This window comes from Corvus kubaryi, unplaced genomic scaffold (assembly GCF_017639235.1).
Source record: "Corvus kubaryi isolate FWS band 111438036 unplaced genomic scaffold, C.kubaryi_AGA036_p1.0 37396, whole genome shotgun sequence".
Taxonomy (NCBI): domain Eukaryota; kingdom Metazoa; phylum Chordata; class Aves; order Passeriformes; family Corvidae; genus Corvus; species Corvus kubaryi.
The window spans coordinates 13,948,886-14,091,939 of record NW_024581135.1 but is presented as its reverse complement, the minus strand read 5'-3'; the positions used below and the strand labels follow the sequence as shown (position 1 = coordinate 14,091,939).

The following is a 143,054-nucleotide window of genomic DNA, read 5'->3' as shown; positions in this document are numbered from 1 at the left end:
CCATCCATGAATCAGTGTAGAGGTAGAGCTTTGGCCACTTCTCTCTTTCAGCAATGTCCAGAGCTAACTGGACGGCTTTGAGTTCAGTGAGTTGGCTCAATCCACCTTCTCCCTCAGTAGCTCGTGCAACTTGTTGTGTGGGGCTCCATACAGTGGCTTTCCATTTCTGGCTAGCACCTACAATTCAGCAGGAACCATCAGTGAAGAGGGCATATCATCTTTCACTCTCCTTCTCACTCAGCTCGTTATATGGTGGGGCTTCCTTGGCACATGTCAGTTACTCCTCCTCGTCTTCAGAAGATAATCCAAAAGTCTCACCTTCCGGCCAGTTTGTAATTATTTTCAAGATCCCAGGGCAATTTGGGTTTCCAATATGGGCGTTCTGTGTGATGAGGGCAATCCATTTGCTCCAAGTGGCATTGGTGGCGTGATGCGTGGAAGGAATCTTTCCCTTGAACATCCAACCCAGCACTGGTAGTCAGGGTGCCAGGAGGAGCTGTGCCTCTGTGCCGATTACTTCTGAGGCAGCTTGGACTCCTTCATAAGCTGCCAAGATTTCCTTCTCTGTGGGAGTGTAGTTGGCTTCGGACCCTCTGTATCTTCGGCTCCAGAATCCCAGTGGTCGGCCACGAGTCTCACCAGGCACCTTCTGCCAGAGGCTCCAGGACAGACCATTGTTCCCGGCTGCAGAGTAGAGCACGTTCTTCACCTCTGGTCCTGTCCTGACTGGGCCAAGGGCTACCGCATGAGCAATTTCCTGCTTGATCTGGACGAAGGCTTGCTGCTGTTCAGGGCCCCAGTGGAAATCGTTCTTGTGGGTAACCAGGTAAAGAGGGCTCACAATCTGGCTGTACTCAGGAATGTGCCTTCTCCAAAAACCTATGGCACCTAGGAAAGCTTGTGTTTCCTTCTTGTTGGTCGGTGGAGACATCACAATGATCTTACTGATGACCTCGGTGGGAATCTGATGTCGTCCATCTTGCCACTTTACTCCCAGGAACTGGATCTCCTGGGCAGGTCCCTTGACTTTGCTCCTTTTGATGGCAAAGCCAGCTTCCAGGAGAATCTGGATGATTTTCTCCCCTTTCTCAAATACCTCCGTTGCCGTGTTCCCCCACACAATGATGTCATCAATGTACTGCAGATATTCTAGAGCCTCACCCTTTTCCAGTGCAGCCTGGATCAGTCCATGGCAGATGGTGGGACTGTGCTTCCACCCCTGGGGCAGTCGGTTCCAGGTGTACTGCATGCCCCTCCAGGAGAAGGTGAACTGAGGCCTGCACTCTGGTGCCAAAGGAATGGAGAAAAATGCATTAGCAATGTCAACAGTGGCGTACCACTTCGCTGCTTTGGACTCCAGCTCGTACTGGAGCTCCAACATGTCCGGCACAGCAGCGCTCAATGGTAGAGCCATGACAGTCCACAGTCAATCTCCATTCTCCATCTGACTTGTGCACAGGCCAGATGGGGCTGTTGAAGGGTGAGTGGGCCTTGCTGACCATCCCTTGGCTCTCCAGCTCACAGATGGATGGGGATCACAGCATCTCGATTTGTCTGATACTGCTGGTGATGCACTGTCAAGGTGGCAATTGGCACTTGTTGCTCTTGCACCTTCAGGAGCCCAGCTGCAGAAGGATTCTCTGATAGTCCAGGCAAGGTGTTCAATTGCCTATTGCCCTCTGCCTCCACAGCAGCAATCCCAAAAGCCCACCTGAGTCCTTTTGGGTCTTTGTAATAGCTGTTCTGAAGGAAGTCTATGCCCAGAATACACGGGGCCCCTGGGCCAGTCACAATGGGATGTTTTTGCCACTCCTTCCCAGTCAGGCTCACCTCCGCTTCCAATAGGTTCAACTGCTGTGATCCCTGGTCACCCCAGCAATAGAAACAGGTTCTGCCCCCACATGTCCCGATGGCATTAGGGTACACTGTGCACCAGTATCAACCAATTTCTTCGTATTTCTGATGTGCCGGGCCATTGGATCCACATCATCCAAAAGATCTGATTTGTTAGAATTGAAGAAGAGGCCCGGTGGCTCTGGCGGGGGGAGAAATTGCAGTCCAAAACCAATGTGGTTGATAAGAGCAAGCTCCGTTTATTAGCAATCCAGAGGCACTTATATAGTATACCAGCTTGTTAACTCTTAAGTGGCTTAAAACTTATCAAAGCGCATTTCTGCTTCTACCTAATTGGACTTACATTGGCAAGCTTCTACAGTTATGTTATGATTAAAAGAATTCAGAGTTCACCTCCCCTCTCCAGGTCTTATCTGCACAGCTGTACATCTTCAAAACTCCCTCTTTGTTTCCCAGGCCTTTTTCTCATACAGGCCTTTTTCTCATGCAGAGTTTTTGCTTGTACAGTCCTTTTATTGATCCCAATAATTCTATTTTGCAACACTGATTCTCCCGTGCCTTTTCATGGCTAGAGGAAGGACCCTTCTAGCCCTGGTTATCATTCCCTCCCTGGCCATACTTGCTAGAGGTAAATAAAATGCTAAATAGAGTAGGCCTATCAGAAACACTTGGCTAGTATCTAGAGGAAATATAAACCCTTCGAAAGCTGGTGGGGTAGGCCTAAAGAACTGGTTGAAGGGTTGGGAGAAAACTTACCCTGGTGTTATTTCCTCACAGAAGGTACCACTTTTAATGTAACCCCAAAAAACATGCACTTAGTGTGTGATAGCCCTTTATTCATGTACCCACATTCTGGAGGAAGTTAAAAGCCCATGAATTCTTCACTTTATTGACCCATAGTGCAAACTGGGTAACAGCCACAGTGGCCTTAGTCATAGGAACCATGTTTAGATAAGGAGGTGCAAAGGGGAGAAACAACCACGTGCCACCTGAACCAGGGTAAGCTAGACCACATGGTGCTGCCTAATGAGGTTTCAATGTTCAGCACACAAAAATGAGGTTATCCAGGATCTGTTATTCCTTTTTCACTGTTTTCTCCCAATGCCCTCGAGCCCCACATTGGGTGCCAAGATCTGTCTTGGTTTGAAAGACAGGTGTCTGCCACGGAAGGCAGAAGCCTCCCTTGGAATGGAAAATGTAACCCCGTCCATCTAAATTGTTATAATTTTGAAATCAAGGGGCTTTCAGGCAAAGGTATGAGAAATAGGAATAACAGTTCTTTATTAATATATAGATAACAAGGCAAACAAACAGCAATAACTATGGCAGTAACACCAAACAGAAGCACAAACCCAGTGCCAGCCCTCTCGGCTGTCAGGTCCTTTCCCCTCGGGTGCGGTTCCGCTCGCAGCCGGCAGGGGCGCTGGCGGCTCCCGGTGAGCAGGGCAGGTGCGATGGTTCCCCTGTGGCTGCAGGGGGCGCTCTGGAGCGAGGTTGGGGAGCACGCAGCAATGGCGGCTTGGGATCCCGGGAAGGGATGGAAGAAAGGCTTCACAAACCCCCTGGGCAGCCGATCCTGGTGTCCGGCCGGACCCTCGGGAACAGCAGGCTGGAGCATCAGGGAGGAGCACAAATCCAGGGTGGTAGACGAGATGTATCAAACTCTGGAGCTGCAGTGGGAACCCCAGGACATCTGGGCAGGCAGGGGATGCGGAGCTACAATGTGGCAAAGGCTCAGAGCAGTGGCAAAGGAACGGTGGGGCATGGCAGCGGCAGCCTGGCTCCCAGCAGGGCAGGGAAAGGCGGGCTTGGGATCCCAGGGTTTTCCCCTGAGGCACCCCAGCAGATGGTGAAAAAGTCCCTCTTTTAGTGAGGTAGGGTGTTAAATAGGGTCCCAGTGCGATGGCTGCTCCAGCGAGCAAGCTTCACTCATGGTAGAAGGAAGGCAGCAGAAGGCAGAACCCCGCAGTGGTGATGAATTCTCCCCACAGTGACCACATCCTCTCTCCCCTCCAAACGCTGAGAGGGCAAGAGAACTAGGGGCTGCACCCAATCCCTTTTTCCCAGTTCAAATCTCATGGCATCTCTGCCCTAGATGAGAAAACCCCAGGTAAAAGAGAGCAGTCAGCTGGACCTATCCTGCTGTGGCCAGGTCTTTTGTCTCTCTGAAGTATCCAGCCCTTACTGTCTCCTGGCAACACATATGGGGAAAATTCTTTAGGAGAAAAAGAAAAACAAAAGGAGAACTCCTAAAACCCCCAACATAGTGATGTAGCATTGCTTACCAAAGGATAAAATATAATCTTAGCAGAGATTATATCTGCTCTGTTCTGTGGATGCTATGAGGGGACCACCATATGCTTAAAAGGGTTTGGAAATGTTCTGAGTAGTATTTTGTTGTCTTGTTTCCTGTGAAGTGTTTTTATTGGAAGGAAAGGTGAAATGCATATTGAAAACTAACAACTAACTTAATCCATTACTGTTTAGAGTGTTTATGTTTCAATATTGTTTACATAATTGGGTTTGCATTTGGTTTGTCTGTTGCTTTTTATATTTCATTGGGAAAATATCAACATGGATTGTTTTGATATGTGGTGGACTTTTAGATGGAAAAGGGATGAAGGAGGGGATGTTGAAGTCTGGCAACATCCCACAGAATCCAGATGTGAATCATTGCCAGTCTGTTTCATAACTTTAAACATATAAAACACATAGTTGAAAGCCGATTGTTTTTCTTGGCTTGAAATTATTTTTAGTCTTGTTGGCCTTCATGATGATGATTGTGGTTTCTTCCTTAGACTTCTTTTACTTTGTCCTGGGCAATATACTTGTTGGCGAAGCACCCAGAGGTTCAGCAACGTGTTTATGAGGAAATAGTCAATAAGATGAGGAAAGATCAAGTTCCAGTTGCTGACGATGTCCCAAAATTGCCTTTGATTAGGGCTGTCCTGAAAGAAACCTTGAGGTAAGTAGCAGACAACTGAAAGATTTAATTCCGTGTTATTCTAATGGATTTTGAGTCAGTTCTAGCATTTTTATTTAATTGTTGCTACTGCTATTTGCAGCTTCTACTTTTATTTCTTGTAGCTGTATTGTGTCCAAGGATACTCAAGCAGTGAATAAGATAGATTATATAATGTTAATGTTTCTCAGTGGTATCACACATGTATGGCATGTCTGTTAAGGTCCAGAATCGAAGGTTTGATTTTTTCCCTTTAGTCTGTATGATGAAATGTAAAAACCTCCTCCCCCCCACTGGTACTTTGCAGTGCCACATCAATAATTTTAAGCTTCTTGATTTAAATTAAAGGCATGTGACATCCTTCTTTTAATATGTTTATACTGAATGTTCATCATGAGGTGAGGAGAGTAAGAGGATTTAAAGAAGGCATCAATAAGGCTTTTTCGGCTTTAGCAGTAGTGCTAAAATGTCTCCAGGTTGACCACCTAACTTTGTGCTTCTACATATGTAAAGCAAATAAATGCATAGACCAAATAACTCAACCTTCAGTTACAATAAATAACTTCTCTCAGATGATGGTCATATTCTCACAGATGATTCAAAGTCCTTGAAGCTCCAAGGTGTTCTGTACTTCCAAAAAACATTTTTGCTGTGAATGGATATGGCATTCATGCTGCATATTTGTGAATGCAAATTGGAATCTAAACTTTTAAAAATTGTATTAGTTATTACTGTTGAACTTCAGATAAATATTTCTCTCTAGGTTATATCCAGTATTGCCAGGAAATGGAAGAGTGACCCAAAAAGACTTGATCATTGGAGGATACTTGATACCTAAAGGGGTAGGTTCTGTTGCAGTCCTCTGCAGAGAGCAGTTTAATTTGTGTGTGAAATATGATCTGCTACAACATGTACACACTTCATTGATTTTAAAAGATTCCACCACGCTAGAACATTAAGAGGAAAGTATTTCAGTAATACCCATTTATATGCCACAAATGGATGCTATGATTGACTTGTTGCTGTTGTTTTGATATTTTTTTATTTGGGTCCTCACCGGCAAATGAAATTTATCATCATGACTTATTCTTAATATTCTTGAGGGTGGCGTCTATTAATAACATCTCTGTGTAAATGGTACAATTCAATTAAAAAAGCATGAATTTCATTATTCTTGCAGTTTTCTAATTCTTTGTCTGTTAATTCCCTTTGTAGAGTTTCTTCCTTTTTCGCGTAGCAACTTCATGAAACAATTCCCAATACTTGTGACTTTTGTTCCCATCTCCTTCCCCACTGCATCTTCTCTAATGTATCCAGCAAGACTGAGAACAATTTGAAGATTATTTCCTTTGACCAGTTGAGAAAGGGATTTGATTTTTGAGGTATCCTTTTGTCTTTAGAATTACTCAAAGATACTTAATTTTTATCACCTCTTATTGCAGAAATTACAGTAATTGCAAGTGCTTTTAAATTTTGTTATGTGCATTGGATTTAGCTAAACATAAATTCATTTCTTTCCTTAGACTCAACTGGCACTTTGTCATTATGCTACTTCATACAGTGAAGAAAATTTCTCAGAGGCGAATGAGTTCCGACCTGAGCGCTGGCTGAGAAAAGATAATTTGGACAGAGTAGACAACTTTGGCTCCATCCCCTTTGGTTATGGCATTCGAAGTTGTGTAGGAAAAAGAATTGCAGAGCTGGAAATCCATCTTGCACTGATTCAGGTTAGAACTATGTGATAGCATTTCAAGAAGAAAAGTGAATTGGTATTATTTTTTTTATGTATGCCATTTCTGGATACCCTACAGTGCTCAAAACCTTTGTTTTGGACTATTGTCTAACGTACTCATCCTACAAAGACTTGGAAAATTGAAAATAATCGTGCTTGAAATGTAGCATAGTACTTAAACTACATTGTAGATGGTATAGTACACATGATGGTAAAGGTAAGTTTGTTAGGGAAATATATGGATTTGGTACAGAAGGCTTTTGTAAGAAAATCAGAGGTGTTCCTTAATGTATATTAGAATGGTTACCTGCTCAGTTTCTATTTTTTAGTTAGAAGAATTCAGAACTTTCAAAGATGTAAAATAGATTTTATATCCTTGTACTGATCACAGTGTGATGACAAATAGTAGAATTTTTCTGTGTTCTGTGCTTTTCTGTCTCTTCTTGTTCTTTCTTCTAACTCATTATCATTTTAGATACACATAATTCATAGTTATATAAATAGTTGGTACATATTGATATATATAGGTTTTGATTGGTTCATATAATAAAGAAAACATTCCCAACAGCTGCTACATTTTTTGTCATTTACAAGACCCCCTTCAGCTCAAATAATGAGTCCAGATTGTGCAATCAAATCTCAAAGATTTGGTAACTATTTATAGTTACTTAACTATAAAAATTTTTAGATCCATTTTACGTATTCAAAGCAAAGCTTGACTGAATTTGTCTTTGGATTTCCTTCAGGAAATTTCTAGCGCAATCTCTGAACAATTAGCACCTGTCTTTTGAACCTGAGAGTGAGAGAGCTCCCAGGGGGCTGGGTTAAAAAACATGCTTCCATCTTTTTGAGAAAGAGGCTCAAGGAAGCAATGGAGAACCTGCTTTGTTTTCTGGACAGAAACTAGAACAAACCAGCACATAACCTATTTACAAACATTGAGATGATATTTAAGTGATTTAAAATTAGAAACACATAGAGCTCATCAAAGAGAAATTGTTTCAGACCAGTCTGATTTCCTTCTTTGACTTGATCGCTTACCTAATATGGGGGTATAAAGTAAGTCATGTACTCTGACTTCAGGAAGTATTTTCACACGTCCTGTATGTTTTTCTCTATATTAAATTAATAAAATTTGTTCCACATGGAAGTGTCCATAAATTGCATGCACAGCTGGTTGGAAAAAGGAAATAGCTGGAGGTAGTAGCTATCAAATATTTGCTGTTGAACTTGGGAAAGCATTTAATGAAAATTCTATAAAAGTCTGTCCTGCATTTGATTTAGGCATTTTCATTATGGCATTTATTTTCATTTAGGCATTTCATTAATAGTATTTTCATTAACAGTGTAAGTGATGGATTAGAGAATACTTTTACAGTTTGCATGGGATACCAAGCTGATGTGAATTAAGTTAAGATCAGGGGATGTAAATATAGAATTATGAAAAAAAAAAGGAGAAATGTTCCAGAAGCAGCACAAAATTATTCACTAATGACAGTTGCAAGTTAGTGCCCTTGAGAAGAAATAAATGCATAAATACAAATTTATGAACAACTGTCTGGGTAATATTAGTACCATAGGAACATACTGGAGGGATATAGTAAAAAATCAGTCAATTCTGACAAGGCAATGTGATTCTAGATTATATTTGCAGCATTAGCAAGCATTTTGTATGTCAGAAAGATGAGCTAAATTACTCAGTCTTGCCAAACACTGATGCATCCTCACTAAGCAGCGATAAACAGCCATCCCTGCACACTGCATTTTAAGGACAATATAGGCAAATTCAAGGAAATTTGGAAGACAAAGAGAATAACAAGAAGGACTTAAAAAAGAGAAAAGTTAGATAACATTTTTGTCAAACATCTGACTCTGAAAAAGGCAGTTATATATAGGAAAATAATGCATTGGTCATCAGTCATACTAGGAGAAGGATAAGAGATAATTACTTAATTTATAGAAAAAAGTGTTTGAGATTTATTATTAGGAAAAGTTGAGGATGTTGCAGTATTTCCCTCTTGAAGGTGTAAAAGTAGATAGCTGAGGTATTTTTTGTTCAGAAAAATGTGTCTGATGGGATTGGGACTCCTATTGCTTTCTTAATAATTTCACATATTGATTGATATTAAAGGAAGTGAAATCAAAAACACATAGAGAGGAACCTCACAAGGTTTGAAAGAGACCTTAGTTTCTTTGATAGTTCAGATTGTTTAATCTGGAAGTTCTTCAGAAAGGACTTGCTCAGTCCTCCCTCAGTCAGAGGAGGAAGATTTTGAACTATAATCTTTACCTTGTAATACCTTATTTTATTTTCCTGGATGGGAATCATAGCACTTAAACTCTGCAGAACTGGCAATGCAAATTTTGCTTGTGACAGTCTCTTCTCTTTTTTAAAGGCTAATCTTCATCAGTAATTTTGCAGTTTTTCTAATACTTGTCCTGTTTATGTTCACAGCTACTTCAGAATTTTGAAATCAAGATTTCTTCCAAAACAGAACCAGTTCATGCCAAAACTCATGGACTTTTGACTCCTGGAAACTCCATCAATGTGAGATTTTCTGACAGAAAATGAAACTCAAATGTTTTGGAAGTACTTATGCAATTTTCATGGAAACAGGTTTGCATTTTGTGGAAGTTTAAAACATGTTTGTTCTCTGGTTTCTAGGTATTTGACAATATAATGAAGTATTATGTTCTGCCTTAGTTCTAGCAGTACATAACAGCAGTTACCTCTCCTGTAACAGCTAATTACACATATGAAAATATATACAAAAAAAAAAAAATCCTTCTTGCACTGAGGATCTCCTTTTATCTGGGAGAATTCCTAGTAATAACAACACATGCATTGAAAAAGCCAACCAAAAGTAAATTCAGACATGTCAGTATCATTCAGTGGTTTTGTTACACTGTATTTGTGACTGTATTTGAGAGCAAGGGGATTACTGTATATGTGAAAATTAGCTGCATGTATAAGTTTGTATTCTCCTGTTTCTTTTCCTCCAGTGTTTTTTAAAAGTTTCCATGTAACACTGATTTTTTTTAAATCTGTAAAAACATTTACTCTGCATGTATTAAAAAAAAAAATCCAGTAATATGAAAAGCAAGGATAGAAAAAATACAACTTATGTCACATTGTTTAGACTTGAAATACAGAACATATGCAAATTTATCTAAACTTAATCCCCATAAAATGTTTCTATATAGTTAAAAAAAATTAAAAGTCTTAAAAATGAAAGTTTAAATATCACATTGGAGAGCTTGAAGCCAGGCATTGTTCTCATCACCAAAGCACAAGCCACTGTCACTGTTCTAGCTAATATGCCAAACCCAAATGTAAATATTAAAAGGAGGTAGTTGTTACATTTTTATCATTTAATTAAAATGCTACTTTTATTCATAGTTCTTCAACAGTAAGAACTGGAAACTTCCCATTTTAACTTGCTGAACCCATAGGCAAATACAAAGTTCTGTAGGATGGAAATGTGACTACTGAAGTATTCAGAGAGATTTTTTTACTGTCTAGTGCCTAACAGAAAGTGTGGACATCTGGAAATTTGGGATTGGTTTTTGGGGGGTTGTTTTGTCTGTTTGGTTGGTTTTTAAATGCTATTATTTTTCCTATGACAGCCAACAGAAAATTCTCTTTTGCATGATACTTTGGATAACTTTAGTATCACTGCACTAACCTTACATTCTCATTTTTGAGAGAAACCTTGTACCTTGTGTCCATGTTATGCCTTGAATGGTGCTCAAACCTGCACATCCTAATATGATACATATGTAATTATGTATCGTTAACTGTTTACATGTCAGGCTCTGACTGTTGTTAGGGAGGTAGTTTACATACTGACAATCATAAATATTTCAGCAAAGTTAGCAAAAGTTTTGCATTTTAAAATGACAACATTTTTCTTTATTTGTCTAGCCTTTGGAAGCCAAAGACAGGTTAGAAATTAAATACCACACTGTAGTTTTAATGGTATACATGAAATTTCACATAGCTAGCTACTACAGTCACATTGTTGTGGTATTTTGTTCCTTTTTGTGGTGCCTTTTCAAGGTTTAGACAAAAGAAAAACAAAATTGATCTGATCTATGAGAGGATTAAATGCTTACATAAGGACTTTAAAATGTTATTCTTGTATTGAGCATATATGTGTACTGTAAGAAAACCAGGTATTCTGTTTGGGAGTATTTTCCTTGAACAAATTTGCCTTCTGATTTTTCCAGGTCTTCCAATTATTCTATCTTTTTTTTTTTTTCTTTCCCATTGTTATTTTCAATTGTCTCCATCTTAAATCAAATGAAGAGATTTGTATTTGCCAGAGCCAGCTGACATCCCGAAGGAGATGTTTTTCAAACATCTGTTTAAAAGTCTATGGACTGAGTATTTGACTCCATACCTCTGCCTGGTTTTGTTGACTTGTTGAATCCAAATTTGGATGCCATATGGTGCCTTTCTTTTGCTTTGTCACAGCATCATTAGAAACACCAGCCACTGCTATGTTGCAGTACATCTGTTACTTGGTATCAGTCCCTAAGTAATACATCACTGTAGAAGATGGAAGAGACATTCTAAAATACTTTTTATAGCATTTGAATCTTTTCATGAAAACAGCCAGTATTTTTTTCTAATAGAGCATCTATCCATGTAAGTTGTCTTTTATACATAATAAAATATTTATACAGAATTTACAAGTCTTGGTTCTTATTTTAATTACTACTTATGTTTGCATTTTTCTTTAGCAGCTTAAAGTCTTTAACTTGTTGTATAGAACTGAAAGATTCACTGCTCCATGGGAAATTAATAGTTCAGCTAGAAAAGATGAGGATTCGTACAAGAATTTAAGGTATATAATGACCTGGCAGAAGGAGAGATAACATTGTTTTAAGTGTACTGTCATTCTGGAGGAAAGTTACTGGCAAAGTTATCCAAGAAACACTTTAGGACTGACTCTAATGTTAATGTTTTGATTAATTGCTTAATACATAGAAGAGTATTAATGACATAAAGAAAAAAGGCATAAGTGTAAAAAATCAAACCAAAACAACAACAAAAACAGAACTCAGAATGTACTAGAAATGGGCTGGAATTTAATAGCAAAATATAGGTATGTAGGAAATAAAAATAATTTATTTGAGGAGCTCGCCTATTCTTCCCCAATTTCTATCAGAGATACTTCTTCTTAAGTGCTACATACAGTGTGCTTAAGTGTTCAAGAAAGGTGGAGTCTGATTTGGACAGGTAAGGAAACACTAAGATTATCAGGTTAAACTGCAATGGTTTTTGCTCTGCCTCCCTGTGGTTTGCTGGCAGATCAAGCCCTGACACACCTGGAAGCTATGTAACCATGAGTTTAGGAGAACTTGGTTTGTTGGACACAAAACTGCTGAGTTGATTTTGCTTCTTCCAGTTGGATTAGATAACAGGTAGTGGAGACACGGATGTCTGCAAGAGACTGAATTTATCCTCAGAAAGTTCATGTAGTTAGTCTAGAAAAGTGAATATTGTAAGAAATCATAAATCTCTTCAAATACTTTCAGGTTAAGCTCTTTAGTCCTTGAAGTAAAGGACAATGCCTGTTCAAAACAAGTATCACCAGTAACAATGAATAAATAAACTGGTGTGGAAAGTTTCAAGCTATTGGGAGAATTAGAGTTTAGATTAAAGTCACTGTGAGACACGGGGAAGACTGAAAAAAAACCAAACCCAACCATGAAATGATAAAGCATGGTAAAAAGAATTCCCTAAAGTATTAACTAGAATTACTGTATTCAGTCACTTTGTTCCCTGTTTTTCCTTCTGGCAAGGAAGGAATCTATGAGGTCAGTGGTGAAATAGTCACAACTCCAGCAACACTGTATGCCAGTAGTGAATGAAACTTAGGAGCTTCTTAAATAGCCCAGCAGTGATGTGACTGTGAAGATGGAGAGTAAGATGCCTGGAAGCTGTGCACATGAGAGAAGTAGGCACTGGGGGTGTGTTTGGAGCTAGGAACAGAAGAGCTGTGCTGGTATTTGGGACTGGGAAGGGAGGAGTGGGAAAGCCACATAGAGTGGAGGCTTTGGGGCTATACCAAATATCACATGGGGTGCAAGTTCAGGAAGTGGAGATGTGAGCTGTGGACTGCATGTGGGATGGGGCAGACTGAGAGAAAAGGGATGAGGCAGGAGTGGTTTGGGTGCCTGATGTGTACTATTTGCACCATATTAAAAAAAAGCCCACTACTGGTTTTATCATTGAGCTTTTTCCTTACTATGCTGTGTTGTCACATAATGTTTATAACTTAAAAAAATGCTATAATATAATTACTAGAGGTTTACATCTTTGGTAATGCCAAATTTCCCCAGTACATGCCCAGAGAGAGATTCGGAAGGGCTGTTACAAATCACTGATTCTCAGTGTTCAGAACAATGTTAGTCTGCACTGGCAGGCTCCCACAGTGGCAGATGCATCAGGAGGGTTTTTCACCTCCTGAAGTGTCACAGAAGTGTCAATAGAGGATTTACAGGGGCAAGTGAAAAGCAGATGGTAGGATGATTTAAAATGCTACCAAGTGGTAGTCTGAGCGCTGTACAGCTACTGAGCACAGATGTAAATATGTATGCCAGCCAATACAACCACTGGGGAGGACAACTGCTCTTACACATTGGACCCTTCTGTTTTTTGCAAAGTGATCATTTCTGCCATGGACCATGTATATTGAAGCAAGATAAACTATGGTTCCCTGGAATGTGTGTTGGAAAATATTTCGGAAGAGGTCCAAAGTCACTAGGTATTTCTTATTCCTGTATAGGTTTCCATCTAAACCTTACACATGCAGTAGTAAATTAAAAAGTTGGATGGGAAGGTGTGAGTATTAATTATTTTAGTACATGATCACTTAAATATATATATTTATTCATTTTATATATATATGTATAATAAAAAGAAAAATATTTTATCCTCTGTGATTAATGCACACATTCACATACCTTTTGCCCTTTCAAAGGGTACTTACAATGGAAAATATGTATATGTATTGTATATGTATATGTATGCTAAGAGCTTGCAAATATTTATTCGTGTTCTTTCTGGGAAAAAAAAACCAAACAAACCAAAACATGGAGATGACATTTGGGTATTTCAAAAATAATTTCAGCTGAGTTTCCCCTATGTTTCCAATAGGATTTTCTTCAGGGAACTACTGAAAATACTACACAGTGGTTTTGGTACCACTAGGTGGTGCTGCCATTATAGTATTCCTTAGTGAAAGTCTGTGATTATGTATCTACGGGGGAAAAAAAAAATATATATATATATATATATATATAGCTAAGAGCAATGTACTTACTGTGGCTTCTTAAAGGTAGAGGGGTTTGGTTATACTTGTTTGACAAGGACTCTCATCCCCTGTATGTGTAAACATTCTCAATTTCTGTTCATCTTTTGGATATCCTTGCTCAAAATGGGAATTTTCATGTTGAAAAAAGTACAGTCTGTCCAAAGTTTTGTGTGGGAAAATTTCGTTATAGAAAACCCAGCCTTTGCAGTCCTGTATGGCTCCTGCTGAGATTTGTCTTTAACAGTTTGTTAATCATTGAGGTTTGACAGTCTACCTGTTATCATGCAAAATTCAAAATAAAGCCAGTTCTTACTCTGAAGAGATCACAGTCTAGGTGAGATAAAAGTAAAGGAGACAGGAAATAGCTGAGGGGGATATTTGTGTGTTTCAGACACTATTGCAATAAACATTGCAGTAAACAGGAGATCATCTGACACCATTTAAAGGGTATTGTACCAACACTGGCAATGTTTGTAACACAGTGTTTGCTGTCAAGTGTTTACCTAGTTGGGAAAGAATTACATTGAAGTGTAAACTCACTGAAGCAGCCCACTTTACTCAGAAAAAAAGGTTGAAGTCAGGGATTGTAGAAAGGAGTGCCTAAGAGATAAAGGACTGCAAGAGAATGTTTGCCACCACAGTTAATTATAGGATAAGAAACATTTAGACAAATCTTCCTTACTTTCAGCAGCTCAGCTTGATAAGCTCTTTGTCTCCTTTATGCAGATAGGGGTGAACACCTGAATTTGCTTGAAGATTCCCAAATACTGCAGAGACAGTCTCATTCCAGGTGCAAAAAAGAAGCATAAAGTCTAGTTGATTAGAGAATCAAAAAGGTATGTGGGGAATCAGTTACACATCTCTGGAAGGAGTTGGTTAAAAATCTTCAGCTAGGAAGATACCACTGACAAAGCAATCAGCATTTCACTATCACAGTTATAGATGCTTCTTTTATGGTCACAAATTCATAAATAATAAATGCATAGTAATCATGATAACTCTATCAAACACCCGTTTCACAAAGAATGAAGGCACCAAATTCATCCAAGAAATAATCATTCACTGGTTGCTAGTCAGCTTAGTTTCGCAATATAAATAGGTACCAGCTCCAGAAAGTGTGGGCAGTCATTTGTCTCACCTCTATGCTACATTGTATTTTAAAGATGGTTACAAAACATCCCAACTTCGCAGATTTCTGAGACATAAATCTCAGCTGGCAAAGCTTTCTAGCACATATTGCGATGCAGAGATCAATCATCACATCTGCAGGGAATGGCTACACTTATCCATCCACTGGCTGTGTTAGATTAAATTGAGGCGGCAGGAAAGATCTAATACAGCCATGCTGCTGTATCAAAGCAGATGTCTCTAATGTTTGTATGTTTTCAAAGCTGTAAATTTTAGGCCCACACTGAACAGTTTCAGTGTGTTAAATTCCTCTTTCTGCATCTTCTGAGACTGGATCATCTTGATTGACAAAGCTTCACTGGCAAATGCATAGTAGAGATTAATGTTTTAATCTGTCACGATTCTGGGTCACATCGGAATGCTAGAGTGCCACTTGTAATTACTGCAATTGTGTTGATCTATAATTTGGTATTAAGTACTTTCATTATTATTTTTGATGTTGGCATTTCACCACACAATACTATAGGCAAGACCAAACGAAATTTATGCTATTATTTGGCTATAAATAGCACATTGTCCTCTTTCTACTGGCACAGAAAATAGCAGGCTACTAATGAGTTTCTGCCATGAGAAGTGATAAAATATCAATTGTTCAATTCATGTAAAATTAAAATTAATTAAATTATGGAAAAACATATAGTGGATGGGGAATAACCTTACATTTCCCAGATGCTGGGTTAGGTCAGGGTCCTAAGGCTTTGCCACTGAATTGACTACTTCTCAGAGGAGAAAATCTTTCCTAGGCCTTTGCTTTACTTCTATGACTATTATTAAACAGCATAGTGATAACAAAAAAGAGAGGAGAAAAGAGTTCATTATTTTTGGATGACTTTAGGCAACAAATAGAAGCAACCACTTTATTGGTTATCATCATGTACTTCACATATAAAGTTTGGAAGTTTAATGTTGAACAGTGTGACTGGAAAGATGGATGTTTAGTGTCAGCACCAGGGAGCAATGAGAATCCATTATTTATTTCTCCAGGATCTGTAAAGAAGGACCAAAACAAGGAAGCCTTTGTCATGCTTTAATGTTTTTTGGAGTATTTTTTAAGGGGATGGCAACTCATAAAAGGTTAAAAACTGCTAGCTAGAAGATACTTCCTCCAGTTGGTTTTTGTGATTGTGATTGGTGTTTTTAGTGACTACTGATTGTAACCAAGGGGCCAAGAGAAATACATCAAAGACAGCAGTGAGTCAATAAAGTCTTTGTGATCAGCGGGACATTCCTGTGGGATGAATAGCAACTTCTAATTGCAAGATAATGTGGAACTAGTAACTAAAGAACTGCCTCTAATATTGCATGTAAACAAACAGGAACCTGTAAAATATTTTTTTATAAAAAAGAGCAAAACTGATCTGATTAGCTTTATCAAAACATATCTAGGAACTGTTCCATCCTATATGGCATAAAAGCACCAATCGTGTGTGTTTCTGTATATATATTCTGGTATTTATATAAGAAGATGAAGACTTGTTTGCTGTGATAATGGATAGGATAGGATAGGATAATTAATTAAATATTTCCAGGAAGCATTTCATTAATGGCAAGGTCAAACCTTCTTGTTCTCCCCCATAAAGAAAAGCTTTCTAAATAAAATGGGAATGTGTAATTTCAGAAGGAAAGAACTGTGTGGTTTCTAGGATTACCACACCCCTATGGGGCTATGAGTAGGTGTAGTGTTGGTCGGATTTGCAAGTGGCTTGCACCTATTTGTTGCTCTGTCTAGGTAATGTAGGGTTGCTTGCCTTACTAAAGGTTTACTATGTAAGTCTTGGTAAATCTGGATCACGTTGGCATGCTAGGAAGGGGTATTTTTGCTTGTTTGGTTGGTTGTTTTAAATCTAGGATCTCAAAAGATCTGACAGCACACATACAGCCAGAGGATAATGCTGTGCAAGATTATTCTTATCCAGGCAGTTTGCTCTGTCTTGCTGTGACGTAGCTCACCAGTGTTATGTAGACTAAAAAGACTGTTCTCTTGTAATAGTTGCCTTTTGGGTTTCTATTTGCTACCAGTTTCTAGAAGCTTGTTTTACAAGCAGCACATCTCTGCAATATATATAATAAATTTATCTTTACCTCCATGTCCAAGAGAGAAGTGTCACGTTTTGTCTTTCCTTAGCTTGTGACTCAAGGCTGTGAATTCCCTAAAATAAATAAAAATGTTGAAGTCATGGCTTAATTCCCCCTGCCCTTCTTTGGTTTTCAGTTTTTGTGATTCAGATTTTGACTTTTTTTTCCTCTCTGGACACCTATTTCTGTGATTCCAAAAGGTGGGGTTTTGAGGGAACATCCTGTATTGAAAAATTCCTAGTAAAGGTGCTCAGATGCTGCAATATTTCCAGAGTTGTGCTTCAGCTTTCAGAGTACAGTAGTAGAAACAACATGTATTTCCATCACTTGTGCAGTGACATGTTAAGAAAAATGTTCACAATTTACTATGTTTGGTTGATTTATCTGGTAGTGTTGCCTTGTTTCAAAATACAGTTCGGAAACAAACCAGAAATTTAACTTGAAATTCATGTTTATTCTTCTAGCATGCTGATGACCCTGATATCTGTATACACAGGGCTGTGACTCATTAAACTTTAGAGGATGCTTACTTTTGGACTGTAAATGTTTTCTGCTAAATTTGGCACGGAGACTTGAAGATGTCAGAGCATCGATTGATACATTGAAATGTCACATAATTTGTGAAGAGAAATATATAAGTTCTAACAAATTCTAACAATTTGAGGCCTTCGCTGTTTTTTGCTGAATCTTTATGAAAGCCTTTTTACAGAATTGATAGAGCTCTGGAAATGGCTGAATTGTTGCAGGTGAGAATAATTTTTTGTGCATTTTTCTGTGTTGCATTTTCTGCAGTTCAGCCCTGATCCAGGTCTAGGAAAACATTATTGTAAATGTCAGTACTTATTAAATAGAATAGATTGTATGAATAAATTGTATCCAATGTTTTATTAGATATATGCAGAAAACAGGATTTGCTCAGACTGGAAAGTTACCATCCTTCTTTTCTGAAAAATCAAATCCCAAACCTCAAAAGCAAAGCGTTGGATAATTTTGAAAACCGAAAAGATCTGAATTGATAGTAAGCTTCCAGTAAAAAGTAAAAAGTAAGGAGAGATGGCTCTTGTAAGTAATGTGCAGTGAATAAGTCACCCTATTTTGTTGCCAAGGAAATAAAATGAGGCTCTTGGTAAAGGGAAGTAAGGAGGAAGACATTGCAACTGGGACAACTGTTACCATTACATAATCCACCTGGCACGGTTATCACAAGTGTGGAACCTTGTGGACATACGTTTGAAAACATCAAATATCTCCTGCATTTCAGTGACAGTTTGTGCTGTTGATATGGTGTCCTGGTGATATGCTATCCTTTGTGTGATTCTACCAGATGGGCCATGTGTTCTACTGTAGCTATAGATGGGGATAAATTGGCCCATCCATTTGAGTATACAATTATTTCTGATTTTTTAGATGTTTTAGATATTGAAGGCTTCAAGAATTCTCATAATATTTTCCAAAGGAAGTACATGATTCACTTGCCTGTTCCTTGCTGATTGATGATAATGAAAAAGTAAAACCAAAATTATTTCATATGTACCAAATCCCTTCTTTTCCTGCACAATGGGGTACATAGAAATTTTGATAAGCTTCTTGGAAGTATATTTGTGCAAAGCTTACAGACCATTTCCATTCTTTACTCACTTCATTTAATAGCAAAGGGTAGCTGATCTGTCACAAATTCAGGGCCAAAGACCAGTTTGTGATGGCTAAACCCACAAAGGCAGAGAAAAAAATAGTTACATGCAGGGGTATCAAGCATCCAAACGGGCATGTGGATGGAAAAGAAATATTATCTGAATTTTGAAGTTCAGTGAAAAATCTGCCAAAGTTTGGAGGTCCAAAACCCAGTAAGACACATCATGAATACCACGTAATTCTTAGAATTCAAGCAAGCTTGCAATCAAGGGACAGTCTTCAGTGAGACGTGAGACAAAGTTTTATTGTCATTTTATTTCCTGCCTCTCCCTGTTTCTGAGCAGGTGAGTCTGAATTACACAGGCAAAGCTCTCAGCTTTGGAGCCTTTCCAGTGCTATGGTATTCATTTTTTGGGTTTTTTTTTTGTGTGTTTAGAGCATGAGAAGAGTCACTTGGGTATCATCTTGTGTTTCTCATAAAAGATAATGGAGAGATCCAGCAGGAGTTGAGTGTTTGACAAGTGTGGGAGAGAACACCTTCAGGACATTATTTTAAAATCAAAGTTCTTTCATGTTGCTCTTGTTTTAAAGGACAGAACACATAATCAGAGAGGTTTTCTCTATTATTTTTATGGCAAAAACTTCCTGATTCTTCCCTGCACCTTTCTGTGGGAGAACAAAGGGAGAGTTTACAAGAGAATATAGTTAGTCAGAAAAGAATTCTAAGGCAAACTAGATAATGGTGAAACTGATAACCAAATTATGCTTGACAATGTTATCAGGTTAAAAGAAAAGACAGAAGTCACCTTTGCAAGATCTTCTGGAATGCTGTCCCAAGAAGAATGCATGATCTGCAATGGAAAGAAAAAGGCAGGCAAGGTTGGGGTTAGAACTTGATTAGATTTTGCCACATAATATATTTTGTGCAATTTGTTGTTCTCAAGATGTTGGATTTACTGTCTTAAGTTAGTCCTTCACCTGACATCACTAAAGCAAGACAGTGGTGCTGGCAGGGAGTGAGGCCAACTGACCCATAGTGTTATAGCCAGAGTTAGCCAGAACAAAACTATGGACCCAAAACCCAGGTTGTTTAATATCTGAATTTCAGCTTTGAATACTACAAGAAATTATGATTGAAATAGACCCATCTTTCATTATATTAGTACTTGGGGTGAAGGGCTTTAGAGTGCTTCAAAGAGCTTACTCCAATTAATATTATTTAGTATAAATACAAGCATTTAAATAATTCAGTAATGATATATTTATATTTTCCATAAACATTTAATTAACTGAACTCTACTAAATATTTTCTAAAAACTGTAATTATCTTAAAATCAGAACTCCTTGCTGAAAAGAAACAAAAATCAATTTAACTGGCTTTTAATCTTCTTTGTTATTGGAACAGAGAATATATACTCCTAGTTCCATGACTGGTAGAGACCACTACTGTTGTAATTTTAGAATTATTTTAGTTAAATGAATGGGATTATACATGAAAGATTTTGCCACCAGTAACAGGGAAGATTTTGGTTATCACAGCTCATAGTTCTAAACACATGAACTATAATTAGAAGATTCAAGGCAGAAAAAATAAAAATAAGTTAATGGATACATTGCTGAAATCACTTTTGGAAAAATGAATTTTTATACCAATTTAAATTAGGAATCATGAAGGAAACAGCGTGCTCCAAGATCGACAAAACTGGCAAAACAGGACTACTAATAATAATGAAAAAAAGAGGTGGAACAACAAGTTGTGTAATGAAGGGAATAAATTGTACCTAAGCTACAAAATAATAGACTCCAAGCCAGTGAGCATTTTAGCATATGTTTAACTGTAAACAGGTGAACAGTTTATCTCCCTTTAATGAGACAACTGAGAAGTGAAATACACTTATGGGGCTGAGGCCTAACATAGTCATTATTGACTAGAGTATTAATCAATTAAGAAAGCCATAAAAAAAGCAGTGGTGGGTATGTACATGTTAATATGCCTGTTTGTGCTAGAGTGTTTGACAGATTTGCTTCTTCCCTCTGAACTGTGTAAATGAGTCATCCTGTCACCAGGGGGATGGACTACAGGTGGGTTTCATAACCCATCTGGCTTTCTTAACTAGTTAAGCTATTCAGCTAATCTCCCTCTGTAGCTAAGGGGGAAGGCAGACGTTTTAGTTTACCTTTCCTCAGCTTTGAAGGTACTGATATCTCCCTTTTGACTATAAAAGGAGCCAAGGTGACTCAGCTTAAATTAAATATGTTTAGCTGGCTACAGTCAGGTGGAATGAAGTGTTCTGGGGTCCAGTGTTAAAACAGATTAGACAAATATGCACATATTGAACTCAATGAATCTCATTGCAGGAGATACTCATAAGCATTAAGTTTGATTTCTTTTAACTCCAGCTGTGCAGAATCTGTCACTAATGGCTTCCAAAAGCCTCTTTGAGCCTCTGTCTCACGATGCCACAAAGCATAAGCAAATACAAGCATTATGGTGCTAGCCTGTATGTTTATTACTAGATACAATTGGACTGCAGTCCAATTGAAATTATTTACATTTATAAGCTTGTAAAACACAGTAAGCTTGAGATCAGAACAATGGTGGATAGATACAAGACTGAAGCCACTCTTGTTCACAAAGCAACAACCTCCTGCATGTATTACCTGGCTGAAATGGCTTATATGGTCATTCAGTTGCATGGCCACTGGCAATGCATGTGGATCATGCCAGAGGAGTACCTTTTGCAACACACCTGGAGCCCAGAAAATGCTTTGCAGCTTTGGTGCTGATCCAATCAAGCACGGAAATGACTCATGCTGAGAAGTGGATACTTGCTGTTAATCCTAGCTTTTAAAATGTACACAGTTTGTCATCATTTTTCATTGTGGTGAACGTGTGTGTCTGGCTGCTTTTGTTTCACAGTTGTCTGATGTTTGCTGTGGACTCTCTTTTCAGCTCATGTGCTGCAATCATTTGCTTTTCACCTGAAAGAACGTAATCAGACAAAAATCCCTTCAAAACCAGTTCCACCGAAGAAAAGACCTAGGCAGGAGAAGCAAATATATGAGGTATGGTGGAGAGGAATGTGTTCTGACCCTGAAACATCTGCTCTTTTAAACGTGATGTTACAAATGTTTAACCATATGTTCATCTTTCACCCTTAAAAGCTCAGCTAAGGCAGGGGAGATGGGGGTAAGAGAATAATTACAGATGATACTGGAGAAGAAAGGTAATATGAAAATAACTAGTAAGGCTGAAATTATGGAAAAAATCGCATGTATTTGGGACGTATACTACAGAAAATGAATACTAAATTAATACTAAATACTGATCATATAGATAGATGAATACTAAATGTAAAGCCAGGAAAGAATTGAATAAATTTGCAGTTTGCAGTACAGATTGGCATCATGGATATGCATACACTCGAGTCTGAGTATGTCTTATATCACCTAATTTTACTGATACATAACCGAAACACATGCCCTAGTATTTTATTAAATGGGAATAGTATGTCTACTAACATAATTGAAGTATACCATGGGTTTAAACTGGATTCTGAATGAAGGTTTTGTCATGAAAAAAAAGCCATTGTCAAAACAGGCAAGAAATGCAGAAGCACTCTCATGAAGCCTTACAAAGAGGTGCTGACAGGTTCTCTGCCCACAGTTTCTAAGGGCTCTGGCAAGACAATTGTTTTAATTTTAAGTTCTGAATGAACAGAAATAGTATTGAAGCAGAAATGGGAAACAATAAATGAAAAAATCTGGCCTTGCTCTCTTAATTTATCACCTTCAACATTTTTCTGTTGCTTTACATAGCAGTAGTGCGTGCTAGACTATTCTCTGTGTGTGTGAAACTGGAGATAAGAGTCTTCATCTGGCAAAGTAATGACTGTGTGAAATGGTCCAGGGACACAGGGAAGTTTTGATACCATCTTGTAACTAAAATAGGTGTTTCCATCTTAAACAAAGATAAATGCATGTTTGTTATATATCTCAGTTGCCTGCAGAGCATTGGATTGGTTGGTACTGCACTGGGTATTGAGAGCACAAAGTACTCAGTCCCAAGCTCCCACAGAGAACTGGGATGAGTGTGCAGAAGCAGGATAGGAAAGGAAGGAAGCTTCCCCACCACTCGCCCAAGCCTCGGTGTGTGGTACTGACGGAAGCCTGGGGGCTGAGTATTAGGACATGAATAACAGTGCTGAGGTGGTTTCCTGTATTCCAGGAAGCAGAACTTTGTCCTCGTGTGTAAAGGAATACAATTGGACAAAACATATTTGCCCAGTAGATCTAGCAAAGCAAAACCAAAGCCAGGTGGCCAAGACCAATGGCATCCTGGCCAATGACATCAGAAATGGAACCAGTGTGGCCAGCAGGACCAGGGCAGTGATCATTTCCCTGTACCTGGCACTGGTGAGGCCACACCCCAAATCCCGTGTTCAGTTTCATGGCCACTCAATAAAGGAAAGAGATTGAGCTGCTGGAGTGTGTCCAGAGAAAGGTAGCAAGGCTGGTGAAAGGTCTGCAGCACAAGTCCCATGAGGAACAGCTGAGGGAAGTGGGGGGATTCAGCCTGGAGAAAAGGAGTCTCAAGGTGACCTCATCATTCTCTGTATCTATCTGAAAGGAAGCTGTAAGCAAGGTGGGGGTTGTTCTCTTTTCCCTGGTAACAAGTGACAGAACTAGAAGAAAAGGCTTCAAGATGTGCTGTGGAAGGTTTAGATTGGATATTGGGAAAAATTTCTTCACTGAAGGGGTGGCCAGGCATTGGAATAGGCTGCCCAGGGAAATGGTGGGATCACCATCCCTGGAAGTGTTCAAAAGGTGTGGGGAATGTGGCACTTGGGGATATGGTTTAGTTGTGAGCACAGTGGTGCTGGGGTGATGGTTGGACTCAATTATCTGAGATGTCTTTTCCAACCTTAATAATTCTATGATTTAAGCCTTCTGAAATTTCATCTTGCCTTTTAAATTCAGGGGTTTGATTCACTTCCAGGTACCGTTCCTTAAGGAATTAAATTTCCCCCTTTTTGCTTGTGAAGATCCAAGAGTAATTTGAGAAGTACCTATGTCCTATGAAATTGGACAATCAGATAACAATTAGTGGCACAGATTTCTTAAAACAAGAATGTCGTTTTGCTGCGGGATGAAAGAAGACAGCAAACTCATTCCACCATCTAAGATTAATCCCTTGCGATGCTTCCCAGCCTTTCCCACCCTGCTGGCTTCCTCTGGGACAGGCGGCGGCGGGGGACCCGGAGGAGGCAGGCAGGGTGGGGGAAATCCGTCCAAAACCTGCCCCCATCCCTTGTCCCTTTAAGGCAGCACTATCCCTTTAAAAGGCGGCCGGCGGCGGCCGGCGGGCGGGAGGCGGCGGTGGTGACGGCCGGGGCCATCGCCTGCCCGCCGGCTTTTCCCCCCCTTCCTGCCGGTCCGTCGCTCGCAGCCCGTTAAAAAGAGGAGGCAAGATGGCCGAGCTGGGCAGCAAGGGGGTCACGGCCGGGAAAATCGCCAGCAACGTCCAGAAGAAGCTGACCCGGGCGCAGGAGAAGGTAGGGGAGAAGAGGGGCATCCCCGGGATGCGGGGTTGGGAGGGGGGACGCGGGTGCCGGGGATGACAGCCCTCTCCGAAGCAGGGATGCGGCTCGCCGTGGGTGCTTGCGGGGGAGGGGGTGGCAGCTGCCTTCTCTGCCGGCGGAATTAGGGCCCCTTTGCATCCTGAGAATGCCGACTAGCCTGTTGGAGCGGTGAGGGTTCACCGTCCGCCTGCGGAAACATGGCATCGGATGGGGCCGGGAGCGGGAGCGAGGACGGAGCGCCGCACGCTTGTGTTGGATCCGCAGATGCTTATTGTTTCAACAGGAGGAGACCTTCCCGTTGTGGCATTTAGGTTGTGCTTTATGCAGCATTTTCGAGAGCAGTTCTGTATTTTGCCATAGCGTAAATGCGCAACCTCAAAGATGGTGAGGGAAAGGAGATGGGCACTTGCCCCTTATCTTCCAGCAGCATCGCGCGATAGTCGCTACTTGCTGTACTGACCTTGAGCTCCTCATTTTGGAATGGTGGTAAAGCCAAAGCCGTACGGCCTTTAAAGATTGTGCCGATCTGCTGGGGGGGGGGGGGGGGGTGTGTGTGTGTATTTTTGAATCCCGGGAGCCCTTTCGCTGCTCTCCGCCCACCCCTGTGCCAGCAGAAGGTGCCAGGAATATGCAATGGATACTTTCCCTGTTCATCTCTCTGGCATGCTGCATCTGATGCCAGATGCTTGGTCTGTGTGGGGATTATCGGGCATTTAACGCAGGGACATTGATCAGCTGCTTTTATTGGAGGCACGCTCGTCTTGGTTTTCAGTGGTTTGCTGTGAGACGACATTGACTGAATAAGGACTGGTGCATCTTCGAGGAAGGGCGGGCGAGCTGATCTGCCCACTGCTGCTCGTGTTCCCTGGGAGTTATCTTTAGCAGCTAGATTTAATCTAGGAGGGTTGGGATTAAATGCAATGCTGGCCTGAGCCTCGTACCAGTCTCTGACACTGCTCAGAAGCGCTGCTGGGCCAGAATCGCAGCCCAAACTACTTGGACTTAAATGTTCCATATGCTGCACCCACTACTTTTACCTCAACTACTGAGACTAGAAGCATCCCTTGAACTCGTCTGACTGCTTGGAAAAAAACCCCAATGACTACCAGATCCAGTATGGAACTGCAGCAGCAAGGTTCACTCTGTACACAAGAGTGAGCATGGCCACATCCATGGTTTTTTTACCCTACTGTTGTTCCAGAGGGGACAGGATGGGGAATCTTGAACTCATCACAGGTCCACCTTGAACTCATCACAGATGCTAACTTCATTCTGTGTTAGCCACCAGATGGCAACCATATTTGTAGTTAATATTAGGGTAGGTGGTAGAGGCTGAGCTCCTTGGCGCACTGATGATGTTATTGTATTTAGTGGTGCCGCTTGGAACCAAGTGTGGCCTGCCAAGCCCTTCCCTGGTCTCTTATCAGAACATACACAGGTTCTTTTCCTAGGGAAAATTTTCCACGAATTTCTGTCAACTGTTGATCTAGCTCACTTCCTTGCTCACGCCCTGGTGGTGTTTGGAGATGTGGGAATGACAATAATAATCGAGAGTTAGCCGTGTATTGCAGGTGATTTGCACGAACTGGAAACAATTGTTTGTCTCTTTGTGAAGAGGAAAGCACAGCTTGTTTTCCTCTAAGGAGAAAACAACCCCAAAGCACTTGCTAACACAAATTCCAGACCCTTCAGCTGTTGTTATCCTGATGCAAACAGTACAACTTTGCTCTCTGGGTTCTCAAAAAAGGAAAAAAACGGCATTGCTTGCTTCATCATCTGACTTGCCTCCTCATACTGCTGCAGTATTGTCTGTAACAATTCTTCTTTCGTGAAGCATTCAGTATTTTACCTGTGTCTCTAAGGGACAGACTTTCACTGAGGCAAATGCATCAGTATTAACTTTCAGGTCATGAGGAGAGATACAGCTGAGCATGAAGTGATGTGGAAGCACCAGTGGTTATGATGCTCTACTCTTGTGGTATTTAGTTATAAACTGTGATACTGTGTTTAGCAGGAAGGGTGAACTGTGTGTTGGGAGATAAGGACCAGATGTTAAATAAAAAAAAGGTAAGCAGAAATGTGCAGAGGTGGATCTGGTAACACAACTTAAAAATGTGTTAGATTTTCATGAAAGGATGTTGGCTAGGGTTGAACTTTTCCTTTTTTAGGCTTAAACAGAGACTGCTGAGGCTTGTTTTTTTCCATATTGTATTTTGATTTGAATTGAAGATAAAAAAGTCTTCCCTTCAGAATATCTCCCTCTCAACTTGAGCCCTGAGGCTTTGACCTCAGCAGTTTTCTTCATGGTGAATTTAGGCCTTGTGTTAAGCAAAGAATGATGTCTTTTTGTTCAATGCAGAATTCACACTGAAACACTGTACACATCCTTTTTTCCCTTCTCAGATGCCTATTATGTAAACCATGTAAGATATTCCTTCAGAAGTGTTATTTGTTTTGAGCCTTTCAGCAAAACTATTGGCTATTCTTGGAAGACACTTCAGCAATTCCACAGGAAATATGGGATGGAATGGTCGACTGTGCTTTTTACAAATGGGCTGGACACCCATTTAACCTCTGTCTCTACTCAGAGGTAGCCTCAAGTACAATACTTGGTAATAATTTGCCAATTGTCCAGTGAAATGCATCAAATAAGTTGATGCTGCTATCCAGAGGAACCTTGCTTAGAAAGGGCTCATGCAACTGTTTCTAACTCATATCACCTTTTGCAACTAATTAGGATAAATTAGGATATTTAGGCTGGAAATCATGATCTATTCATCCTGAATTTAGCTGGAGGATTTTCAGACTGAGATGTTGAGCTCTGGACTTTTCATAATTCTAAACTTCTTAAATGAGTAAAATTGTAATGTCCCCAATGTCATGGTGTCTTAGAGGGAGCCTAGTGTTTGCAAGCTCTTTTAAACTTTTCCAGTGAGGCTCTGAAGTTTTTTTATTCTTTATGTCTGTAATCCATCATCTTGGTTAAAGTTTGTGTTTCTGCTTTGTGACCAATTTTTATATTAATGCTTTTGAAAATTTTAAAAGTTTCCCCAATTTCCACAATTCTCATTTTCCTCTAATAATGTCCTGCTTCTGGATGTGTCTGCACATGCACACTTCTGCTTTGAACAAGTTCAAACAGCATCTTGGTGACTTGATGCAATCCTGGTGTGAGGGTAACTCCTCTGCAAGGTTCCAGGAGGGAGCTGAGCTTGGGCAGCAAATGGATTGGGTTTAATAGCTTGGCTGATGCTGAGGGTCCTTATCACAGGATCAAGCTCTTTGCTTTCCTTCAGCGTGTTAGGCAAAGGTTCAGTGTGGAAAGATGGTATTGGCTGTACAGGCACTGACTGTTGATTTAAGTTGCATACAGATTAATAGCTTTGTCTGAGGAGATGAACTGTAAAGTTGACATCAAAAAGAAAGAAAGAAAGTTTTTTGTCCTTGGGAGCTTTTTTGTGTGGAGAGGAGTAGAAAGGAATGAACTTATTTTTACTTAGACTGAGTGTGGGAAGTTCCTATCCTATAGTAGTGGTGGTCTCTCACTCTTTTCATTATAAAGCTAGGTAAAATGAGTGTCTGTGTTCTGTCACATGAACAGACTGTTGTATTTTGTTACGGGTTTCTTCTGATGTACCAACAAACCTTATGTCCCTCTCCATCACTAACCAGAGGGGAAGACTTTGTTTTCTCTGCAGGACCTGGCAAAGTTTAGTTTGGACATCCAAACTCCCTTGTGTTAGGGGGTCACATTTAGGTCATAGACTGCCATTTGTAGTCATAAACTCTGACTTGCTGTGTTGCCATGAAATGTCACTTTTGCTTTCCATTCTTGGCTTTGTTAATTCCACCGATGTTTACCCACATCTGTTTGAAGTTTTCAGTTCTGCTCTCCTCTGGCTGCGCAGTCCAAGGAGGCTGGGCTGCAGTCTTGGTCTCACAGATTGTGGTTTGGGTGGAACAGGATTTGCAGAAGGCATGGTTTGCATTTTGAGGTTGCCCTGATAAGACTTGTTTCCTCCTCCTAAATCAAGCTCCAATAGATGGAGCCTGGCTGAAGGAAACACCTGGAATGAAATCTCAGCCCTGTTGAAGCAGGTGAGAGTCCACTAATGAGCAGTACCCAAGAACCTTAAAGCAAATTTAAATACAGCTGTCATCAGGATTCACCTATCAGAGGCTCCCTGCTCTGCAGATGGGGAGGGAGCCTTTCTATAAAAATGGTAGATGCAGAAAGCTCTCTTAAGGAGATCTTGCATCTACCAGCTTAAGAGGAGAGAAGTTTCTTATTGGTTTTCCTTTGGGATCCTTCTGTCTCTTCAAAGCTTCGATGTTTTTTTCTTGCCTTTGCTTAGGGTAGGATGGTGTGGTGGCAGTCTGTCTTGTTGTGCGAGTGAAGAACAAACAGCCTGAAGAGCTACAAGTATTGGTCGCCTACTGATCTGGCAGGAAAATTAACATTTTGGTTTTTTCCTGGGGGACTCCCCAGATGACAAAGACAGGGCTCTGTACTTTATGTCTGTTAGCTTGCTTTCTCAAGAATGCAGGGCTTAGGGGATGAGTAGTCTCAAAGGTACTTTGTGCCTAAAGGTTGCTGGAAAACAGGCACTGGATACAGGAGGAAGATCTGAATTAATGCCCCTAATGTTCAGATGATTCCAGTATGAGCTCAGACTGTATTACTGGTATCAGATAATCTGCATGGTACAGAGAGGAGGTGAAATAGGAAACCAGGCTCCACATGTCTCCTTGCCCATGGAACGGTTTGATTGGCAGGGCACTTACAGTGCCCTGCTGAAGGTGCCCTTCTGTCTGGCTATTGGCAACAGATTTCTTATATGCAGGAGAATCTCATGGATGGATGAATTTTCTGATTGGAAAAGGCCCAACCCTATTCCTGGTCACTTTATCTTCCCTGTAAGTTCTAGTTTTGCAGATAGTCCTCTCCAGTGCAGTTCTTGTGAGATCAGGTTTATAAAGCAGGATGTGGAAGATGTCTTTTCACTGAGGACTTTTAATGAGGCTCTAGGCCATAGAGAGTTAGTGTTACAGACCTCATCTCTCAGGGAGTGACATCAAAGCTTGTCTGGCCTCTCCCTCCATCCTGCATGCTAACTGTTGGGCAAGGTTTGTGGTTTCAGGCACTGATGTTTGTTTTCTTTCCAACATCGTGATTGCTCTTCACATGTGAGTAGCAAATGACATGGCTGGCCAAGCCTTTGGGGAAAGCTGGGTGCAGCCTGAGATGTTCAGCATCTATCTGGACTAGGATCTTTGGGAATAATGCAAGTTTTCCTTTGTTCATGACTCTTTAGACAGAAACACAAGACCCTGTTGCTTGGGATCAAATGTATAATGAAGCTCTGGTTCTAGAAACATTTGCAGTGACAAGTGGGTACCTTAGGTTAACAGGTATTAGAGTGGCTATTTTTTTTCTGCTGTTGCAATGGTGACCAGACACCTGAGCTGTCTGTTGTGCCAGTTCTGCAACTTTGCAAGGATCATCTTACAGTCCTGGCTGTCTACCTGTACATGGAGGGATCAGCCTGTCTTCCCAGAAGTTCTGTACTGGCAACCTGACATGATCACAAAGCCAGACTCAATTTGCCCAAGCAGAACAGATAGGTCTGTCACCCTGAGGTGGCCACAGCTCAGCCCCCTAAGTGGGCTGGCCCATTCAGGGTGTGCAGACCAGCTCCTTCTAATGGGGGGTAAGACTGTATTAATGCTGACCAGGAGACTGTGCATTCTCTACGCCAGAGCAATGAGATGGGAACAAATATTAAAATACGAATAAAGCCTCCTTGGAGCACTGCTGGCAGGTAGAATAGTTTATTAAGGTACATTCTGACTTCAGGCTGTGTTTTAGCCTTCTCTTGAGGGACTGCATACTCAGATTTCTCCAGCAACTGCAATACTGAATGCATGAGTGCCAGCAAACCTGTACCATTCTGGCATTCCTACTGCTGAGGTAAAAGGGGACATCTCTCACAGGAAGGGGTTGGGAGAGAGAAGAAAGTAATTTCCATCATCTTGCCTAGTCAAAATCAATTTTAAATATGGTATTAGTTGACTACTTAATACTGTCAGAACAGGAGAGAGGAACCTCTGCAGATTTGCCTGAACTATTGGCAGTGGCACAAGGGATGAATAAATCTTGTCAGGTGTCTTTTCAGCAGGTGCATCCAAGTGGCTGGTGGACCTCAGACAGTTCAGGTTTCCCTGGTCACTTTCCTAGGCTCTGAAGCTGTTTGATCTTCACAAAGCTGGCAAGTACTGCAGGGTAGGTCCTGTGCCGCATTCCAAGAAAAACTTGAAATGTATTTATTAGCAGAAAATAGGATTGATGAGTGGTTTTTTTTTTGTTTTGGGTTATATTTTCATCATGCCAACTTGCTTGCATAGTTTTGTTTCTTAGCTGCTACTCAGAAAGTACCTCTCTTTAGATTTGTAATTTATGATCTGAAGGAAGAGCCCTGGTAGTTGGGAATAGAAATTCTTCAACCTGCTTAAGTTATACAGTTGTTTAATTTATTTTTTTCTCCTTTTCTCTCTCTCTCTCTCTTTTTTTTTTTTCCTGAGCTTCTCCTTTATTATGTTGGGAACTTGCATTCAGGAAGGGTTTACCAGAGCAGGGAGTTGCATTTTGTGGAAAACTTGGAACCCAGAGCTTGGGGCATTCACAGACCTAAACAGCAGTCTCACAGAATCGCTATGAAGCAGCTTTATGAAATGAGAAATAGGTACTGTGTTTACTCAGATCTCTGCTAGTACACATGTGCAACATAGAATTTTCTACTGTTCAGGCTGGGCTGGAGTAATCTTTACTCAGACCTGTGGCTGGGAGATTAAAGTTTCTGAAAGTCGTCGTTTCCACAGAAGTGCCGTGGGGAGAGTCATGAAAGCCAGACAGTGTTGCCTTTCTTTTTGTCCCATTCTTTACAAGAAAGGAGAAGTCTGGGTGGCAGTGTGTTCTTAATATAGGCTGCCAGGCAGGATGGAGGGTGCAAACTTCACCAATAAGGAGGAAAGCAGCGCTTAACAGCAACTAATCCTTCTGTGAAAACCATGGGCTGTATTTAATCTCTTGGTACGCAGAAGTACTGCCCTCTCTGCAAGGGTTTGACATGCAGTTTCAGAAAGCTGGTAACCTGTTCTGAAATTATTTCTTTTTGGTAATTCTGCATTGATCATGTTTGGTTTGTTTATTTTAAATAGGTTTAGAACTTTTTGTTAAACTTGGTTTAAGAGCCACATTAGTTTCTTAGTTGTTTTCAAAGTCAGCTCTCCAGGAGGGCGATTAGAGGTTGATACAGCTGAAGTACAAACATTTTTCACTGGGCAATTGCTAATACTCTGCTTTGGAACTGTATTAGATGGAGCTGAATGCTTGTTTGCCAGCAGGGATGGAAAGGGAACTTCAATGGTACAGAAACTACAGTGTTTGAAAACACAGCTACAAGTGTTTATGCTTTTGGGTTTTTTTCCCTTTGTACTACTTGGCTTGATTGCACATTTTATTAGGCCAGAAACAATAATGTGTGGCTTAACCAACTCAGAACTGAGTTGGATGATATTTGTGGAGTGAAATAGATATTCTTCCCATTGGATTTACTTGGAATGGTGCCAGCAACAGATGTAAACTTATACTGAGTAGGTATAAAGACAGATGTTTGAAAAAAAATGTAGATCTCTGCATCTTTTTACTTAACAGTTATGCTGGTCTTGTAGCTCTCCAGTACCCTTTTAGGTAAAGTTAAACATTCCCGTAAGTTGTTAAAATTTTTTAGGTCTTGATCCTACCAGCTCTGTGAGCCTTGAGTGTGGAAGGACCAACCTTATTTCCATTCCTGCTTCTTCAGTCATTCTGGGGAAAAAATGGGCAAAACCCTGAGGGGAAAAAAAAGAGTATGTTTAAAAAAATTGCAGGGAATTTCTTTCCTGGAATTGGAACGTTCAGCTCATTAATTTTGAATTTTCAGGCAGTGTTGTCTTGGAGAGATACTCTATTTCCCCACTGTGGATGCAACATGACCCCTTGGTCCAAGTGTTGAGTCTGACACAAGAGGCCCAGAAGGGATTTGAGTTATTTTACTGAGGGACAGTGTATTTCAAAGGTTGCTTGAAAGTATGTTTTTGGAAAAATTCTGTTGAGAGAGATGGCAGCTTCCGTAAGAGGAACAGTGCTCGAAAAGAGTGTAAAATCATTCAGATGGAGAAATACACTTGGGTTTTGTACTGAAACACTCCTTAAGGTACAGTTTCCTCAGCAGAGGAGTGAAATGACTATTCTTTGGTGTATTGAACTGACCTCTGCAGTAGAAGAATACTAGGGATTTTAATTTTTTTTGTCTGTGTAGACTGGACAGCCATTGTGAAAGGCCAAACTTAACTGTGTGTTAATAAATTTGAGCTATGACAAGGATGTGCTCTCTCTGATAATGTTTCCTTCATCATGCATGCAGTCAGTATGATTATTTGTTAGTATCTGCAGTGTGCTTGCATTATGTATTGCCAAAAAAGGCCACTCCCTATTCTGAAACAATTCCAATATAAATATTGGACAATCTCAGTTAATAAAGGTAATTCTGATTTGTTTCAGTAAAAGCGTATTCCAAAAGACTTAAAAGGGTTTTCAAACATTTTTGCAGAAGTTTGATACGGATTGCTTTGTAGGCAAAGGTGCAGGGCTGTTTTTGCACAGTAATATTTTTATGAAAATAGCTGAAGAAAGTGGAAAAAGAGATTGTCTTTCTTTGAAGACGAAGAGCAGTTTATGTGCAGTGCTGGGAGGGGAGGGTTTGGAGACCTGACTGTAGTGGGAGTCAGAAGGTCGGAGGGGTGACGTGATCCATCAATCACAGAGCTCTGGAATGGTGTGCTGCACCCAATTGCTCATGGTCTGGGACTTCTCTGTGAATGGATATCAGAGTCAGTTGCCAGACTAGAACTTTTTGCCAAGCTGGAGGCTTTTGCTGTCCTTATTTCATGACCCTTGGTGGCCATAAATAATTCAGGGAGGAAGTGTGTGTGATAAGGGCTGGATGCCCTCACCATGAGGCTGTGGATATAGTAGGTTAAAAGAGCTGCTTTGTCATGCTGGATGAAGGTGACTTAGAGCTGGGGTGTTTTAGCTGGAATGTCTTCTGACCTGGGAGTCCCAAGTCTCCAGCTGAGGCCTTAATTTTTGAGGAGGCTCTTTGGGGAGCACTTTGTGGTGATTTTCCTCTCCAAAACCAGTGTGGCCCAGATTCTTAACAAGTGCTCTGGCAAAGAAGCTGATGAACTTAACACTCGTTCACAGCCAGAGGACTTCCCCTTCCAGCCTGGTTCTCTAATTTGCTGTTCCTCACCCTTCAGCTCTGCTGAAGCAAAAGCGCAGTCCTCTTGGGTGGAAAGGAGAAGAGCTGTTCAAAAACTGCTTGGGAAGAATCAAGAGCTGATCATCTGTTGATCCATTTGTTCACACTTTGATGGGACAAACCACATTCTGTAACTCACCATGGCCCTGGAGGGCACTGTTCCTAAATCCCCCATGTCTGATCCCTTGCAGCTATTGCCTTCCAGCTCAGGGAACTCCAATGGCTGATCCAAATGCCCGTGTCTTTCCTTTGCCCCGTCGTGCATGCCATGAGTTCCAAATCTGTCCTGCATTTGAGAATCTCTCATCCTTGTTCAGCAAGGTGTTTGTGAACCTGTGTAGGAGCTTTACTGGCCTCTTCAGCACTCTGCATCCAGCCTGTCCCTTCTGGAGTCCCTCTCTAGCATTGTTTTGCCTTATAAGAGCTCTGCCCCTCTTCCTCCTATCATGCACCTGCTCCTTTATCTCTTTCTCCAGCTCAGGCATGGCCTCAAATGCCTTTTGTGTTTTTTCCTGATTTGGTTGCTTCATTTCACATCAGGGCCTGTGTAAAAATAAAAATACTTCTTGCAAAAGTATCAGCACTTAAAATGAGTGTTGCAGAGGAGGAGGCAGAGGAATTGAGAAGGGGGATTTCTGCAGACAACACTATTTATATTAAATATTCCTCTTGCTAGTGTTACCATTGGCTATAGATAGGGTTTAATTAAGCTGTGTTAAATGCCTGCCCAAGTAATAGACATTGATGTTGTTGAAGTCCCGTTGCCTGGAATGTCACATTGATGCCAGCTGAATTAAGTGATGCCATTTGGCTTTATTAGGTACAGGGGTATGATGTAGTGACTATCTAGCTCCACAGTTGTGCCACATTTTTTGGTCTCTGTTTGGTGTCTGCTTAAGGCTGGGGCAGACAGAAGGGAGAGTGGAAATTTACCTGCTTTCTCAAGACTGAAATTTCCTCCTTTTTTTACTTTCAGGGTATTGATAGATACATATTCTCTCCAGTTTCATCTTTGTTGAATAGCATGAACTCGGGAATGCAGCGTTTTTAGCTGCCTGCTTTGAATAAGAGCAAACCAAGTAGAAAAAAATTGCCCAGAAAGTTATGAATTAGGCATACAACTGTATATGGCTAAGATGGCCTGGTGTCACCAGCACACCTGAGAGCTGAGAGGTCAGTGGTCTGTCTCTGGTGCAGTTATGTGGCAGAGTGATGGTAGAGGGGTACCTGTGTGCAGTCTGTGCGCCCTAGGCCTGACAGACTGAGGCTGACCCTAATAGAGCCTGTGTGTCTCCTGGTGAAGATGTGTTTTCAGCACCTCAGGAATTGGGCCACCTGCTTAAGGTGTCAAGATTAAAGCATTTGAAGTCTGAAAACTCTGGCTTAAGCTCTTAAGATTCTTAATCTCCTGCACTTCTTGAGGCAGGTGCCTGCTTTGGCATTGGGTTTGTTCTGGTGGGAGAAGTGACCACTTCTGAATGGTTATCTTGCTGCCCTGTCTTCTGCTCTGTGCAGCTGGTGCTGGAGCACTTTGTGTCTCCATCCACTTGCCTTAGATAAGGTCTTGTCTTTACAGACTGAGGTTTAAACTGACCCAGCTACTCCTGCTGGGGTAGCTGTTTCACATCACTCTTAAACCACCTCTACCACTGAGATGTTTCACCTCTAGCTGCATCTTTTCCTCCTCTTCTGCATTCTGCTGCTCCATTACCACCCCTCTGGTTGTGCTGCTTTACCTGTTTTTCTTTCAAGCCTCTCCTCTCATAGGCACATTTGATGGTAAGTTCTGGATGGGGGACTAGAGGGGCAGCAAAAAGTATGGGAATAGGGAAAGACTAGCAGTCCACGGGACCACAGGGCAGTGGGATGGTGCCTGAGCTGGGGCACTGGCCTCTGTCTCAGCTCAGCTAGACCTGTAGCTAGCACCCAACTTCTTAATTTTATGTTCTCTTTGGCTTATATTCTGACTCTCTGAAACTCCTGGCTGAAAGCTATTAAATAGATGAGGAAAAAATTGGAAATGAAGTTTAAATCACATTTGCCAGGATTTGTTTATATTCTCAGAAGCTTTGGTGGTGAAAAAGCAGAACATTTTCATGTCCTTAAAGATAAATGGGGGGGATGAAGAGTAAAGGGTAGAAGAGGGAAATATCTATGCTTTCTTTTTAACTGCTAAAAACTGTAAAGAAAAGGAAAAGATAAATAAATAAAAACCAATATTTTTTTCCTAATAAGCTTTTATATAGCAAGGCAAGCTTGTGCATTTACAGAAGGGAGAAAAAAAGTCCACGTAATAACACAGTGAGTTAGACCTGGAGGGAGGATGATGCATCAGTCAAATATTTGGGGGTGGATGAGGGGATGGGAACATAGATATATTTAAGAGAGAAAAAAACCAAGAAATAATTAGTATTTCAGTTTGTTATATAATGTGGATTATAGCTGAGAACCAACCCTTGAATTCATGCTGGACTACAAACACAGTGCTTGGGCTGTACCTACAGGGCAGGCATAATGCAAAATGACCTCAAGAAATGAGAGAGAGAGAGGAGTAACATAACAAGAGAAATCAACTAATGTAGGAGGAGCCTTTAAAAGGAACCTGCTTTTGAAGGTGCTTGGATGGCCTCGGGGCAGGCAGACACTGAACTGCATTGCAAATGTGTGATCATAGCCCAGTGTGACTACAGAGACCAAGCATCCTGCCAGTGAGAAGGGAAATTGCTTTTCCATGCTGTCTGTCACAGCACCACTTCTGCTGTAGCATCACTTAATTTAGACCTGACTGACGATAGGAGCTAAACTGCAAAAACTGTGGGTGAAGAGGGAAGGAGAAACAACCTAAAATGTTGAACATAGTGAAGGGACTAAAATCTTCATATAAAAAAGTCCCGGAACATCAGGATTTGGATCAGTGCTGGATGTAACCAAGGGCCCCAGCCAGTTCAGCATCTCGAGGCTTGTCTCATGTATAAGTGCCCTCTGTGGGAGAGGAGATGCTTGGTTTGAGCCTGTGGTTATGTAGGTAAAAGAACCTTTCCTCTTAACTGATTGGCCACGTGCAAAAGTGGTGAGAGAGTGTGCTTGCAAAACATCCGGAGAACTGGGGATTTGTTTGTGTCATTCTGTAAACATGCTGTAGATTGCTTTGAGGAGAATAGCTCTTGCATCCTGGAGATATGTTCTTGTGTTTTCCTAAACTGCCAGGATGGCTGTTATCTAGAGAAAAGCGATCCTTATAAAGGCTGATAGTAGACATATAGAAGGTGCATTAATTTTCTCTTGCAACAGTTGAATACAGACTTTTAAGCTAGATCTTTGCTTCTACTCAGATTTCATTTTAGGTCAAGCAACTACTATTCACCTATTTCCATGGCTGGCTTTTTGTTGCAGTGCTCTTGAGCCAGTCTCCCACTTGTAGTGACCTTTTCTTTGTGAGAGCAGTTTCAGAGGTTAGTGCTACATCCCAGTCGTTTCTGAAAGTCACTTGAGGGATTTTGATGTAAGAAGCCACATCCTTAATGTTAGTGTCCTAAACTAATTAATTTTGGTTTGTTTTTAATGTTAAGTGGCAGCAAAAATCAGTTTTTACTCTTGAATGAAAAACTTTGTCTTTATCCTTGACTGTTGAATTCGCTGAATCTGATCTCCTCAGACTGGCAGGAATGGGTGAAAAACCTGCCCTCTTCTAGCCCGTTCATGTGCGTGGTGAGCTGACTGCCTTACTGCACAGAAGGGGGAATGAGGAATGAGAATACAGCTGCACAGATTAATGCAATCTAAATGGCTCTTTTCCCAGGACAAAAGAGAGAATTAAGTGATGTTACAGTTCCTTGCCACCTTAATTTCAAGGTTTTTGATAAGTGCTAACAGCAGCTTTCCATTTCTGCTGGTTCATGGTGCACCAGTTTGGTTTCTCCTGCAATGGGTGCCAAAACCTCCTTTTCAGTTCTTGCTCCAAGGTCAGTGCTACCAGGGAGTCAGAAAAGCAGACTGTTGTGGTGGTGAAGAGTCCCAGTGTTTTCTCCTTCAGTGCTCCAATGAACTGACTTTTGACAACTGCTGCTCAGTATAGATGCTAATGACCTGGACAATTTACCAGGAGAAGAGCTGCTAGCTCTTCTCTAGATGATTTTCTTTCACACAAGCAGAAATGATTCATTCAAAGTCACTCTTAAATTAGGTGAGGTGTCGTCCAGGGTGGTTGGGGGAGGGAACACATTGATTTAGGACTGCAGTAAGTTGCTGTCTAGCCAGGTGTACTTGAGTATGGCAGGAGACTCAGCAAAAGTGCCTTTTCTGCACTACTCATGTCCTGTTCTGGGGAGCCCTCTCCATAAATGGATTATTTGGAGGCTCTGGAGCATAATATTCCCAATCACGTTACCTGCAGGGTCACCATGCCCTCTAACACAACTTGCAGACAGAGAGTGGCTTTGCCCTGTGTTCTGTGTTTAAAGAGCATTACTCTGATTATCCAGGAGGCTGGATTAATGGGAGTTAATGGATACTTGAGGAAGGAAGGAAGGGAGAGGTGCTCAGGAGGTGAATTTGAGCTGGCAGACCTGTTAGCAGAACAGTGCAGTCTGCTTGTGAAAAAGTCAACCAAAAAAGCAGCTCTGGGGAACTACTCTGCCCTGAAGAACTTGAGGAGGCAGGTAGTAAGGTGCTTGTGTGGGAAGCTGGGTGATTAAAACTGTCACTAGTGAGTTGTGGTGATGTTTGAGGCACCCAGTAAAGTCTTCTGGAATAAAATAAGAAAAAAATAAAAGATCCTTCTGTCCTGCCAGATCTTGGAAGCTAAACTGGACTTGCTCTAAAACCTCTGTTTCCTATCTCCAGTCCTCCTCCCATGGTGTAAGGAGCAGAGTCCTACCTGGTGGGATGCTAGGATCTCAAATGGGAGGCAGCACCACTCTGTGGTGGACAGAGGAGCCCTGTGGCAGAAGGGGGTTAAGGAGTGACCTGGCCATCAGAAACCTTTCGGTGTTCAAAGTCTGAGAGCAGCACAGTGTGCTGGGAGTTGCACAGGCTGCTTGAGAAAGGGAATGGAAATGTTCTCCTTGTCACAGGAGAAGATCTGACCGTGTAAAAGAAACAAATGTGTATTAGGAAGCTGAATAGAGAAACAGGGTCCAACTGCACTAGGGGTAGTGAAGAACAGGAGAAGGGTGAGGGCTGGACTGGGTCTTCCAGAGGAGGAAATGAAGCTTTTTTTCTTTAGGGGAAATGACACTAGTTCCAGCTCTTATCTAAAAAACGGCTACTTTAGAAGGACAGGAAAGAAAGGGATTGCCGAAGAAATCCCTAGAGTGTGATGGTCTGCCTTGTTTTTCTGGAGCAGGTGTTTGTGGGGGCTGAGTCCTGCCCTTGAACAGGTTCTTAACACCACTGCTGCCCTTGGCACAGGCTGCCTGTGCAGTGTTCCCCATGCCCGTCCTCACAGCCCTGCAGACACAGATACTGGGCCCCCCAGTCAGCGAGGAACAGCAACACAGCTTGGTTGCCTGGGTGAGTTAAGGTTTCACCCTCATGAATGGGGCTGTGAATGAAAACGAGGATGGGACAGTGGAGTGGCAGGCCTTGGAAATAAAGCCCTCCTTGAGAGCCTGTAGGGTCTGCCTGCCAGCCTGCAGTGATGGGCAGTGGAAGGGAAAGGGACAGCTGACCCCTCCATTGAGGGAGGAACCCTGCAAGCACGTTCTTCAAGCCCAGGGATGGCGTGGGCCTGAAGCCAGACATGCTGTAGATGTGGAAGGGTATCAAAAGCCTTGATGGATATTTTTAGCCAGAATGAGTAGGGGCAAGGGTGTAAGGGGCCAGAAAAAAATTAACTATTCCTGCATTTTCAGTCTCCTGATGCTGAGGAACCAGGTGTCCTTTTTAAGGGATGACTAATTCCTTGTTTCGTGGAATGGAGAACAGAAAGAAAAGCATTTGTTTTTCCTCATCAGATGAAACAAGTACTTGTTTCTGGAGGTGAATTTGTCATGTTTGGAACCTGCTGCCTTCAGAGCTTCCTTCTCTGTTCTTCCTTGAGCCATTGGTGGATCTGTGGCACTAAGATGTGTCTTTGTAATGTAAACATCAGCTCCCTCCCACGTGGAAAACCAAAAGACTTGAGTGATGTCCCTATCTTTTTTTAAAAAAAATAAGGTCGGACGTGGAGGGAAGGCTGTTCAAACAGAGAGCATTGTTCAGTTGCTGTGGTCTGTTGCTGTAGGGTTGCTTATCAGAGCTGGCTGTGCATATTTATCTAAGTCCTTCCTGTTCCCTCCCTGACCTGTTCCCCCCCCCCCATTCCTCCCTCCCATCCCTAAGATTTTTTCTGTGGTGAAGCTACTGGGGAAGATGCAAAAAGGGGAAACCTGGGGTCTGAAAGATGTGCAGACTGTTGTGCCATGCTTAAAGCACTCACCCGCAAGGAGTCTCTGGGTGATGGGAGATGAAAAAGTGGAAAAGAGGATTTGTGTCAAGACAACAAACTCTTCTTTAATTTCTTCCCTCTGCTGCCACCTCCCTTAGTTTTCTGACTATAGTAACCTTCCGATGATATTTTTATTCACAGGATACTGTCCCCAGTAATCATGGTAGCCCTTTTACTCTAACCCCATGTGCATGCACCAACCCAGATAGCTTTTTAGCGTGTTACCCTGAAACTGTGGCCAGGATAAGCAGGGATGTTAACAAGTGGTTGGAAACATGACGAAAATATATGAAAACAGAATCTGTTTTCATGGTGACAGGCTGAGAGATGAAAATTCATGTATAGTGCTTTCTGCTGCCTTTGCTGTCTGGCTCTAAGGCTTCCTTACTAAAATCCATTGATCTGCTTTCTGTTTGTTGCTGTCATTCTCTCTGGTGTTCCTTCTAGTTGTCAGTCATGCTTGGATTGATTTTGCCATTTTTGTAAAGAAAAAAAAGGTGCAAGTCAGGAAATTCTCTGTTCAATCAACTGTGACTGCTCTGGGAGGGTCTTGCAGGGAGGAGAAGAGGAGGAGATAATGTGAGGTGAGTCAGTTCCCCTGTCCTTGTGCTTTGTCCTTGGGGCATGTTGCACCGATGCAACTAATTTCTTTTGTCTTCCGAACTAGTTCCTGCTAGTAACATGCGTATGCAGGAAAAAAAGAGACAGTTGGAGTAGCTGTGTTCATTTACGTGTGTTAGTATATCTTGGGACCAATATCTGTGCATCCTGGATACTTCAATCCTGTCTTGTCCAAGCAATAAATTTCACTTTGAGAATGACCACTTGGGAATGTTCTTTAGGCTGGTTTTCACTTTTTTTACTTGATGTCCTTGGAAGGAAAAAACTCTGTGTGGCTGAGATGTAGCCTATGCAATGCTGACTCAAGGTCACAAAAGTAAACAGTTTTTCATCCCGCCCTCACCATTACCCAGTATTTAAAACCCGGAAGGCTGAAAGAGAGCCAGGAACATAATCAACATCCTTGTCCAGCTGGACTTGCCTACCTGTCAGAAATCTTGCCTTGCAAGAGTGTAGTGCTACCATACACAATGGCCCTAGCAGTGGTAAGGGACAATGTTCAGAGTTATTAAATTAAGCACCTGATTTTTTTATATCGTGCTTCCTCAGAGGCTATGTGAGAATACTTACTCCTCTGTGATAGGAAGGGAAGGTGGCATCATGGTTTGTGCAAAACTGAACAGTGCATCTGTGACAGAGGCAGATTTTCCTGGGTTTGAAGGGAACTGTGACAGCTTCTCCATTCCTTCAGTAATAAACATTAATGTTTATTATTGACCTACATGTAATTCAGGGTAGCTTTGTATCACTGTTGCATACTCCTTGTACAGCTATGGCCAAGTTACTTGTTCTCTAGAAGTCTCATTCTGACATCTTCAAATAATGAATAAGAAGTGGTTCTGTGTTGGGGTGAAAAAAAGTCTTTGAACACACGTGTGTGCCAAGCCTTTGCACGTATCCTGCTCTCCTCCTGACAGTGCTGCTGTGATGTGGGTGAGACTGCCCTGCTCTCCATAGCAGAAATGTACTGGGTTTGTGTTGGCTGTGCTGGTGAAGATTGGCAGAGACAGACTGCCTCCTTTCAGAGAGCGTCTTTGGTTTATTTATGTCCCTGCTCTGAAGTCAGAGATGAGAAAGAAAGTGTTTTGTGCTTGCACTGGGGCAGTACCAGTGCTGTTGTGTGATGTGCTTGTTTCTTTTGATACAGAAGAAGGTTCTGTGCTTGTTTCAAAGGAAGATGTCCAAGCATTGCACGCTCACCCACAGATGCATGTGGAAAAATAGCTGCAGCTGGATACTCCTGTTCACAAGAAACTGGTGATCAGGTCTGATTCTGCATTTATTTCTTCCTTTCATCTGCTTAGCAAAGCACCTAAGGCCTAGATAGCATCAGCTGTGCATCGTTCAAGTTCCTACTTCCAATCACATCTTCCTTTCAATCTCACATGGTAATCCCCAGCCATCTCCATGCTTGGCAGAAAGCCAGGTGCTTAAGGCCTGGATACCCTCCTCAGCTACTGAGAAGGGCTTTCCCCAGAGAGATCCAAGGGAAGCCCTGGGAGCCTGGTCCTGTCACTGTGCTCCCAGGTCCTTTTTGTTGTCAGGAGTGCTCCTGCTTCGACTGTGTTTTCCTACTCTTGGAAAACCCGAAGCTGTCACGTCAAACAACTCTTCAGAGCTTTCTGTCCTCTAATCATACACCAGCCAAAACACAGTCAACCCTTACTCTTCCAAGTTAAGGCTTCTTTCTCAGGATCTGTGGTGTTCCACAGTAATATCTATTTAGTTGTTGTTCTAGATCCTCCTTGTTCTATTTTTTTCTTTCTCTTCCCATCATCTTTAACCTTTGCCTGTGGCAGCTGTGCAATCAAATCAGAATCCAGACGAAGCTGCCTCTTGGATCCCTGCCTGCATTTAATAATAGGGCTCTGGTTGTTACTGAGGAAATAACATTGCAAAGTGCATTGGCTCTCCTTTCATTCAAAAGTTTCATTAGTGATTTGGGCAATATACGGTTGTTTTAAGCTCTTAACTGCTTTCCAGAGTTCATCCTGACAGGAGATAACACAATTGCAGAATGGTCTCATCAGGCTGAGAAACTGTCTCAAAAAGCTATGTAATTTTAAAAACAGTTTAGATATAAAAATAATTTTAAAATTTTTTATAGTTTAGATGATACGTCTTTAAAAATCTGATAGTAATGAAGTCTCAGAAACCCAGTGCTCAGTTTCTTGGAAGGTTTGTCTTGAGTGGACAGCAAAACCTATCCCAAAAGTTACATGAGCTGTGAAGATAAGTAGTAAAGTTGGTTTGGAGTTTTGCCATTACAGTTTTATCTCCATGATATTTGGTCATACTCTGTGTGGCTGAGAACAGTAGATTCACACTTTTTTTAACACTTGAATCTCAGTGAGAACTTCAAGTGTTATAGAAAGGGTGTAAAAACTGAGGTTTGGAAATTACTCTTGGTGAGCAAAGCCAAAGTTTTCAGTCAATAAACTAGTTCCTAAACCACTGAATTTGAGTGGGTTTGTCTGAAGTTGTGGCTGCATCTTATCTGCATCTCCCTTGTATAATTAAGAGTTCAAAAAATTTTGAAATGCTGGGACTAGAGCTCAGCAGCTTATCTTGAAAAAGAAAAAGGCTTGGCAGTGATTTTCCCACTGTAGGAATGGATGGGAGATTTTTAGAGTTGAAACACAAGTTTATACAAGTTTAGCAAGTCTAAATCTTGGTGTTTTCCAGATTGATAGAAACAGGAGACATTCAGCCCAGCCACTGAATCTAGTCCTTTAGCCCAAAATTCACCCTTACTTGTGTGACTGACTGAAAACAATGGCCCAACAATTTACAATAGGGCATAAGAACAGCAGTGCTGCTTGGAAAATCAATCCTCCACCCCTTGTGAGCCGTGCTGGGACATCAGAAACCATTGGTTGCTTTTAACCCAACCTGTATTGCTATTTTGAATGGAGGTTTGTTTCTCAATCCTGTTTCAGCATTTAGCCCTCACATTCTTGGTTTAGCACAAGGAGGGACAGTGATACAGAGGCAGGAGAGAGAGTGGGAAATGAGGCTTTTTCAGTGGCCTTCTTGGGAAAGCCTTTAAGTATTCATGAAACTGTGGCCTCTGCAAAGACTCCTCTGTGCTTTGGGAATTTCTCCAGTCCAAGGTAGATTTTCTTTCCATCCCCTGAGCAGGATAGTTCCATTCTGGAATTGAGGATGGAGGGGATGCTGTATCCATCTGTGCTGGAGAATGTACTTCAAAGGAAGTTCCTATTGTTTCTTGCAGGAGATGAATTAAAGCAGAACTTTGGCTCTGGAAACTGCTGCCATCAAGTCTCTCGCCTGGAAGTGATTAGGTGGCAGTACTTTTGAATGTTTTGTATATTTAAGCTGTCTACAGAAGATGGATTCCATGTCTCCTATGAAGTACCTGAAGGTTTTTAGGATGATACTCTTCTTAAAAGCCAGGTCCCTTTGATATGCAGTCCCCCCAAGTGCAAGTCAGAGGTGCACAGAAGGTAGGAACAGCCTATATTCTTTCCTATCCCATCCTGTTTCCTAGCGCTGCTGGAATCGATCCGTGTTGATTCTGGCACAGTCCTGCGAAAGCCACCAGGGGACAAAGGCTCCTTTTGTTGGGAGCTGCAGCCCGGGGCATGGACGTGCTTCTCAGCACTTGCCTCTTGCTGGGACATCACGCAGTGATTCCAGTGTGATTTCAGAGCCTCCTGGGGTGTGTGTGTGTCTGGTGTGTCTCGGCTCAGAGTCGCCACACTGACCAGAGAGTGTTTCCTATTGTCTTATTCTGGGAGAGGAAGAAGAGAAAAGGGATGAGTGAGGTCGAGGTTTGCACAAGGGGAAGCTAAATATTGGGTGAGTGTGACCCTTTGTGGCCAGGTGCAGGTAACAGTGAATCAACAGGGACTGACAAACGTTGTTCCCTGTTCTCTTCTACCTTCACTCTTAAAGATACTTTATGCAGCTAATCTCAGTTGTGTGTTTGTTTTGGGGTTTTGTTTTTCCTAAACCCTGTCTTTGTTCAGTAATAATGTTTGGTAATTTAACACCTTTGAAACTCTGCAGGCTGCACATCTCTGAAACTAAAGTGTGGTAGTTGGTGGGGAAAGGTGTTGGAGGAGCAGGTTGGGAATGGGGAATGAGCCAGGGAACACCCACCTGGTAAAAGAAGTTCTCCTCCCTTCTCAGGTTTCTGTTCCCCTCCATGGAAGCACTCCAGTTCCTGTCCTTGCTTGGCTGTGGTCACGCAGAGCTGTTTAAAGGCATGGGAAGTGAAACCTGTGGCAGGATAGGATCCAACGGGGAGGTTTTATTCTGTGCCCATGACTGATAAGGAAGAGAGTCAGCAGAGCACCTCTCTTTCCAGTGAGAACTCAAAAGCTCATGTTTAATCTTTGACACACTGTCCCATGCCCAGCAGGTATCTGCCACATTGTCCAATATGGGGGGGAATGGAGCAGCTGCTGACAGCAGCCTCAGTGCCTACCTCGTTCTTGCAGGTGATAGCAGAATTATTTGGGTGATGGCACTTGCCTCATGGGAATGAAGGCACAAAGATGTGTGCACATGCCATTTTTGCTTTCCTGAGATACCAGTGTGGATAGCAGCAGCCATGGAACACTTGCTGGTTGCTGTCATGACTCATTTTTATTAAAGCCACGCTGAGCCAAAATTAGTGTGTAGGAGCTGCCCAGGGGGCTGGTGTGACTGTGCTGGAAGGACACTCATGTGAGCCAGCACGTGGCACACGCTGGCACCTGCAGCACCGAGGACTGAGGTGTGTTGTGTCCTCTCCCGCTCCCAGCAGTGACCACAGCCATGACACTGGTGTTGCTGAATGTGGCTGAGGTAGGAGCCTTACTGGATACATAACTTTGGACAGCTGTACTGGCAGGCCTGGCATGGCTCTGTGTTTAAAGACCAAAAAAGAGATGTTACTTAGTTGCCCTTACTTCTGCCTGGGAATTACAGAAAACAGAGAAGGCTTTATAAGGTTTTTAGCAAGAAATCTCATCACTATGGTTCTTTTGTTTCGTACTCCATTCACTCCAGGTTTAAGTCTTTATTCATAATTGGAGTAGATTGTGCTGTGTTAGTCTTAATGAGGTGCTTGTTCTGTTGTCAGACACACCAGGTAATGGCTCCTGTTGGGGGGGTTAGACCTGGCAGACTGTGAGTTGTGTCTAAGGGGAAGGAGGTTTTTTTCCATTCCCATAGTTGAGTTGTATGTGAATGTGTCAGTGGTATTGAACAAGGTTCCCTTAAAACCATGAAGAGGAATGTACCTCATGATAAAAAGTCTCATCCATATTCTAGATGAACTAGAGCAGGGCTTCAAACCTTTTCTTATATCATGGGGCCTTAATTTTCTTTTCCAGGGGTTTGGCCTTCTCTGTAAATGCCAGATATACAGCTTGCTTTCCATAGTTGTTCTTCATTGGCCTTGAAGTCTGCAGACCACATGCTGAAAATCACGAGACATTCTTTTGTGTTTATTGCCAGATCTGTAATTTCAACCCAGTATCTTCTGGCCTTGCTGTCTGTTTAATTCCCTGTGCTGTTTACAGTTGGGAAAAAAAAGTTGAACCACCATCCTACCCACAATCTAGCATGACTGTTGCAGAGTGAGCTCAGACACTTATTTTTTTTCCTAACCTGGTCTCCTGCATCTGGAATCCTGTGCTGATGAAACAGATTTGTTTGTGGTGATGGTCTAAAAACTCAGTGGGGTTTTTCTCCCCATTCTGAAGAAGTTGGATGAATGACATTGTACCTTTCATGTGTCATTTGTGTTCTTGGGGTACTTTTAAAGTAAAACTGGCAACCCCCACCCATGCTGTGTTGAACCACTAGAAGCACAGTATGTTGGTGCAAGCTGGACACTCCCATTCAAATATGAGCAAAGCAAAATTGCCTTCTCAGATCTGGCTGCCAGAGTGGTGAGATGGCTTTGCACCGAGTGCCTCCCTCGTTGATCCCCTTGTCTCTGCTGAGAAGGATGATTTTTGGTGATACATGGTGGAGGTTGTTTGTGATGCCTGTGTTTGCCTGGCTGTCACTGTCCATCTCACCCCTGACTGACAGTTGCTTTAATGGATAATCAGAGAAGTAATAACTTCTACAGCAACTCTCACATGTCATCTGTGGCTGCTCTCTGATGCTTCCTACAGTGCCAGATCATCTGTTGTGGTTTTTCTGCCTTATTTCATGTATTGAATTCCTGCCCTTCCTGTTCGCCTTGAGCATAGATCTGGAGTGTCCTCTGCAGGTTTCATTCTCGGGGAATTTCATTTTCTGAGTAGGTGAACAAAACCTTCAATCACTCTAGTCCCTGAAATCTTAGTTCCCTTCTTTTGCTGGTTCTGGCTCTTCCCTGACTTCAGCAGCAGGAAGAACAGAAGCAGGCTGGGGAACCACCAGGGTAAGGGGGTCTATGTGAAAACAAAAGTTACTCTTAAGTTACCTATGGAAAAAATCCACTGCAAGGAACTGGGCAAATGAGAAGGCCTCTGTTGTATTTTATGTGTGGGATGAAGAAGGGCAAAATCTCTTGCACATAATTATTTGGAATAAAAATGCTTTAGATGTTGACTTTGTAGTAAAGATTCGAACAGGTCTCTGTTCCAGTGACAAGCTTTTCAAAAAGCTGTTTGGGAGACTGATCGTTAGCGCAAAGTTGTACATGACTGTCTGGAGACAGTTAATGTTTAAATGAGGCAAGTTTTAGAATAGGTAACTTGCTCTGTTTGTTGTAGCAAAGCATTTAAGTGTATCCTGTGGGACAGAAGTACAAAAGCTTGCTTGGTCCCTTTTTGTTATTTGGCTTTCGCAGTAAATTTTGTGCAGCAGAGTGAGATGAATGGAGTGCTGGCACTGAAGTGCTCCTACACTGGTGAATCTACCTGAAGTTTGGTGCTTTTGTCACTGTGGTGGTGATCTGTACTGACAGTAAAACTCACAACACGACCTGACTGGTTACTGGACATAGTTGTAATGTATGAGTTAGAATAAAGTGTGAGTTAGAAAGCATACTGTGCTGAGTTTGCTCTTGTTCCAGTGTGTGCTGTCAGGTCGTTGTGTCTTACAGCATTACAGGCCATTGAGTCTTGCAGCAGCACTGCACAGCCAGCACTGAACAGCAAAGGAGTCTGGCCGCCTTCCTCTGAGGGCAAACTTGCTGCAAGGCTGGGACATACGTGTACATATTGCTGCAGAGTGAGTCCAGGACTAGAGATGTGTTAGGAGGTTCTTTGGTCCAGCTTCTTAAGTGGAATCCTTGAATCCTTCCTGGTCATCCAGTGTAGTGCAAGGGTGTCTATGGCTTGTCAGTTTAACATGTTGAATATGAAATGTAATGTAAGAGGCTGTGAATGTTCTTAGATACCAGTAGGAGCTTCTCTGTTCTGTATGTGTGACTTGAAGTGTGTTAGGTGGGGTTTCAAGGCACTGGCTCCTGGTACTGAAAAGGGAATCTAGAAAAAGTTTGTGAAATACAGAAATCTTGGCATAGAAGATTTAGTGACTTTAGACATAAAGATGTCCTGATGGTGTTCTTGCAGCCCATGTTGAATGACAGAGGGGACTTCACAGTGCTGTGCAGTTGCAGTTATGGTGGCATAACCAAAGGTAGGCAGCAGTGAATGTGCATTAGGTCGAAACGGAGTGATGTGGTTAAAGAGGCTTGCTGTGATCCAGAGACAGCTTGAGTTGTATCTGAACTTGCTGCCTCCTGGTAATCCTTTACAAATAAACTCTTGGGCAAGAGGAGATAAAAGCAACTAGATGCAGTTCCAGCCCTCCTTTTGTGAGTGCTGCTAGCAATGGAATAAGCGTACTTTAACCACAGAAGGTCAGCAAGGCCTTCGGGCTCCATACAGACATTATGATTTTATTGTTAGCCTGTATAACAAGATTAGCACCAAATGACTCGCAGAACAAGTCAGGTGGTCTTTAATCTTCTGTATCTGGGTTGGTATGAAGACATTTTCATTATCATGACAAGCATCGTAGCTGAAAACTTTGACTAAATCAGGTCTTCAGTGACAAGTGTTTTCTGTAGGAACTCTCAACTTTAATAAGAACAAAACACTGAAAGAGTGGTGGGTTTATTTTTTTGGGGTTTTTTTGTTTTGTTTTTTGTTGTTGTTCTTTCTGTTTGGTTATTTCTGTTTGTTGTTTTGCTGTGGTTTTCTTCTTCTTTTCTTTTTTTTTTTTTTTCCCCAAAAAGATGAAAATTCCCACAGGGAACACATGAAGTTGTTAAAGTTTTTGGTGGGAGAGAAAGCTCTGTGGTGATTTCAGAGGTGATGCTGAACTTCCTGACTGAGGGGGCAGTGGATATCACAGCTGAAGCTACAAGTTGTATGAGATTTCCTTCTGGAGTGCAGGTTCCTTTCTGATTCCTGGGATGCTTTCACTTGTGTACTTACAAATTGCAAGCTCCTAGTGATTGCTCCAGCATGAAGATGTAATGTTCATAGTATTAATAAGTAGGTGAATCTTCATAATAAATGAAGTCTATGCTAATAAAGTTTGTGCGTTAACGACCCAGATACTCCCCTGTATAGTAACTTCTCCTGTGATCATGGCTGACCTTTATGCAGCAAGGCCACAGGGCACAGCAGAGTTTGCCCCCATGCAGGAGTGAGCTCAGATCCAGACTAAAGTATCTTTATTTTGTCTCCATTTCAAGCTTCCTGTAAACAACACAATTGATAAAGTCAAAGCAATAAATCAGAACCACTCTGACAATATCAGTTTATATGTCATGTTGAAACTCTTCTGGAGTTTTCCTTACGTCGAAGTGAAGCTTATCCCATTTTTTTTAAATGAGAAACATTAACCTATGTAAATACCAGGTGCCTTTTGCTTATCAAATGCTGTGATGGGATGGGGAAGGGAGTTGTATTTTAAAAGTGGAGATCCTGGGCTGATAATGAAAATACAATTTGAGTTAATAATTTCTGGCAAGGTAACTTGTCCTCCTTGTAACTTTACATCTCTCCCCTTTTGCTTATTATCTGGGCACGGTAAGTTTATGGTTCTTCATTGTAACTGTTTGCAAAGGACTTTGATTTGTGCAACTTTTGTAGGAGGGAACAGAGAAGCCCAGACTCTAACCCCTGAATTTCCAAGAGGCCCCTTAAACCCTTTTTGCAACTGAGGGTGAAGTCAGCTGCACAGGAAGGGTGAGAACTGTGTGTTTGACTCTCCTTGCAGGAGCTGGGACCATTTAGAACTGTGGCACTGCTTCTATGTACCAGATGTGTAACAAAAGCATGTGAAGATGGGGAACAGAAGAACACAAGCAAGAGGGAGGCCAGGACAGAGTAGCAGGGGGTATAACTGAGCACGTGGGTGTCTTAGCAACTGTTGATTCTGATATTTGTGTCATTTTAATGATGGCAGAGGATTGAAGGAATAATGATTATGTCTGTAGACATACAAGTGCTTTTTAGTGGATAAACAGATAAGTAATGTGGTGGGCAAGGAGTGCTCAGGTACTGGTGGCTGTAGTTCCAGTGATATACATGCCTAGGGACTGAGGTGAAGGGTGTAACTCCCCTCCTTTAGGTACTGCCCAGCTTTGCTCCATGCAGAAAGCCACAAATCATGTCTTCCTTCTCATTACTCTACTTTTTCTATAGGTGCTGTCTCTGTTCTGCTTTGAAAGGTCTGTATTGGAAATTTAAAGTCTGTAGTATGTAACAAGACAATCCCCTTCTTTACACCCTTTCATATCCGGGATTCAAAACAAAATGAGGGGGCCTGGTTTTGTCCACAAGCACTGCCACAAAGCTGGGATCCTTCAAATAAAAGCAGTGGGGTTTGCTCCCAGGTTATTGAGTATCCACCAGTTTCCCAGAGAATCTTATATTTTCAGTGAGCCCTTTTTCAGAGATGAGAGATTCCAAGTGCCAGGCTGCCTCCCTCTCACTCTGTAGTAGGATGTGACTGGGATGGTGCAAAGCAAATGCTGGTTCTTTGTGACACACCCCTGAGGGATGATGTAGGTGAGCTGAGCCTGTGCTCAGCTCAGCCTTCTCATGTGTGCTGCTCTGCAAACCAGGGGCAGCTTGAATCCAGTTGAAATTTCAGGCCTTTCCAAGTGAGGCTGTAACATCAAGTGGTGGCATGTGGAGCTGGGCCTTGGGAGAGCTGCAGGTTGTTGACAGTTCCCCTGGTTATTAACAGCCACAGCAAGGGCTCGCAGATTCTGAGAACAGACCCTGCATTTGCTTTGGGGGAGACAGCTGGCAATGGTGTTTGATACAGCAATATGTCTCTGCCTGGCTTTTGATTGACAGTAACACAAACTTATTCTCCCAGCCATGACTTAAACCTGGTGACATTTACAGGAGAGTTAACTTCTCTGGTCTAAGTTTAGATGGTGATTTTGTGTTTGTCTGCGTGTGTGTGCTTAATAAGATACAAAAACAGGAAAGGTCTTCTGCAAATGAAAATGTAACCGGCATTTCAAACCATGGCTGAATGTGAAAGAGGGAGGTGTTAAACCTTCATGGATTTTCGTGGACTAGTTGCAGTAGATACTTGTTTAAGATACCAGAGTGTTGAAGGGTTATTGCCTATTTTGGCACTTTGGGTTTGCTCTCGTTAAATGCGTGGCAAATATTCATAACTGTGGGGCTGTCAGTATGACTGGGCGGTTTTGGGTTTTCTGGGCAAGCTGAACTTAGAATTGGCTGGTAGCCTTACCCCCACCTGTGCACAGCTAATGACATGTTTTGTGGGTGGATGTCCATAAGCCATCTGGAAATAGCATGTGGTCTAAGCTGACTGCTGAGATTTCATTTCTTGCCTTGCATCCCTGTTACGCTTCAGAAGAGTCTCCTGTTAATGAACCTTGTTGCAAGAGAAAAATCCTCCTGCCTCCCACAGCAGGCTAGACCAAGAGAGCAGAGCTGGCAATGTGCTTCTCAGCCTTGCCTTGAAGGATGAGGACTATCAGGGGAAGCATGTTCCGTTTAATCTTCAAGCAAATGGTACTGAAGCACAGTGAGAGAGAGAGAGGAGCAGATCCTTGTCCAGTGATGGCTGAGCCAGAAATATCCTGAGCTTATGCATAACTTGACACCGTTAAATGGTGCTTGAGTGAGAGCACTTTTTGGTCACTATTGCTTAGAGGGCTATTTCAGATTAATTACCCAAAGAAGAATGTTTTTGTCTCCCATTACAGACCTTTGGTAAGCTTCTATTCTTTCAGGAATATGACTTTCTTCTGATGCTGTCTTTTGCAAGGCCTGGTCTGGCAGCAGATTTTTAACCCAAGCAGGAATATCTGCCTCTTTGACTAGGCCCTGAGGCTCCATATCCTCCACTAGGTGCATGAAGGATTTGCTCTAACGTTCCTCTGACATTATAATGAAAAATGTACCATGAAAGCTGGTGGAACTCCTCAACCCTCTGTGAACATCATGAACAACTTACTTGCCTCATGTTTCTGGAGAGGTGACATGTCACTTTAGACAGTGCTAATGGAGTTACTTGGGCAGAAAGGTGTGGTTTCAAGTGGTGCCCAGAGAAGCCATATGCATAAACCAGATGAACTGAGAACAACACCGGCATTTAGAAGAGTGGTTTCATCCATTCTTTATAAGACAGGAAAGCTCCTAGGTTTGGCTTCTTTTTTGTCTGAAATGAAGGTGCAAATGTACAATCAGGGTAGAGGTACTGGGTTGCATCAATGCCCTCAGAACTGCTCTGTCATGTCAGCAGTCCCCATGTCTTTATATCCACCTTACCTTGCTTCTGTGTTCCTTGTCAGAAACAATTGGATGCTTATGACAGGGGAAAAATTTGCTGGAAAGGGTTTTTTTATCATTCCTTGTCCCCTCTGCTTCCACTTCTTTCAGTCCTTGCTCTTCAAGTTCACAAAACTACACTTACATAAGCAGCGCTAGCAGTGTTATCCACTGTCACTTGAGATTTGTGGAGTGAGCTGCATCTTTTTTCTGTAGGAGACTTGAAGATTTTCAGTTGAGTGTGCTTTGCAACCTTTCTGCCCTTTGCTAAGCCGGACACATGGTCCAGTTTCATTCTCATTAGTGTGATAGTGCATTAGTACTGCAGCACTTCTGAAGAGTAAAACTCCAGGGTCGGGATCCCACTGTAATCAAACAAATCTGGAACAAGAAAGGCCTTTTGCCTTGAGGTCACATACGATGAATGATGATACAAAGCAGACCAGGCTTTTGGAGCTGCACTGATGCTGTAATTGGCAGTCCTGATTGCCTGGATTTGGGATTTTCTGGGGCATGGAGTACCAGGGTGAGAGAGAAGAGTTGGTCCATCAGCACTCCTGTGAATGAAAGGAGTTCTGCTGACTGATGAATCTGATTATTTCAGCAACTGTGTATGGGATAGAACTGAAATCCCTAGGCATTCCACCATGTGACATCTGTAAAGATATGAGTGGTAGATTGGTACTGCCTTTCTTAGAGGAAAATAGAATAGGAAATACTTTTTCTTTCTGCACTTCATCAAATAAAGAGATGTTTTGAGCCATTTCTAGCTGCCTAGTGCTCTCTGTGAAATACTTTGTGGCAGTTTTAAGTTACTGTTCCTGTGTTGTTTCATGGGACTGTTTTAATGTTGATGAATGTATGGTGCACAGCAGGAATAAAAACAATCTGAAGATCTTTTAACTTTTAACAGACCCCCCCTCCAACTAATTTATAGTGACCAAATTTCCTCAGTGTGCCTTTTTCTTCTCCTTAGGGAGTGACAGCTCATGTCCACTTGTTCGTAATATATTCAGCATCTGTCGACACCCTTCCAGCATGAAGCTGAGCAGAGCCATCTTGTCCAAGGCTGGTAACTGAGCTCTGAGACTGCCATCAAAAATAAAAGCTGCTGAGCTTGAACCAGATCTGGATATCTGAGAACTGGAAACTGTGAAGGACAGAAGCGACTGCGTTGATAACTAGGAGCACTGCATGCTTTGCCATGTACCGTGTTTAAGGATTTAGCAGACAATGCTGCTGCTTTAGCATATGAAGGAGCCCTCACTCTTTAAAGTAAATCAAAACAAAAAAAGCAAAAGCACCCTGAGGTGCCTCTCCCACTCTGGCTTCATCTCCCAAACTCACAAGATACAGATACTCAGCAGTCCCTGCTGTCTGGTGCAGGTGTGGCAGAACCTCAGCACAGCACTCTTGCTGCCCTGTGCTAATGTCAGCTGAGCTGTGCTCTCTCAGCTGCCCTTGGCATCTTCTTCCACATAAGAAAAAGACACTTGAGAAGTCTGCACAGCTCTATGTTGAGGACATAGTTGCGATCCTTTGGGAGGAGGGGGCAGCTGAACTCATGTCATTGCCTGCTGTGGGAACATGCGTGACTGGTAACAGGGGGACAGCATCCCCTTTCACACTGCTGGTAAATCCGTGCCTGCTGTAGGTGGCGAAATGTGGGAGGGCAAGGGCCCTGTTCTCCCCAAATGGTGAAATCAAGAAATGTAATTTGTACTGTACCTGATACAGGTGTGGTGAGTGTCCTTGTGTCCTTCACCTTGGTTTGTGCTTTTGGGAAAAAACAGTGAAGCATTCTGGATTGGCCTTTGCAGAGATGAAAGCATTTGCTGCCAGGCCAACCAGGTGGTCTTGGCTTAGTCTCTGTGGTATCTTCCCTCTAAAGATCTCCAAGTTCAGGGTCCATCTTGCTGGTATCTAGTAGAGCAGATCTGCTTGATGCAAATGTGTTCACAGTAGTTGTTGTTGGAAGGAGAGAGCTTGTGCTTGGCAACCTGTTCTGAGATGGAAGAAAATCTAGGGACTGGTCGTATGACTTAAAAAACCTGCTGATTTGTTCAGAAATGTCTTTTTTCTATTGACCACTGAGAGGGTGTTACTGTAGGGTCTTGAATAAAAGAAGGCTTCTATATTGCCAGTTTTAAAAATCCTTGTAAGCGTATTTTGAGCTTTTCCTTGGACAGGTAATAAAAACCACTGGACATACTGCTGTTAAGGGAGCAGTTCTAGTCATGATTTTTTTATTTTCCTTTTTTAAAAAATTACTTTGAGTAACATATTAGGTGGAACAATGAGCTTGGGGTGTAGCTTTTAAATATTTGCCAGTGACATTGGGAAGCTCTTGAGTTTGGGGTTTTGGAGGTTTTTAAAGTTTGTACTTTTTTCTTTAGCACTCAACTGGAGCTATTAAAGAGTAATATGAACAATTTTTTTTCCCACTGAGAGTGCTTATCTGAAGTAAAAGCAAGGGAATGCATATGGAGCTTTCCCATTTCTTCAAAGAGCTTGTTATTTATAGGCTTTTTGCCAAAGCTGATGCCACAAAAAATTGACTGAGCCCCTGGGCTTTGTGTACCCTTGAATGCTATCTTTATTTTTTTTCCTTAATGAGTCTGTATGAGGCTGGAATCAGCACAGATTAGCTGCACAGTACTTACTGTGCCTTTTGGTTTAGAATTCTGACTTGAACAAGTCCCACTGCTGTATTCTGGGAAGCCAAGAATCAACCCATCCCACTTAGATACTGTAGCCCAGTTCTGTGGGAAGTAGCAGTGAGCCTCGCAAGAATGTAAAGGACTACGAACATTTTTTTAAAGCATTACTTGATGACAATATACTATAGTTAGAGACAGTGTTAGCAGATCCTGATAGTGAAGGCTTCCCAGAGTGGGAGTGGCATTAAGGCAGGGAAATGTCAAAGCCCATTTTAGATAAGTGATTTGATCACAGCATGGAAATTGAAGGCAAAGTGTTTGGTACCTTCTTGAGAAAGAATTCAGTGTTGTCAGTAGGGTGGGAATGGGCTGGGGAGAAACTGTTGTAGGTTCTACTCCAAAAACAAAGATGCTTTTAATGTGGGTCCTCAGGGATGTTGGTCTTGCTGAGACAGAGAGTGGGGTCAGCAGATGTTATTGCAAATTCTGAAAACAGTAGAAAGAGAAGAAGAGGTAAACAGGGAAATGAAAATCATCCTGGCCTCTTTCCTAGTGCAGAAGATTAACTGGGCTTCTGGCCCCATGTCCAAGAGGGCTTTTATCTTGGGCACAGGGTGCTACCTATGGGTATAGCAATTTTGACCTGCCAGGCAAGACAGGAGTTCTCCACCAACAGCATGCAGGACAGGTTCTTGAACTCCAGGTACAGGAACAGCCTAAGATCCACTAAACCTGTGGAGGTAGTTGTGGGAGAAAGGTCCAGAAACTGGGGTTAGACCTGATTCTTCTCTTTGTGGTCACCTAAGGTCCTAAGACACTCGATGTCCTGTGTGTTTTAAGATGTTGACTTTAGCCTGGTGAAACTTGTTGCCATGAACTCTCTCTTGAGCCCATTATGGGGAAGCAGGTTTTCCAGGAAATAATTCTGAGTGAGAAAACTGGAACTTTATTTTTTTCTATATTGACTACAGAGTGAGAGAGAAGGATGAAACATGAAATGCAACTCAGTGTGACCACAGTGAGTCACGTTAAACTTGAGAAGTGTGTCCTGAAGGTGCAGGTCACAGTGAGGCTGCTGTTTAACAGCTGTCAGAGGAAAATACTTGAGATGAGCCTTCAAGGCAATGCAGCATGACTGGCTCCTTACAGAAATTTTTTAATACAGTAGTATTTAGGAAAAGGTGGTGGCTCTTTGACACATACATGGTGTTCCTTTGGCTATGCATGCTGTTATTATCTAGTCACCCTTGGGTTTATATTGTACTTCGTGTTGTATGGAGGAAGGAATGGGGTCTTTTTGAATAGGATTTTTTTTTGACACAAAGTGATTGACCTTCACTGAAGCTGTCATCTTCTGGATTTGGGAAGAACAGCTTTGGAAGGGCCTTACAGGGTCTGTCTCTTGTGTAGAGTGAGATCAATCTGGATTAAATCACACTCGAGATGCTTGTCTTAAGGTCTTTCATTAGCAAAGGACCTTCATGCAGTCTATCCTAATGATTTAAAGTCTCTACTGTTCACATATTTTTTGGCTATGTGAACTGAAAATAGTATTTTTAGTTGTTTTAGAATATGGCTCTAAGCATGAAAATTCTCACATAGTTTAGCTATAGGGACACCTGTGAAAATCAAACTCAGTGTGTCTTGAGCTGAGCACTGAAAACTGGTCATCTCCTCTCTCTGTTCCTCTCTTATTTGCCAGCTGGAAATGCCAGAGATAAATTTGGTGACTCTGTGACATGCTGACCAAACACTCCTCCTTACAGCTGGATGGATGTGACATTAGAATGGCTTTTCCAGGTCATTCAGGAAGTCTCTAACAAAACGCAGTATTGAACCCTCATTTCCCAACACTTAGTTCTGTAACAGAGGCAATGTCCTGTCTTTGTGGGATCTATTGAACCTTGTTAGCAAGTAAGAAGCAAACAAGAACTGCTCTGTGTGTGCCAAGTTTGACATTGCCCTTTCCCATCTTCCGGTGATCCAAGGGCCTTGGTGATTGCTCAGCTATGGGAATAATTTCCTCAATTTAAAATGAAACGTTAATATGTTTGGTGTTTCTTCCTCTCCACCCCCATCTTCCTTTGTCCAGTTGTATGAAAGAAAGACTTAATTGTGTCAGGCTTGCATGAGGAAAGCCAGGCTGTCCCCGAAACCAGCCTGGAGTCAGGCATGGAGGGCAGGAGGACATGCCCTGCTCCTGGGGAGGGCTGGAGGGGGAGCAGATTCCCACTGCCGCTCGTGCTTTTCTCCCCAAAACTGAATGCAATAACCTAAGTATTCCATGAGCACAAATCTGCTTCATTGAACAAGTCACATTGCATCTTGGCACAGAAGAAATGAGGCTTAAAAAAGCTTATGAAACTTCCTTTGTTTGTACCTTATTAAGTTACGTGGCTTTGTGCTTTCCATCTGACTTGGACACTGTTTTCTTCTCTTCCGAGTAGAATGTCTTCCATGGAATAACAGGCAGCAGCCTGGCATCAAGGACTTATTTGTTCTGTTGCTAGTTGTCCCATTGGCACATGCCAATTTATTGCAATTCAAAATTAGCCACAGTAGTTACTGGCTTAGTGCCCACTTGGGACTTGAAGATTATGCACTGGAATTGGCAGACACAGCAAAAGTCAGAGGTGGTGTTGGTGAGGGGTGGAGAGGTCAGGAGATGGAGTGATTTAGGGGCAGTGGGCCCATGTCAGTAAGATATAAGTGCAGCCCCTCTCTGATACAGTGGGGAGTAAGATGTGGACTTGCAGGGCTGGAGTTCCCTGGCTGTGGGCTTAATGACTTCCCCTTCATCGGGGCTGGACCACTCTAAATTCAGGTGTTTCAGAGGCAGATTTAGCTTTGACACAAAATAAATGCTTTTATTTTATTGCCTTCCTGCTCATCAGTTGCATTCCCTAAACTGGTCCTTGGCCTGGGTGACCCATATGCCGTGAAAAGTAGAGTTTTACTAGGTTATTGGTTCACAGAATGAGTCTACATGGGGTTTGTTGAGAATATTTGGGGCTTCAGGGCTTTTGTTGTGTTGCGGCATTGATATTTCAAAAGGGAGCGAGGGAAGGTGCTGACTGAGAACTGTGGCTGCACTAAGCAGCTGGCATATATTTCTTTATTAGAAAGCATAAATGTGAATATGTTACAGTTGCTTTTTTGAGCAAAGCTGAACTGCCTTTTAGTTGGTCTGATACTGCTTCTTGATGCTGACAGCTGCTGCATTGCCAGCAAGTGTCTGTCCTTAATGGGGATTGCTGTTCTGTGTCAGAGAGTTTGGTGGTCACAGGGCTCATGCCCCGATCTCCATTCCCTTCCTGCCCAATTCTTGAAGCAGAGCTGGAGACCCTATACTAATCAGTGTGGGGGCTTGCCTTTCAGGAATATTTCCACCTGTAACAAACCTGGGAAAAAAAGGGTAAACTGCAGCCAGATAAGATGCTTCCTTTTGAGTCCTACAAAGCTGTGGTATTTAGGTAATACTCAGTCATTGTGTGAATCTAATGGTCTTTGAGGAAAACCTGCAACTTGGATATCCCAAAGCACATTTTCAAATTTGCTAAGAAAAAATGCTGTTTTTAAAGTCTATTTCATGCCTTTACTTCTCTGACCATTGCTAGCAAATGTCACATCTCTGATACGAGAATTTCTGTATTTCCCTTTTGCTGCTTCCTTACCTCGCTTCTCAAAGTGTAGCAATTCCAATCTTACTGCAGATAGTTCTGCCCACAACAGCAGATTACAAACACATCAGTGATATGAGAGGAATGTGATTATTTACTGATTTGTTAATAGCATCTTGCCTTCTAGGTTCTTAAAGTGCTTTCAAAACTTCAGTTGAACTCTGAGTCTCCTTGTTTTGCTTGTTGCTTTTACTCAAATGCAGGAAAAACTGAGGCTCCATGGGTGGAATTTGGCTCTCTTTGGAGATGCTACAGTAGCTGGTCTGTGCCTGTTGATCGTAATGTGTGAGAAATGCAGAGCATTTGCAGGTCTAGCTATAATTATTAGAAGAGAACTGGTTTCTGAGAAACGCTGGAAAAGATGTCTGGTGCCTGAGGCCAAAAATGCTGGCTGGGATGACAGCCCCATCCTGTCATAGTGAACTGTACTAAATCAAGACTGAAACCCACAGCAACACTAGAGCCTCCTCTGAAATCTGTTTCACAAGGTGTTTTGTCGGATTCATACAAAGAATTCCCTTCTTCACCCTAGCTTGCACCATCTTGAAATGGGCCCTATCCTTAAGCAGGGCCAGGACTCCTGAGGTCAAGGGCAGACCAAGGAGCCTAGCCATGGTTGCTGCTTAATCTTTTAAATGCCAGATCCATGCCTGCTTCTGGTGTGGTTTGCCACCAGACAGCAGCTGATGTATCACATCATCTCTGATCCGCCCCGAGATCTGGGAGCTGCGGTGGAGTCCTGTCTCCTGCCCTGGTAAATCTGCTCCATTAATAGCTATCAAAGGGCCTGAAGTTTCCATCCGAACTTTATCTGGCTTTGCAGTGAGCTGGAGGATTAAAAACTGTCGCAGGGGAAGGGAGGGAGCAGCCGTGGCTCACCCGGAATAGCCTGACCTATGACGGCACGTACCAGCCTGGGGAGGGGAGTTGTCCTGTGAGCTCACGGGTTATTAGCAGTGAGCACAGACATGTCTGCAGTCAGCAGCACACCCAGGGCCATCTGCTCCATCCCTGCCTGGTTCAGGGAGTCCAGAGGGATTTGTTTGTACAACTTGCCAGCCCAGCTCTTTGATGGGGGAGCTGGAGTAGGCTTGAGGGCCAGCATTGCGGCGCCATCCTTCTGTGTTGCTCAGATGACTTGGGGTTTGACCTCTGGGCTGTTCGTTTGGGGCAGATCTGGTTATGAGAGAGAGCATTATGAGAAGATAACCCCTGTCCTGGCGCAGGATTGTTGTCTCTCTGCTATGTCATAGCAGGTAAAAAAGGGATCATTATATGGCCAGCAGACATGGGGCACAAGCCTTCTTCTCCCAGATGGGGAATAGCGTAGGAAGCAAGAGCAGGGTTTTTTGTGTAGCCAGGGATTCACTTCTCACAGCCTCTCTCTTGTAACTAGTTTTGTTTTCCTTGCTTTGTTCCTCTGCTGACATCCCCAAGTCACCTGTTTAACCCACCTCTTGTCACCACTGTGGAATCACACAGGGTTTCTCCTTGCTTCCTCTCTCCTCATTCAGAGCTGCTCCCCACCTGAGCTTCCCTGTTACAGTGGGAGCTTTTTCCTTAGAGATAGACTGGGAGTTAGAGCCCTTTCCAGTGCCCAGTATTTAGCAGGAATTGTGCAGAGCACCTCAGCACAGTGGAACAAGATTTTCCCAGCTAACCAGATGATCCCAGACTAAGTGTGCATGTTCCCCAGGGGGCAATGGGACTGGAAATTAACTCCTTGGATGTGCTGGAAGCAGACACGTGGCTCTGTAATGAATAGTCTGTGAGTGCTGCTCAGTGTTTTTCACCAGGAAGCACTGAGGCTGTTCTAAACCTTTGACCCTGGTGACATACTCCGGATTCCTCCCAGTTAATTGCTCTCCTTCCCTCCCCTCCAGGCCTGAAAGCATCACATCTCCTGACTGGCCAGACAGATGCATTGCCCTGTAAAAGTCTCCTCTATATCCCCAGTAATTCTATTGATCTGCACATTGAGAACATCATCTGTTTTGGAATTTACAGCTTGCATACTTTGTTGTTATCAGTGATGGGTGCTATTGGTGTGCCTGCTCTTTGAACACCTAGGAAGTCATCCAGCAGGTGGGAACTCTCTGCTCCATAGATCTGGCAGCTTAGGGGAGTGCAGCTGAACAATATCTGGAGGAGGTTCCCCATACCACCTGATAAGAAAGATGGGGCCATACTGAATCCTTCTCTCCTGCTGGCATGGCAGAGGAATGTGTAGCCTCAGCAGCAGTGTTGCTATGGGATGTGCTCCCCTTTGCTGGAGTGGGTGAGCACAGGAGACACCAGTGTCTGGTCTACAAGACTCTGCCAGTACAATCAACATTGCTTCTTCTCTCTCCAACAAGCTCTTATGTGCCAAGGGTTTGTGAGGAAGAAGGGAATATTCATGCTGTCTGTGTCCTGCTGTGTAGACAGATTTACCAAGCACATTAGGCATTTGTAGCTGCAGTGTTTGTTGCTGGCACTTGAGCTGTAGAAAGTTGTGCTTGTAATTCTGGAGGTTCTTGATTCAGCTCTTGGTGACAAAGAGAGCACTCTTTGTGTGTGTATCCTTTTTCCTCCTTTTGCTGACATTGGAATACCTCAGCAATTTCTGGAGGTGAAGAGAAGCTGTTGAACAGAGGGAGAATGAAAAACAGTGAGTCCCTCCTAGACATTTAATCCCAGCTGAAATAAGGGGATTTAGGAGCTGAATGCTGAATGACTGCACTGATTCATCACGTCTACCACTACAGTCAGTTACTGTGGTCAGGGCTAAGATTGGAATATCCATTCATGTATGGGGGAGAGAGGAACTGAGATTAGCCAAATAGGCCTAACAGGTGTCCTCCACCTCAACAGTATAAAAATAATGAGAGTGGGCCAGTAGGTGCATAGCCAGTTGGACTGAATGATTGTTGTAGGTCACTTCAAATTGAAAATATTCTGTTCTACATCCCTTTGCATGATCCTTTTCAATTCCATTTTAGGGACTAATCATGAAAGACTGATCCCTGCCTTGCAGAGGAAAAATTCCCTGTGTGCTCTCTGAGAAGATCCATGCCTAGCAAAGGCAGCTGGAGGAAACTGGTTTGGGTGACTGTCACGGCTCTCTGGTAGTCCTTCAGAGTCTGGAAACACTTACTAATGGTCTACCTGAAGACCTGATGTCAGTAACAAACACCTGCTATTTTCATCTTAATCCCCTTCTCCCCAAAAAGGGCTGAACGTGATAGCTGGGGTCTGTGGGTAAAGGGCTGCTCTGCTGTGCTCAGCAGAGCAAGGGAGACTCCAGCTTTCCAGTGCTTTCTGCCTCTTGGGCAGTCATGCCCTTTCCAGACAGGGCTGCCTCGCTTGTTGAGGTGCTCCCTCAGCCCCCTTTGTAGCTCACCTCTGACTCACCAAAATGTCCTGTGACTGAGGACTGGGTGGGCTTTTCTCTGGTTTTATTGTCCCTGGCTTTTTTTTTTTTTCTTCTTTTTTCTGGCATGGTTAGGTTTTAGTTTTGATTAAGAGAGCTGATGTAATCGACCTTAACCAGTCACAGTGTATATTATATCCCAGTCTCCCTGCAGCTGGAGTTGCTTGGGGCATGACAAATAGCTGCTGTCCTCCTCCACAGGTTTGCCCAGACTTCTTGTGATGAACATACCTGCCAGCCCAGAACATGAAATGCTTTTTTGTTCTAAGCCTGGAAGTGTAGTGGTTTGGTCCAAAATACTCATTACTGTTTATCTGCTGTGAGATAAGAATTAGGAGAAATGCAAAACAGGCACCAAACTTGAAAGAATATAAAGAAGTTTATTAACAGACCTAAAAGAAGAAAAAAAAAAAATACCACCTTCAGAACTCTCCTCCTCCCCCCACCTTCCTCCCTTCTCCCACTGACGATGTGAAAAGACAACCCTTAAGATGTTCAGTCTGTTTACCACTTCCATAATAACCTTGTTCAGTCCATTTAGAAAGAGAAGTCTCTTCTTGCTCATGCTATGAAAACATTATCACAACGAGACAGCCGCCCACTTCCAAATATCGTTCAGTCCATTTAGGAAGAGGAGTCTCTCTGCCTGCGTGTGAGTCCTTTCCCCCGACTTGCAGCTTTTCCCGCAACTGCCTTCGAGGGTCCACTCTTGAAGTTTTTTGGGGTACAATTTTAAGGTTGAGCCGTTCAGAAACAAAAACAGAGGCCCTTCTCCTTCCCTGGGAGCAAAGGGTCTTCATCATCTTCATCTTTAGGACTATCTCTGGGAGCATCTCTACGGACTGAGGTTTTCTCCTTTCCCGTTCGGAGCAAAAGTCCTCATCTGGTTCATCTCTCCCTGTCCAAACTTCTCATGAAATTACAGCTGCGTCAGCATCTGCCTATCTCAGCGCAGGTGCTTTTGCTCACGAATTGAACACTCCACCCCCCATATCTTCATGAAATTACGACAGGATACTCTGATATATGATAGCTTCACAACAGAATTTCAGCTTTAAGCATCTCCTCTCTCTCTTCCCTCAGGTTTTCAGCTCTTCACAGCAATAAAAGGGTTACTCTCACCTCGGCCTTGCAGCTTTACAGCTGGAATGTTGAATTTTTTCTTATCGCAGTGGAGAGGGGGGAGAGCCGAGCCGCTCCGGCTGCCCACGGCAAGGCAGTGGGGGGGGTTCCACGGCTGGAACAGGTCCATGGCTCCAGGATGGCCGTGGCCCGGCCCGGCCTGGCCCAAGCAGGGCCTGGCCGGGCCCACTGGGCCCTGCTCGGGCCCTGCAGCCACCTGTCCCAGCGCCGGAAACGAGAGAGAGCTTGGAGGGGGAGTTTGCCTATTCTTAAATGTGGATCACAGAGGTGATCACAACTTTAAGTGGCTTAGAGAATTGTCCATATTCAAACTGGCCAGCTGATAGGTTCTATCAGTTCCCAGAGGAAACTGTAAGCACCCCTTAGCAAGGACGTCCCTTCCGGGACTATGCTTGCTAACCTATGACAGGAAGCAATCCACTTAGCTGCATGGAGAGGGAACTAAGAGAGAGAGCTGATAAGGGAAGTAGTCTGATAAGGATTTCTTTACAGGCTGTGGGGAGCTGTGCTGTGCAGGGAGGTGGCTGCTGACACTCTCAGAAGTGACACTTGGACTGAGTGTCACACAGATTAATGGTGTAAGGTCCCCAGTTGCTCTCAGCAGCCAGCCCTTGCCAAGTGTGTGCACAGTGAGAAAAGGTGGAAAGAAGGTGGGACTTTTCACTGCTCCAGCCACCCTCTCTCCCTGAGATCTCTGCACAGCTTTCTGTGTTTGAGGACTGTCCAGCTGTTCTGGGAGCAGAACCCCACCCTGTCTGGACTAGAGACTAGTGTTAAATTGGGATAAGTGTAACTACACAACACAAGGCATATTAGGGATGTGGTTTGTGTCTTGCTGGTTCAGGAGATAAACAACTGGATTGCTATTGCCTTGTCTGCAAAAAGCGTTAGAGCAGTGAAAGACAAGCCTCAGTCATGCTCTTCAGTACAGCAGCATGTAAGAGGTCTGAGTTCTTCCTGACTCATCTGTAAATCTGTTTGCAAGCTATGACTGTGTGGAAAAATATTCTGAAAATTCTGAGTGCAAGAATAAGGGTGATTTTTTAACTTCTCTCAGCCTCAGGACTAAAAACGTGCAACTGTTTCTTTGTCTCTGCTTTGCTGTATCTGTGTTTGAAGTCTCCTTTCTTCACTCTCTCTGCAGGTCCTTCAGAAGCTTGGTAAAGCAGATGAAACAAAAGATGAGCAGTTTGAACAGTGTGTGCAGAACTTCAACAAACAGCTGGTAAGATAATTGGCGATATGTAATTGCACCCTGGGTTTCAGTATTAGCTTCCAGTCATCTGCTGCAATATGCAATTAAAGGCCATTAAATTAAACAATGACATAGGCCTATTGAAGTGACCCATAACTGCTAAGTTTTCATTTACAAGAAGTGACACTGTGACTTCCAGGGTCCCTTTCATCATACAGTATGATGCAAGTTGGAAGGGGCCCATCAGGATCATTGAGTCCAACTCCTGGTCCTGTGCAGGACACCCCAAGAGTCACACCATGTGCCCCAGAGCATTGTCCAAACTCTTCCTGAACTCAGTCAGGCTTGATGCTGTGACCAGTTCCCTGAGGAACCTGTCCCAGTGCCCAACCACTCTTCAGGGTAAAAAACCTTTTCTTGATACCCCACCTAAATCTTCCCTGCCTCAGCTTCATCCTGTTTCCTCAGTCCTGTCACTGGTCATGAGAGTGAAGAGATTGGTAAAAATAATACTTGTTCTAGACCCAATTTTAGAGAAAGAAACAGCTCAACCAGAACACTTTCTTCAGTTGGCAGTTGCTTTGCAATGTAATTTTTGCTACTCCGCTGGAAGCAGAGATATAAGAGCAACATTGTGTCCCTGAAAGATGGATAGGGTGGGAAACAGATCAGAAATAAAAAAATAAAATGGAGCAAGGCAGTTTCGGTTTCCTAAGCACAGTGAAGGGCAGAAGAGACAAAGAAAGCAAATGGTGAAAAGGGAACATCCTTCCTTGCTAAGACCTAAATCTGACTTCCTCCCCATACTTGCACAATCACTGTGTCAGGCCTGAGTCATTATTCTTCTGCGTGTCTGCCTCATCCCCAATATTTTAGTGCACAGAAATATTTTAACAGTGTAGCAATTTTTCCCCACCCTCCTACTTCAACAGCAGTAGGTTTCTATCTTCAGCTGGGTGTGTTTTGCTTTATTTTTTTGTTTTTTGTCTAGAGCCTTCAGCTTCCCAGAAGGGAAAACACCAGTTACCTTGTGGGTTTTGCATGTTGGTGCTTGTCAGGGGAAGCATTGCTTCTGTTTCGTGGCAGGAAATGTGTGCCACAGCATAGCTCAGGTGGTGCTGAAAAAATCTGTTACTCTTTTGTGGCCTGACACATTTAGGACCTTTTTCTAGAGCTGTTAGTGGCAGCTGCATCGTGTCTGTTGAGACTCAGCAGATGTGGTTATGTGTCGCAAAACCAGCTGAGTAGGGATTTGCCACAGCTGAATGTAATGAAAATCCTTCAGCCTGGCTTTGACTTACCTCTAACCAGAGCTGATTGCAAATTCTTGGACACTAATGCTTGTTCTCTTGGCAGCAGTAGTAGCTGTTGCTCCAGAAGTTCATGCAGCATGTCTGTAGCATGTCCAGCAATGATACTCTCTTGTACACAGCAGAATAGATTTTAGCTGCTTTCTGACAGCATGACATTACTAGATGTGACTTTTTTGGTATAATTTTTAAGTAGTTAAGAAATAACGTTTTTAAAGGAGAAATACCAAAAAACTCAAATCCAAATTTCTAGATGTGACTGTCTGGGATGGCTTTTTCGGCTTCCAAAGCCGTGAGTTCCAGTGGTGCAGTGAGAAGCCTGTTAAAGAAACACTGCCTCTTGTATCCCTTACATCTGAATTTCTTTTCCTGTCTTGTGGAGCAGACCATGAACTAAATTCCCCAAATAATTAATCAAAGAAGCTGGAGGCTGCTCTGCATTTGCTGCTTTGGGTCTGCTGGTTTTGCTTAGGCCCTCGGTTTTCCTATTACTAAAATAGATGCAGGCAATGCCTGTTTTACAGGGCAAGCTGTGAGTGTGAGTTAGCTGGATTCTTAGGATACCCAGAGCTGAGGAATTGTCATGCCAGGTAGACTAGGGGAATAAAAAGGCAGCTATGTATGCATATGTACACACTTGTTTTTATTTTTGTATGTATGAGATGTGTGTGTAGTAGTTATCTTTGAGATTTCTATGACCTTTCATTATAAAGTCTGCTCCAGTGGGAAATGGAAGTCTGGAGGAAAGCTGATCTTTTGCTGCAGGCTGGTGACAGAACAGCTCTGCTCTCTTGTGGAACTGGCTGGGGTGTGAGCAGGCAGTGGCCTTGTTCACTGGCTGATTAGAGGCTCCTCTGACTGTAATGACTGTGTTGGACCACTTTGACGTATGTTTCTGTGTGTGGGCTGTCATCAAATGGAATGCAGGTCTAAAAATCACTTAATCATTTTCAACCAAGGTATTTGTGGTTCTCTCAAATAGTGGTTGAGTGGACATAAGGGAAGGCATTGCACTTCCCAACTCTCTGTCCATCAGGTTCCTATAAGAGCACCACTCTGAGGTCCCTGAATGATAGGAACTTTTTAGCTCAGATGGATTTGCTTTGTGACGAAAGAGCTGGACACAAACATGCAGCTGCAGGTCTTGCCTGTGTTTCTTGAAAGCTTGACAAGCAGCAGAACTGCCCCACATTATTCCCTCATCGTAGATTATCTTTGGCAACTAACCTGCCCAAATGTCCATTTGAAGGCTACCCCCTCCTTCCGCTTCCCAGTGTCACTTTTGTTCAGTCACTGGCACAAGGATCTGTCCCAGATATTGTCCTTGCTGGCCTGGGAGTAGGAGTCCTGCTGTAAAGGTGCAACTCAGCTCCTGCCCGAGGTGTGCCAGGCTTTGGCTTCTCTTGCCAAAGTGCTTACTTCAGTGCGCTGCGTTGAAGAGCTCACTGGGGGGACTGGGCGAGGCTGGTGGCAGCCCTTGCACCTGGCACCGCGTGTTTCTGCCTGGCAGAGCAGCTGGGTTTCCATACCCTTCAAGAGCTGCCAGTTGTGTGGAAGTTCTGGGGTGGTTTGCAGCCTTTCACACCAAGCACATGAGAGGGAAGCTGCTGCTGGCACAGGCTGCATCCACCTCTGCGTGCTGCTGGCACAGGCTGCATCCACCACTGCCTGCACCCTTCTGTGTTCAGCGCAGCCCCAGTTGCAGGACAGGCAGCGGGGATTGCATCTTCCCTCTTGCAGAGTGGGTTCCCATTACAGTCAGTAACCCCTCAGAGAGACGGTTTTTTCCCAGACAAACACCCTTCATGCCCAGCAGTCTCCATTTCAGCCCTATGTGGTAAAACGAGCTTAACAGCCTCCCTGGTACCCCTGGTACTCCCTGGAGCTTCTCACCAGTTGTTCGTGCTTTGTCTTAACAGTTCTAAAGTTTTGCTGAGTGGGGGGCTTACCTGGAGCTGTTGTTTCAATGCTTCCCCTCCCTGTAGTTACACAGTCTGTTCTTCCAGCCCTGTGTTAATCTAATCTGGAACAGGACATTACCTCCTGCCCCTCTCAGATGTCGAACATCCCTGCTGATAATACAATCCTTCCTGCTAGATCTGCAAAACCAGAGAGGTTATGTAAAGGGGTTGCAGTCTAATATTAGGATGAAATAATTTCTTTTTAAGTTTGGGGTTTTAGGAAACCTGTCTACTACCAAGAAGCAGCTCTACAGAAAATCACATAGCTAGGGCTTGGTTTAAAGATAAGAAAGCACAAAAAGATATGAAACCACTTTTGTGTAAGTTATAGGTGGCTCATTAGATCTTTGAGGAGAGAGAGAGGTCTTCCAGCCTTCCAAGCATAGCACTTTTATTTTTACATATCCATCTGTACAATGTCCTTCATGTTATACCTGGTTGTGTTATAGGCTCATGGGCCTGAATTACACTGTGACTTCAAGTATGGGAATATCTGCTCAAACAAGATGACACTTGTGTGTTTAAATATCTTCATTTTGAGACATACCTCTGTAACTTCCCTCTGCACACCCTTAAACTCTTTAATAACTGGGAAGTGGATTTGTTTTCCTGAGTCCAGTTTGACTCTTTTTTCCTGCCTTTTTTACCGTTCAGTTTAAGAAGCGTCTTTTAAATGTGTGCTCAAGAGTGTTGAAAGTTTCTGTTTTGTATAGTATTTGACAATGTCTAACTGCATTGTGAGAGGTATTTTTGAGAGAGCATTGGAACAGGCTCCCCAGAGAAGCCATCCCTGTAAGTGTTCAGAAAACACATAGACATGGCACTGGTTTAGTGGGTATGGTGGTATTCAGTCAGAGTTTGACTTGGTGGTCTTGGAGGTCTTTTCCAGCCTTAATGATTCTATGATTTATGCAGAATTGTGGCAGTACTTGACAGCTCAGTATGGGCTGCTTGAAGAAAGCAGGTGCTGCATGCACAGAGAGAGTGCAATGGTCTTAAAGTTACCCCAAAGTTTTATGGGAAAGTATTAATGCTTAAAACAATTTAAAAAAAGCATTTGTAGCGAGGGAGCTGCTTTACTGGTGGACAAGAAAAAAAACCCAGAAATGCCAGAGAGGGAAGTGAACAGGAACCACAGGTGCCTGGCGGAGCTGGGAAAACAGGATTCAGGGCAAAACTCTGAACATGGGTCTCTCCTTGAAAATCCTTCTGCTTGCAGATCTTACAGGCTGTACAGTCTGTTCACTCTCTCTGGCAGGTTCAGTACTTCTAAGAGACTTAGGTAACCCCATAATGACAGAGATCAGCTGTAACTCTGAGTTTAAACATCAGCAAGAGGTGACTGAGACCACTCCAGTTGCAGGATGCAGCACCACATACTAGTGAGGATGCCTGGAGAACACAGAAGGCTGGTTCTGCATTGCTGCAATTTCATGCTCCAGTTTTCAGGCCCTGACTTGTAGGTTTTTCAGGTGATCCATCTAAAAATATTGATTAGCTATTTAATTGTGGTGCTGGTTTTCTGCTCAGAGGATACTTTTGTCCCCATGGCTTTGCAACTGGGTATTAAGGCTGGAAGAGTTCTGAGTTTGGCTTGTGTCATTTGCTGCTGTGGCAAGATTTGGGCAAGCATGGACACAGTTTTAGAGGTGGCTTCTGCTTTTAGATGCTACAATTTTGAATGTTACTGCTCCAGAGATTGCAGTGCCCAAGTGGGCGAGCTCTGCAGAGGACCTTCCCTGCTGATAATTTTTGATAATCTCAAAGCTGAGAGTTCAAATTTAGTCATTCTTTAAAATGATACAGCTGTAGGATAATAATGTATTGGTGAGACTTTGCATATCTTCTGCAAAACAAGGATGCAGAAAAGTGACCACTGCACCTCACAGCCTGCTGTCATTCCTCCTCCTTCCCAGTTTGTGCCCCACTGAGCAGGCACCCTAGCAATACTGGATTTTGACAGCTGAAGCCAACTCCAGAGACAGGGAGCTCACAGGCCATCTCCAACAGCTGCCTCAGAGCTACTGACTTCAAAAGCAGATGTTTCCCATCAGCCCTCCCCACCACTCAGGCACCTCTTGTCTCAACTGAGCTCATGCTGAGATCCTTTGTGCTCCCAGTGCAGCTGTGCTCTCTGAGCAGCGGCTAAATCTGCCCAGCTGTTGAAGTGGCAGTGATAGCATAGCTTTGTGAGAAATCCATCTGCTTCCAACAGCATGGTCCAAATTGTTTTCCATGCCTCAAAAGTTCTGGATGAGTTCACATTTGTTCTTTTCCTACTGCCATCAGCAAAGGAAATGAGGGATCAGAAAGAGCTGCCCAGTTATACAAAGTCTCCTAACCTGGGGAAGCATTGGGAACTCACCCAAAGAGAGTACAAGAGGAGAGGAATTATGTTTACATTTGCTGCGAAAGTCCTAGAAGTTCATAGAACACAGAGCAAAAAAATGCAAAAAATGTGATAGCTTGAAGTTTCATGTGATCATAGAACTGGTGTGTAGCCCATCTGCAAGACCAATTTTCTTTAATTAGAAATGCTTGAGTGCTTCTTACACTCTCTTTAACTGAGAGAATAACTGATGATGTCCTTGTGTTGACAGTCCGAAGGCACGAGGCTGCAGAAGGACCTCCGAACTTACTTGGCTTCTGTAAAAGGTAAGGTCTGCACGAGCAGAGGTTTGTTGCCCTCTAATGCTTACCTATGCAGTGAGGTTTCTGCAGCCTTCCCCTTCTTGGTGTTTCCCCAGGCATGGGTTCCAGGAAAGGTCAGCTTTGTCTGGGAGGAATCTTTCAGAATCCTTCGGGACCAGCTGGGATGGAATGGGGTTGTGCTTTAATGCTAAACACATCATGCTGACTTAGCAGATGGACCTTCACATGTTCTGCTAGGGAGGATAAACACAAAGGGTTTGCAAAGGTTCCTTTCTCCCTCTGATTACCTTCCATCTCTGTGCCATCAAGGGTCAGACATTTAGTAAGGAAGAGCTCAGCATCTGTTGTAATGCTCCTGTGCCTCCATTCCTCAGGATAAGGGTTAAACTGCGAGGAACACATTATTTTCTTCTTTTTATGAACAGTTCCCTCTTCTTTCCTAGCTATGCATGAGGCCTCCAAGAAGCTGACAGAATGTTTGCAGGAAGTTTATGAGCCAGACTGGCCTGGGAGAGATGACACAAATAAAATAGCAGAGGTAAGACCTTGTCCAGGATGTGGGGATGTCCAGACTTGCTCTGTCAGCAGAGATGAGCTTTGGAAGCTATGTCTGTGCACCACATTTCTTCAGGCGTATGACTTCGCAGAAGAATTGGAGACAAACTCAGCACTGTGAAGAAGGGAAGGCTGAAAGGATGTGGCCTGTATTTTTGTAGGACATTGTTGCCAGATGCTTGTACATTACACAGAACGACACACTTATTCCCAGAAGCTATTTGTTCCCCCCAGAGTGGCTAAATAGAGACGGAGGATGCCAAAAGAAACTCAGTAGGGTCAACTGCGTGTACTGCTTATGTTCTGTGTAAGAGAAAGTGGCAGATAAAGCTGTGGCTAAAGCAGTCAGAGCAGCCAATTGTGTAGCTGCAACAACCCCTCGTGGCAGTACCACCAGCTGCCTTTTTCCAGTTGCTCCCTTGTTTGGCTGAGCCATGTGTCACCCCAAACTGCTGTTGTTCTCATCCCTTGGCGGGTGATGCCTGTCCAACTTGCCCAGGTGTTTTCTGTGGAGCTTAGGGCACAGCCTGTCATTTGGCAGCGTAGATCCCCCTTGGCATGTGCCTGTGGTGGGTCCAGCTGGAGGCAGCACCCTTTGCTCTCTTGCTCAGCTGTTTTGCTGAGCAGCAGCTGTGGCAGTTCAGCTCTCTGGATTCATTTGCCATGAGACTTATCTGCAGCTGTCTGTGGCATTGGAGAAGTGGTGAAGGAGTAGACAGGAGAGCAGGAGGAGGTTTCTTTCCTTCCCCTTCTTTCCCCTGCAGAAAATCTCACCTGAAATAACATCTGTATCTTGCCCAGGAAATAATGACTTCAAAGCAGATAATTCAAACAAAACCTGAACATTTCCAGGTCAGTTTTTTCATTAACATGGAAACTTTGCATTAGGAAGTGCTGTTGTGGTAAATAATGGAGTTGCATTTCAGCTGGTTTGGCTTCACAGTCTTTGTTGGCCTTGTTTCTTCCTGAGCCACTGTGATGCCTCCTGAGAGACTGACCCTTCAGCAGATTTGAGCCAGAGAGGTCAAAGGGAACATGAATCCTGAGAACTAACTGTAGCTACCCTTTGGGTCTGCAAGCATATTTCCAGCTCTCCACCTCCCCCTTTAATGCCTTGTTTATATTTTGCTTGTGAACAGACAGGTGAGAGAAAAGAGTTATTCCTGACAAATAAAAGCATAAAGTGGAAATTTTTCCTGAATGCTGTAGCCAAAACCCTTTGTTCAAGTGGAAAAACAGGAGAGAGGGGTAATTTTCACCTAATCCAAGGCTGATAGGAAGTTACCATGCCTGAGCTAAGGTCAGGATAAAGTGGGCACAGTTCAGGGTGCAAGCCTTGGCTGTGGCCTCCATTGGACTGTGGGGGCAGGTGGTATGAGGGCTGCAGACTGCTAGAGTATCTGCTTTCTATTGTTGTTCATGATCCTTCAGAAAGCTGTATTGTAAGGAAAAGCAGAAAATGGTGCCTTGTGATGTCAGGTGTCCCTTTTTTTGTGGCTGCTGGGAGGAGGTAAAACCAGCCTGACATTCATCTTCCATTGTACAGACTTGAGTTTAACATTGCAGGGTAAGGATAGGCCTTCAAAGGCATTTTGTCCTTGGAGAGGTCACCTGAATTAGCAGCATCAGGCTTTCTCATTTCTGCCAAGGTCTCTGTTTTCAACTGACTTCTCTGATCATTAATTTTCCAAAGAAATTACTGTTTCTTAAGAGCTCTCAGGCCTGAGATTGTTGACTGTAGCACTCACAGGGAAAAACAGAAATGTGGAGCTCTGTGTTCTTAATAGTTAACTCATTACTTTTGTTTTTCAGAACAATGATCTCCTCTGGACGGATTTCCATCAGAAGCTGGTGGATCAAGCACTTCTGACCATGGATACATACCTTGGCCAATTTCCAGATATTAAAGTAAGATTCTCTTTAAACCTTTTGATCTAGAGAGTCACAGCAGATAAAAGCTCTGAAGATCAATTTCTTACATCCCCATCTTCTTTAGGAGAATGTGTGTGCTCTGCTGCTCCAAGGTCTTCTTTGAGAGCAGCCAAGATCTCTGCAGCTCTGGTTAATTGAAAATGTTCTGTTCTATATTTGGGCTTCAGACAAGAGTGAAGAATCCAGGGGAAAGATGCTGAAGAGAAAATATAAGTGTGAAACGGGAGGATCCCTGAAATTCCCTATTGCATCAGAGTGCGGGGGGGCAGTGTCAGCAGTAGCTCAGAAAGTCTCAGTCTCTCCTTTTGGTCCTTTTGTCTTTTAATTTCCTCGTAAGCAGAAAACATTGAGGAAGCAGTTAGTGGCAAATATACTTTACAAGTAGAGGCTGGTGTGGAAGGCAGATTTCTGCAAGTCCTTGAAGTCCTCCTGTGTGTGTAACCAGCTTTTTTCAGGGAATGGGGAATGCTGGATAGGTGTCTTTTTGGGAGAGATCGTATCCAAAGACTTGGGTTTGAATGATGTCCTGTGACCTTCCCTTCCCCCACTGTTATCTCCTCTCCATTCATTTTGAGGTTATGCAGGAAATGTCTTCACCATATGGAAGCACTAGTAATGATATCAGCATATGGGAAGTATCAGCTTGGCTACTTCCCAGTGAAAACAACCCTTTCCCTACCACGTGTCTCTTAAAACGTTTGTCAATATTTATTGCTTCAGGAGGATTGTGCTGTACCAAATGGGGGCAGGTCACAGGCTTGTAAAATGAGCCCCGAACAGCAATGGCCTTGTCTCCTGGGACTCCCTGTTCTTGTTTCATTTTTCCAGCCTCTTCTGCCCCTGGAAGTCTGAAATGGGGAAGGGCTGTGGCTTTCCACCCACTGAAGGCTGTAGGGCTGATTTCTCTGGGGTGTGATGCCATGTGCCTCAGTCAGCAGTGCAGCCTCTGTACTTCTTCCTGAGCAGGAGGGCTTACTTTGGGCTTGCTGTAGACTCAGACTTTGGCACTGCTTTGGTCCAAATCACATTTTACAAGCCCCTTTGGCTGTGCACTGGGTCACCTCAGAGTGTCACTTCTTTCCATGTTGAGTATCTTCAGGATTTTTAAATTCTGCTGGAATCCTGCTGAGGTTTTACAGTGGGATTTTAACAGGAGCGCAAGAGTGGGAGCACCCAAATTCCACCAAAACTCAGTGTTAGGTACTGAGCACCTTCAAATGCAGTAAGATTTATCATGCTGAGAAAGAGTAATGGGCCCCTGTTGGCATTAATATCACAAAGCCTTTGTGCACGAATTTAAAGGTATGCAGTGAAAACCATCACACATACCTGAAAAACCTGGCCTTTTCTCTCCAAATTCAACAATCATGTTTGCTTATATTAGAAGAAAAAGTTATGACTTTTTTACTGAAGTTGTACTTATGTCTGCAAACTAAAATTCTTGCTACACCATTTTGTGACATTCATGGTTTCACTGCATCACCACAGTTGACCTCAACAGCCTGAATTTTACCCATAGGTCTGAAAAGTATGGGGAACAAACAGGTATGCAAAGATGAATAAATATTAAAATGTTGTTAGAGGTAGCTGACTTCTGAATGGGTCACTAAGGTATTTATTACTAATGTTTCTTCTCAGTCGTCAGATGATGCCCTAGAAAAAGTGAATTTTGTATTATTGCATAAAAGCAATTTCATGTGCAATTCAAGTAATGTTTTAGAGAGCACTACTCTGCTTCCCTTCCTGAAAGCCTGAGTGGCATTATGTTGGTTCTTACAATAAGATATCGATGTGTTTCACAAGAGTTGACTATTCCTTTGAAATGGACTTTCAGTGATACGAACTTAAAAAGGTCAGTATGTTTTTATGGGTAATTCAGCTGGATGCATCATCCTCCTTACCCCAGAGCAGTGAGAAGTGCTCAAATCGAGTATGTTTTTGTCAAGTGGTAGAAACTCCTAGAAATGCAGTTGTTGAACATTGCTACGCCTGTACTGAATTATCATTTGGCCTCACATAAGGAATTAGAGTTCTTGAGATTGGCAGGCAAAAAAAGCAGCAGTCTTACGTAATTTACAGAATATTTGAGTTGTTTTTTTGTTGTTGTGGTAATAGTTTTCTGGTTTTTGTTTTCCACAAAATAAAATTTTCTGCTTTTCTTGGAATTCTGGCATTACTGTGATAAAAAAAGTTGATTTATGGAGAGAAGATGATTTTAATTTAGTTGTTTAAAGGCCTGTTTTCTGTTTTCTATTAAAGGCCCAGTAATTAAAATGTGGGATGACTTAGATCATGCATGCATTATTTTTTTGTTAAATTCTAGCATGTTCTGAATCCATCTTCACTGGAAGAATTCCCTGGATTTTTTGAAGAGGGATCCACAGCAGGAATGTGAAAGCAGAGCATGCCTTTAGAAAGGAATTTTTGTGTGTTAAAGAAAATAATTTATTCAGTGTTGGATATTCACCCCTGAACAAGGCCTCTCCATCTTCTCTAACGACAAATGGGAATGCAAAAAGTACTTTAAACTTTCTTTGCAAGTTGGTGCCTGTGCTTCTTGGAGTAGGACTCTTCTTACATCATCTTTAATATTTCTGAGTGAGTTTTTGGTTGGTTTTGCAGAACATGCAATAGAAGTACAGGTCTCTGCAGTGAGCCCAGAGAAGATAAACTACAACCCAAGTTCTGAATAGCTGTGGAATTGGGAATTTTGTCTTGTACTAAAACTGGTGCTCTACTAGCTGTAAAACCAAGTATCAGTAAAGGAGGGAGTGGTGGGGAAAAGTTTTTTGTGATGGCTTGGCTTTGGTTTGGTTTTGTTTGTTTTTTAAGAAGGCTCAAATTAAGATGGATTTGTTGCAAAGTAATGAAGTCTGTTGGAGTTCAGCTGTTACGTTCAGGTGGTGTTGGGTACCTGCAGCTGTCCTGGAGTTGTACAAGGGAGCCCTGCAGCCTTCCAGGACTGGGCTAAATCCCATTAGTGCCATCACAGGCAACGGTGTGATCAGTGGTTACTCCGGGAGGGCTCACACCCTGTGTGTCTGTACCTTGCAGCATTTCCATGTACTCCTGTACAAAAATGGGGGTGGGCGTTAGAAGCCTGGCAGCTGCATGAACATGGAGGAGTTGCTTTGTTTGAGAGATGGGTGGCATTGAATCAAACTCCGTGGTGGAGTAGCAGGACAAACCTGGAAGTGGCTGTTTGCCATGTCAGAGGTGGGGAAAACTCCATCTGCCTCTACCAGTCTGACCTGGGGGAAAATAGAATCTTTTAAATCCCAGATGGGGCCGTGTGTTTCCTCTGGTGTAAGATGCATTAAGATGCATCTCAGATTGTTGTGCTGCTGGAAGCCTGCTCCAATAACTTGTCTCCTGACTGGCAGTGTGATGTTTGGGAGGTGTTTTCTAGTGACCGCGGCTGTAGGGTGGCTGAGCCTCCTCTTTGTGACTCCTCTCTTGGAGTGAGCTGAGCATTTAGAAGTGAGTTAGGGTGTGCATGTGGCTGAGATCCTGCAGATCCGCCGTGACTCACACGGAGCTGCACCAGCAGTGCAGAGGAGCCTGTGTGGGAGATGTGCGAGCTGCTCCCAGCTGGTCTGGCTGAGAAATCAGCCCTGAGTGTGGTTGTGCAGCTTATCTGCAGGAGCCTGGGGAGCAGAAACCACAGCTCCCTGCCAAGCACAGGAGAGGAGGGGATTCTGCTTTTGCAAGTAAATCCCAGTGCTGATTTCTCATTCTGCACTTTCTATGTCCCTGGGTTTTGTGGTTCATTAGAAATCCTCTTGGCTCCTTGCCATGCCTTTTCACTCTCTTATCCAGCCTGTCTCTGGACTGCTGATTACTGACGCTGGTCCAGGCTCTCTGAGCTGGGGGGGAGTGTTATGGTCAGGCTGGGAAGACCTATGCTCCAACCCAGATAGTCTGGGGTGTTTACAGACACTGTGGGAGGCAGGGGGCAGAGGGGATGGGTAATTCCTAAAACAGGGCAGCCCAGTGGGCCAGAGCCTCAATAAAGTACAACTCTGCTGGGAGAGAGAGAGAGCCTGAGGCTCCTCAGCTCAAGAAGGGTAACAGGCCACAGGCCTGACTGTCTGTCCTGGATTCTCAGCCATGGCTTTGTCAGGACTCCATTCCTGAATCTGAGCCTGGTACACAGCCAGCTCCCTCCTTGTATTTGTTATGGCTTCTGTGTTGCCTATTGGGGACCCAGTGCTGCAGGTTTTCCCTTGCACTTCCCTTGCTGAAATGCTGGTGACAGCAGACCCTTGCCTGTGTCTGCAATTGCTGCTGTCTGCAGCTCCTGTTACAGGGTCAAAATGCTGTCCTAGGCATATCCTGATCATGTGGACGAGTGCTTTTACTGTGCTGGCAACAGAAATGCTTTCTTTTGTTGAACTTAATCTCTCAGGCTGCCACACAAACTGGTGAGCTGGTTAGTTAGACACTGGCTGCAGCCCTCAGGAAGCCCTGAAAACGATGAAGCAGTGCCTGTAGGATGCAGGCACATCATGGGGCTTAGAAGCAGGGGAGCTACAGTTCTGAGAACACTCATGTCACCCAGAGGTGGGGCCTCTTGGCTGGATCCCTTTGCCTTCCTTAGATGGGTCTTCTCTCCTCCTGAGGAGCTCCCTCTAGAATGCTGCTTATCGCAGGTGGCTCCCAGGGCTGTCTCTCTGTGTGGAGGGTCCAGGGGGAGTCCTTGTGTGGGCAGAGTGTGGGGTACTTTGGAAGTCTGGTGAAAAGGAGGGTTTTTTTCCTGGGAGGTTTTGCAGTTTTGGCTGCTGGGGAAGATTGGAGTGACTCTTTTCTCCATCTTTCTTAGTCTCGTATCGCGAAGCGAGGAAGGAAGCTTGTGGATTATGACAGTGCCAGACACCACTTTGAAGCCCTGCAAACTGCAAAGAAGAAGGATGAAACCAAAATCGCAAAGGTAAAGCAAACAGCAGCATATGCAGCCTTCCTTTGTTTTTGGGAGGTCTGCATTTGCCTGCTGAGCAGCTTTTAAGTTCACCTGTACCTGTTCATTGTGTTTTCATAGAATTCATTCATATTGGAAAGGACCTTTAAGATCATTGAGGTGTTGTGAACTGGTGAGGTTTTGCTAGGTATTTCCTTCTCATTTATTTAGCTTTCCTGGAAGGCAGGATGGCCTCTGTTGGGTTGGTTCAGACCCACCATCATCAGTCTGCATGTCTTGGTGGCCAAATGCTTGGGTGTGGGTTTAGTCACGTGCACAGGACCAGTAACCTCTGGCAGAAAAGCCTCTATGCCCCTTGGGGAAGCACAATCTTGCAGTGCTCCAGAAAAACGTTCAGTTTGTCTGCTTCCTGGGATTCTGTCTCCCCATCCTAGAGAAGTGGTAAGCATTTGAGTGTTACTTGAGGTTGGTTGTGTTTGTGAAGTCCTCTGATATCCTAGGAGAGAGACTCTTAGGAGTGTGAGTGACAAGTACATTGATGGAAATGCACTCTATGCACACTTGATGAATGCATTCTGTTGTCTGTTGGCCACAACTACTGGTTAATAAATATGGCTGAAAGCAGAAAAATAAGAGTTTCCTCTTGTCAGGTTTCTTTCCTGTCTGTGAATAGCTTGATCCAGGGCTTGCCCAACACTCAAGTGAAGGATTTTATTTTTAGTGAGATTTATTTTAATTAAAAATAAAGTTTACATTTTTAAAATGTAGCTGAAGAAGTATAATGGTGCTAATTTTGTTCTGGAGTAGGTGCTTGGATTGAATACTGCCCCTAAAATGAGCTATGGATTCCTCTTGTACCCTAAGTGTATTTGAACCCATGTGCTTCCCTTCACAGGATGCTTCTTGACACAACAGAATAGTCCAGGGCTGGGGAGACATCCTTAATTCTCTTCAGAGTGGGCCATGGTAAATTGTGACTCTTCAGGGTAGAAGCAGTACAGGAAAGAAAGACCCTGGATCTGTATCTTTTAACCAGGCTTATAAGAGTTGTCATCCTTTGCTTAGGGTTATTTCTGGTAGGGGGAAATACGAGCCATGTGTGAGATGCTGGTGTTTTTCCTGCATGGAAGAAATTAAGATGCATCTCCACCCTGTCTGGAGTGAGAGATGTGCATTTAGTGGCCACAGCACTTCTATTATTAAGCTGCAAGTCATCAGTCATCTAGACTGCACTGCATGCACTGTGATTAACCTTGACAGGCAAAGGGGAGAGAGATTGATGGCCCAAGTGTCATTGCATCATTTGTGTGGCAAAGCAAGTCTTGATTCTGTATGCAAGGCATGAGGCCCAGCTGGTTGTGCCTTCAATTCATAGCAGTAATTCATTGTGTTTGGGGTAAGAGCAGAATTTCCCTGGGGCATGTTATTTTTATTGGTGTATGCCAGTGGAATCTTTGCTGCAGTGGAAATGGTTTTTGTAGGAATTGATCTACTCAGGTTGGTGCCTGGTGCTCTGCAGCAGAGGTTGGCTGACTTTATCACTGCTGCACTCACTGTTGCCCCAAATGCTCAGCTAAGATGATACAACAGGTATGCAAAAAAGTGCAGTTCGAAGAGTGAAATATTGAGAGTTAGGAGTTGGTGCTCTCTTCCTGATTTAGCCTGTGCAAGGGTCTCTTAGTACTTGATTGGACTTTTCTCATTAGCAAAAACATGCACTGGATCAGATCTTTCCATCCTCAGTAGTTTAGGCCATAAGCTCATGCTTATAAGCTCAGGATAATCTGTGACACGTTGCACTGTCCTGATCCTGCAAAGATGGGAGCAGCAAGTCCCAGGGAGTTATGTAGGTATGGTCTTCCTCCCAAGTGGGCAGTTTTCACTGCCCAGCCTGTGATCTGACATTTGCAGTCATGCAGCTCTGCAGGGCTGTGGGCAGCAGCCAGGGCTCAGTGGGTGCTCAGCTGCTGTAGGTACTTCACATCTCTGTTCCTCTGCCTGGAGTTTTGCTCCTGTGATCTTTGAAGTAGGGTTGTTCCAGCGTAAATTACTTTGGAATGTGATGACAGACCCCTAGGAAAGAGAAATTATGTTTCTGACACAGGATACAAGTGGGAACTGACTTGATTAAGGTTTCATGGTATAGTATCAGCAACAGCAGTGCAAATACTTTTTGGCACTACATGGTCTCTTTTTTTCCTTCTCTAATATATGGATGTTCTTTTCCCACCCAGGACCCCTGCTACTTATTGCTAAACTTACATCATCCTATTAAAATAAATCACTGTGGACTTTCAGCTGTTGCATGCAAATAATTATGGTGGTTAAATAAACCTGACCTCTCTTTAAGGAGCTCCAACTTCACAGCCATGCCTTGGAGTAGGGTTGTCTGTGTGCTAGGTCACTAACAACTGTATCTGTTGCTCTTACAGCTGCCTGGCTGGTCTGCAGTATCCAGCCCACACGGGAGCATTAATTACTGCTAAACTTGGCATGCTTCAAAGGATTCATAACTGATCAGTCCCAGGATGTTTGTTTTTTTCTCTCGCCTTGGTGATACTGGTTTGGCCCACTCTCTAAATACACTCTCTGTTGTGATTTTAATTTTTTTATCCTAAAAGATATATGTTTGTGTCTCTCTTGTTCTCTGTTTATTTTTTTTTTCTTTTTTTTCCCACTCAAACATGCTCCCTCCCCCAGCCTGTTTCGCTGCTTGAGAAAGCTGCGCCTCAGTGGTGTCAAGGGAAGCTACAAGCTCACCTCGTTGCACAAACTAATCTGCTCCGAAATCAGGTGACTGCTGATCTACCTGGCTCTAACCCTGCATGCGCTATTTTGGGCTCTAGATTGTACCATGCAAGTAATCTCTAGGCAACGTTCACTCTAGTCCTCTCTGCTAAGTGTGTCCTTGACACTCCTAAGCCTCAGTGGGCACATGGAAGTTGCTGACCAGTGAATGAATCTGTGCCTGCCTGATTGATTTCTGGTCAGGTGTGTTAATACTGGACTATTGTTTTCTCCCCCTGAAATGAAATGTGGGTAAAGAAAGGCTGTGGAATAACTCCTAGACACAGGGTGATGTAGTACAGTTCCTCCAACTACTGCTTTCATTTACAGTTCCTCCAGTTACTGCTTTCATTTTGCTCTAAGAGAAGCAGTCAATTTTTATTGTTGCTGTTTCGAAAAAAGAAAAAAAAAGGAAATGCTGAAAAATTGGCTTATGGATTCATGTCATTGAGTAAAGTCAGAAAAAAATTGACATTGCGATTTCTATGACTGCTGAGTTAGGTTGCAACATTCTCCTGTGGTAAAGTCCGAGTTTCCCAAATGGGCACTGTCCTGGCTGTTGTGGTTTAAAAGAGTCATTTTTAGATACAATTTTGATCTGCACAGGAGACGAGATCAGGCAATTTGCACCCTGTGTGACATATTCAAACAGTTCCAGGCTGAGGTCATGGTGGTGTCATCTGGCAGAACTTAGGTTATAGCGTTTTGAGGGACGTGAGCAGCTCAGAGGAACTGCAGGGAATAAAAATTTCAATCCTACTTGCACAGAAGTGTGATTTCCTGATGAAATCTCCATCAATGTTTCTGTTGGAACACCTTAAGGGATAAGAGGGAGTTGTCAGAAGACAGTCAGTGAGAAGAAAATGACCAAGGGATAATAAATCCTTACCCAGACTGGGAGAGCACCAGTTACCTGCTCACAAGTTCCTGGTGAGCTTATCTGTTCTCATTCAAATGCTCCTGTATCTTCACATTCCTTGTCCTGGATTAATTGCAGTTTAGAAACACTGACTCGCTCTCACTTTATGAAGCCCCTGGGTTTTTCACAGTCACTTTATGACCCTGGATCAGGAAAAAGACTTCATTACCACATAAGTAAAGCCTGGGGAAAGAACAGCTGTTAGCAGCCCTGCTTAAGATGCAGAGCAAAGGGAAGAAATATGTATTCATTCTTGATTGAAGGGAGGACACATGGCAGGCTGCCGGGGGCTTTTCTTGTGCCTCTGCTGGCCCAGCTGGGAACTACCTGCACCGACGGTTGTGGTTCTTGACTGGTCTGACTGGTGGTATTTCTGGAGAGCTAGAAAACAGGTATGAGAAGTTTCTGAAGTCACAAATCTATAAATCAATCAGCTCTTGGGCATTTTTCCTCTTCTCAGACTTGGCTGTGGTGACTGGTATAAAAGCAGCATGCACAGATTGCCCAGAGAAGCTGCACCTACAGCTGCCCTCATCCCATTGCCTGTGGATCTTAGACAGGCTACCAAGAGTCACTCCATAATTTCACTGTACTGGGTGACTTTGCCCTAAAGTATGTTCAAGAGGCTGTGTACTCTTTCCACCCACTGTGGTGCAGGGGCGTTAATCTCCTAATACATAGCATTAATATTTTTGGTCACCACAGATCTTTTCAAAACAGTGCCTTTTATTCCTCAGCTAAGTAGTGCTATTGCCTACCCTAATTTTTTGTTTCTATTTGTATAAGAATTTGGCATTTTTTTCTTTGCTTTTTTCTTTATTTTAATTTTACTTTTGGTTGGAAACTAACAAATAAAAATGCCTCAATAAAGAACATAAGCTGTATTCTGAACCTGTAGGTTTTCCAGCTTGCCTTCACAAACATTAGCAGGTAGGCAAAAAAAGGCTTCAGTTTCTACATTTGTGTGATTGCAAGACTGAAGGTGTTAATGACAGCCCTAAATCTCATTAACCTCTTGATAAAACCGGGAGGGCTGATGACGCTGGATTTATTGAGAAGCTCCAGAATGTTAAGCCTAAAAAAAGTCTCCTTTTACCAGCAGCTGTGTTGCTGTCTCTTCTTGCCTGATAATTTTACAACCTCCATGCAAAAATGGGGTCAGTGAGATCTGGTGTTTCTACTGTAAAGCAAAGTCCCTCCCTCCAGTGTGCAAACTGCTGGCTCTTTAGGCCTTTAGCAGATAATAACAAAAACAACACAGTGGGGTTTTTTTGTGAAGACTCCTGTGGGAGTTGCTATTGCACACTCCCAGTTAGAAATGTTAGTGACTGCTTTTTGAAATAAAGAGGAAAATGGCTTAGAACAGCAAATTCTTGCCTTTTGACTAAGCTCTGCTGACATGTTTAACACAGACTAAAAAGCAACATCCTTGGTGCTGCAGTGATAACAGAACAATATCTCTGTCTGAAAGACAGCAAGTTGAGTCCTTCTGAGAGGCAGGTCTGGCTGGGACTGGTGGGGCTTGGCCCTGGAGGGAGTCTCCCTGCTCTCTTCCTTATCCCTGCCTCTTGGATATCTGAACTGTTTACTGAGCAGTGCCTAATTACCACAGTTCACAACATAGTCTTTGAAGTGAAATGGTCACCAGACTGCCTGAAAACACCAGGCTGGACATAATCAGACACTCAGGAGGGCTAAGATGTGTGGTAGTAGGGGAAACAGTATGGAAAAATTGCCCCCCCACCACAAGTGAACTGGTTGTGCTTGGCACTCTGAGCCTTGGCTAGGTGGAAGGTCAGGAAAGCATTTATGTTGTCCAGCTCCTGCTTAAACCCCTTCCCCCTTTTAGGCAAGGAGAGGAGAGAAAGGTTTTCTGAGATCATATTTCATGGACATGGGCATTATGTCCTTCTGCCTCAGTTTCCCCTCAGGGGGACAAGGATGGCAGCTGAACCAGAAAGTGCACAGATGTGGCAGTGGGCTCTGCCCTGGAACCTGTCTCTGCCTTTCCCCGCCTCACTCCCTGAGCTGGCTTTTTCTCTAGAAGGGGTTTTGACCAGGCTGATGTCTGGCTTTGGCTCCAGCTGGAAGCAGTCAGGGCTATCAAGTGCCAGGGTTCTGGCTTCCAAGCAAAATAAATCCCACTGGTGAGAAGATCCCTGGGCTGACTAAGGACTGAAGAATTAATTCAGTGCTTTACCTGGGACTGAGAGCGCTAGCTGAGCTGCAGGCACTGAATGGATCCCTGATTCCTGCATCTACTCTAGAGTGAACGTTGCCTGTTGCTGATTTTGCCTTTGCCTCGGGATGTCACAATATTCACACATTGCTTTCTAGGTTCTTTGACCTTACAAACAGGTAAACGAGAGAGGGAAAGAGTGTTAATTAATGATATTCACCATGTCTGAAAAACTAACAGCTTTCAATGGTGCCTCGTCTCCCAGCTTTCACATCTCCTGGGTTGATTCTGGTTCCAGTATAGTTTGGAAATTAGAATAAGATAAAACTAAAGGGTGGACTGGTTGGGTTTTTTTTACTCTTTTTGAAATGGTTGCATTAGAAACATTCATTCATAAAGGTAGTTTAAGGCAGAATGAGTCTTTGTGGTCATTGTCTCTCATTCAACATAAACCGTGTCTCTGTTGAAAAGATTTTTTTTTGTTTGTTTTGTGCAAACCCTCTTGAAATGTTGAGTTTTTCAGTGAGTGTAGCAGCGAAACAGGGGTTTCTGGGTGGAAGCATCATGACCCCTTCTCCCCTTGCCTGTTCCTCACAGGAACTGTCTGCTTAATTTCTGAATACTTCCCAGTTGTGTCTTTTTGTGGGAGAAACTTTCTCCTCTGATCTTGAGTACTGAGCCTTAGCCTTGTGTCTGGCAGCAATGAGCATCCTTTTGACAGGTGAAGCTAGCTGGAAGGCAGGAGCTCCTGTGGTTTGCTCTTGAGTCAGGGGAGAAATGGAGAGTGAAAGGATCTTACACTATATAGTGGAGAGTGATTCCTGTGAGGAACAGGATTCTGAACTGCAAAATATTTTTAAGCCCTTTCTCCCATCAATTCTGTCGTTGTATGTAACTGTCATGAAGGAGCAGTAAGCTGGATTTCTTTAATTAAGCTGACACAAAGAAGATAAAACTTGATTTCTTAGAAGGCGTAGGAATCTGACTGCAGGCTTTTAGGGAGATCCAGCTTCCATGGCTTGTGGCCTCTCTGCAGAGGCCTGTGGTGTTGTGAAATTCCTGCTGTTGTCACATATATGGGCACTTGTGCTGACCTTCCAAGTTGCTCATGGAGGGATTTTTCCATTCTACATCCCACTGGATGGTGGAATGCTGTGCTGTTATAGATTACAGAATAGAAACATCTTAATTTTAGAAAACTTTCAGTTTTAAGTCTGGGCACTGAAAAGAGAAAGAGGTCACCTAGAACAGATGTAGGAAAGGGCATATGCTTGTTGCTGGTGTCTGCTGTCAGCAACAGAAAGCAGGATCGTCCTTTTTGTCACTGAAACCTGACAGAATTCATCCATTAGAGCTGGGATCTGTCAGTGTCTAGGTCCAATGAACAGATCAAATTTAAACTCTCAGCTGGGAGAAAGAGATCCTTTTTGGTGTTGGGGCCAACAGCCAGTTAGGGACTGTGCTTGTGTGAGACCACTGAAAACAAGACGTGCTGCTGAAGCCCTGCAGCCTGGCCTCCCGCTGGCACAACTCATGCTTTGCATACCCTTCCTTGCTTCTCCAGTCAGCTTTGTGGGAGAGCTGTATCAGCCAAGGATGCAGCCCTTCTCCCTTCCTCAGAAGAGATGGGGCTTTGGCATGACCTTACCTCAGCAGAGAGAGTCCCCACGAGGGGAGGTTCTTATCTAATGGCATTTGGGATGGATTTAAACTCTTTCTGAGACCTGGCAAGGGACAGAGGCCCCTATTACCTTCATCTGTATCCAAGCTGGAGGCTGAACTGCCTGATCAACTCCATTCAGTTTCTGAAGTCAGGGAAATTTAAAGAACTTAAAACACATTAGTGATTGTTTGAATTACTTGCTGAGTGTGCAAATGGGGAAATCCATTGAGAGAACCTGAGAGGAACACATTCAAGCTGAAGGGTCACCTGTGGTGCAACCCTGGTTCCTGGGAGACTCATTTGGGATGCTGGTTACCTCATGCCAGAATTTTGCCTGGTCTCCCAAAAAAGTCAAAAGAGTCACAGTTGTCCCAGTCCTGCAGGGTACTTGTCTGTGCTGGAGCTGACAATCTCCCTTCTCTGTTACTAAGGCTGAAGAAGAGTTAGTAAAGGCTCAGAAGGTGTTTGAAGAGATGAACGTTGATCTGCAGGAGGAACTACCTTCACTATGGAATAGGTGAGTGCTGGAAGTTTTCCCAAGGGCTGGTTGGAAGGAAGTGAATATCCAAGCTCTTGTATCACTGTTCTTCTTAGCCTGGACTGGGTGTCAGCTCTTTTTTTTCTGGATCATCTCCATCTGTCCTAGGATTCCCCCCAGCCACAGGTTCACTCTGTGCTTTACTTCATGATTTTCCTGAAAAACATGATTTTTACCACAAAGAGAAACTGTATTTCTCTGCTTTGCCTGCTTAATTCCTTTGCCCTACCAGGTCTGCTCAACTTTCTTGAAAGACTTGAGAGACCATGGTTTGCCATACCAGTGACTGTGGTGATGAAAAGGGAAGTGAAACAAAGACCATCTTTAGCTTGAGGGATGAACTGTAGGGCAGCAGAAGCTGATTTATGGGGAGGACACAGTGGAAAACTGGCAAAATCTTCCTAGGAGTGTCCCAGTTTCTTATTTTTAAATGCAGTGGTCATGTCCAGGTTGACAATGCTGGTCTGGGATGATTGAGAAAGCGGGCAGCAGCAGGGTGAGAAAGCAAAGTGCTGACATCTGCCTTCACTCCCCATTCTACCCAGCCCGAGTCAGGACTCCTTGCTCAGCCTGCAGGCCTGGCTGGAGAAGGAGCTGGGAGGGATACAGGCATCTGGGTGGTTCCCTGTGCAGAGCCATGATGCTGCTGGCCTTGGACAGCTTCTCCCTCCTGCTGTTGCTCCTTCAGCTGGGTGCTGGTAGAGCACTCTGTTGGCAGCTGGCAGGCTGGTGACAGGCAGCTGCTGGGATTTTAAGGTGCCACAGGTTTTTCACAGGCTCCTGCTATCCAGCTGATCTTTCTGCTTCCCTGTTGCTCTCTGAGCTATCCTTTGCTTTCTTACTCTCTCTGCCCCTGAAGCAAAAGTTCATGCTTTTTTGCTCCCCCTGGTGCTGGGACTTCTGGATGAATTACTATCTGTCCCCCTTCTAATTCCCCCAGCTCTGCCAGCACTGTTTGCATCAAAGCCTTTATCCTTTTTTTCTTTCCATCTTTCTACTGCTTGTGCTCTTTTTTTTTTTTGCGTTCTTTTGTATTTTTCCTTTCTCTTTCCTCCCCACCCTATACCTCACTCTCCCTTTAGCCAGCATAAATTCAGATCCTGTCCTACTTGGTCTCCTCTTCCCCCTGGACACATTTGCCCTGTGCCTGGCCTTTGCTCCATCATTCCAGCCACATTTCCCTGCCACTGTCTCTTCTCACATGTACCATACCTGAGAGAGTTAAGTTCAAATGGGAGTGGTGGGTGGGAGGTAGCAGAAAGGGCAGGATTGAAAGGTTTTGAGAGAGCATTGTGTCCATTAAATTCTTCTGTCTCTTGTTTTTCATTTGGCAGTCGTGTTGGTTTCTATGTCAACACATTCCAGAGTATAGCTGGCCTAGAAGAGAACTTCCATAAAGAAATGAGCAAGGTAAGGCAACTAACAGCTTATCATACTTACTGTCTCTTCACTGTTAATGAAAGAAAAACAAAACCCAAACTCAAACAAACAAACAAACCCCAAACAAAACAAAGAAATAAAACCAAACAGAAAACCCAGAATAAAACAAAACCAAAGACAACAACAAAAAACTCCCAACAAACAAACAAACAAAAAACTCCAAAAACCTCAGGCTAAAAAACAGCTGGAGAAAATCACCCTGTGTTGGAGAATAATACAAACCCTTAGTTTTTTTCTGAGCCACTTGGGACAAAGGCAGTCTGACATACAAATGTGAAGGGATGGAGCACAGAGAAGAGACCACAGGGCCATGGGCAGCAGTGGGGAGTTCATGGCACTTGACAGCACTCTTTTGCAGTTCCACAGAGGAAAGGGAAGCCACTCTCAGACCCCTCTCTTGTTGCCTTTTTTAGTTCATATATATTATGAATCTGTAACCTATAACCTGGTCAGGCTAAGCATGATATCTGTTTTCTTCCTCCTCTGCTGCCTGGCAGCCAGTTGCTGTGTACCCTCATTGTACACATGTGTGAGGTTAAAAACAGCAGGGAGTCTGCAATTAAGCTGAAGACTGAGATCTGCCTCACTCCAGTCCCTCAAAAAGGCTCTCCTCCACAGTACCTCTCTGCTTTGGCTTCTTTCCTGCCCTGTGACCCAAAAGAAGGCATTTAAGTACGTAGCATGGGCCTTATATGGGCTACCAGTGTGCCTTGAGTTGGCAATCACAACAGTAAGCAGTGTTGGCAAGCCAGATCCTGGTGCTGTGTGGCACCCAGAGGAGACCTCAGGACCAGGTGGGAAAGTCCCCTATTGGCACTGTCATTTATAAATATGTTCTTGTTCTTTCAGTTAAGAGCTAGAGAAATCCTGAATTCCTTAGGTCTTTATGCTGCTTCCAAGACTTGAAAATGTAAATGTTGCACTAATCTTGAGGAAGGACTGAGAGCCCAGTTGGGAAACCCTTATATTCCCTCTGCTCCCTAAAGTCATCCTGACAACAAAACAGCCACTAAGCAACAGGAAACATTATAGTCCTTCAATTCCCAGCAGTCAGGGGCCCTCTGCCTTGGTGTAACACATCAATTTTGAGCTCTGCTGACATTTTATGGGGTCTTTTCCAGTTAATAGCCTGCTCTTCTCCACTGAGGGATGAACTAAGTGTTAAGAATAGGGAGGATTGTTATAATTATTAGTTCGTTGCTGTTAACATGGGAAAACATGGGAAAACATGGGAAAACATGGGAAAAAAGCTTGTTATACAGGAATTCTCTTCTTGTATGATTTTTCTTGTCTGGATTTTTTCTTTCTTGAGGAATTTTGTATGAGGGCAGGGCTTTTGCTTTGTTCCATAAGAACCATCTGTTTCTTATTACTGCTACAGCATCCAGTTAATTGCTGGTGTTGCCTGCACAATGCCTCCAGCATTGACTGCATGGGATCCCTCCTCCTACCAGTGATAAATCCGGTGTCTTGTCTTGTTTATGGATTGGCTGTTTCAGAAAAGGAGTGTCTATGACTATTGCAACCTTTGGTGCCAGAGTGTTTAACCCCTAATATTGCATTTCTGCAAAGATCTCCAGGTTCTGCCCAAGCCTAGATGGCCCAGGCAGCTGGTGAAGTTAAGGCTTATTCCCCTGAAGTCCAGCTGCCTTTGGCTCCATGGTTGAAATGGCCATATCCCAAGCTTTGGTAAGCAGGCCTGAGGAACAGCTTTTGGCTGCAAATCCAGAGTGAAGCTCCAGCTGTAGCACACAGATCTTAGGTAAACAGTCATCCTGCTTCTGCAGTGGTACCTGGCAGCACAGTGGTGGGCCTGGGTGATAGAGAAGCAAAGAGGGTGATCTGTAAGGAAGACAGAGCATTCATTCCCAGAGATGCCAGCAGCTCTTTGACAGCTCAAGTGCTGTAGCACTGCGTACCCCACAGAGAGGTGGAAATGGATTTAGGGTTGTCCTCTCTTGAAAAAGCTGAGGAAGTGTGTGTGTCCAGCCACAAGCCTGTGTTTGGTCAGTCTGTGCAGCCCAGACTCTCTTCTGGCATCCAAGCTATTTTCTCATTCTTTTTCTGTCTTCTGTTTTTTGTATTTTGCAGTTGAACCAAAATCTTCATGATGTCCTGCTGGGTCTAGACAAGCAGTACTCAGGCAATGCCTTCCCTGTTAAAGCACAGCCCAGGTCAGTAACTGTGGGTAGTATCTTTCCCTCAGCAGGGAGGTGGGACAGGGATGTCTCTGCCCAGGGGTATTGAAACCTCCAAGTTGTCAGTTGCGAGTGATTTGCCCACCTGCCAGTGCCCTCCTGAGACTTCCTAGAGCCATGCCCAAGATTGCACTTGGGGCTGGGTGACACAATGCAATACCCTCTTACCTTTCTAGGATAGCATCTGGAGGCCTAAACTTTCACTAGGTGCTGATATTTAGGCACCTGACTCTCAGCTCTGCTTTTTAAAGTCTAAATCCAGCTACTGAGCTGCCCTTCCTTCTGGGTCCAGTTGCCCAGCACCTGTCCTGTTCTTTCCCTCAAAAGCTCCCACCATGTACCTGCAGCTTGTCAGCTTGAGCACCAAGAGCCCATTTCCCCAGCCCCTTTGGCCCTCCAAACTTGGAATCACCATTTTGCCAAAGCCTTAGCCCATCCTGTGTATCCAGCTGAAGTGTGTTTCTCCTTCCTGGGTGTTGCAGAAGTAGTTGCAGCCTCACTAATATGAGGCCTTCCAAACTCAGAGCACTTTCAATCCACTTGTGTGCAAGGAGTGAGTGTCCTCTGGGCCTTCAGTTTTCTTCCCTCAGCTGGGTCCTGTCCTGTATGTTTAAGTGCAACTCTGCACATTCCCTAGCACTGAGAAGGGAGGGAGAGGTTAGGCTTTGGATTAGGTTGACTGGGTCCCATCCAAGTGGATGAGTGATGAAATAGTGTTGGGCTCTGAGTTCCAGCTGCTGCTAATCCCACGTGCTGGGTGAGCAGGAGCACAGCCCAGGTCCTCAACTGGTGTATTGATGGAGGGAGGTGGTGAAGTCAGCATGAAGTAAGGGCAAGCTGTGGCCTGAGTGCATTGGTTTGGAAAGGGTAGATTGGCTGTTGAGACCCCTGTGCTCCCTCGTCTCTCCTCCTAGTTTAACCTGTTGCAGTCATGCATAGATGACTTGCGTCTCTTCTTCCAGCATTCTTCCAGTGTGGTGTTTGCGAGCTCTAAAGAAAGAGGAAATTTGAGTTGAATTTGGCCTCTGAATTTTGGATTGCTGACAGTGCTGCTGTAGGAATGCTACTTGTGAAAATAATGTCTTCTTCCCAAGTTAGCGTGTGGTGTCTGTTGATCATCACAACCCAACCAGACTGAAACCTTGTGAGGAGGCTGTGGTGCCCATCTTCTTGCTGCCATGGGCTGTGTTGTCTCTGTTAGCAGCATCCTCCAGCGTCCTTGGAGGAGGATGAGGTAATATGACAGAGGAAGGTTGTAGCTATTGCTTTGCCCAGCTCCTTCTTCCTCCTTTCTCTATTCCTCAAGGAACTGATTGTAGGCAGCAGTGACTACCTGGCCCAGAGGTGTTCATTGCTGTTGTGGCAGGAAGTTTCTGGCCTTAGAGAGCTTTCAGTGAACAAATTGCATGTCTTTACAATTCCTGCCCCCCCTCTTTACAATTCCTGTCCCCCTTCAAACTGCTAGCTTCCTCTGGGGCTGTAATGGGTGTCCCAGCTGCAGTTCTGTGCCCTTTGGCTGGCTATGAGACCACATGACCCTAAAACCCAAAACTGAGTGTATGCACAGAGGTCCCTGTGTGGGCAGCAGTCTGAGTGCTGCTGCTTCATCACCTTCTTGCTGCATCTCAGCTGTGATGCCAGACCTGTCCTAGAGTGACTCTTCCTCCTGAGCACAGTGGAGTAGGGTGTTGTAGGAGGATGTAGAAAAGGTTTGCCAGGCTAGTTTTGCAGTGACCAGGAAATGCTGTGAGGCATTTCTTTGTCTACTGCACACCTGGCCTCTCATTGTGGCACTGGGCTGGGGTGAGTGTGCAGGAGGAAATAGCCCTCACTCATCTGATGGCTTATTGGGGTCTGCAGTAGGAGCAGATGCTTCCCTAACCCTTTCTGCTGGGAAGGGGACTGGAGGTTGGTACAATGGCAGGAAATGAATGAGGAGGTGTGAGAAGAGAGGCAATTATCTGTGCGCATCATTATGGCATTCATGTGAGGCCCTACAGAAATACTGCTGTGGCTGATGTATCTGGTGCTGGCAGTGTAGCACAGTAGCACAGAACAGCTGGTATATTTCTGGGAACCTCAGACGTATGTTTGGGATTTGTTTGTGAAAGAGTTGGAACATTCAGGGCTCAGATGCCTAGAAGACTGAGGAGATCTGTGGGATTATCCTAGTGTGATTGGACAAGCTGGAAAAAGACGTGGTAGGAAAGCTGCTGATTAGGTTCCATATGTAAGACTGCACAGACTGCATAAGGAAAGAAGAATGGGGAGCTTGTTTCTTTTGCAGCGATATGCACAGGGGAGAGTGAGGAGCTGTGAAAGAACATGTACAGTACTCTGGTGCTCTATACAGTTTCCTTTTTCTTCTTCTCCCTGTGCACCCTGGCCCCATATTCCAAAGTGCAGGGGAAGTTCTAGTTTCCTTACATCTATCTATGTATCTATGTATCTATCTATCTATGTATCTATCTATCTATCTATCTGTATATATCTTTGACAGGCATAAAGAACCACCTTCTACTTTCTCCAAACCAGCTCATAGCTTTCTAGGAATGAAGGGAAGTGTGTGTGTGTGGGTATTCATATGTGTGTGAGAGAGAGGAGATCCTGTCATCTTAATTACAGCAAGTTTTGTGGCACCAAATAAATGGGTGCTTGGAAGCTTAACTTTTCCTCCCTGGTTTGACTGTGCCATCCTGTAACTGAAATGATTTGCGTGCCATCCTCAACAGAAAGAAAACTAAACTGTTCGCCAGGCTGAGGAAAAAGATGAGCAGGTACCGGTACGGAGAGCAGCATTTCGATACGTGTTTGATTTAGTTCCTAAAACTGGAGAGGCTGTTGCTGGACTCTAACAGCCTGGCACGTGTTAACCCTGTGGTGGGAAAGGGGTCCTTTGCATGATATGATGTGTTCATGGCCTGCTGGGTCCTGCTGAGATCTCTCTGTGTCTGGATAATCCCATTAACTGCTTGTGTGCCTGGTTTGAATCCTTGCTTCTTTCCCTATCTAAGAAGGCAGTGTGAAAACTCAGGCATTGTCTGTCCAGTTGTTTTTGTGTGATGGAAAATGCAGTGCTGGGTTTTCCATGGGAAATAAAATCAATTTTGGTGTTTAACAGCTTCTAGTTTTACCTAGTGGGTTTGTTCTTTTAAACAGGTCTGAAATGCTGCATTCTCATCCCTTGCCTGGCTAGGGAGAACAATTAGGCAGGTCTTTCACACTCAGAAGTCCTATCCTATCTACCTGTTGCAATTGGGAGAATGATGAGGTGGGAGAATGATACTTCTGGCTTTGCTCCTTACTTGCTCTATTCATGAGGATCCTCGCTATCTTGCTCCATCCATTTAAAATTTTGTGCAGGGCTGGAGGAGGAGGAAGCCTCTTGTATAAAGACTAGTGTCTGCATCTTGCCTTTCAAAACAGTGGTGGCATTGATTGACTGGATTGCTACAATGCCCGGAGTTACCATGGGTCAAGGACTCGGACAAGAACATGCTATGGAGCAAAGTGGGAATTGCTGCAGAGTGACATGGAAAATTCCTCTAAATTTTTGTTTTTCTTACTCCTTGCGTTGATACTCCCTCCATGGGATCCTTATAGGAAGGAAAAAAAAAATTATAATTGTCAAGATGGTGTACTGCCAGCAATAAGAGACAGTGCCGGTGGATTGGGATCCTTGTTTTTCTGATCTGGTGTCCTGCTGCCTACAGCAAGTCATGCAGCCCTTCTCTTTGTCTCTGCTATGCATACTTAGTAAAGTGGGAGGTTGGAGAGTGAAGAAGGGTAATTTTGCAGGGAAGCTGGTGGTCAAACTTAGATATTTGTATCCTCAAGTTAAAAGTAGTAAAGCAGTATATTGTGCTGTTACTATTCTGAGGTTTTCTACTGTAGGAAAAGGTGGCTTCATTGGAGTACTTCTCTGGATGTCTGTCTCTGGTCTTGGTTGGACCAAGTGTTGGACCTGGTGTTGTACCTGGTCTAATATTTCCAGTCACTGAGAATGTATGGATTGCACAACAGAAGGAGAGCTAGTAAATCTCCCCTTGATGAGCTCTACTCACAATGTGCTCCTGCTCTGCCTTGGTAAAGTCTAACTGCCCCAGCAGTTAAGGTGCCTGACCTGGGCTCTGCTGGGCGTTTCTGCTGTCAGAGCTGCTGCTGGGGTCACAGAGAAATGTGCAATCGCTGCTGCAGGGAAGGAGGATCTGGAACTCGGTCAGTCTTTGATCTGCAGCAAGAATGTACATTTGTGCCACCATATGTTTAGGTGTGTAGGTTCTTTTTTCCTTCTTTCTCCCACCCGTTCTTTTAATATTTTTTTTATTTTTAAATAATTCTCCAGCATGCTCTGGTGGTAAAAAATTAATTACCTTTGACTTAAAGGCCCAGTGTGAGGCTTAACTGAGATGCCAACCTTTTTTTCTCCTTTAACTTGAGAACTTTGCAGGAGGTAACTGATCTGTTTTTACCATATTGGAGAGTAGGTTTTATCCTCTGATGTAGGATTGTTACAAGTGCAAGGGAAACTCATCTGCAGATGTTAGTCTGCCCTTCCAGAGCAAATGAGGCAGCGCCATGGAGTGTCTGGGAGCTCAGCAGCACTAAAAGAGGCTGGGGGATTTTGACTTTCCCTTCAGCTGCATTAGACCCAGCTCTCTTTCCAGTTCTCTGTTTGCAGAAGAAAGTTGACACCCCTTTCCCTTCCTTGCCTGATATTACTGGATTTGGCATCACTTCCCAATTGCTCATGGGAAGGAAAAAGAGCAATGACCTTGTTGTTTTGGCTTGCTTTTACTATGGTGCTCGTGTTTGGTCAGTAGGTAGAGTCCCCACAGTTGCTTTTTCCTGTGTTTCCTGGAGAAAGCAGTTAGCTGGAGGCAAATCTTTGCTCTGTGTGGGCAGTGTGTGCTCCCTGGGGACACGTGAAGGACAGAGGATCCTGGTGACCATCTCACTTGACGCTGGTTGCACTGGCTAAATCCCTGCAAAGCGACAAGTGCAGGAATGAAGGTGCCACTCTGGGGGCTGAAAAAGGTTCAGCCAAAATTAGCGCTGGCATTTTGCTAGGGGGACTGGCCAACACATCAAACAAGCTGTAAATAGTAGTGACTTAATGAAGGCTTTAGTGTGGGGCCCTCACAGCCCAATTTCTTCCCCATGTCCTACAGGGAGTGACTCACATGGGAGTCTTTTACCAATATATCTCCAAATTAAGTCCCTGCCAGACACCAGAAATAAGGCACTCCAAAGCTGTTTCATGGCCTTTAGAAAATAAGCCTGAACTCCTTTTTCACTGGGAGAACTGGCCTTTTGAAGTCCCTAGAAGGAAAAGTCTACCCTTGTCCTGGTAGGCCAGCTGATAGCCAGCAGTGCCAGTATTCCTGGTGTAGTCTGGGAAGTTCTGGCACTCTAGATGTGGATCACTGTGTCCCCCATCTTCTCCAAAGTGCTTTCAGCTCCTGGGGAGGTAACAGGTAACATGTACTTTTTTTTCCCCCAACTCTATCTAGCGTTAGAGGATGTTTTTTGACATTTCCTGGTGTTTCCTGGTGACTCCTGTTTAGATCAGGACTTTACCGTCACCCTCCAACCATTACTACTTCTAATCTATAGCACAACTTGGTAAATTTTGCAGAATTCTTTACACAACCCCTGTATTGAAGTGATTTCTGGGAACTTCCGAGGAAGAACACTGTTCAGTCAGACTGAAGAGCTGCAGGGGTTGACATATGTGTTCTTTAGTCTCTCCTCTTCCCTTTTCCTTCTTCATTTCCCTCTTCCTCCCTTGGTGTGTGTGTCCCTGGTTGAGAGCTGCTGGCAGAGAATGTCACTGGGTTTGTTGCATCATGTTGGTGTGCTGTTGGCATCGGTGTCATCAGAAGTGTCCAACCTGCATGTGGACCTGAGAAACAGTGCTTTGTGGGGAAATGTGCGTGTGGGGTGTGGGTGTGGGGAGAAAGTGGGGGGAATGGGAGAGGGAGAAATGAATGAAGAGGGACTGGGATGGGGAGCTTGAAAGCTGGAATGCTGAGCAGGGTGAGATGCTTGCTTGTAAGAGGAGGTTTGTTGAAATGCCTTGCTATCCCTTCTTCCTCTTGATATCCCCCACTTGTAAACAAATGTTTAGGAATGAGGCCATCATGCATGTTGGCCAGTGACCACAACTCAGGCATCCAAGTGTGAGTGGATGTACATGTCTGAGGCTCTGGGCTCTCTTGGGACAGAGCAAAGTAATAAATTACTTGATCTCCCTGAAGAATCAGATCTGCCTTGCTTTAGTCCTGGGTCTATGCCAAGATTAATGTCTCAAGATGTAGGAAAGGATCTGTTTCTTTCAGCTTCTCTCAAGGCCTTGAATTTTACAGGAACTGTGACTTTTTAAGTGGAGTCAAATATCATTCCCTGTAGATGAGGTTGCACAGCCCTTTTATTATATTTTCATCTGTGCATGGTTTTGCCAAACTGTAACCACTTCTGCTAAAATATCCCCCAGCAGTGAATTGTCGCTATTGAAATTCTCTGGTAACCAGCTTATTACTAAATCTCTCATGATTCTGTATTTTGAAGCAGAGACTTCACACCCAGCCAGGGCACGCCTGTAGGGAAAGGCATGTGCCTCTTGCCATTCCTTTGAAAATTCTGCCCAAATCTGTCCAAGCTGTGAATCAGCAAATGCCTTTGGCATATGCTTCTTGCATGTTAATTCCCTGAAGAATCCCTCTTGACTGTGTGTCAGTCTTGGAATAAAGACCAACTAGGGATACATTTCATAATAGAGAAGTCTCTATTAGTAGCCAGAACCTCACTGTTCCTTTGCTGTCTGGAATGATCTGTGAAACCTCTGGCTACCTCTCTACTAGCTTAGCCAGTTCATACCACATCAAGGAACAAGATATTTTGTGATTACAGCCTTAGTTCAGGTGTTGTGAATCTATCAGTCATAACCCATGCAGGTGTCCATAGACTACCACACAGCAAATTCTAATCTGTGGGATTTAAAACTAAATGGGCAGCACTGAACTCCTTTCCCCCTCTGCTTCCCCAGTATTAAAGACTATAATTTCACATCAGGCACTTACATTAAAATCTAGCAAAATTAAGGATGCCTGGTTGTTTTTTGTTTTTCTGTGTTTGAGGCAAGCATTATCAATTCTGTAGGAATGTAGTGAGTAGCCTGCTGCAAAGTAATGCTGCTGCAGTGTGTTGGACTGCAAGTGACTCAGCAAAGATGCTTCTCAGAAGCTCCAAATGTCTTCATTGCGTGTCTGGGCAGTGAAGCAAAGAGATAATGGAAGCCACTGATCTGTGCTGGTTAGCACAACTCCTCCTAGGCCTGGCTCAGACTTCTCTCTCTCTCTCTCTTTCCCTTTCTCTCCCCCTCTCTCCCCCTTTCTCTCTCCACTTCCTTCAGTGACAGCACCCCAGCGAAAGCAAATAAAAGCCCCTCGCCTCCACCAGATGGATCTCCCATCACCAGCCCTGAGACCAAGACTGTCAACCATGAGCTGGAACCATCCACTTTGGAAGCACCTGGGGCCAGCATCCCAAAGTCACCGTCTCAGGTAGTGTCCCCATGACATTGACCATGTCTCTGCTGATGGCACAAGCTCTGTGAGTCAGACATCCATCAGTTGTTTTTTTAGACCTCATCCTGCTATGGAGCACACAGAATATGACGTGATGGTTGTTCTCTTTTCACTGCTTCCTGAGAAAGTTCCTAAGAATGCAAGTTGCTTATTGGCCATCTTTATATCATAAGAACTGAGTGTCTTTGAATGGTTTCACTGGGGGAAGGCCAGTGATACATTTCACTGTCTGGTAGGATGGCCAAGAAGATCCAGGGAGGATGGAGTTGTAGCTAAGCGAGGAAGTTTGTTCTTTACATTTGAATTAACCTGTGGAATTCAGTGGTCCAGTTTCTTCTCAAGAACTTCTGTAGCTGAGGAAGGTTAAAATAAAAAAGCTTAATATTGTTAAGGAGAACATCGGTACTTTGGATGATGTTTCACTTTACTATCAAGATAAAATATTATGCTTAAAAAAAAAAGGGGATTGTATTTTTATGCTATGAAGAAATTAGGTGGGTTCCAGGAAGAAGATAGTCCATTGTATGAAGTCTGATACCTTCCATATGGCCTTTGTTAGGCCTTTCCTTATGTAGGAAATATCCAGCAGCATGTTCAAAACAGTAGATGTAGCTACTCAGCATATCATATAATATGTTTTGCTTTGGGATGATTAAACATTTACTTCCTCTTCCTGTCCCTTTGTTGCTGAGCGGGGGAAAAGCTTAGTAGGGGAAAGTAGTAACTAGGCCAAATTTAATGTTGGGTTCCCATGCTTGTATCTCAGTAAGTGGGGCAGCAGGGAGTAGTCTTCCAGGAAGAGTTAAAGCTAAGAGGGATTCTGGCCAAACTGGTAAGAAAACCCACTGCCTCTGAAAAGAGATGGGTGCAACCCTGAACTTCCTTACTGTTCCCATGCATAGCAGCATGGTTCCAAATCCAAGACTGTGGGGTAGGCTTTCTCCTGTTTCTCGATAGCCTCTCACAATATTTTTCTCTTCCCTGCATTTTTGGTTTTTAGGATTATTGAGGGGCAGGAAGGGGATGTGTGGCAAAATTTCTTTTCCAGCTCTGTGAGATATGTGGATGCCTGGCACTGTCTTTTCAGGACTGCTCCAGGGTCTCTCTCGGCAGTGTAGAGCCTGAGAGTGGCTTCACTACCAACCTGGTTAGGATCTTTGGAGTAGGCTGTGTGTATGGGGGAGAGAAGATAGGATATCCAGAATTGCCTTTCTGTTGCAGGTTTCTTCGGGTTTTTTTCCCCCCTCCAGAGATTTCCAGAACTTGATTAAAATTTGGAACAAGAAACCATACAGATTTATTAAGCTGTTCACAGCAGACTTCACTCACCCTGCCCGTGGATTCCTCTCGTTGAGTTTGGCTTCTTCCCTTTTCCTTTAAATAGCACACATAACCCTTGTTTTTGCCAGCCTGCAAGTGCTTTCTCCTTCACTTGCTGCCTGCCTGCCCGCAGGAATGGGGCTGGAGGCACCCCTTGACGAGCAAGCAGGATATTCCAGCGCAGCCCTGGCTTGGATGGGCCACAGGCAAGACTGAAATGGTATTTGCAGCGAATGCTGCCACCGCCTGGCAGCTCTTTCCCAGTCTGTGCTTAATTCATCCCCCCGGGAGTCACTAAGGTGAAGAGCAAGAGCTCCACTCTGTATTCACAGTAGCTGCTAAGAGATTGAGCTGGCTCCAGAGGGAGGGAAGACAAAGGCAGGAGTTCCACACTCAGAACCAAGCCTGGTGTCTGTATGGATAAAATCTAGAAACCAGGTGTGTGTTGGCTTGCCAGCCAGCTGGGAAACACCAGTGTCTGCTCCCTCAACAATGCCCAACCTTAACACTGAAATCTTCACAGGTGTCATTACTTTTGACCTATGGGTAAGTGATTTGTTCAGTGGGCCTCCAAGGGAGGCTGAAGGGCCTCACCTTCTATGGGAGGATGGAGCATAAAGCAAGAACAATTCTCTGGCCTCTTCGTGTCTGAAATACCAGTGCAGAGTGTAAGCAAAGGCTGTGGAGAGAAAGACAAAACCAGAAGTGACCAAATAAATGCTAACTAAATTTTGAACTATTCCCTATACAAAAAAAACCCCCAAACCCAAACTCTTTTACTGTCCTTTAATTCTTAAAAACAGTTTATTTCTGTGTTTTGGAATAAATGAATGCTCTCAGCTCTCCGCAGAATAATTTGATGATGACACAGGACTTCAGGGAATCTGTGAAACTTAAAAGGTCAGACTTCTGCTCTCAGTTACATCACTGAAACTCTATAATGAGACTTTGGAAATCAGTGCAACTATGTTGAATTTGGGCAGATAAAGCTCTGTGGGATCCAAGTCAGCAGAAAAATTTAAGAGGATTTGTTTTATTTTAGGCAACAAAGTTGTTAGTACATGATGAATTCATGGGTATAACTCAACATCAATATGCAATCATCTTGTCTTTGAAATGTGGTTTTAGACTGCTGTTGGAAGTAATGCTGGATAGTGTGGACGTGGCAATTTTCAAGTCACTATTGCATTGGAATGGAGGAGACTGTATATAATAGAGGAATAAATAGCAGAAGAATTGTGGTATTTTTAACTTGAGAGTTAGTAATTGGAGCTTTCCATTTCTGCAGAGGGTGGTTCTGTTCTGAGAACAGCATTTCCCTGAAATTTCTGGTCCCATCTTGCAACTGTCAGGCAGGCGGTTTTCAGGAAGGGATTGTTCTCACAATGGACACACCACCTTCTGCAAACAGTGAAAAGTTGAAAGTGAACACACTTGTTTCCATTATTTCCCCTAGCTAGCTATTCAGGGGAAAAAAAGTGTGTTTTCATACACAATCACTCTCTCTAAAGTAGGTTAATCCAAGTAGAAAACTGGGCATGTCCTTAGAAATCTGATTAAAGGCCTTGTAGAACTCATTTATGTGCTGGAGGACAGGCCTGAGAGTAATGGATTTCTGTGTTTCGGATCTGGGCTTGACACTGATAGACTGGGTGCACATTGTCAGGTCTCTGAGTCTTGCTGCCTTGGGTGCAGTAAGAAAATCAAGTAGCTATAAAACTTCACTGTAAATGGAAGGCATTGTCATTGCTTGAGCATTGCTGTGATGCTGGGAACTTGCATGGCTGATTTGTTCCCACACAGCAGCCGCTCCTCAAAGTCTGATTTGATCTAGAAATGATCATTAAGCCTTGTGCACAGCAAAATATGAAAAGTATGTGGATGGGTTGATCTAGGGAGGGTCTTCCACAGCTTCCATGGGGTTGTGGATGCAGTGTCAGGCTGAGTCTTTAGCATGATGAGGGGTATTAGAATGGGTTAGAGTTACAGGGTGAGGTAGTTTTATGTATTCACTGGGATCTCCATTTGGGAAACATGACTTCATTACTGTCAATGCTCACTGGTGAAACTGAGAGCAGAGTTGGGCTCACAGCAGTCATGGCTTCTCAGGAGTTTGAGTTGTTCTTGCCTAAAGCCAAGATGCCATTAAGAGCTCCTGCAGACCTTTCTTACAGCACGCTGCTAACCAGTGCACCAGGGAGCCAGTACTGGGCAGATCAGTCTGTGCTCATGGTCACCTGCCCATTGTAGGACAAACGGAGTCTGCTCCCTTAGGTACGGTAAGTACGGCAAAGGGAGGCAGCGCTGGCCTGTTCTGTTGGATCATGTTCTCAGTAATTGATCTGCTCCCTTCCCAGTGGTTCTTTTGAAGGTTGCACATGCTTTAATTATGTATGCATGTCCTGTCAATGCATATTAATTGTGTTACGCTTCTCCTCTGCAGAGGGAAACTTGCCTGTGGCTGAAGTGTAACTAATGATGCCAAACCTTCTCTGGAGGCGTGTGGTTATTTATTTTGTTTTGTTTCAATTCAGCCCTTCACCCCTTCCCCTCATCTCTTCAGATGGAGTTGATTGGACCCTGCTCTGTGCCAGTGGTTGTGATTTCCCTCACCTTCAGTTTTTGTGACTAACCTGGTTCCTGTCTTTGGTTTTTTTGGGTGTCGCCGTCTGTGCTGTGGCCATGTGCTCACTTGCATGCAGTTGAGGAAAGGGCCTCCGGTGCCTCCGCCTCCAAAAGTCACCCCCTCCAAGGAGATCAAGCAGGAGAACATCATCAGTCTGTTTGATGACAATTTTGTCCCCGAGATAAGTGTGACAACCCCTTCGCAGGTTAGCTGCTATGCCCTGCCTAATTCTTCTCTGCTTCTGAACTCTTCCTTCAGACCTTTCTTCTCTTTGGAGGTGTCAAGCCATGAAACCTGGTCAGGTGAAGGAGGAAAGCAAGCTCAGCATTGGACCTCAGAAGGCAAACGATTACTTAGGAGCTAACTTAAAGGGAAGAGTACCTAAAAGGCAGTACCACATTGCCCTTTGAGAGCTTTCATAGAAGAAACAGAAGAAATGCATCTGGTCAAGGCACCAGAAAGTAATCACTGCATTTGTTTAGTACACATGGATTATGACTCTCTTCACATCCTATGATATGCTCTCTCTAAACCCACTGATCCTGAGTGTGGATGAAGCATGTTTTTTTTCTGCACGTGTACATCCCTAACTGCTGACCTTGGCATCTCTGCCAGTTCTGGGAGAAGAGAGTTTTGTGCTCTCTGTGCCTTCACCCGTGGGGTTTGTGGTGTAAAGCCCACATCTGTACAGGAAAGGCCAATTGCAAAAGTTCTTTGCAAAGAGTAGCCTCTGCAGTTAGATGGGCAGGACTGTGCCTGCAGTTAAGACTGCTGACACAGTCTGTCAGTACCATCAAGTGGTACCTTCTGAAGCCCTGAAACAGGAAAAACATTTTCAAATTGCAGATTTTCATCTTCACTTTCCCTTTGATTTACGTCAGTGCCAGAGAGGCTGTCCAGGTGGGAAGTTCTCTGTTGGATCTAGGAGAATGGCAGTCCTTATATATATAGGAGCCTGACCAGATTTCTGGCTGTATCGTGAGATACCCGCATCTACTTTATTTAAAAAAAAAAAAAAAATATATATATATACATATATATACATGTGTATATATATTGTCCCTAAATGCTTGTTAAAGCACAAATCATCTCCATTAGTGCTCATCTGTGACTCATTTCCTAATTTCTCCTTGGCATCACCCTGCTCCATTGCCTCTGGTTTGCCACCTTCCACCCAGGTGCTGAGGAGCAGAGATGAAGTGGGGAGGGAAGGAAGTCCATGTCAGATTTGGCACTGCAGTAGATAAAGCTTGCAGAGTGGAGAGGTGATTTGATGTGAGTGTTGGAAGGTGGGGACCGCAGGCAGCTGAGCAACTCTTTATCATTTTCTGTGCTTCCTTCTCCTGTATTGTAATGGACATCTCTCTCTGCCCCATGGACTCTATCATGTATTTCCATGTGAATGCCAGCTCTTAAGACATATTCTTCTGCACCTGATCAGTGCTCTGACCCTGGATGGGATCTGCTGTGACTTTTGACCAGATGGGAGTTCTGAGGGAGGACTCTGGTTTCCAGAACAATCTTCACTGAAGGGCCCAACAGCCCCTGGCACTCAGTGTGTTGCCCAGGGCTGTTCCTGTCAGATGTCTTAGTTCCAGTGAGCTCTTGAGGGAGATTTGGGTAAAGGAAAGGGGCATTAGCCCTTGCATTTAATTCTTGAATGGCAGGTAAGACTATTCCATGGCTGCAGCCTTTGATGTATCACTACCAAACAAAGCTAAGGAGTGGGGTTGTAACCTCTCTGATGGATGGCCTGGATGTGGTGGAAGAGCATACTAGAATTACTAGAATGCCAGTTGGTTTTTGCATGCTGGTCAGGGCTCATTATTGTGAGATGAGAGAGCTTGGTTCCTTGCCCTCATCCTTGTGGATCTCAAAAAGACATGTTCATAAAGCAGAGAAAAAGCTGTAAGAAAATCGGGATAAGAGAAAATTAAAGAGGTGAAAATGTTAGTGATGTCGGTGGTATTCAGAGGTCTTGCCTTAAATGGTGTCTCTTGCTACTTTCCAGAAGCTTTTCCATTGTGGGGTTTTGGTGTAACTGTGGAGACCAACCTGCCAAATTCTATGTTATTGAAAAGGTAACTTGAAACAATAGGGCCAGTGAGCTGGGAGGTCATAGGAAACAGGGGCAAATCTTCCTGACTTCCAGGAGACAGCAGCTTCTTCTGAAGCTGAGTAGAAAGGAATATCTTGTAGTGGCTAGATTAAATCTAAACCGCCAAAGTGATAGTCCAGTTTTAAACACTAATAACTTGGGTCTTTTGTAGTGACTTCTTATTAATGGTAATCAGCAAATGAGGGATCTTTAGGCAGAGCATTGATCACTCAAAGGCAGTTATTCTGCTGACTTTGAAGAAAGCAGCAAAGGTTCTCAAATTCATGCTTTTTTAGAAGACTTAGGTGTGTAAATTTCTGGGATGCCTGGAAATGGAAACTATTGAAAACAGCATTTTTGAATTGGGAAGGGATTCAAATCCCTTAGCTAGGGTGAGCTGCTGTATTTTGTGCTTCTGACTCAGAACGCAGGAGGAAATTAGAAGCTTTGGGAGTTAGCTCTGGGGTCTCTCAGACTTCCCTTCCAGCAGTTTGAGTGCTTTTCTGCTTGGATTTGTGTTCCTGAGATAGGTTGTATGGATGGCAGCTCTTTTATATGTAGCTGAGGAAGTCAGTCTTGGTGTGTCTGTGTAAAGGCAGCTGGATGAGCTGTGGGGAACAGATATACATAGAGGAGCAGCCCTTCTGTCTCATCAGTGGCAGTGATCCTTTTGACCACAGCAGGTCAGGTGCTCACACCATGTCAGCTCATTTGGCCAGGTGGGAAGATGAATGAGTGCTGTGGAAAAGGCTTGGATTTGGTTTACAGGGCCCCCACGTGAGCTGCCTGTGACTGTGGGCACCAGGCAGTCAGGAGGCACATCCAGTGTTTGCGCTGCCACCATTTCTTCTGCGCTTGCAGCCTCAGCTCCGGATATCACACACCCTCCCTCCACCGTGCACGCGCGCGTGTCTAATGCTCCTACTGCTTTTCTCCCTCACTGCTGCCAAGTTTGATGCCCCTGGGCCCTTCCAGGAGGGAGCCAGCCTGTTGGATCTGGATTTTGATCCCATTAAACCAGATGCCACTGTGGGGAAGACCCCCACACCCGCCTCCCAGGTTGGTTCATATCGCCATTCCTTCTCCCTTCATACCTGACTTGTTGCCACCTGTGGTGACTTGTACCCATCTGAATGATAACGTGGACCTGAGCTGTGGGTAGCTGGGCCTTGGGTGTGGGTACCCAGACCTGGGTCTTGCAGGTGGGGACCTTGGTCTTCTCTGCTGGATGTGCAAGTCCAGGAAGAATCAGGTGGCTGCTGGCCTGGCCACAGTTAGGCATGAGGTGTTTGTGGGGTGCTTGGGCTTTGCTCTGATGATCCACTTAATGTATGTCCCTCCCTAGAGCAGCATCCTCTGTATGCTGGATGTATTTAAGCTGTTACTCTGTGGATGGGAATTCAGTCTGAGCTCTGTACTCCTGCTATAAATTGCTCTCAAATGGCTTTTTAATTAACAGACACTGATAATCTGCAGTTACTTAAGGTGAATAAAGCTGTAAATGGATATTCAAGTGATGTGAAGCCCTTCTTTTTCTGTGTATGACACAGCCTGCATTCATGGTTGAGAAGCAGCTTCCTGCCTGTCACAGTGTGGTATCAAAAAGGAAGATGCCTAATTCTGTTGTGGCCAGTACCTGGTCCTGTCCTCTGTCAGAGGCAGGTGGACTGTGCCTCATTTTATGTTTAAATGACTGGAGACCTTGAAGTGCATCCTGGATATGGTTGTTGTCCTCACTGAGACTTTCCATTTTATATGTATGAACCGGTTATTTTTTCCCTGTGGGTGCCATTAAAATTTGTGATAAACATAATTGGGTTGTTTATAGTACATCTCCAGTATCATCATGTTAAGCAGGTCTGTATGGCACAGACTTTTGTAGGAATAAGACTTCTCTTATCAAAGAGGTCAAACATTAGACATTTGATTTTCCTCAATTAAAATACTGTATCTGCAAGATACTAGTTATTATCATAATTTGATACACACCAATATGGCAAAGCTATCTCTTTTTGGACCTTTATGGGGGTACATGGGCATTTTGTGTCTACTTGCCTTCCAGGACAAGCTGCATACCAGGATAGGCTTTTTTAAAAAAAAAAATTACTAGTTGTTTTTTTTTTTTTTTTTCCTGAATCACCAGTTAGAACTCAGATAATTGGTCATACTGACATAGGATACAAGTATAAGTTTGACTTAAAATTGGATTGTTATCCTTCCAGCAAGCAACAAATATTACACTAGGTGGGTTTTTCAAAAGTGCTCAGCAATAGCATATTTAGTGTTCTAATCTAATTATTATTAGCTTCAGAAGTCATTAAAAGAGAGTCTAAAATCAATAATTTCTACTGGTGACCAAAATACAAAACATAGTGAAAAGCACCCAGTTATCACAGCAGTCAGATTTATTTCCTATAGAGGGGGAAGTATGGCAAAAACGTTAAGGTATTTTACTACTGCTCCAAAGACACCACAGAATCACAGAATGTTAAGGGGTTGGAAGGGACTGTCAAGATCTTCTGTTTACAGCTCCCGATACCATGGGCAGGGACACTTCCTACTAGACCAGATTGCTCAAGGCCTTATTTAATCTGTTCTTGAAAGCTGCCAGGATTGGGGCAGATGTTGATGTCTTATTCTGAAATCATGTTAACTCTACTGGGTGTGGATTTAACCTAATGGACCACAAACACATGAGTTTGGTTTGGTTTTTTCTTTTTTTTTTTTCTTTTTTCTGACCATGTTATCTGCCACTGATACCTGAATGTGGCTTTACTGTCTCCCTTCATAGCGGGAGTCTCCCTTCATAGAGGTGGAAAAAATGCTTACTCAAATGCCTTGATACTTAGATTTGAATATGCAGCGAGGAGGAGTGTATAAATTCAGGTACTAGCCAATATTTTCAAAACATGCAGAGATAAGTGCTGTTGAATGTGTATGTCTGCTTCAGTCTGATCAGTGTCTGTAATGTTTGTACTCGCTGAAATAATCATGTATAAACATGTTTTATTTTTGTTGCTCTTTGACATGCTTAGTCTTTACCTTGGGATTTATGGGAGGTAAGAAATTCATATGGCTTTTGTCTCTTGTCATGTACTGTTCACATGCCAGTGCCATCTCTGTTCACATACCTGCCTCCTTTCCCTCACTACTTTTCTTTCCTGCACACCCCAGACCAAAGTTGCTCTGTGTGCTGCTGAACCCACTTACGCACCTTGTATGAAGCCCCAGGGCCAACCACGTGTTTGCAAGTCAGGTCTGGCACTCTAAATCTTATGATTCTACTAGTGCACAAACCCACTGCCTTTCCCTGCTAACCCACTCATCTTTCCCTTGGCATAATGCTGTGACCTTCACCTCATACTTAATACCACCATGGCATCATCCTCACTCTCCAAAACACTGTATTTCTTAAACTCTGTACATCCTGTTGGTCTTGTGTGCAATGCATAAATATCTCAGCTGCCCCTCATCATTACTGTCTGTGCCATTGGATACACACATCTGGAATTACCTGTGGTGTTTGCTGTTCATCAGCCGTCGTTGTCAGAAAGGCTGATGTGAATTAGCTCACCCTGTCTCTACACTGGAAGTTAAGTGCAGGCCCAAGACTTAGCTGGCATCTGCCTCAGCTTTGGAGCTTGCTGGCAAGGGAGACCCTGCACATACCCTGCATCTGAACAAAAACCTGACCCTCATTTATGCCCTTTCCATATATCTGGCCTGGACAGGTCTCAGGTTGCTGCAGATTAGCCCCTTGAGAGACATTTCAAGCACAACTACTTTTGAGTCACTCTGGACCAACAGCCAGCAGCGTGGACAGAAAATGCTTGATCTGGGTACTCAGGCCTGCTGCTGGCGCTGGCTGTATCCACTGTGTAAGCTCATGGTCTTGGCTCATGCTGGGGACTTGAGTCCTGCCAACCTTCCCGTTCCCAAGGGCCATATCACCCCCTAGAGTGAGTACTTGGGAGGACATGACTTAGCCCTGGCCTAAGGACTCCCTGTGGCCACTACTCTCCTTCACGTGAGCTTGGGCAATGTCGAGGAAGGTTTCCCCTGTGTGTTTTATCAGCCATCAGTGTTTGACATCTGTCATTCCCCTGTATGTGCATTGTCATTCTGTCTTTGTAGGGAAGAAGAGACTGGTTTAGCTAGGAAAAATCTCACTCCTTTCAGGTGAATGGGCAGGGGTGAGGTATGACTGTATCTGATTGAACTATGCTTGCAGTCTTGGCTGTAAAAAGTTTTTTGGGCCACATCTCTCATCCTGAAAACTGATTTTACCCAAAGGAGAATTTGCTCAACCAGGAAATGCTACTAGTTCTCACCATAGCAATTCTCACCTTGGCATACCATATGCAGTGAAAGAGCAGAGCTCCTTAAAGCTGGGGAATCCTCCTCTTCGAGTCTTCTGCAGTGTTTTTGCTGTAAATGTTGTTCTTAGATGTTGATGAGAGGAGACTTTTGGTATGGTTCCTTAGTCCCACAGGCCATGAAGAACTGCATAGAAACTTGAGTGCAGCAGAGCGTGCTTAGTTCTGCAGACTGGGAAATGTGCATTTGGTGTGCATGATGCTGCTGCTGGAATAAACAAAGCTTTCAAACCTGGTAACAGCAGTGAGCAGTTCTCCCTGTACTGTCTTTCCATGACTGTAAATGCTTTTATAGGCCTTGGGATGCCCCACAGGTATATAAAATAGAAAAATTAGTAGCTGACATAAAAATGCCCTTTGTTGAAATCAGGGGATTAATTTAGATTCAGTTTCTCCGATTATTAAATACTGTTTTTGCAAATTAGCTGCTTTAAAAAAACCCAAACCCTCACACTGAGCTCCTTTTCACTTGTCCACATAAAACCCATGCTTGGTCAGATAGAGCTGGCCTGGCATCTGTTCCAGTTCCAGTTTCACTGAACCCAAATGAAAACCTGGGAGTGAATCCAATTAAACAGGAGAATCCTTTGTAGCATTTCATATGCATATATTTACCTTAGCTCTACCAAAGCTGCTGAGGGCCTCCTTGTAGGATGGGAACAGCTCTGCTCTTTATAATGTCTTCTGGCACTGGACATGGTCATGGGACACATGAGGAAGGATGTGATAGGGGAGGAAAGCATATGTTAGATGACACCACTGGAACAGCTGAAAGTAATGGATTTTTATTAAGTCAAGGATTTATTTCCTTGTTATTGCTGGTGTTACTAAAATACTGCGTGGAGCACTGTGCTAGTGCCTGGCTAGTAGCCACATGGGGTGTACATTTAAGGTTGGCCATGGTCATTGCTTTACTCTGGGTTTTTATAAAGGTTGGGACTATGAGAATTGCAACATTAAGGAATCTGGACAATGCCTTGTTTTGAATATGATTGTATTCAGGGGTACATGTGTCTTGGTTTAACTCCAACTGGCAGTTAAGCACCACACAACCACTCACTCATTTCCCTCCCATTAGGAGAAAGTTGGAAGGGTAAAAGTAAGAAAATTTGTGGATTGAGATGAGACCAGCTTAATTCAAACAAAATAATGATAATAATCAATTGTAATGAAAAGGAAAATAACAGAGAGAGATAAAACCAAAAAAAATCCAAGTGAGGCAAATGAAAAACAATTGCTCAACACCAATTGACTGATGCCCAGCCCATTCCTGAGCAGTGGTACCTAATCAGGTTTTCCTCTAGTTTATACACTGAGCATGATGACATTTGGGATATTGCTGTGGTCAGTTGGGGTCAGCTGTCCTGGCTGTGTCCCCTCCCAACTCCTCATGCCACCCAGCCTCCTTGCTGGCAGGACAGCATGAGAAGCTGAAAAGTCCTTGACTTGGTGTAAGTACTGCTCAACAGCAGCTACATCATCAGTGCTGGCAACATTATTCTCATCCTAAATCCAGCACACGGTCCTGTACCAGCTATTAGGAAGAAAATCAGCTATCCAAGCAGTTTGAAGCAGGACAACACGTGTTTATCAAATGTGTGAGGCATTTAGGCATGCTAAAGCTGGGTATTCCCATGTATTAAAAATGGCAAATCTTGGGAGTCTTCCAAGATGCTGCATGGCCAGTCTCCCAAGGGGTTGATTTGCAGCCTTGATGCTACCAGATCCAATGTACTTCCTGCATTGTTGCAATTTCTGGGAGGGGCAAATAAATATCTTTAATTTTCTGTTAAAAAGAGCTAACCTGACTTCAGACAAGGGAGATGAAAAACCTGAACCACTGGAAGCCTGTCATAGGTGTTTGGTTGATCTTTTGTTGTGCACAGACACCCCTGTCCCCAGGCTTTTTATAACAGTTTTTGCCAGGCAGTGATTTGTGGGTGATGCTGAATGTCCTTGGTGGTGGCAGCTTTTGTGTAGTAGAAACTTTCCACCAACACAAATGTGTTACACACCCCATCTGGAATATTCATAGAAAATTCTTAGTAATAGAATATTCACAACAGAATCCAAATTCACAACCCTTTGGGCCTGTCCAAAATCAAAGGGAGTGAAAGTTAGCACAGTGTCCTGTTTTGATTCAGTGCTAATGTCATGTTGATGCTGGGTCTGGACTAAATTCCATATATGGGCACATTATTACCATGATTTTTGTTTCTGGGAGTAGGCAAGTACTTCAATATTCTGTGATTGCTGATCTTTGGAAGTAGACTGTGGAGAGATCCTTATCCTTTGGCATGCAAGAGAACTTGTATTCTCTTACAAGTGGGCAACCTAGGTCTAATAATAGATACTGTGTGTTATGTAAAGTAGGTCTGCAGTTTAGATCGTGAATAGAAAGAGGCACACAGAATTTTTGGTGTTTCATTGATTTCCTCTGAATTATTGCCTAGTGCATGGCTGGAGTTGAGGGATTCTGGCTTTGTTGTGATTTCCATGAGTTGCAGAGAAAGAGGGAGACAGAAAGGTAGCCAGACCCTGCAGTGTCTCACTGGTTAGTCAGCAGATGTCACAGGCAGTGGCACAGAGCACTTGGGCAGGCTGAGCTGCACTTCTCTGCACACACATCTAACTGGAATGAGAATAACTTCCCACCGTGATGACTTTTGTATTGCAGCCTGCAGAAGCAGCCCATGCAGGAGCTGAAGCAGCTGGATCAGAAGCAGCAGCTGGAGCTGAAGCATCTAAAACTGAAGCTGACTCAGGATCGGTAAACACCTCAAGGGACAGCAGTCCCTTTTCTCCATCACATCCCTTTGTTATACAGCAGATGTGGGAGGCTGGGCTAGGAAAAGGGCTGTGTAGCTGCTTGGAAAAACACATCCTTGCCACCAGAGAACTTCCAATGCTCTTATTCAGGGACCAGACTTAGTTGTTGCATTTTATCTGTGTAATGCGTAGGGAGAAGTTCTGCTGGAAGATTCAGTTGAAGAATTGTCCCTTCACCCATGTTATGCAGCCAGCCCACAGCCCATGCTGCCCTAAGCTGTGTTGTCAGCTGGATTCCCCCTTGCTTGCCATTTACTTTACCTACCCTGTCCTCTGGGCTCTGGCTGTGTCTCCTGAATATCCAGTCTTCCTCTCTTTTTGGTGACACTGCTGCCATTTTAGGGGATTGGGGTAGGTCCCATCTCATGGAAGCTTGGTTCCTACAGGCCGTCTGTCACATTTGAGTTCTCTGTTCCATGAGGGCTCTATAAGAATGCATTGTGACCACAGCAACTGGGAAATGCTGGGCATTATGGTCCCAGAAAACCTATAACTCATCCCTGCCTTTCTGCAGCCTTAGGCAGAGGAAGACAGCAGTCACCAATCCTGCCTTCTCACTGCTGCTTCTGTTGTCCCTTGGGGTTATTTTGTTGCTGACTGCTGTGCTGGGAAAACCCACTGAAGCCATGGGATGGTTGGGATCTGGATCCTCCAGGGTGGACTTGGAGCTTCAGTTTTGGATTCTCTTTTCTCAATGGCTTTTTTTCCCTTCCTTGGCTGCCACTGGCCACCAGAGCTCTCTGCCTGCGGTTGTTGTGGAAACCTTCCCTGCAACCGTCAATGGCACTGTGGAAGGAGGTGCTTCATCTGAGAGAGCTGACATGCCCCCAGGATTCCTGTTCAAGGTGAGTGTGTGGTTGTTGGGCACTGAATTCCTGGTGAGGTTTTTTTTTCCCCTGTAAGACATTAACTGCTTTCACTCAACATGGCCATGGGCTAGGCCACACTGAAAGGCAGAGTGGAAGATGAAGGAGAGAGAAAATTTCCTCTCCAGCAGTGCAGCTGCATGCAGTTCCAGATGTTTCAAAGGGTTGCTTAGGAGCATCAGCATCTAAAGGTCTTGCTGCGCTTTGCAGCAAAACCTGTTCTCTCTGCTGCAGTGCTTTTTATCTTGGTGGTGTGGTAGTGTCTGTTACAGACTCTGGATAGTGGATAAAAAGTTGTGCTCCTGACAGGAAAAGTTAAACTTTTGTGCAAGTGGCAAATTGAGAAGAGTTGGGAACACCAGCAGGAACAGAGGCCTCTGTGTTTGGGAGAGTTAGAAAGCCAGGATTAACACAGAAAAATTGGACTACACAGGGAAGTTGGGTGGGTATTCTGAATATGCCAATGATCACTCACAGCAAAGGTGTAGAGGAAGGAGTGATTTTGGGGGAGGATAAGCCACACATTTAATGTGCATTATGGAGTGTGTTAGCAAGACACCACAGATACATCACGCCCTGAAAGTGAGAATTGACAGCATCTTACTACAGAACATTTTTTTTTTTGTGCCCATTTTTTTTTTTTCTGTGAGTTCTATTGAAAACAGAAGAATGGTAAAGCCCTGAAGAATGACAGGAAGCTCATAACATTTAGTCTGGGTTCAGGTGGCATTATAGGCTGTAGTGCTCAAAGTGCTCCTCTCCTGTCCCTGCAGGTCCAGGCCATGCACGATTACACGGCCACTGACACTGATGAGCTGCAGCTGAAGGCTGGGGACGTGGTTCTTGTGATTCCATTTGAGAACCCTGAGGAGCAGGTGAGTGGGGGAGGCAGGGGGTGAGCCTGGGCCAGGTGGAGCCGAGGGGGTTTCTAGAGCTGCTTCTTTCTTCACTAACCATTGGCTGGCTGGATGCTGAGCCATTAGTTCGTGGCTGGGAGCTGGCAAGAGAGCTGGTTGTCCTTGAGCTTGAGATTGGCTTCCTGCAACAGAGGGGAGGAGTCTGCTTGTTGGAAAGTGGAGACATTATCCTGCATAAAGCATATGAGGTAGCCATGGGTTCTTGTCCCTATCAGAACATTTGAGCCAATACAGTGGCTCTCTCTGATCAAGGAGCCCAACAGTGCTCCTAAACTTGATGCACACTCCCAGTGACCACTTCAGCACAGACTGTGGCATTGAAAGAAAGTGACTCACACCTTACGATGTTTTGTTCTCTTTTGAGAAATGTTGGAGCTGTGAGAAATCTTGCACTTCAGCACAGCAGTGGCTGTTTCCAAATGACCCTGTTTGGTCAGGAGATGGCAGCAGAATCAAAGGCTGGAGCAGGTCTCAGCTCCAGAGAACAATTCTTGCTGCCCATCTTCAACCTGAATTATTTGGTCATGTTTTTCTTTTGTTTGAGCTATTTCTTGAAGCCTTGAGTAAGTCCTCCTTGCTTTCTGCATTTGAGGGCACCCAGCTGACAATCTGCAGCAATTTTACTACTTTGACTGAGAGAGGTGGTGAGTTTATAAAATACTTGCTCACATCTCCAGGTTTCTGTTTGGAAAAGAAAGAGAATTCTCCAAATCAACTCAGCAGTTATCAGCTCTTTGGGTTTGGCCAAGTTCAGATAAGACCTGGATTCCACAAGGGGTAAAGGGAAGGTGAGGTAGTTCGCTGCCTCAGAAGATGTGGATCCTCTTTGTGGCCCAGCTGTTTGGCTTTGTGAATTATAGAGGCAGATCACGCTGATGCTTGTGAAGTGGAGCTGTAAAATGCCAACAGTTCCTACACAGCTAGAGGGGGGGGGGAATTTTTGGGGAACAGACAGTGATTCCTTCTGGAGACAAGACTCCCCACTAGGTAGGACTGCCCTCCACAGGCGCTTGTGAGCATTTCTTTCTCGGAAAGCTTTCTATATGGGAAATGAGTGGCAGCTCCCCCAGTTTCTGTGGTAGGAGATGGCATTTGTGGAGCAGGTGGCATTTTTGGAGCAGAGTTTTTCAACGCCCTGTGTTTGCACTTTAGCTGGATGTGGGTGCAACAGCCATGAACTCGAGACTCTCCAAGCTGCAGAGGGTGAGCTCTGAGTGTTGCTAACATGACTCTGTAGCTGCACTGAAGCCCTCTAACCCTTCTACAGTGTATCCTGTGTTACAGCTCATTTCCCTAACCTCGACCGTACCCAGCCAGGAACTGCTGGCTGTTAACATGTGCATGAACTGTGCACGTGAGTGGAGGGAGCATAGGATAATAGACTGATTCATGTCCCCACCTTGCAGCTTAGGTGTCACTTTGTGGGTACATCATCCAGGCCTGGATGCATCTCTCTTGATAGAAGAGAGGGTTTAGGGCATTTGATAGGAGAAAGGGTTGAGGGCAGCAATACTTCTAAGCTGGCACTTCAAGTGACGTGGTTTAAAATTGTCAAGGCCCAGTCTAGGTCCTCGTGTCTAATCCCTACAGCCGAGGAGACCCTTCAAAGCAGGATGTGGTGGGAGTGATACATGCATGCTGTATGGCACAGCACTATGTGCAGATGGATGAGCTTTTGTGCCTGACATGCTGTGAGCTGGAAGCTGCCTTCTAGACACTTGGGCCCAGTGTCTTCTGCCTCGTTGTTTGTCTTCCTGATTTATGGCATGTCAATCCTTCTACAGCCCCTGCAGCTGGCTGCTGCAGATGGGCTCCCATCTCGTGTCATTCCCATGATGTCTCCTGAGTGTTCCAGTCCAAGGTAGCAGGGCTAAGTGAGCCTGCAGGCTCTGGGAGCTGTGCCACTCTCATGTCTCATGCTGCACTCTTAACCCATAGGCTGCCCCATTGCAAATGAGTGGGGTGTGTGCACCCTGAATGGGAGCTTCTGTGGTGGCAGCTCCAAGGCATGCAGAGAATGGAGTGGTTGCACACCTGAGCTGCAAGCTCACTGCAGACCCCTCTCACCTTGAATAGCTTGAGTACTCTGAATATCTCACTCATGTGCCTAGGATGGAGCAGAAATATCAATGCTAGACAGCCTGCAGGCTGGGAAGTCTGGTTCTGCTCATAAGCAGGTTCTACCAATCAGGGCTCCTTTTGCCTCAGTGAAAATTCATGTGTGTTTATAGATGTATAGGTTGGAGGCTAGGGAAGATGTTACTGAGAGACCCTGAATCTTAAATCACATGTAGCCAAAATTTGGGAGTTTAGCTAACTGCACCTTGCATCAGACCAAACAGACTGCTGGGTTTTGGGTAGAGGGGTTGAGCTCCTCAGCTCCCAGTTCCCATAGATCAGGATTTCAGCATAGCAAACAAGACTGATTTGCCTGTACCACCTCTAAAATCCAAATCATCTGGGTGCTCTGACTGGAGAAGGAAGAGCACCTTCCGGGGCTGATTCATCCTTTCCAAAGACTTGTACCTGAGATGAATGGGGTGAATTACATGCTGGAGGTACCCATCTCTTTTATGGCTATGGAGAATGCTAGGCCCCTCATGTCTGGATTGTGAAGGATGAGATAGGTGATTCCCATCCTGTAGCTCTGGAGTCTCTTTTGGCAGAATTTCTTCTGCTTCAGTGGGTGTAAATTTTTGATGTATTTCTGTTACGCTTGCTCTAACTTTTTACTGTGTCTCTGCACAGTCTGGGTCAGATGGGAGCTTTGGTACCAACTCTGGTGGGATGTAGCCTTTTCTCTGTTTAAAAGGAAACAAAAGCATTTTTTCCTTTTCCCCCATACTCCTCCTGGATTGTCTCCAAGCCAAGTAAGAGCATGGCTTTGGTAATCCCTTGGCATCTCCTTGGCCTGCACTGTGTAATAAAAATCCCTGCTCACATCTATATCCCTTAGCACCTCATCTCTGTCTTCTCCTCCAGGACGAAGGATGGCTGATGGGTGTGAAGGAGTCTGACTGGATCCAGCATAAGGAACTTGACCAATGCCGAGGGGTTTTCCCTGAGAATTTCACAGAACGGGTGCAGTGAGAGTCCAAGTCCACCAGCTGCATTTCTGCTGGAAGAAAGCAAGTTTTCTGGTAGATAATTGAAAAAGAACAACGAAAGGAAAAGAAGAGAGAATTTTAAAGGAATAGAAGCCTGAAAAAATGTCAACTTAAAGGGTGTGTTCTTCTGAAAGAGCAAGGTTTCAGAAGTTAATTGAAATTCAAAGTGTTATTGAAATATATACATATTAATAATAATAAGGCAATTCAGATACCCTCTTCCCCTTTGGTTTAAACAGCATTTGGATTCAAAGGACTGATGCAGAAGCAACTCAGTGAGGTTCTCCAAGTACTGCATTGACTGAATTGTCAGATGTCAGTCTGATTCCTGGAAAGGCAGTATTTGTCGAACAGCTGGAGAGTAGAAGCTGCATTTGCTCTTGGGTGGGTTAATCTGTTTTGTCTTGAAGGTGGCTTGCATGGCAACCATAAAAATTCAGCCTTCCCTACATCTTCAACCTACAGTAGGCCAAACTTTCTGTTATGCTGTTGAAAAAAAAATTTAGTGTATAGTGTTCACCAATACAATGTATGTGTGTGTGTGTGTATTTTATTTTCTTCCTTTAAAACAATGTTACATAAACTGTGATTTTATACATGTCAAGATAGAAGAAACTACATGGAAAGGGCATGAAGAAGGTGAAATGTGTGAAGCTGTGCTCAGTCCAAAGTTCTTTCAAATGCAGACACCTACATTCTCACAGTAGTGTTGGCCTGTGAAATCCTAAGGGGAATGGACATAATCAGGAGGAAAAACAAGACAAAACAAATAGATGCCATTTGGATGTCTTTGAAATTTAGGAGAGGGAATCCTCTACCACACACATCCTCATCCCCTATCCCCCCCAAAAAACAAACCCAAACCTATTGGTGGTTTCAGAAAAGCTTAGATTCATGTAGATGGGAAATAGCTCTAAAATCTACTGGTTAGAAAATTTGCTTTTAAAGACAGAGATAAGGGAAGAATTTTTTTTTTTCTGTAAGAATATCAAAGAGAAAACACTGAGAAAAAACAAATTGCTTTCTGTGCTTTTCATTGGCATTGTTTTTTGTGGAATTGTATTTCTTATTTTCCTTTGAAGAGTTCTGTAAGTGAAATATTGTTAGATCAGCTTTCTCCAGTGCTGTGCTGATGATCAAGTTAACCTCTATGAAAACTGGACTCTTGAAATGCTCGTTTAAAATGGCTGTGTGACTTCATGCTATTGTAATGCATTAGAGAGGAAGGCAAGAATATCAAAGTGTCAGTGTCAAGAAGACACTCTGCAGTCTAATACTGATGCTGACTCCTTTCCTTTACCTTTCCTTTGCTTCTGTTTGTTTTTGAATTTTTTTTTTTTTTTAGTTTAGGCAAGCAGATGACAAGGCTGTTTCTAAGTGCATATTACACTTGTTAATATAAGCCGGTCTGACTCTCCAAGACTCTAAAGTCCCACAAAGGTACTTTATAAACTTTACTTGAATACTGATGCAGCTGGCAAGCAAGTCAGGCTATTTTAATTTTTTACAGCTTCCCCTCCTCCCCTACGATCGTCTTGCCCTGAAGGGATTTTTAACAGTGAGGTTACCCTATGCTCAGGATCACTCTGAAATAATCTTCCAAACTGGTAGGAGTTGGCTTTTGTCAAAGCTGCACAAAATGCTGACAGAGTACTGAAAATCTCACCTTTTCCAATCTGTTTGGATTATTTGTAGAACAACAGAAAAATATTGTAGGGCAAAAATTGTGTTTTTTAAAAAAATACTTAGTTTGGAGGAACAGATCTGATTTTGATTAGAAAATATATTCTTATAAATGCAAGCATTGTTGGAGTTCCTGCTGCTTTCAGCTTGGGAGATGATCCATGCTAGTTATTTACAGCAACGTAACAGGCATTAAATCTGTCCTATATACCCAACCCCCTTTTCCTTTTTAAAAGAAAAAATATGCAGGAATTTATTTTTCATCACTGTTAGAAACCCCAATAGTATTTAGGAGTAACTGCTCACAATACAGAAGGACTGGACTCCACAAGTTAAAGTATAGTGAGTTGTTGCTTTAGAATACTGCCCTGTTTGACTTTTTTTTCCTTTTTCATCAGGGTTGTCTTTATTATTACTCTTTTTTTCCCCCCAAAATATCTATTTTTATGCATTTGTGACTCCCATTACTCCTTTAAAGATTATTCATATAAAATATACATTTAAATATACATAGAAATATATATATATTAAAAAGCGGGTTGATCCAATTAACATAATGCCGTCAGCTTAAAATGTTTATTTTTATGCAAAACCTGTGGATAATAGCTTTGTTTTTTTAAGAAAAGGACAAGATTCTAAGTACCAGAGCTGTGATTTTTGTCTTGTAGTAACTGTTCTAGACCATTTAGAAAGCTGTGCTGATACCTAATTTATTGTGGGTTTTTTAGCTGTTGTTGTCCTCTGCTGTGTTTGAACCAGATGACTGTCCCAACAAAGATCCTTGTAAGGCCTTTTCATTTTATTGAGCTTGCAGAGCAACTATCCAGTACTGTATTGTCCCTGCAGAAGTGGTAGCACTCTGCAAAAAAGGGATGTTGTTTTCAGGTCACGTGAGTGATGCTCCAGTGTTGCTGGTGGGGAGAGTGTTGTGTCTCTCTCCATTTGCTTCCCCCAACCCCAAAACCCCCAAGCCCCCTTGCTTAGAGCAGGTTAGGGTGGGTTACCTGGATCTTGCATTGCTCACAGATAAGTGGTGTCAGCACATCTCAGTCAGGTTCTGAAAATGCGGGATCAGACCCACAGTTTATAAATTGCCTTATATGAAAGTAGGATGGCATAGCAGGAAACTTGTAGATGGCAGTGTTCTTTACAGCCAGGAGATCTGTCTCCTGGGTCATGTTCAGCCCCTTGTAAACAGCCATGGCTCCTCCCATTTTCAGTGTTCTTACATCTCCTAAATACCTTGATTCTGGTTGGTATTACCTGGTGAAATGAACTTCCCATCTTCTTTGGTTTAGGTCTGATTCAAATAGAAAGAGGGACAGTAGACTCCCAAGTAGGCTGTGCCCACAGTGGTTTTTCAGTTTGCAGGCTGAACTGAAAAATCTGAGAAAAAATGTAAGGGTGACCTGAGACAATTTTTTTCCATTTTCTCAGTGGAGTGAAAAAGGGAAAAGTTGAAAAAAGCAAACAAATCCTTTAATACCAAAATGAAACATTCATTTTAGGGTTGCATTTTAACTTTTTAACAAACGTTATGTCTTGGGCTGCAACAAATTGCTTTGAAGCAAAAATGTGAAACCTTCTGTTTTGAAAATGCTGAAAGAAAATGTTTTGAAGTCAGCAGTCCTTTTGCCTTTGCCTTTTTTCTTAATCTGATGACTGGTTTCAGTTAACCCTAAACTGTGTTTTTTTGCAAATACATTATCCACTGAAGAGAACCCAAAGAAGCCTAGTTCTGCTCCACTGACACATACACTGGACACATTTCAGGGATTACTTGCTATCTGGCCCATCAAAGCTGCTGTTTTCCCCATTTAATAATCTTCCACTTGATTGTTCTACTGAGTGAACAATAAAAGCATCTCTCATCCCGTGCCACTGACTGGTTTGGTAGCCAGGCTAGGAAAGGCATTCTTGCTCTGTTGGCCTCAGTTTGGTTACAGATTTATGATACTACTCCAATTTGAGCCTAATCCTAGTATGAAGAAGGAATTAGTATTTACCCAGCTGATAAGAAGGAAATAAGGCATTGCTTTCCCCCCCTTTTTCTATCTTGGCAGTGTCAGTAATATATCTATTAGATAGAGTTAAGGAAAGGTCCCAGGGTAAAGATAAGTGTGGTGTTCCAGGCAAGACTCCCCCATACTCTGTGCTATTTTCCATGGGCACTCCTCAGCTGTCTGCTTTTATCACCTTTGTTTTTATTGGCTGTTGATGTGATGCAGTAAAAGGGGTTGTGCAGGTTTATTTCCAGCTGCTTTGTGTGAATTGTGCCACAATCCTTGAAGCTTTGTTCACAGTTGCAGAACCCTTTCCTGACCCACTATCCTAAGACCATGGCCAAGGCAGACAGCCCCAAGTCAAAGGGGACCTGGAGCACTAGTGAGGACTCCATATACTGCCTGGAACAGCTCAATTAAGTTTTGCAGTGGCCTCTTGGAGGGAAGAAGCCCAAGGCTAAGGAGGTGAGGGAGGATGGAAGGATGATCCATTATCTTTTTCATTTTGGGTTGATGCACTGAATCCCTCACCTCTTGGTTTCAGGGAGAAACTAGGGCTGAGAACAAAATATGAATGGCCAAGATGTGCATGGTCAGGCTGATAACAAGTGCCTCTTGCCTGCCAAGGGCACTGAGTTCAGAGCTTCCTCTTTTCTGCTCTGAGCCAGACAGATGCAATGCTCTGCCACAGGTATTTTGGATGCTGTGCAATCAATGCCCCAAAACAGTGAATGTCCTCATCTGGAAGATGCAGAGGTGTCTCTCAGCCCTTTCTAAGAAGACCCATGGATCTCCCACAGACAAGGCCTGTGTGCATCTAACACAGTCACGTCTAATTTCAGTAGCATCTCTGTCTTTCAGCATCTGGTCCCACTCTCCAGCTCCTCTCACTTCCCAGCCTCTCCCATGTTGTTTGAGGATGATGGTGGCATAGGCCACATCCCACCAGCCAAAAGTGCAAAGCTAGAAGATGCACAAACAAGTCCATCAGCAAATCCTACACAATGCAGCTTCGTAGTGCTGATATCAGGAAAACAAGCAACAGCTTTTCTTCTCTGGACTGCCAAAGGGAAGCTATTCCTTGCCACACAGGTACCCTCACACCTGGTACTGGTGCAGACACATCTCTGCTTGCATGCTCTGGTTCACACCTTTTTGCATAACTCCTGATGGAAAGGAGTCCTGGGTGCTGCCAGAGCTGGACTATGTCACCAGCACTCGCAAAAGCATCCGGTCTAGTTGACACATGGGGGCTGAGAATTAGAAGACTCGGAAATTTTGCTTATGAAACCAAATGGAGAAACTACAGCTGTGAAGACTGCTCTGTATGAGCTTGTACTTTGATGTGTCCTATGGCTATAATTCCTTCACCTCTTTTTGCAGCTTATTCTACTAATTGTGACCCTAGTCTGCATTTCATGGTCCCTACTTGAAACTTGCCAGATGCAGTCCTGGGCTTATTGCTTCTCTTTAGCTGAATTAAGTGGGAACGACTTTGGCAATGTATTAGCAATCTCTTTTCCTTCTGTTAATTCAGTCTCTGAGTTTAATCACAATGACCTGAGAAATGTTTGGGGGTCGAGTGATTTTTAATTAATTTTGTTTTGTTTAAACAAAGCTGAACAATTCCCATTGTATTTAGAGCTGTGATGCCCAGTTCCACAAGTACTAGATGAATTTGTCCCATCTTGTTTCTTGCTGATGTTCAGAAATATAATTTGTGTCATCCTAAATCCTGCGTCAGTTTCTCTCTCTGGTTTTTTTGTACCTTTATATTAAAATGCTGAAACAATTCAGGACATTTTTCTCCCCACAGAGGTGAGCAGCTTCGTAGAGGTTTGGTGTCCAGGCACCTTTAACACTGGGAGTTCTTACAAACGTGGGGTGGAGATGGTGATGCTGGTCCTTACAACAGCAGAGTAAGGTCTTGTGGCAGCCATCTCTGTTCCAGTTGATGGTGACACCAAATGAATGTAGTGTAGGGAAGGATTTGAGACCTTTCCTTTTTATTAGCTACTGACCCCAACGTGATGTGACCTTCATCCTCTAAGGCAAGTCTGTTGGTGGGAGTATGACACAGCAAGGACACTGCCCCACCTGGGCAGACTTCTCTCAGCTCCCTCTGGCCTGCTGCCACACCTGCGTGAGCTCAGTTCCCAGGCTAGTTTTGGGGTCAGCTCTTTAAACGGGACGTTTCCTTTGTAAATGGAAAGGGGGTGTTTGTGCCCATCAACCACAGGGACTGGGGACCTTTGAGGGACAGGATAAGAGGGACTCACAGTTCATAGCTGACTGCTTTGGGGCCACTCCCTTGGAATGCCTGATTCCAAACAGGCTTGGCACAGCTGCACATGGGACTCGGTGTGTAAATAGCAAGCGTTGGCCAAAGGCCAGACTGGGATCTGATGTAGATTGGTGCCAGTTAGCACTTTGATGGATGGACTGCCAGAGTCCGCTGCCTTAGAATGCAGCTCCACAAGCCCTGGAGCCAGCTTGGGGAGCTGGCCAGACTGTGCTTGCACCATTCCTTTGCTTTCAGACAGCCTTTTAGCCTCTCCCCTCTATGGCACTGGGATGGACCTGAGTCACATCTTGCAGCAGAGGGAGAGCAAGAGGCAGGCTGTCCCTGAACTATGACTGCAGTTGGTGACTCAGGCTCTGTCTTGGCATGGTGGCTCCTGTGAGGCTGAGACAGGCCAGCTCTGCTGCAGATGGAAGCTCACAGGTCAGGAGCAAGACCCAGTGGCACCCTATGAATGCCTTCTGCATGTCCTTCCTCACACAGTTTCATTCCCATCACCTAGAAATACAAAGGAAATGGGAGGGGAGAAGACAGACAAGTGGGAGCAGTGAATAATTCATTGTCAGAGTCTCTGCTCAGCTGCCTAATTCATTCCCAGTGATATTTTGTTGCAGCAAACAAGCAGGCCTCATTGGCCATGTGCAGGCTCTGGCCACAGAAGCCGTGGCAGCACATCTGGAGCATGATCAGGCTCATGGGTCCCTGGTCCAACCTTTACAGCCCTCATCACACTGAGGGAAGACTGAGCTTCTGTCTGGGAACACAGCTGGAGAAGGAAGCCTCTAAGTTGGAGGAGACACATGTGGCACCAGGTGAGGCTGGAGTGCCTGGGAGTGGGCAAGGTGAAAGCCAGGGTATTATGTGCTGCAAGGGACTGGCAGTGGGTGGTGTCAGTCACTCCATGACATACCCACATGAAAGGACAGGTTGGTACTGGGGCTGTCCTTCAGCAGGAGCCCATGCCACCTGGGAAGACCCCGTGACAGGAAGCTTGAGCCCCAGTGTGGAGCTAGGAGTCAGTCTGCAATGCTGAGGAGGAGAAGATGGGAGTTTGGGGCAGCACTCAGCAATTTCTCCTGTTTGCTGGCTGGGTGAAGCTGGTTCCCTTTGCAGAGCAGAATTGCTGCTTCAGCAGGTGGAGGAGCCTCTGCTGCATAGCCCAATCCACAGAGCCATTAATAACAGTGTGGGAACAGGAATTCAGCAAGTGCCCATGATTAATTAGCTCATCACGGGCAGTTAATGGCCAGGCTGCTCTCCTTGGCCCTGTGGTGCAGGTAATGGAATAGGCATCGCTTCTCACTGGACAACGTGTAGCCCCCTGCCAGGAGCAATGGGCAGACTCTGTGAGCTGTTCTCATGCGCTGCTGAGAGGTATGGGGTGAGACTGTTTTTTTGGATGCTGGGAGAATAGATCTGTAAGGGAACTTGTTAGTTATCAAAGTCAGCTAGGCAACTCTGGCACAGCCCCAATCTAATATCAGCTTTCCTTTTCCTAGAACTGGCATTATCTCACGTCTTGCTCGTGCTCCCTCTTACTGAGGCTGACTTCTTCACACGTACTCTGCTTGTCTCAGCACTTCCTCATGAATTAATATATAGAAACTCAGGTGCCACCTATGCTGCATCAGGCACCGGAGGTGACAGAGCCGTGCAGTAACGAGGACATGAAAGCAAGGGTGCCTTTTGAAATCCAAGTGATGAGGAAGCAATCCACTCCACATGTGACCCTGCCAGGGAGAGGGCTGAACTCCACCAAGTGCAAGTGATCACCTCTGTCCCAGCAGCTTGGCAATAAGATAGGAGAAAGAGAAGCTCTAGCAGGAGTGCAAGATATTAAAATTAAATTGCACATATTTGCATTGTTTGAGCAGCATGACACAGCCCAAGGTGTGAAATGAATGTGATGAGACTGAGACTGCTGCTGTGCCTGTGAGGAGTGCAAGCCTTGTTCTGTGTCCCAGAGGGAATCATGTGCCCCTTTAGGGCATGTTCTGTGACAGTCACGATGTGGGCAATTATGGCAGAAGTGACGCGTGTTCAGAAACTCCTGTGCCACAGGCTGTAGTTTCTCCTATCTCCAATTCAGAGACCTGTGAGAGCCTCCTAGAGTGACTTCCCCTCTCTAATGTCCAGAATTGCCTCCGTACATCTCTATTAGAGGCCTCCAGGAGAGACCTGACTATTGATTTTGCACAAAGTGCTGTATTTGCTATTGAAGGCGATGATGCCTTAGGAGTGAGCTGGCCACATGGAGGCACTCGTGACATCCGTGAGCTCCTTGCCTCAGTATGAAACCCCCGAAGGTCTGAAAAACACCTTCTATATGCCAGAATTCTGGCTGGCTCCTCTGGGGAAATCTGAGGAAAGCTCAGACTGAGAGCATCTGTGCTGGGAGCAGCCAGGGTGTTTTGGTGGCTGGGCCATGGCTTTGCACTTAATGATTACATTAACCAGAGATGTTTCCAGCACCCTAAGAACTTTCCCCATAATGCACAGCAGAAGCTGGCTTTGTGCCTCTCTGACAAGCGGCCACCTTCCTAAATCCTCAGCAAGTTTCACCTGAAGCCATCTTGTGAAGTGTCATGTCCATCTTCTGCCTCCGAAGCCCTCTTTCCTGTGTGAGGCACTTCAGGGAAGGCTGTGCCTCTTGCACCCCAGAGGCAGTGATGTACCAGATCAGGAGGACAGGTATTTAATTTGCTTTGCCCTGCCCTATCTGGCAGCTCCCGGCGTTGCTCCCTGTCTCAGGCTTTCTGCTGTGTCTCTGACAAATTGTTGCTCTTTCCCATATGATACAGATGTTTTTGCAGGACTGTAAATTACTCCCATCCAGTAACTCTTTTATGAAGCACTTTTTCTCCATGCAGTAAAGAAAAATGCAACTGAAGAGGTAATTAAATGTTTACTGTTAAGTACTTTATATATTATATACTATAGATCATTCCATGCATTAAACAATCCATTTAACTCCCTTTACCAGCATTATTGTCTATTATTAGGTTGATCAGCATTCACATCCTGTAACTCTGCATTTCTATCTAATTACCCTTTCTTTCTTACTTCATATTTCTATTTAATTAAGCTCAGCATCAGAGCTGAATTCCCTGTGCTCAGCACTAGCAGAGGATTTGATCCTTTTAATGCTTGGGGGTCCAAGGGGCACCAAGTTTTAAGCAGTCTTTTTGGATATCTGCTGAAGTTTTCCTCCCAGAGTCAGACCCTGCTTAACTCCCAAGAAATTTGTGTCCGTGTAAGAAGCTGTGGGTTTGTGACCTTCTGTTATCTCAGATTATCAAAGAGATCCCGTAGGCATGGTGGCTGCAGCTGGTGTGTCTGCAATGGTTGTGTGGAGCATCCAGGCACCACACATGGCATGGTAATGGATAGGGTTTTCCTCTACTTCCTGACTGGAAGGGCAGGGAATTTGTGTTGTGAGGGGCTCACACTTTACTCTGGATGTCGGGGTCAGGATCAGCAGCTGGGAATAGTTTGTTTCTTACCTGACCAGGGCAAAAATGTACGTGCTGATGCTCTTCCACTTGCCCCGGGCTCAGGGGCTGGTGGGGCAGGACACAGGACCTGCCTGTGAGGGGTTTGTCAGTGTGCACCAGTTTTAGATGTAACTCTACGGGCCCCATTTGACAAACCTTTGCAGAGTTGCTCAGAGTTTGACCTGCAGAGGGGTGCATTTTTAAGTGGTATGTTAGTGAAATGTGTGGGTGTGAGGAGGCTGTGATGCTGCACGAGGCTGCCTGAGGCTGGTGTGGGTCGGAGCGCTGCTGGGACATGAGCTCACATCATGCCTGCTGATAACATGCTCCTTTGGCACAAACATGTGCTCTGTTCTCTCAATCCCCGAGCCCTGGAGTCTGCTACAGGAGGCTGTCAATTATAATCTCTCCCCCTCAGACGTTTTTGGGGATACCCAAGGCACACAACGCGACAGCATCACTGGAAAGCAGATTAAATAGCAGACAGGGAACACCTTACTTGTCACCACTTAGCATCCAAGCTGCAGTGGCTTTGAGGAATTGTCTGGGCCCTTCCAGAGTCCCTGAGCAGCTCTTTTTGCTAGTATCAGTCCAGAACAATCAGCAAATTGAGTTCTTTTTATTAACTTTAAAAGAAGACATTAGCCTCAGCCAGGAGAATAAAACCAATTTATGAGGCAATTAGCTCTGCAAAAACATTTCAGTCTCCCCAGAGCAGCCATCTGAGGAGCATCTTATTCCAGCTGCACAGCTTCTTCCGGCCTTGGGTTTACAGCACACTCCATTTATCATAAATAATAATAATAATGGATAAACAAATGGCTTCCTGATGAGTGTGTGAGACAGCCAGGAAGGTCTTCTCTGCCTGAAATTAGACTGTGTTGTTGATTTCCTCCTTCCAGGTGTCATTCTTGTGGCCTGTTGGCCTGACTGTGTTTCATTCTGATACGCAAGCTCTTTATAAGCTGTATTATCTTATGTGGGCTTTTTGTGGGATCTGCAACAGGGTTAGGTACAATTCAGAGAACCTGGACTACATGAAGAGGCCATAGCAGCAGAATCAAAGTGTCCTGTGTGTATTTTCCAAATCCCTTTGTAGGAATTGCAGCTTTCTCAAGAACTGCCTATTAATGCTGGAAATACGGGCAGAAGCCAAGAATGGGGTCTTCCTCTGCTGTTATTGTTCTGATACAACAAATTCTGGGTGATGAATGTGGTGCAGGAATGAATGTGGATTGGAATTAGAACAAAAGTTTGATTTTCTATTTCTGGGCTAGCCTGAAACTTCCAAATTTGCCTTAAAAGCAAATTGAGATTAAAAGTTAAAACTCAGTTTTAATGAGCTGATGTACAATATCACTCTGCCAAACACAGAACTCATATTTTCTGTATTTTTCTGTTACAGCTTTTCTGTTTTTAGGACAAACATCTGTTTCCTGATTTTAATTGCATAATGTTATTGTGGAAAAGTAGAAAATCAAAAAGCTAGAACATAGTATTTCTACTACAAATATTCTACAAAATTTTACAATTTTGTTAATAAAGCTTTTTTGTTTTTGATGTAAGGTGATACAGCTGGAGTGCTGACCAGCTTTGTTTGGCTTACGTATGGAGCACCCCTAAGCAGAGCCCTTGGCTTGCACCATTTTTATCTCCAGCAGCAGGAGGGAATCCTGTAGATCTTAGTGTGTGTTAAGAAACTCAAGGGGAAAGAAAGTGCAACTGCTGTGATCCTAATAAAATATTCAGAAAGAGAAAGAGCTAAAGCCCAAGCTTTTCAATATGAATCGAGATGCCCAAAAGAAAATTTCCTATGGATACTTTCAGGTACTAAAGTTGGGTTTCCTGTACCTCTGTTTCTCTCTGAGCTCTCTTTCTGGATCTCCAGCAATATGTACCCAGACCTGAAATTCAATATAGTTATTAGGCTAAAGAGCATGAAAGGACAGGGGAAATTGATGAAAGCCAATGTTCAGGGTCACAGCCAGCAGCATCCTGCTGGTTGCTGTGACTCCTGGATGCAGCTGTGGATACAGCACAGGGTATAGCATGAATACCTTTGGATTAACGACCTTCCAGGGCCCCTACCTCAGGCGTGGTGGCTGCAAGCCCTTGAGAGGTGAGCTGCTTGGAAGAAGGCAGTGGGAGGGAGCCAGCATGCTCAAGCCTTTTGCAGCAACTTCCCATGAAGTTTCCAGTTGTGCATTTGTCTCATGCTCCACACTGAAGATGGGATTTACAGCCACTCAGCAGTGCTGCTATCAGCAGCTTGACTAGCCCAAGTCTATCAGGGACTTTAAAGGATTTTTAAAAAAAATTTTTAAAAATCCTCTCCTGCTCCACTTCTTTCTCCATCATTGAGTTAAAGGTCTGTTAGCATATCCTTTGGAATAATTCTGCCTTTAAATTTTGATGAGTCAGTGAGTCCATGCAAGGCTTTTTAAAAGCTTTTAATTCTAAGCTTTGGGGGTTTTACACAGCCAGTTTAATCTGTAATGACTTTTTTTCATTTCCACTTGAACTTTCTGCTGTTCTGGTGCTCTTTAACTCCTGCAAGGCCTCATTTATGATCTGTTCAAACACTTGCACTGGGAGAGGAATGGTTTTTCCAATACCCTCTTTTAATTAATGTGTAGGTGATTTTTTTTAAGTGATGCTGCCACTGAAAGGATTACATGTAGCTTGAAGAAGACCTAACCTCCTAAGGTGTTTGCTGTCGTGGCTGCACCATTCTGTGGGGAGTCTGTAGCAACTGACCTGCAGCCTCTGTGTGTGTGTGTAACAGACTGTGCATGCACAGCACTGAAGTCATTCCTGCTTCTGCCCTCCCTGTGCACGGTACTGTTCATCCAAGCAGTTTTCACAGCTTAGGGACATGGATGCTTCAACAGACCATGTCAGCCTTCCAGGAAGGATGGGACCCAGCCTAGTTTTTAAAACTGAGGGGTTGGTTTTGTGCTAAGGGCTGGTGCCAACCATCACACTGGCTGAGCAGAAAGATCTCGAGCTGCAGAGAGCAAAATTGGGCTCTCCCCAGCTGAAGGTGAAGGGACACAGTGGCACAACAGTAGCAAAGAGAGCAATGTTTCAGCAGCCCTTCTCTGCAGGACAGGTAGCCAGGCCAAGCCTTTGGGACACATGAAGTGTCTCACAGCAGCAGCACTCCTAAAGCACCTCTGCCTCACCTGTCTTCAGGCGCAAGGTAGTCACTAGGCAGTTGCTTGAGTGGAAGAAAATGGAAAAATAAGCAAAGAAAATGAGGGGAAAAAGGGTGAATTGTGTTGTACTTTGAAACCATCTTCTGTTATCTGTATTGTTACATGTCTCAGCTTTGATAGCTGTTTAGTTATCTTCTGGCCAAATGTGATGATATACAAAAGCTGTCCCCCTTTGATACTCACACAAACGTAGGCACTGCTGTAGTGGAAGCAGCTGTCAGCTGGGAAATTGCACAGAGGCTGCTGGGTTTTCATGTCAATTATGCAACTATTCAGACATCCTAGTGGGAGGCTACAGTGTGATGTTTGGGCTGGATTTCTAAGGTGTTTTATGTGCAGGAAGATTCAGATAAATACTTGTGGGGACTTACTAAGAAGCCTCCATGCCTAAAGCCTGCTAAAATCATGAGTGTTTTGTTGTCAGAGATGCCAAGGTGCTTCTGAGTAGTCCCATTTTCAAGAAGAAATGTTGGTCATGTGTCATGGAGAGCTGGCAGCTACAAAAATACCCAATGCCAGAGTAAAAAAAATAAATGTATGATTTGGTGTCCTTGCCATTGATAAAGGATTGCCTCTGGAATATTAAAGATCATCTCTAAATAAGGGTAGGTGGGTCAAAAAAGGAAGTTCAGCTGCAACAGGCTTCGGGAGAGCTGGCTTCAGTCCTTGCCCTGCCCCAGACTTGCTGCATAAACACAGGAGGTCATGGAGTTCCAGGCTCTTAAGAACACAGCAGGTGAGGCAGGTTTAGAGGTCTCTCACCCCATGTCCTGTTTAGTCCCTGAACAGGTTTTGACGGCCACTGTGTCCAGTTTCTGTTAGACAGTTTCTGTCAGAAATCACTAACACATATGGCTTCCTGTGGGATGAGATGGGCTTCTTCTCATCTCCAGAAGTAATATTATTCATGTTCTCTCAGCAGGAAACCTGTCAAAAAAGTCCAGTATCATGGTAGGATAGCATGATGTGTCTCCTAGGGGTTGATCTTCCTTTTGGGACAGCCTGGAAGGAACATGTCTCTCTTATAAAAGCCATTGCAGAAGGGACAAAATGTCTTTCAGTGTACTAGAGACATCATGATATGATTTTGCTTCTTCAAATTCAAGACTACATGGCAGCAGGCCGCCTTCAGCTGTCTGATACAAGAACAAATGATGCCCTCCTCTTACAGCTTCTTTTACACTTAATTCTTCCTTATGACATTCAGATCTTGCTTTCCTGCTACAACCAGGGTCCTGGCTGGCTCAGGAGCTGGGCTTTGACAGGGATGAGTCCTTGCTTGCAAACCCATTCCTTTACGGCTCTTGTAGGACTCGCCGCTGTGGCATTTGGGGCTTTTGCTATGACCCTGCTGTCTCGATCTCCGGCGGCTTGTCGGTGCCAGATAGTGAGGTGCCGTGAGCTTCCTAAAGCATCTCCTTAGCGAAGCTGCTCGGCAGGAGCACCACACACTCACCCACGTGTACCCGCGCACACCCGCGCACAGACAGCTCCTTAAAATGGGTCGATGGCAAACAGACAGGAAGGGTCTTCCTATACAGCTCCACGAGAGGTTTATTGCAGCCACACGTGTGAAGGCTTCCAGGGACAAAGACAAAGAACATGGCAGGGCCCAGGTTTAAAAATGGGAGCAGAGAGCGCATCAGAGAGCAATGATGTGAGGGCACGGGGGCAGTACACAGGCTGGATTAGGGTAAGGGAACCAATAGGGAAACTCTGAGGGAGTGGTGATGGGGCAAGGGCCAATGGGGGAACAGGGAGTGGAGAACCTTCTTGGGCAGGGACATATAAGGTAACAAGGGGCGGGGAGGTCAATGGGCCAACCAGGGATGCAGAACAGGGGTACCTTAACATACCAAAGCAAGTCATCGTGGGGGAAGCCCTTTTTGTCACCCTAACCTGGGGAGGAATCTCTGGTCTTAGGGACTGTCCTATCCGGGGACTATCTTTGTCCCTTGTTCAGTAGGCTCACCGACTTCCGCAGTCTGCTACCATGCAGCAGTTGTTTTCCTCCAGCAGAAACAGCTCACAAAGACCTCAGTCCTGTAGTCTTGCAGCCTGGACTCTGAGTTTAGTGGGGGAAGAAATCAGAGTGGGAGGGAGGCTGTGGAGCCCCAGCAAAAGGCACGCTCCTTGCATGCTGTCTCGTGCTGTGGCTGGAAATTGTCTGGCAGGTGTCACTGGTCTGTGAGGTGGGATGGAAGAAAGCTAACGGGCCCCATCTCAGCTGGGGAAAAGCATTTTGTAGTTAGGATAAAGCCCTACAACCGCCAGAGTTGCAATTTCTTTTCTGCTTACTTACTATGGGGAGCAAGTCATATGGCCCACTCTTCAGAGGATAAAAGTTCTGTTGTCTGAGGATGGATCACACCCAGGACTGTGTGGCCCAGCCATCAGATGAAGAAGGGCAGAGCATAATGGCCGCTGGGCAGGTTTTTCAGCAGCAAATAGAAGACAAGGCCAACTTTTCTGATGAGGAGCTGGGGGGTGTGTGTTATGGTCATTAACATGGACTTTAAGAGAACCAGCAGCTCCCTGTGTTTTAAAGTCCAGTCAGTAGCACTTAATAGCCCTGGCTCTCTGCAGAACTCCCTCAGCCTGTTTGCAGTCACTCCCAGCAGTGAGACTGGTAGATTTATATGATTTTACAGGGGTACAGAAGAGTTGCTTTGCAGCACAGCACCGTTTCCCCTTAATGGACTCTGTGACAAAGCAAATTTTGGTGATGTAAAAGTGCCTGGGCTGCTGGACCAAAGTACTCCATTTGCAACACCCTGCGGTGAGTGAAAGCCACAGGACTGGTTATAGCCATGCTGAAAGGTTGTGAAAGCACTGATCACACCAGGCACTTACAAAAGACAGATTTATAGCAGTGACCTGTCCATTAAAAAGAATAGCATACTTTTCGCTCCTAAATTCAGCCTAATGTTAAAGAGTCAGCATGCTGAGCATTGCACAGAGTGTTGCAGACAGGATATCTCCATGAACACTTCAGAGGACTGGAGTGTGTTACTGAAACGCTTGTGCAAGGGCACATTTCTTCCTTCAAGATGGCTCAGCTCCAGTGAGGAAGGAAAAGAGTCCCTGTGAGGTGGCCAGCTCCCCTGGGAGCAGCATGACCCCTTTGGAAAGTTGCAGGAGGCAGGTTGTGAGCAAGGAAGGATGCTTGAAGGGTGGTCCTGGTAGAAGAGGAATAGTACACTGTGAGGAGAGAGAAGATCCTACATTCAGGGTTGAAACCCTGCCACAGTTTGCAGGTAAACGCCCAGATGTGGGCCTTTATACCATGATGCCAAGCAAAGCCTCTGTCCCTCAAGCACTTCATGCTGCATTTGTAGAGGAGGGCTGGGAGGCTCAGCAATGGCTCTGCTGCAGGGAATCTGGATTGACAGATTGGTGTCACAGCTGACACCTGACGGGCTTTTATCTAGACAGCACGGCTATGAGTGCCTTGCCTGGTTAACGTATTACTTGGACTTTAGGAATGAGATACATCTGTGCCACTTTGGTGACTTGTCTGGCTGAAGCCAGAAGCTTTAAAAGCTTTCTTCATGGCTGCGGGAGCTGCTGCCTAAACCAGGCAACACCAAGATCCTGTTGCCTTATGCAGCTGAACTTCTTGCTCTGTTGCTGTTGTGCAGCTCCACAGGAGCAGCTCAGGGTGGCAGTGCTGCTCCGTGGTTTGCACTGTTCCCCGTGCTCATTCCCTTTTCTTGCTGACACATGGGGAGTTGTATCCCCAGAGGGAGCATCAGGGATTTCATACAAAAAAGTCCACAGATGCAAACTGCAGAAATCTGTGTCCTGCCATGCTGGGTTTAATTAAGGGCACTCTGGAAAAGTTCCTGTTTGGCAACATCTCTCTTTCTCCAGTCACACTGTGCTGGAATTCAAGTGTCTTTATGGCAACACTGAGTTTGGGGTCACATCTGGTCATATTAAGTCAGTGCTGTGTAGGAAGAGAAGGTTATTTCTATTTTCTCTATTTTTTGCATTTCAAGTGACCACGTGTGCCAAACACACATTTCTGTTACAAGTGGTGGAAACGAAGAGTGTGTAACCTCTGTAGGCAGTATCAGAAAGGAGCACTATAAAATGCCATGCCATTGATCGTTAGCACTGTCTAGTCCCAAAGGAAAGTGTCACCTTTGAGTGACAGCACTTCATCCTGACATCATCTGGCTGAGAGGGAGCAGTGGCACATGAATCTGGAACAGACACGGCCTCGTGGTGTGCTGGTTGCTGTTTCATTTGTGCTCTCAGCACTGACCTGTCTCCTGGGGATGATTGACAGAGTTTCATGGGTTTGAGAAACTTCAAGCAGCTGATATATGGATGTCAAATCTGCCTACTAAATATGTTTCATTTATTTTCCTATGCAATTTTTAATCTGTGAAATCTATTTATCCCATATAACCCACCTGCCTACCTAATTAGACACAGTTGTATGAATAAACACAAAGGCAATGGAACATTACATTTTTTTCCTAGGCTTGTCCCTTTTATTCACAAAAATCATTGTTCAGGTTGATGTTAAGATTTTTTCTTGTTTTTCCTGGATATCCAGTGTAGCCTGACATAAGGTACCTAAGCTGTACTGTCACCTTTTCCCTGACAACATATCTGCTGTGTGGATGCTCTGTGGTTTTTATGTGAAACCTGTGGCCCATGTGCTTAAAAGCAGGTATATCTGTCCAGAGGGTCCCAGACAGAAATAAGGCAGCCCTCATGATGTATAAAGAGATATAGAAATACATTTATGTGTCTATATATGAACCATAAATCCACCCACTGCTATTCACAGTGGCTTTCTGTCAGCTTTGCAGTGGAGAATTTTGGGAGCCCTGGCAGGGAGGTGTCCTGTCAGAAGCATCCTGCTGGGTGGCACGGTGTACAGGTGAGTACATGTATATATCTGCATGCTTCTTCTCTGTAATACATCACTCAGGGCTAGCCCAGCCTCAGAGGTAACATCCCATCCTGGTGAAGAGGCAGATTTAAGGCCTAAAATATCCTTGAACCTTTGTTGATTTGGGAAGCAAAGTGTCTCCACTTGTTCTAGACAGCATCAGGGCTTCCCCTGAGCTTTGGTATTGCCCAGGGCAGCTACCTGGATTTTGAATCATGACTTCTCCTCATCCAGCTGGAAGTTTCCCTCACCAGCTCCTTTCCCCTTGCTTGTGCTTTGGATCTGCTCCTTGTACAGTGAAGGAATACCTCTGAGCCATATGTGAGTTAGTTGTGATGATACAGCAGAGTGCCAGCAGTGCTTGGGCAGAGCAGGTCACGGCAGTGGATGACCCACTTGTTTCCACATCTGGTTTATATATCTCTATGGCTATGTGGAATGAAGCTCAGAGTTGCCTAAGGAGAAACAGCTCCATCAGGAAGAAGATTTGCTTTCTGTTCCTGCATTCACTTCCCCTAAGCATAAACCAGCAAGGGTATTTTGCCAAGGCTGTAGAGACTCTTTGGCTAGAACTAGGAAAAGGCAAAGCACAAAGAATAAAGAGAAGTAGCAATATGTAAAATGGAGCCAGATACAGTTTTCCAGGATTTGCAAACCCCACAAAATCCAGGCAGGGCATTTTAACCCTCAGAACAGAGACAGCTTTTTTGGAGGATGAGATATTCTGTGGTCTGTCTGCAGCACAGGTGTCTGCTGCTGTGTCTCTCCTGTTGCTGCTAGAAAGGGAGCACAAAGGCTCCTGCTTAGTAGATATGGCCGAGAATTTCTCCAAAGCATCAGATGTCAAATCAACATTTTCAATCTCTTCTCTCTGCCTGAGTTACTTTCCCTTCGTGTTCCTGTCACTCTTTTTCTCTGTCTAAATCCTCCCTCTCCTTCTCTCTGATCAAACCCTTTCTCTCATGGCAAACATCATTACTTCAGCAGGTGAGATGAAATACGCCTCAGTCTACCTCAATCGCAGTGCAGACAGAAACCCAAGAGAGAAGGGCAAAGAACAGCAAATAAGGAGGTTTGCAGAATGCCAACACAGCAATGACAGTGAGAAATACAAGACAAAGCAGTTAACCACACAAGAAAATAAATGCTCCTGTGGGAAAAGTCATACACTAATGCCTATTAGCTTAATAGCCCTGTGGTTTAGGCAGAGGGCTGAGAGATAGGGGGTCTGGGCTCTGTGTGCTGCTGTGTTGCAGCCTGGCTGTCACTTGGGAGGCCAGATCCTCACTCTGCCCTTGGTCAACTTTGCTTTCAGCTTTGCCCCTTTCCAGTGTAAAACAGAATCCAGTTTCTGTGGGGCTGTCAGACACTGGCTGAAGCCAGGAACACCTGGAGGAACCCATGCTGCTGGATGAGGATTTCACCAGAGGTATGTACACACTTGTGCAAGGGACAGGTCTGTCCTTGTGTGTGGTTCCTTCTCTCTGTCCAGAAGCTGGAGGTGAGTGAAGGTCTCCAGCACTGGTCTTCAGAAAGAGACTGCACACAGTGTGCCCAGTCCAAACCCCAAGTGCTCTGGTGGTTGTTTTTCTGGTTGTTGGGAATTTGGGGACTGAACCTCAGAGCGAAAAGGTCAAAGCAAAATAAAAGAGATTAAATGGAAGCAAATGGCAGAGCCAGTCCAACAGAGAGCAGGAGATAATCAGCAGTGCCAGTTTACCAGGAAGGTTTATGAGGGAAGGAGAGCAAAGATTCTCTTGGAGAAAAGATAAAGAGGCAGATTATGATATATTTTACTTCATAGTGCTTCCTGAAATGGAGCTGAGGGCATTGTTTTCTGCTTTAATATATTGTGTTAAACATTAAAGGAATGAAGGCAGGGAGCCTGAGTAACGATGAGTTAATCTGAAAAGCAGATATCTTTTAGGCTGGGGAGTAGAGGAACTTTATTGGTTATTATTAGACTTTTCAGCTTACAATGGACAAGTCAATATTTTTTTCTTTTGACTGCTGCTGTTTTCTCCTTTGATTGTTAAATCCCCTCTCTGTCTAAAAATACCCTGCTTTGAACAGAGTCTGCTTGTATTTAGCAAATGGCCTGAGAATGCTGAGCATTGAGTCTGTGGGGCACATAACTCAATCTGAGCACTGCAGAGGCTAGATTTGGGGAGGTATTGGGAGATAAACCCCCTGCTCTAGCTCTTAGAACCAGGAATGTATCAGCTCCCAGCATCCTTTTGTTGTGGGAAGGATATTTATCCTTAGGGAGGATAAATAAGGTGATGAAATTCCATGTTATGGATTATGAATGATCTAGTCAAGGAATTTTAAAGAAGAGTGGTTGAATGGAGGTCATAACTCAATGTATGAGACCTTTATCACTCTTTAGCCTTCTAAGACTGCCAGGAGTTAACACAAAAATAATTGTTGGACAGTGGGTAGATGGTGATGCTTAAGCACCCCAGGGAGAAGGGAGGTCTCTAATGATGAGGATGTTGCCAAACACTGCAAAAGGCTTCATCAAGCCAAATATTACAATTAACTGTTGTTAACTACTGCTCCTTACATTGCTTAAGAAGGGAGGACAAGGTTCCCTATACCTGGAAACTTCTACAGGCATGGGGATGAATTTTGAGTAGATATTTAAAAAAAGGGTGAAATATTATATGTTTCCTCTTATAACCATGCCATGTCAGATTTACTGCCTTGCAGTGGCTGGCAAGGAACCTATTAGGAAATAATACTATTACCTCAGAACTGGGATATTAATTTTTAATCGATTACTTCTTTGTGATGATGATGGAAGTGGAATATCAAAGATGGGTGAATAGTGTAGCACATGCTCTTGCTGTTCTGGAAGCACACACTAGGCCCCAAGCTGTTTTTAAGTCTTTCCTTTCCCAGCTGGCCAAAATAAGATGTGCCAGCCTTCTCCTGCATCCTGCTAGCTTGTGAGCATCTCCCAGTCTCTAAAGCATTCTTTGTCACTGTGCCACTGCAGGTGATGGATGGGGAAGCAAGGGCAGGAGGAAGGGTTAAACCTTTTGATTCCAGCAGGAACGAGTCACTGAAAGATGGTTTATATTGATGAAAATGAATAGAAATCCCCTGGCAGAGGAAGGAAGCAGAATTTGCATCACTCCATGATCTGAAGGGGACAACCAAAACATGGCACAGGACACCCAGGCTTGTCTTGGAAGGGAACTGTACTGTGCAAGTACCACCAGAGAGGCATGAGCAGGGGCTCCTGGCTCCTGCTACCACTCCTGCACTGGCAGCCCAATGCCACTCACTTGTGGGTGTCACCAAGACCCAGCTCTGCCCTTTGAGTGTCTTCGGGCTTTCCTATGAGGCGGGTATCCAAGGCTTTAACCAGCTCCAAACAAATGCTCTGCAAAGACTCTGGCTGGAAAAGCAGCTGCTCTTTCTCCCCAGGCTGTCTTCTGTACCTGCAAAACCTGTTATTCACTGTAAAGCAAAGCATCTGTTGCCTACACATGGTAAGACAGAACAGCCAGCGTCTGAGGATAAAATAGGAGGGGAAAAAATTGCTCCAGTTGCAGCTGCCAGTGGGGAGCAGCATGGAATCAGGGAGGCTGAGAACGAGCCAGAGAAACACCACCCCTCAGGCCCTCTCTGAGTAAAGTCTCTGCCAAACCATGCTTGACACAAATGGTCAAGTGCCTTGCTTTTTAATATCCTACCTGAGAAAATGGGCCCTCTATGCCCCCAGCCCCTCAAGCTGAAATAATTTGGCCACTCATGTGAATAAGGAATGCAATTTTCCCAAAGCAAACTGTGTTTCTCCTTAAAAATTTCATGAAACAGTTATGAAGCAACAAACTTTGGCTTTCAAAGAGGAGGTACAATCAGAACTTCTGGTGGTGGGAGGATGTCCATGTGCAAACATATATGCACAGATGTTATTTACAAACAAATTAGGGCTTGTTTTCCAAAAGGACTTAGTTCTTGATTTTGGTATGTTTCGCTTTGTAAAGTTAACAAATCTTTCTAAGGTAGCAAATTCCCCCAAAAGCTTTCAATCCCCATTAATCTGAGTCTGTTATCTCAGCTGCATAAGAGTTCACTTCAGCATGGGCTGAGGAACATGGTTTTCAGCCTCCTCTGAAAAACACAGGATGAAAGAATCCATTGCAGTTGACAGATAAGGATTGATATTTTGTGAGAGTGTGTGTGTGTGTGTGTGTGTGTGCACCCATGTACACTTCAGCCTCAGAAAACAGATCTGCCACCTGCGTAGAAGCCTGCTTTGAAGCCTCAATAGCAAAGCAAGCAACAATGGGAAATGTAAAGCAAATTTCCCCTTTTTTTCCTCTTTTGGCCTTTCTGATTCATAAAGAAATTCTCTGGCGAATCCTCTTGCATTTGTAGAAGCTTAGTTGGCAGAGAAAGGACAAGTTAGAAATAATGCAGAGTTGCTGTCTGAAGCTTGTTTCTATTCCTGATGGTTCTTTGCAATATCCTGGATTGTATGAACAGTGTGTTTCACACAGGCTCACGCTGAAACCTCTCTCCCTCAAAGGCAAGTGTAAGAGCTCAAAGAAATCACCAATCCAGCTCTGCTCCCTTATTGCAGATGTGCCTTTAAGGGTCACAGATGGAGGAAAAAGTTAGAGGTAAGTATGCTTTCAGTCCCTGCTTCCACGGGGCTCACAGTGAGCACCAACCCAGGCTGCGGCTCCTTGCCTGTTATGCAAAGCCAAGTGCTAGTGCCTCTTGGATTCTGTGCAGTTACAGACTCCAGCTTTAAAAAGCTCCCAATGGGGCTTGTGACTCAACAAAGACAAAATGTCACAGATCCAGGGGGACAGTCCTCTGGGAAGGGTCCACCAGATTTGGTTCCACCTGAAAAGGGACTCTCTGGGAAGAGGAAGCAACTTGTTGCTGTTTTCAAGAAACACAAGGTGGAAAAGGCTTCCCAGGTCTTATCAGTCCTACCTCTTCATCTGACTGCAAGGTACTTTTTGAGGGACATAAACCACAATGTGGAGCCAGATTTGACTGCTCTGACTTAGTTGAGTTAGAATTTCTCTCTTAGAAACTGTCAGAGGACATCATCCATTACTGTCATGTTTGGGTTTGGATCGATGAGCGTCATCTCTGCCCACAGGGACAAAGCTGTCACTGGTCAGTCTGGACTGGAAGAGAAAAGAAATCTTCTGTGATTTCATAGAAAGAAATATCTACTCTCTGGAAAACTACATGTGCTAGGCTCTTCAAAAAGTAGCCTTTTTTTACTGATTCATCTTTCTTTAAGGGATAAAAACTAATTCAGTAGCAAGAAAGAGGGAAAATAGAACTGGGACTTAAAAGCAAAAGGAATCTATTGTATAGCAGGACTGAACCCATCCTCAGGTTTACATTTCCCTGCTTGTCTTGGGGCAAAATTCAGTCCTGAGGTTTGTCTTCTCCTCTGCAAGGAACACAGCGATTATGTTCATCCTATTCAGATTTCAGACTCAATTTTCCTTTTTCAAAGGCCTGTGCTGTTATTTTCCATCTACCCATTCTTACAGTTAGAAAACGTACATTTGGGAGGCTGACTTGATTTGCTCTTTCCCCTGGGGAATAATAGATGTCATGCTGTTTAGAAAAATGAAAAGGAAAAAGCCCCTTTCCATGCACCAAAGGGTGTGGGGAGAAAACCCTATTAAAAACCTGCATTCTAAATACTGTAATCTAAAGCTGACAAAGAGGGTCACAGGCTTATTTTCTTCTTCAGGCTCAACCTTCCTTTAGTCAATACAAAAATTTCTTGTAGCTCCTGTCTCTCCAGGGAGTTTGACCAGCATTATCTCAAGCTGTGCTTTCCTTGCTATTAATAGGTAACAATTGTGTAAGCTCTGACTCTTTTTGTTAATATTCTAACAAAACAGATTTTCCAAACAACCACAACTCTTTTGTCCCTTTCAGTCCTGTCTGATACCTCATTGTAGGTGTCTGTGAAAGGCAAATAGACATCTGCAGAATCTAAAGAGGAGCTCTGGCAATTTTACACAGTCCCCCACTGCCTGCCTCCATAATCCGACAATAAAATTGGATTTTTTTGGTATCTCTTTAACACTCCAAAAAGTAAACCCCTTTCATAACATGTATCATTTTCCAAGATAATTTGAAGAGAATACCTTTCACTTTCCAATTGCCCTTTGGCAGCTTTGAAACCACTGTTGTTTTGTGAAAGCCCTTGGCATTTAAAACTGCTTTGTAAGGAGGAGAGGAATAATAATAACAAAAAATCTCCCAACCCTGGCTACTTCACGTTCCTTCTGATCTGTCCAGAGCTTTTCAAGTGAATGGGAACATGCCGAGAAATGCATTCTGAAGAAAATCTCATTTTGACCCTAAATGGTCCTTCACAATTTCCAATTCATGCTGTTGCCATTTTTGCAGGAATTGATGGCTGCCATTGTTATCAGAGCTGACAGGCCCTGGATAGGTTGCACAATCGGTGCAACCTGCCCGAGCCTTTCATTATTCCCAAGTGGCAGGTTCTCATGATATCTCTCTTTTATAGGCATTGCTCATTTCTATTTTGCATTTGACAGGGCTCCCCCACTCTCTTGCTGCTGGGGTGCCCAGATAAAATGGCTCCTCTGAAGTTAAAGGAACAAAGCCCAGCCCCACATGTGCCCAAAGTGGCTGGCAGCTCCTGTCCTTCCAGCACATTCCAAATCAGAGGCTGCTCTGTTTGTGGGAATTAGCAGTTGGGTAATTGCCCAGCACGAGGGTCCATTCTGCTCAGCTCTGGTGTTCCAGCAGCGCTTTGCAGGCATGCAAGCGTCCTCTAAAAGCAAATCCAAATCAAAGGTTTGGGCAGCTTTTGTGTTTACAAAAATAAAGAGGACAGTGTTTTTGTTCAGCTGTTTTTTTCCCTAAAAGTCTCTCTCTCTTTATCTCAGCTGGAAGAACTTGAAAGGGTGCAGAAATATCCCCCAAAGGACCAAACTGGCAATCAGGCTGTGAAATAAGACATGTGGAAAAAGGGTGACCAGCTCCCCAGGAATGTGAAGGAGCTGAATGGAAGAAAAAGCTCCTGGCAGCCAAGAGCTGTCTCCCTGCATGAGCACAATTCAGGCAAGCTGAAAGGGGGATATCCCACTCCCTTCCATATTTTCTCATCTATAAAACTCCAGCTAGAGGAGTTTTATACTCAAGCCTGTATAGGGCCTATGATCAACCCATGAGTTCCATGTGTGACAGAGACAGCACTAAAGTGTAAAAAAAAAAAAAAAGAAAGGCCTTTTGACTATACCTTGATAAACCTAATCTTTCAGGATTTTACTCTCTAAGATTTGCATAATGTCAAATATGTGATTCCTGGTAGGTCTGATAGGAGATCCTCCATTATTATCCCAAGGGCTTTGTGTTTTTGTCCTTACCAGATTCCCACAGGATTCTTATCTTGCCTTTGCCTTTAACCTCAGCTGTACTTTCAGCCTGATTTTTTTTTTTTAATTATTTAGCCTGGAATTTAACTTTGAAGTTGTCCTTTTAAGAACATAACTCTCTGTGAGGAGACCACTGTGGTTGCCAGCTGTGTCCGTCCTGCTCAGAAGGTGACCTGCAGTGGGTTTCTCTCCACTGCTGGACTTGGGGTCAGTTCTCTGAAGGTAGGAGCCACCAACTGGTGTATGGGACCAGCTGTGTAAACGTAGTTCTGCAGCTGTTATGTGTTTGCACTTACACAATTTAGAGGGAATGTGAGGAGGAGGGATCTCTGCTTTTTCACCAAACCTGGCTTCTCTAGATTTAGTTAAGTTTAGCCCAGCCTCTGGTAAGCGTTGTAAGTTGAAATCCTGAGGAAATTGTATTTCCCCATAGGAGAGTGCCCAGTGAGAGATATGGGTGGTTGCAGCAGTCAGTGAACACCACAGGGCAGCAAGGAAAGCGGGGCACAGACCCACAAAAACTATTGTATTAGAACAAGCAAAAGAATCATCCCTTCCATCTTCTGGCCTCGCATCATGAAGGCAGCCAAAAAACAAGGCTTTTATGGTGTTAGCCTTCTTTCCTGTTTCCGGTGCTTGGAAACATTGTCATAAAAGAAGATCTATTGCTAAATAGATCTAAAAAGAAGGAAAAATCAGCCATGCAGGTAAATTAAAAAAATATTATGAACATATAAATTAGTGAACATATATTGACAAATACGTAACTCTACAGCCCCTAGTAGCATAATCACCATAAATATTTGAGATAAGATTGGCAGGCAGGGATAATATCTTTTCTTATTAGAGTAAGAGCCATACCTAGAAAAAAATTAAAAACTGAAGGACCTGGTGGGCACAATAATCTTTCTTTGGGCCTAAAACATAAGCAGCCAGCTTCCAGGTAAATAAATGCTAGGGACAATTGTCGTACTTTGATTTAATTACAGGAATCAGTGAAACAATTAGAGAGAAAAGGGTTGCTAAAATCTCAGAAGCAGGTGGGAACATTCAGGTTTGATTTCCCAAGTCAAACATTCATGAGGACAGAGTCAGGTATCCAAACCTTTCCTTCCCCTTGCTGTTCCTGGTCTTACCCTTATGCACAGACAGCATTGCCTGTGCAAAGGTGCTGGAGCAGGGTCAGAAAACTGAGTGAATTAAAAAACAATTAATGAAAAAAGATTTAAGCCTTTTTTCCCCTGTAGGTCACAGGACAGCTGTAGAGGTAGAAGGAGAGGACTGTCTTTACTAAAAATTTCAACCCATGCCCCCACTGCTTCCATAACTACTGCTATGAACACCTGATGTCTCTTTGGCTGTGCTGGACCTGGCATCACTAGAATGGTGGGAAAGTGTTGTCTGGCCACTGCCAATGCACACAGGACACAGAGTGCTGTGGCGTGCTGTCCAAAGGCTGTTTGTCATGTGAGCCGGAACTTAAGCTGTGCCCTAGAATGAGCCTGAAGACAGGAGGATTTTAATGATGGGTGGTAGAGTAATAGATATATTTGGTATGTGTGGGTAGGGTTTAGGATAGACTGTTACTCTTTGCTTTGTTAGAACTGAAGAATAATGGCCCCCCATATAATTGTGGGAGACTCAATTTTCATAAATGGTTTTGATATCACTGCAGGCCAGATGTGCTATGAGGATAACAGGCTCTTACTGTATTGCAGAAGCTTTGATAAACCAGATCTTGCTCATCTGGTAAAACTCAGAAGAAAACACATTCCTCATGAAGCAAGACATTGGATAAGTTTCTTTCTTAAGCACAGAGGAAAGATCCAGCATGGAGGGGTTCAGACTATTTCTCACCTGACAGGAAGGCATGTGGATACCAGCAGCAAACACAGACTCAGAGCTTATAAACAAGCCAGGTGAGCAGACAGCTGTGTCCTCTGCCTGTTTCTCATCTATGGAAATTCTGGCTTGTAAATTTCCAAAGGACATGCTGGAGTCTCATAGCCTGACTGGTAGAGGATGCTGGTTGCAGACTCCATCTACCCAGGGCACTCTGCTCACATCCATGTTCCCTATAGTTCCTGCTGGGAGGTAGCATCAGTGATGAATTTCCCACTGTTCACCATCACAGAACAAAGTGACAGCTCCTTATTTGATGCATAAATTATCCTCTTTCATGACGTTGGATGCTTAAACACACTACTCAAAGCTGCATTCTTCTTTGTTATAAGAGGTTTCACTATTTTTAATGTGACAGAGAAGCTTGTTCAGAGGATAAATCTCTTGTTTAGAGGATAAATCCCCTGCAGGGCACAGTTACCTGGAAATGCGAGAACATATTTTTTCATGGTCATACATCCAAAAGCCCCCAAAGGCTATGGATACACATCCAGTGTGGTTTCAGTCCATGCACCATGAGTAAAACACAGTGGCCAGAAATCTACTGCTTTCATGGACATCTCACAGCAGCCACAGCTGTTGGTCACCCTATAAGTTTTGGGGAAAGGACAACCTCTGTGCTTTGTGCATTTGACATGCCCCGAAGTAAAGCCCTGAGCCAATTTTTATCTTTATTTGTTGTGCTGCTGAGATGAAGAAAGACTTTCATGTCAGAGATTAGTTCTTCTTGTCTTGCTGAAGCCTTCTGCTCTGTGGGAAGCATTACTTAGATGA

At 43.9% G+C, this 143,054-nt stretch overlaps 2 protein-coding genes across 26 annotated transcripts in view; both read left to right on the top strand.

Moving 5' to 3' along the window:
• LOC121670408 (cytochrome P450 27C1) overlaps nt 1-11,239 on the top strand; it is a 25,335-nt gene extending 14,096 nt beyond the window's left edge. For 2 of the 3 annotated variants that reach the window (XM_042040559.1, XM_042040560.1), the window contains exons 6-9: nt 4,653-4,819; nt 5,580-5,658; nt 6,340-6,543; nt 9,004-11,239. In XM_042040559.1, coding sequence (XP_041896493.1) covers nt 4,653-4,819; nt 5,580-5,658; nt 6,340-6,543; nt 9,004-9,120 — 567 coding nt within the window. In that variant the 3' untranslated portion in view covers nt 9,121-11,239. Of the gene's footprint in view, nt 1-4,652; nt 4,820-5,579; nt 5,659-6,031; nt 6,199-6,339; nt 6,544-9,003 lie in introns of all 3 variants that reach the window. The other variant, XR_006018133.1, reaches the window with a different exon arrangement.
• Nucleotides 11,240-24,127: 12,888 nt separating this feature from the next.
• Nucleotides 24,128-120,779, top strand: BIN1 (bridging integrator 1). 23 transcript variants are annotated; one of them, XM_042041644.1, is made up of 19 exons: nt 24,128-24,324; nt 64,530-64,610; nt 70,452-70,506; nt 70,947-71,041; nt 72,871-72,966; nt 77,813-77,920; nt 80,609-80,701; nt 85,888-85,973; nt 87,329-87,404; nt 89,526-89,608; nt 92,365-92,409; nt 97,047-97,197; nt 101,244-101,372; nt 104,217-104,324; nt 106,301-106,324; nt 110,319-110,411; nt 111,205-111,315; nt 112,110-112,211; nt 115,236-120,779. In XM_042041644.1, exons 1-19 carry the CDS (start codon nt 24,241-24,243, stop codon nt 115,341-115,343), a joined length of 1,728 nt encoding a protein of 575 aa, XP_041897578.1. In that variant the 5' UTR covers nt 24,128-24,240; the 3' UTR covers nt 115,344-120,779. The 23 variants fall into 23 exon arrangements, with proteins under 23 accessions (XP_041897578.1, XP_041897577.1, XP_041897585.1 ...); XM_042041643.1 differs by having other exon boundaries at nt 92,365-92,415; XM_042041648.1 differs by lacking the exon at nt 24,128-24,324 and adding an exon at nt 43,997-44,228 and having other exon boundaries at nt 92,365-92,415.
• Nucleotides 120,780-143,054: the final 22,275 nt, after the last annotated feature.

Coding starts and splice junctions, on each gene's coding strand:
- BIN1 (XM_042041639.1), top strand. CDS start 53,920: ATGTCAGCTGAGCTGTGCTCTCTCAGCTGCCCTTGGCATCTTCTTCCA. Junction 101,373..104,216: donor GTGTGACAACCCCTTCGCAG/GTTAGCTGCTAT, acceptor ACTGCTGCCAAG/TTTGATGCCCCTGGGCCCTT. Junction 110,412..111,204: donor CTGAAGCTGACTCAGGATCG/GTAAACACCTCA, acceptor ACTGGCCACCAG/AGCTCTCTGCCTGCGGTTGT.